Source organism: Anomaloglossus baeobatrachus, chromosome 7 (genome assembly GCF_048569485.1).
Source record: "Anomaloglossus baeobatrachus isolate aAnoBae1 chromosome 7, aAnoBae1.hap1, whole genome shotgun sequence".
Classification (NCBI taxonomy): domain Eukaryota; kingdom Metazoa; phylum Chordata; class Amphibia; order Anura; family Aromobatidae; genus Anomaloglossus; species Anomaloglossus baeobatrachus.
Window position 1 is genome coordinate 227,236,594 of NC_134359.1, and position 121,896 is coordinate 227,358,489.

Below are 121,896 nucleotides of genomic sequence, written 5' to 3' on the forward strand. Positions count from 1 at the left end.
TTGTGGCAAGCTTTAAACAACACTTTTTATGGATAGCTTTGAGAAATGGCTTTCATCTTGCCACTCTTCCATAAAGGCCAGATTTGTGCAGTGTATGACTGATTGTTGTCCTATGGACAGACTCTCCCATCTCAGCTGTAGATCTCTGCAGTTCATCCAGAGTGATCATGGGCCTCTTGGCTGCATCTCTGATCAGTCTTCTCCTTGTTTGAGATGAAAGTTTGGATGGACGGCCGGGTCTTGGTAGATTTGCAGTGGTATGATACTCCTTCCATTTCAATATGATAGCTTGCACAGTGCTTCTTGGGATGTTTAAAGTTGTGGAAATCTTTTTCTAACCAAATCCGGCTTTCAACTTCTCCACAACAGTATCACGGACCTGCCTGTTGTGCTCCTTGGTCTTCATGATGCTCTCTGCCCTTTACACAGAACACTGAGACTATCACAGAGCAGGTGCATTTATATGGAGACTTGATTACACACAGGGGGCTTATATTTATCATTATCAGTCATTTAGGACAACATTGGATCATTCAGAGAGCCTCAATGAACTTCTGGAGTGAGTTTGCTGCACTGAAAGTAAAGGGGACGAATAATATTACACGCCCCAATTTTCAGTTGTTTATTTTTTACAAAAAATTAAAATAACAACTTCACAATTGTGTCCAACTTGTTGATTCTTCACCATAAAATGTAATTTTTTATCTTTATGTTTGAAGCCTGAAATGTGGAAAAAGGTTGAAAAATTCAAGGGGGCCGAATACTTTCGCAAGGCACTGTATATACATCACAGGAGACACTGGGGGCACATACACATCACAGGAGGGGTTGGGGCTCGGACAGTACTGGCGGTGGCACGGACAACACTAGAGGGGCACAAACAGGACTGGAGACATGAACAGGACTGAGGGAGCACAGACAGCACTGGAGGGAGAGTGGCACACAGCAGCGGGAGGCAGAAGGCTCACAGCAGAGGCCGTCTCAAAGCAGAGAGGCAGGAGGTTCACAGCAGAGGGAGGCTCACAGCAGAGAGGGAAGGAGGCTCACAGCAGAGGGAGGCTCAATTCAGAGAGGCCAGGAGGCTCACAGCAGAGGGAGGCTCAAAGCAGAGACGCCAGGAGGCTCACAGCAGAGGGAGGCTCAAAGTAGAGAGGCCAGGAGGCTCACAGCAGAGGGAGGCTCACAGTAGAGGGGCCAGGAGGCTCACAGCAGAGGGAGGCTCACAGTAGAGAGGCCAGGAGGCTCACAGCAGAGGGAGGCTCACAGTAGAGGGGCCAGGAGACTCACAGCAGAGGGAGGCTCACAGTAGAGGGGCCAGCAGGCTCACAGCAGAGGGAGGCTCACAGTAGAGAGTCCAGGAGGCTCACAGCAGAGAGGCCAGGAGACCACAGTCCAGAGGTTCCCCACCCCTGATCTAGCTGAAGAAAGACAGGGGCTGGGGTCGGCGGGCAGCCACGGGCAGAGATGAGCGCCCCCCTCCCCCGGGCAGAGATCAGCGCGCCCTCCTTCCCCGGCAGAGATCAGCGCACACTCCCCCCCGACAGAGATCAGCGCAGGCCCCGGGCAGAGATCAACGCGGGCCCCGGGCAGAGATCAGCGCGTCCCCCCTGCAGAGATTAACGTCGCCGCCAGCAGAGATCAGCGTCCCCGCCGGCAGAGATCAGCGTGGGCTCCGGGCAGAGATCAGCGCAGGCCCCGGGCAGAGATCAGCGCCCCCCCAGCAGAGATCAGCAGGCCCCACCGGCGATCGTCTTCGGCTCACAGCGCTTACCTGTCCCCGCTGACTGCCGTGTCCCCGCCACCTCAGCCGCTGTAGCAGGAGTGTAGTGAGGTCTCAGAATGATGACCTCACCTCCTGCTGCACGGCCCAGCGATGACGCGCTCTGCTCTGCTCCACTGACCCTGCCTCCACTTTAGCACATGGCTAATTTGCATGCTCCACCCCTTCACATGCAACTTAGTCATGTCTGGTAGTGAAGAGACACCGCCAGGCGCCTCTGCTGCTTCTGTGACTGGGGCCTGGTGAAGAGAAGGGGCCCGACCTGCCTGATGCTAAAGATAAGTATTTACCCCGAGCCTGGCCGGGCCGCCTCTCTTCACCGGGCCCCCTACACCAGGCACAGTAGTAATGCCCTGATGGCGGCCCTGGGTGTAGTCATGCTGTATGTTCGCCCAGCTGCTCTGGAATATCATCCATTATATGAACACGACAATCCGTAATGTCATGTTTGGTTACACCATTATTTGATTAAGTCGTTTTGGCGAGCCGGGGATAAAAATGTTGTTTTCTATGACAGCCTCATGTGCCTTTTTTATACTTGAAGCAAAGGGAAAAAAAAGGAACAGCACTCACCGATAATTGCTGTGAAGTATTCAGGTTTATTTCATGGTCGGAGGATACATGCTTCGGCGTTACAGGGAGGGAATGAGGATGGTTTAGCACAGAAAGACTACGGCCGTTTTACCCCTGTTGGTGGGGCTTCGACGGGTCTTTTTTATACTTGAAATTACTGGCAGTGCTTCTTCAAATAAAATGCTAACAAATAACACCTGCTTTATTAAAAAAAAAAAAAAAAAGTAATGAAAGCAATATATTATACATCAATCCAATCTTCCCAATAATCTCATTTCAATAAATTGACTAGGTTTATTTATGTATACATTTTCAGTGGGAATAGGGGGATAACCTCAGTCTCCTCTTCTCTCTCGGCAATAAAAGCATCTTGTAATTCAAAACCCTAAAATCTAACACAATTCTTTTCCCCAATATTTGTGATTAAGGAATAATTGTGATGCTTCAGTACACATTAGTCTTTTGACTTAAAAGATAATCTATTGCTGGACAGAAATTGGGAAAATGCATCTTATTTGTACTATGTAAAAATGTAAAAAATATACTAGAACAATAGAGAAGTGTATTCCTAAAGGTGCCCTCACACAAGCGTATAACTCACATGAGTACTGGAACGCATCACCCGGTGCGGCCGCACACATTCCGTCCGGACAGAAGCATATCAGCCGCATAGAAATACATGCAGCCAACCCACTCCTGTCAGCAGAGAAGCCAGCTGCGCCGGGTGATGCGCTCTGATACACGAGCGTATAACGCATGATTAAGTCCAGCCTTAAAGGAATTGTACAGCCTTAGAAGTTCTGCCTTTTTTCCCAGACACCTTTACACTCTTGTTCTTGTAGTGTTTTTAGTATTGCCACGCATCTGCATTCCCTAAAATGAGCATGACCTACAATACCCAACAAGAGCAATACCATTTCCGTAAGAAAAAGAGCAGAAATTATTTTCTTATCCCTGGGCAACTTATTTAAAGGGGTTGCATCACATTAATAAGGGGATTACTTACTGATCACTGGAGGAAAGTGGAGTGGACACAAAATCCAGAGAATGGGGCTTTGTATACGGTGTTTATTTATAAAAGGGAAAAGGGAAACCTAAAATGAGGTGTAGCAAGCATTGAAATTACTTATTTTACAATGTTTGACATTTTTTTAAACAAACAATAGGCATTAGATATAATTTGAAAGGTAAAATTAAAAAAAAAAAAATACAACTCCAGGATTCCTAGCAACTATTACTATGCCAAAGAAACATACTGCAAATATAAGGCAAATTTTGCAAACAGTAAGAACATTTAACCAACTGAAAAAAAAACAAAAACAAGAGAATAACATCAAAGATCGTAGATCTTAAGGGTTGGGTTAAATTTAAGAGACCGCAGATACCACCTCTCAGCATACCTAGAAAAGTTACCTTTCTTCAGGGCTATGTTGTACTCATAAATGTTGTGTAAGGAAACCCTATCTATAACTTCTTGTATTGAGGGGACATCTGTTGCCTTCCATTTGGACGCTAGTAAAGATTTAATGGCCAAAAGAATATGGCAAGTAATTTGTCTACACCGCTTTTTCAACTCCTCCAAACCAATAGATAGGAGAACTAGCTCAGAGGTCAAATGAATTCTAACCGAGGTCACCGTATATATAAGATGTTCTGTGTCTTTCCATAGGGTACTCAACAAAGGACAATTCCAAAAAATATGGAAAAAAGAGCCAGTACAGCCACAACCCCTCCAACAAAGGCTTGAATTACAGGATGAAATGACATTCAATCTCTGAGGCGTATAATACCATCTACTAAGTAATTTATAGTGTGTTTCCTGCAAATTAGCACAGGTACAATTTGTATATGTGTGTTTCATGGAAATTTGCCATCGTTTAAGCGAGATTGAACAATCCAGATCTCTTTCCCAAGATATCATATATTGTAATTTAGTCAATTGGAGATAATCATTGAATATTCTGTAAATGTTACTAGTTTTCCAGAAGATCTCATTAGTCGGTTTGTGCAAAAGAACATTCAGTAATCTCAGAATCTTGAAGGCAGAAGTTGTTGTATCTGCCAAGAATTCACTTATCCTAACCCAATTAGTCTTTTCTGTATCAGGCAGATGGTATACCTCAGCAAGAGCCTCAAATCCTAAAAGAGAATTATTTCTTAATAAATTACACATGTTTAAAATTCCCTTTTTCCAATCATCTAGTTTAATACGTGGGATTAATAATTCTAATAAATCTAACGAGACCTCTCTAATTTCGCTGAGGGGTTCGCCCTGGCATAATAAAATATCTTGCAGTAATCTCCACGCTCTTATTTCTGCCTTGGTAGTTGGATTATCCACTTAACGTTTGTTTCTTTTTACTAAATATGACAAGATCACATCCCGTTTATGACAATTCTGGCACAGGCCTTTCCCAATGTACATCCAACTATTGTTGAAATGATCCAGTAATGTGTTTTGGGTTTGCTTGTTCAAATTCGTCAAATAATAGGCTTGGATATTAGGCAAGCCATTACCTCCATTTTTCTTATGCTTATGTGACGCCCTGGACTAGCCAGGTAGTCACAGAAAGGTCCCTGCACAACACCAACCCCCCCAATAAGGTAACAGCAGCCACCCTTAAAACCTAGTCCCCTCCCTCAGGGTTTGATGTCCACAGCAGGATGGCGGAGCCAGGCGGTTGGCCACGCCCACCGAGGAGTTCACATGCCCTGAGGCGGGAAAGACAGGGGAGTAGGCAGTTAGACACAGTAGCAAGTGGAGTGAGGAGGAGAGCAGTTAAAAGGAGTAAAGCTGTCTAGTGTCCTGGGTCGGAGCCCGGGCACTTTGGCTAGGGGGCAGATGGTGGTGGCCGCCTGCAGGAGCTGGGATTACAGCCGGTGGAACCGTAAGGGACCGGGGCAGGGTAGTGGCCCGCCTGTACCGACCCGAGGAACCGCTTGGAAACCGAAGCACCAGTTTAAGGGTAGTCAGACCCTGTACGAAGCCCAGAAGCCACTGGACCGAGTCGAATTCACTGATTGGGGTCTGGATTCTAGGTCCTTTCCCCACCCAAGACCCGAAAGAAGACAACAGCCCAACCAGAGGGATAGAAAGCCACCGCCTAGATATCGAGATCCCACGGGCCAGCGTCTGCGGGCAAGCAGGCTCTACTGGCACATACAAAGCTGGGGAGCAGACTACCGTTGCTCAGGCATAGGAGTCAAATTCTTAATTCAAGTGAGGTGCAGGAGAAAGGTGACGACCACCAACCTGAAAAGGGGAAAAGCGCAGCCGGCTGCGGGCACCGTCCACCATCTTGTTTGGTTTACCAGAGACTCCAGTGTGTCTGTAACAGTGAGTACAGCAGTGCCCTCGGTCCGCGCACCGCACCGACACGCCAGCATGCACCCACATCCCCTCGCCTCAGCACCCTCTCCCTCGGGCCCCCAGAGACCATCACCCCCTACCCACGGAGGGGTCAACACCCAGCTGTGAAACACCGTCCCCGGGAGCCTAGTCAACGGCAGCGGTAGTGTCCATCCATTCACCACGACCCGTGGGTGGCGTCACGAACTTTAAATCTAAAAAAACCCCCTTCAAAGCACCAGCCACCTTGCAGAGCGACGTGACCCCCGGTCCGGAGGCGCTCGAGCCACCGACACTTGAGCCCAGATCCGAGCGGCTCGGCTGCAGCCGACCACGGGGCGGTGCACATCGATTCCTCTGGTGTCACGAACAGGATTGAACCCATCAGCTTACCGGTGGAAGTGCGCCTTGATGCTACAGTCAGCGGAGTCCCGTTGAAAAATAGCAGAATCTACCATCTTTGGGCGCGAAGTTTCCCGCCAATGCCGTCTTCTCCATGAAAAGAGCGGGAGAGTGAAGTCCCGCCCCCAGAGAAAGTGCGCTGCGGAAAGCAAGCGGATTGCCCCGAAAAGACCAAGGGGGGCGGGTGAAGACCCTGTTCCATGTGATCGAGTGGATAAAGGGCAGGGACTTCAGGACTCTGCCACCCGTCTTGTTCCTGACGCTGGGCAATAGGCTTTGAATAGCATGTTAGCATGCCAAGTGGGCGGAATCAGCACAGGAACTAACACCCTTGCGACTAATCCTGGTGCTCATTAGCATATCATAAAGAATCTTTAGAAATTCTTTTGCTAGAGATCTCTTTATGTATGCTACTAGATCCAGGAATTAGAAATATGGTCCCAGAACTGTTTGTAGTTCTGGGTGCATATTGTACCTGACAGGTTCACTTTAAGACTACTGGTCTATATGGTGTAACAAAAAGAGAAAAGTCATGCACTAGGCATAACACAATCAATCCGTTTTGTCAAGATGGTATCTTTTAAAGGGTTACTTATGAAGACAGGAATATCGCCTATCCATAGCAGCCAAACCCCAACTAATCCCAATAAGTGCCCAGTCTGAATGGCACGGATGTCTGACATGCACATCAATGCTCCACACATTCTCTTTCAGACTGCTCAAGATAGCAGACTACAGTACTCCATTCAGATGAGGCTCTTCAGAGCCCTATTATTCCTATTATTAGGCTATGTGCCCATGGGAGCTCGCACCTGTGGATTTTGCCACGGAAAACCTGCAGATTTATTTGGACTTTCTAGATGAGTTCACAGGTTTCAGCAAGTACAGACAGTCCCTATGTTATCCTATGGGGAGTGTCTGTGTCCATGCTGCGGTATATGCGGCTGCGGAATATGCTGTGGCTGTCCTGCAGCCGCACATAACTGCATGTCAATTTATTCCTGCGGATTTACCTGCAGAAAACCCGGCCCTCCACTATGGAGATAGAGGCCGGGACTTCCGCAGGTAAATCCGCAGGTTTTCCACAGCTATTTCGCTGGAATCCCGCAGCTGTGGATAGATGCGGATTCCAGTGAGTTGCTGCAGGAAACCTGCGGATGTAGCTGCAGATATATCTGCAGGTGCGAGCTCCTGTGGGCACATAGCCTTAGGATCAATAGGGGTCTCAGCAGTTGGACTCCAACTAATCCGCATATTATCACCAATCCTATGGATATGCAAAAACATCTAAAGATGATAATAACCTTTTAAGAATGGGGTGGTTATGGTCAATGGTCTTGAGTCACAATAGAAACTGCAAGTGTCGCACTTGGAGCCGTAACCGTTACTTGGTTGTAGATATATCATCTTCCGGACACTAGTTCCCTCTTGCTCAGTTTTGGTCTTCTTGCAGGTTGGCTGTCTGGAAGTTTGGTTAAGAGAACTAGCGGATGAACAGTATGCTGTGGCTGTGCTGAATACCGGAACGGATGGACTACCAAAACACTTCACCACAAGTCTTGCCAAGCTGAGCATAAGAAAGTGCACTTTTGGCTACAAACTTTATAATGTGTTCGACAAGGAATACTTGGGCACTTTTAAACCAGAAACTGCATTTCAGTTGCCTGTTAACCCTTCCGGTGTAGTCAGGGCCGCCACTAGGAATTTCAGGGCCCCATACTGGCAAAATCTTCGGGCCCCCTTGGGACTCCGCCCAGGCTCCACCCCAGCTCCGCCTCCACCCCTCAAACCTCCTACAGTCTCACTGCCCCTCTTGGAAAAACAAGCGTAATATTTTTATATATATATATATATATATATATATAAATATATATATATATATATATATATATATATATATATATGTCCCCCTCCTGAAATATAGGTCCCTTTCTTTGTACAGTCATATGAAAAAGTTTGGGCACCCCTATTAATGTTAACCTTTTTTCTTCATAACAATTTGGGTTTTTGCAACAGCTATTTCAGTTTCATACAGTTAGGTCCAGAAATATTTGGACAGTTACACAAGTTTTGTTATTTTAGCTGTTTACAAAAACACGTTCAGAAATACAATTATATATATATAATATGGGCTGAAAGTGCACACTCCCAGCTGCAATATGAGAGTTTTCACATCCAAATCAGAGAAAGGGTTTAGGAATCATAGCTCTGTAATGCATAGCCTCCTCTTTTTCAAGGGACCAAAAGTAATTGGACAAGGGACTCTAAGGGCTGCAATTAACTCTGAAGGCGTCTCCCTCGTTAACCTGTAATCAATGAAGTAGTTAAAAGGTCTGGGGTTGATTACAGGTGTGTGGTTTTGCATTTGGAAGCTGTTGCTGTGACCAGACAACATGCGGTCTAAGGAACTCTCAATTGAGGTGAAGCAGAACATCCTGAGGCTGAAAAAATCCATCAGAGAGATAGCAGACATGCTTGGAGTAGCAAAATCAACAGTCGGGTACATTCTGAGAAAAAAGGAATTGACTGGTGAGCTTGGGAACTCAAAAAGGCCTGGGCGTCCACGGATGACAACAGTGGTGGATGATCGCCGCATGCTTTCTTTGGTGAAGAAGAACCCGTTCACAACATCAACTGAAGTCCAGAACGCTCTCAGTGAAGTAGGTGTATCTGTCTCTAAAGCCTGCTTTACACACTTCAATAGATCTTTCAATCCGTCATCGGGGTCAAGTTGTAAGTGACGCACATCCGGCATCGTTCGTGATGTATTTGCGTGTGAAACCTACATGCGATCGATATTGAACGAAAATACGGTGATCGCATACACGTCGTTTATTCCTCATACATTGGACGTTTGGTAGTACGAAACTAGTGAATTGTAACGTGTGACATCCCTCATACGATTTCGGTGTCTGATGCTATGTGCGCAGGTGTGCGCTCTGCACCGCAGCTTAAAAAAGGTCTGCTTCAGAGCGCAGCTGAAAAGCTGCGTTCTGAAGCGCCTCACAATGTCTGTCATGCACTAATCTCTGTCAGTCCGTCACTATCTCTGTCCCTCTCTCTCTGTCCATGTCAGTCTATCCCCCTCTCTCATATACTCACCGATCCCCGATCCCCGGTGCTGCACGGCATTCACACTGCTCTGGCGGCTTTTACTGTTTTGAAAAAGCCGGCCGCCCATTAAACAATCTCGTATTCGCTGCTTACCCCGCCCACCGGCGCCTATGATTGGTTACAGTGAGACACGCCCCCCACGCTGAGTGACAGGTGTCACACTGCACCCAATCACAGCAGCCGGTGGGCGGGTCTATACTGTGTAGTGAAATAAATAATTAAATAATTTAAAAAAACGGCGTGAGGTCCCCCCCAATTTTAAAACCAGCCAGATAAAGCCATACGGCTGAAGGCTGGTATTCTCAGGATGGGGAGCTCCACGTTATGGGGAGCCCCCCACCCTAACAATATCAGCCAACAGCCGCCCAGAATTGCCGCATACATTATATGCGCCAGTTCTGGGACTGTACCCGGCTCTTCCCGATTTGCCCTGGTGCGTTGGCAAATCGGGGTAATAAGGAGTTATTGGCAGCCCATAGCTGCCAATAAGTCCTAGATTAATCATGTCAGGCGTCTATGAGACACCTTCCATGATTAATCTGTAAGTTACAGTAAATAAACACACACCCGAAAAATCCTTTATTAGAAATAAAAAACACACACACATTCCCTGGTTCACCACTTTAATCAGCCCCAAAAAGCCCTCCTTGTCCGGCGTACTCCTGGATGGTCCAGCGTCGCATCCAGCGCTGCTGCATGGAGGTGACCGGAGCTGCAGAATACACAGCCGCTCCGGTCACCTCCACGCAGCTAATGAAGACAGCCGGCGATCAGCTGAGCTGTCACTGAGGTTACCCGCTGTCACTGGACCCAGCGGTGGATCCAGCGGTGGCCGCGGGTAACCTCAGTGACAGCAGCTGATCGCGCTACTCACCTCAGTTGCTGACTGGAGGTGACCGGAGCGGCGGTGAGTAGCGCGATCAGCTGCTGTCACTGAGGTTACCCGCGGCCACCGCTGCATCCACCGCTGGATCCAGTGACAGTGGGTAACCTCAGTGACAGCTCAACTGATCGCCGGCTGTCTTCATTAGCTGCGTGGAGGTGACCGGAGCGGCTGTGTATTCTGCAGCTCCGGTCACCTCCATGCAGCAGCGCTGGATGCGACGCTGGAGCATCCTGGAGTACGCCGGACAAGGAGGGCTTTTTGGGGCTGATTAAAGTGGTGAACCAGGGAATGTGTGTGTGTTTTTTATTTCTAATAAAGGATTTTTTCGGGTGTGTGTGTGTTTATTTACTGTAACTTACAGATTAATCATGGAGGGTGTCTCATAGACGCCTGACATGATTAATTTAGGACTTATTGGCAGCTATGGGCTACCAATAACTCCTTATTACCCCGATTTGCCAACGCACCAGGGCAAATCGGGAAGAGCCGGGTACTGTCCCAGAACTGTCGCATATAATGTATGCGGCAATTCTGGGCGGCTGTTGGCTGATATTGTTAGGGTGGGGGGCTCCCCATAACGTGGGGCTCCCCATCCTGAGAATACCATCCTTCAGCCGTATGGCTTTATCTGGCTGGTTTTAAAATTGGGGGGGACCGCACGCCGTTTTTTTTAATTATTTAATTATTTATTTCACTACACAGTATAGACACGCCCACCGGCTGCTGTTGTGGAGCCCCTCAGGTGTAGTGTCGGTGCATTACCTTCAGGGACTCCACTCGGCTGGATCTTGTCACAGGTAGGAGATCTTCTTCTTGTCGTGACGCCACTCTCAGTATTGCGGTCAGTGGGGACCGCCACTGCAGGTTGAGGGACGCCTGGGGCTGATGGTGAGTGCAGTTAGTTGGAATAGCCTCCTGAGAGCGAGGCAAGCCCCAGGGCCCTGTGTAGGTGCGTAGTACCACAAGGCGCAGAATAACTCCACACAGGCAGAATGTCTTTCAGGGTTTTTACTCACTTCAGGTGGCAGGGTGAGTAACCCGGGCGTAGCTGGGATGAACCAGGCGGGAACCAGGTGTCCTTCAGGCTGACTTGTGAGGGTGACTACTAACTCGCCTTCCTTAGCCCTTGGTGGTTTGGGGTGACCCCGACTTTTAGTCCCTATGGGGGTCACCCAGGGAAGTTGCTGAAGCCTCACTCCCCTTCGTTTGCCGTGTGCTTGTTGCCTGGGCCAGATCACTCCAGCTTCTTGCCTCCTGTGAGCTATGGGCCCTAACTGTGGCTACGTGGCTGCGGCTTTTGTGGTGTTGTGGCGTGGGCTTTGAGAGCCCCACACCGGCAGGTTTAGCAAAAGAAAGCTGGATCTATCTCCGCTTCGGGATCTGCCGCCCGTTTGGGCCTGGTACTCTCTAGCAGTCTCCTTACTTCCCACTCCGTGCTCTCTCTTTAGCTGGAGATGGGTTTCGGGTAGCCCTCCTAGTTGACCGTTCTCCCCCGTCAGTAGCCACTGCGCGGGCGCTGTTAGACAGCAACAGCCCCACAGGTCTGCTCCTCACTGAGCCCTATGGAGTTCTGCTCTAACTGACTCACTGCCCCTCCTCTCCTGTTCTTGCCTACGCCACCTAGCAACCAGACTCTCTTACCACACCCCTTGAGAGGAGATGGAGGCTTTTGGCCCCCTCCACTATTCCAGTGAAGGTGAAGGCTTTTTTCCCCCTCCTGGGATCCCCAGGGGTCCTCTCATGGGTACATGTGTGAGACCTGATCACTATGCGCCTGTGTACCACACCCCGGTCAGCCTTCTGGATTACCTGTGTTGTACTGTCCCCAGCATGGGTGCAGTACTCAGTGGTGCCTGACCAGGTCAGGGGCGCCACATTCCCCCTTAGTTATCACCAGCACGTCCTCGGGCTGCAAGACAACATTTTAAAATGCATAAAACATTAAAACATGTAAAACATTTTTAAAAGCACCAGGTACCATACATCACCACCCTCCACCCACAAGTCCGTTAACCCACCCAAAACCCTTTCACGTTGGCCGCGACTTCAGCCACTTCTGGCAGGATGTAGAGGCGGCTTACATGGGCTGGTGGTTTCAGGGTATACCTGGCCTGGTGGATCCGCGCCTTCAGCCTCTTCTGGCAGGATGCAGAGGCGGCCTCCACAGTTGGTGCTGACCAGGTACCCTCTTTGTGGTGGAGAGCCAGGCCCCATAAACAGGCATGCTCTCTGGTCGCAGGCGAGCCAAGGCCCTATATACGGACGGGCTCCTCCTGGTTGCAGACGAGCCAAGCCCCTAAACAGGCTGACTCTGGTGGTGGTGGTGCCCTCTGGTGTAACTATTTACACTGCGAGAGTTTGTGGCTATAGCCAGTTCATAGCCTTAAGGTTTATGGTTTTCTCACAATAGTTTTTGTGGGCACATGCTTAAACGTAAACGTTGCAAAACAAACTTTTCAAAACTTTAACTTTCTAACTGCTGAACTTCTTACTTTCCTTTACTCCTCCATACCAGGGCTTGGGCCTGTTGGGCTGCGGCACCTGCTGTTTTCTTGCTCTTTGTCGTCGTCTGAGGTAGTCTCATCTGTAGGTTCCTTGTCTTTTCTTTCTTGATCTTCATCTGTTTCCTTTGCTGCATCTGTTTCTTTATCTCTGTCTTTTCTTTCTTCTTTGGGACATGGTGCTACATCTAAGGCATACCAGCCTCTTTCTCCCTGATGCATAGTGAACTGTACTGAGTCTCCCATTTTTAAGTTTCTGCCAGGGTGTCCTCTGGGCAAGTGGGCTCTCACATCCCTCCTATTAACGAAAATGCCCTCTTTCATACCCGGTGCCACAATAAAGCCGTATCCGCTTTTCAAGTTAAAGTCTTCCACAACTCCTCTACAAAGGGGTCCTCTGACCTGGGCTTTGGCTCTTCTCATGAACCTTTTTTCTTGTAGGTCTCTGGCCGTGACTTCCCTCTGCTCTGGGGATGGCGGTGCAGGGGACAGCGTTGTTCTGTTGCGACGCCTTGTCTTGCGGCCTGAACTCTGCGTGGTACAGCTTGCAAGCTCCCAGGTGAGACTTTTAGGCAGATCTTCGTCAGCGGACGGTGTCAGGTCTTCCTCATCCCAACGGGAATAGGGCAACATCTCCGGCTCTGAGTATAGATCCACTGCTGGTGGCTCCAGAGTCAGCTCCTCAGCTTCCTGGCCTCCTCTCCCCCTTAGTTCTTCTTGGCACTCCTTTGGTGGCAGTGCTGGGGATGGGCTTTCTTCAGCAGGCCCAGGCGGGGGACTCTTTGGTGTGGTTGCTGCAGGGGTTGCTGGAATCCTCTTGGGGGTATGCGGAGGGAGCATGTACCGGTCCACCAACCATTGTGGAAACTTGGCCTCCATGTCAGCCTTCAGCCGCCAGTATTCGGGGTCCTCCCCCAGCGTGGGCTTTCCAGCAGGGACCTCTTTGGACTGGGGAGCGGTGTCTGCTCTGGCCTTGCAGGCCGGGGTAAATGGTGATGCAATCTCTTGGCGGGCCGCGCCCTGTATGGCGGCGGCCTGGTCTTGGCGGGCCGCGCCCTGTTTGGCGGCGGCCTGGTCTTGGCGGGCGGCGCCTGGCATGGCGGCGGCCTGGATGGGCGTTTCTGGCGCAGCTTGGATCGGCGTCGCAGCTGCGATGGGGTCTTTGCAGGCTGGGCTGGGCGTCGCTGCCTCGATCGGAGCTTGGCGGGCCGCACCTGGCGTGGCTGCGGCCTGGTTCAGCACCTCACTTGCGGCGCGGACGAGCGTGGCTGCTACGGTGGGGTCTCGGCGGGCCGGGCCTAGCAAGGCGGCGGCCTGGGTCAGCGTCACACCTGCGGCGTGGATGAGGGTCGCGGTGGCTGCCGGTTCTCTGCGGGCCGGACTGGGCGTCGCTGCAGGGACCGGGTCTTGGTGGGCCGAGCAGGGCATCGCTGCGGCGGCCTGAGCTTGGCGGGCTGCACCTGGCGTGGCTGCGGCCTGCTTCAGCATCGCCGCGCCGGACGCCTCTTCAGGGACCGCGGACGTGGCAGCAGGGGTCGGGGCACTCGCGCTGGCAGGGGCATCACTGGACTCACCCATCGGTGGCAGCATCGGGGTCTGAGTCGTCGCCGTCCGGTCTGGCACTCGTTGTGCGGTTCCCCTCTCATAGGCCTGAACCGCGGCAGCCATCTCCAGAAGTTCCATGCGTTCTTCTCTGATCTGCTCCACGACCCGGGTCTCCAGTCGGTCGCAGAACTGGGCCAGCTCCCGATACCACCAGGCAGCGGAGCCCGGTTCTGGATTTCTGCGGTCAGACGCCATTTCTTCTGCGCCCTCTTCTGCACGACTCTCCAGCTGTGGACTCGCCGTTGCCTCTAATAGCAAGCTGTTCAGTTTCTGCCCTGCCTCTTTCAGCAGCTCCTCTCCCAGCAGCAGGCTTCTGGCTCCCTTTCTGTCCCGACGTCTCTGGACGCCTCCGCTCTCTTCACAAGCGAAGTCAGAACTCTGCAGGGGATCTCTGGGTAGCCACACCTCTTCGTGGGCGGTAACTTCTCCCAGCGCGGGCTGCTGTTGTTTTTCAGCGCGCTTTTCATGGTGGCAATATGGCGGCGCTTCCAATTTTTCAAGCGGACCGCCCAGGCACATGGTCACCTGTCTGAACAGGTCTAGTCCTTATCCTGTTCGTGACGCCAGATGTGGAGCCCCTCAGGTGTAGTGTCGGTGCATTACCTTCAGGGACTCCACTCGGCTGGATCTTGTCACAGGTAGGAGATCTTCTTCTTGTCGTGACGCCACTCTCAGTATTGCGGTCAGTGGGGACCGCCACTGCAGGTTGAGGGACGCCTGGGGCTGATGGTGAGTGCAGTTAGTTGGAATAGCCTCCTGAGAGCGAGGCAAGCCCCAGGGCCCTGTGTAGGTGCGTAGTACCACAAGGCGCAGAATAACTCCACACAGGCAGAATGTCTTTCAGGGTTTTTACTCACTTCAGGTGGCAGGGTGAGTAACCCGGGCGTAGCTGGGATGAACCAGGCGGGAACCAGGTGTCCTTCAGGCTGACTTGTGAGGGTGACTACTAACTCGCCTTCCTTAGCCCTTGGTGGTTTGGGGTGACCCCGACTTTTAGTCCCTATGGGGGTCACCCAGGGAAGTTGCTGAAGCCTCACTCCCCTTCGTTTGCCGTGTGCTTGTTGCCTGGGCCAGATCACTCCAGCTTCTTGCCTCCTGTGAGCTATGGGCCCTAACTGTGGCTACGTGGCTGCGGCTTTTGTGGTGTTGTGGCGTGGGCTTTGAGAGCCCCACACCGGCAGGTTTAGCAAAAGAAAGCTGGATCTATCTCCGCTTCGGGATCTGCCGCCCGTTTGGGCCTGGTACTCTCTAGCAGTCTCCTTACTTCCCACTCCGTGCTCTCTCTTTAGCTGGAGATGGGTTTCGGGTAGCCCTCCTAGTTGACCGTTCTCCCCCGTCAGTAGCCACTGCGCGGGCGCTGTTAGACAGCAACAGCCCCACAGGTCTGCTCCTCACTGAGCCCTATGGAGTTCTGCTCTAACTGACTCACTGCCCCTCCTCTCCTGTTCTTGCCTACGCCACCTAGCAACCAGACTCTCTTACCACACCCCTTGAGAGGAGATGGAGGCTTTTGGCCCCCTCCACTATTCCAGTGAAGGTGAAGGCTTTTTTCCCCCTCCTGGGATCCCCAGGGGTCCTCTCATGGGTACATGTGTGAGACCTGATCACTATGCGCCTGTGTACCACACCCCGGTCAGCCTTCTGGATTACCTGTGTTGTACTGTCCCCAGCATGGGTGCAGTACTCAGTGGTGCCTGACCAGGTCAGGGGCGCCACACTGTGATTGGGTGCAGTGTGACACCTGTCACTCAGCGTGGGGGGCGTGTCTCACTGTAACCAATCATAGGCGCCGGTGGGAGGGGTAAGCAGAGAATACGAGATTGTTTAATGGGCGGCCGGCTTTTTCAAAATAGTAAAAGCCGCCGGAGCAGTGTGAATGCCGTGCAGCATCGGGGATCGGTGAGTATGAGAGAGGGCTGCTAACTTCAGTCACTCAGGGGATTAGCGGTCACCGGTGAGTCTTCACTGGTGACCGCTAATCAGGATGCGACACAGACAGAGCCGCAGCATGACAATGAAGTCGGGTGAAGTTCACCCGAGTTCATTCTGACAGTGCGGCTCTGTCTGTGTCTGCTGTCATCTGCCATTCAGCTCTGCTACATGGCTGTCTGTGTCTGCTGTTAGCGGCCATGTAGCAGAGCTGAATGGCAGATGACATAGTAAAAACGCATCCCTACACATTACACACGCTTGTCAAGACAATAAATAAAAAAAAAAAGGGTGCCCAATGCATACGTCACAGAACACATGATCTAAAGGATCGCACACAAAATTGACCAATTTAACATAGACTACTAACGCTCGTGTGACAGCAAATGAACGACTTACGTGCAATCTCATTAGATCGCATATGCGACCTGGCGTGTCACATCGCATACGAGATCGCATACCTAATTGTAAGGTGTAAAGCTGGCTTTAGACAACAGTAAAGAGAAGACTCCATGAAAGTAAATACAAAGGGTTCACATCTAGATACAAACCATTCATCAATTCCAAAACTATACAGGCCAGAGTTAAATTTGCTGAAAAACACCTCATGAAGCCAGCTCAGTTCTGGAAAAGTATTCTATGGACAGATGAGACCAAGATCAACCTGTACCAGAATGATGGGAAGAAAAAAGTTTGGAGAAGAAAGGGAACGGCACATGATCCAAGGCACACCACATCCTCTGTAAAACATGGTGGAGGCAACGTGATGGCATGTGCATGCATGGCTTTCAATGGCACTGGGTCACTTGTGTTTATTGATGACATAACAGCAGACAAGAGTAGCCGGATGAATTCTGAAGTGTACCGGGATATACTTTCAGACCAGATTCAGCCAAATGCCGCAAAGTTGATCGGACGGCGCTTCATAGTACAGATGGACAATGACCCCAAGCATACAGCCAAAGCTACCCAGGAGTTCATGAGTGCAAAAAAGTGGAACATTCTGCAATGGCCAAGTCAATCACCAGGTCTTAACCCAATTGAGCATGCATTTCACTTGCTCAAATCCAGACTTAAGACGGAAAGAACCACAAACAAGCAAGACCTGAAGGCTGCGGCTGTAAAGGCCTGGCAAAGCATTAAGAAGGAGGAAACCCAGCGTTTGGTGATGTCCATGGGTTCCAGACTTAAGGCAGTGATTGCCTCCAAAGGATTCGCAACAAAATATTGAAAATAAAATTTTTTTTTTGGGTTTGGTTTATTTGTCCAATTACTTTTGACCTCCTAAAATGTGGAGTGTTTGTAAAGAAATGTGTACAATTCCTACAATTTCTATCAGATATTTTTGTTCAAACCTTCAAATTAAACGTTACAATCTGCACTTGTAGAGGTTTCATTTCAAATCCAATGTGGTGGCATGCAGAGCCCAACTCGCGAAAATTGTGTCACTGTCCAAATATTTCTGGACCTAACTGTATATATAATAACTGATGGACTCAGTAATATTTCTGGATTGAAATGAGGTTTATTGTACTAACAGAAAAAGTGCAATCCGCATTTAAACAAAATTTGACTGGTGCAAAAGTATGGGCACCTCAACATAAAAGTGACATTAATATTTTCTAGATCTTCCTTTTGCAAAAATCACAGCCTCTAGTCGTTTCCTGTAGCTTTTAATGAGTTCCTGGATGCTGGATGAAGGTATATTTGACCATTCCTGTTTACAAAACAATTCCAGTTCAGTTAAGTTTGATGATCGCCGAGCATGGACAGCCGCTTCAAATCATCCCATAGATGTTCAATTATATTCAGGTCTGGGGACTGGGATGGCCATTCCAGAACATTGTAATTGTTCCTCTGCATGAATGACTGAGTAGATTTGGAGCGGTGTTTTGGATCATTGTCTTGCTGAAATATCCATCCCCTGCGTAACTTCAACTTCGTCACTGATTCTTGCACATTATTGTCAAGAATCTGCTGATACTGAGTTGAATCCATGCGACCCTCAACTTTAACAAGATTCCCGGTGCCAGCATTGGCCACACAGCCCCAAAGCATGATGGAACCTCAACCAAATTTTACTGTGGGTAGCAAGTGCTTTTCTTGGAATGCCGTGTTTTTTTGCCTCCATGCATAACGCCTTTATGTATGACCAAACAACTCAATCTTTGTTTCATCAGTCCACATGACCTTCTTCCAAAATGTAACTGGCTTGTCCAAATGTGCTTTTGCATACCTCAGGCGACTCTGCTTGTGGCGTGCTTGCAGAAACGGCTTCTTTCGCATCACTCTCCCATACAGCTTCTCCTTGGGCAACGTGCACTGTATTGTTGACCGATGCACAGTGACACTATCTGCAGCAAGATGATGCTGCAGGTCTTTGGAGGTGGTCTGTGGCTTGTCCTTGACTGTTCTCACCATTCGTCTTCTCTGCCTTTCTGATATTTTTCTTGGCCTGCCACTTCTGGGCGTAACAAGAACTGTACCTGTGTTCTTCCATTTCCTTACTATGTTCCTCACAGTGGAAACTGACAGTTTAAATCTCTGAGACAACTTTTTGTATCCTTCCCCTGAACAACTATGTTGAATGTTTTCAGATCATTTGAGAGTTGTTTTGAGGAACCCATGATGTCACTCTTCAGAGGAGATTCAAATTGGGGAATAACTTGCAAGTGGCTACCTTAAATACCTTTTCTCATGATTGGATACACCTGCCTATGAACTTCAAAGCTCAATGACGTTACAAAACCAATTTAGTGCTTTAGTAAGTCAGTAAAAAGTAGTTAGGAGTGTTCAAATCAAGAAATTGATAAGGGTGTCCATACTTTTGCACCGGTCAAATTTTGTTTTATGCGGATTGCACATTTTCTGTTAGTACAATAAACCTCATTTCAATCCAGAAATATTACTGAGTCCATCAGTTATTAGATATATGAAACTGAAATAGCTGTTGCAAAAACCCAACTTGTTATAAAGAAAAAAGGTAAACATTAATAGCGGTGCCCAAACTGTTTCATATGACTGTATATGTCCCCGTTTAGATAAATATGTCCCATCCTGGGCCCCTCCTGCTATATACATCCCCCTCCTGGGAACACTCTGGTATATACAGTGCCTTGCAAAAGTATTCAGCCCCCTTGAATTTTTCAACCTTTTCCCACATTTCAGGCTTCAAATCTATATATATAATTGCCTTATTCTGTCTGTCTGTCTGTCTGTCTGTCATGCTGCAAAATTGTGTCCTTACGGTGACACAAAGCTGATTGGCCGCTGGGCTCGCCATGGCCCCGCCCCCCCCACGGATTGGCCTCTCGCCCTAGCTCTCTGCAGGCCCCGCCCCCCTCACGCAATGCATGCTTGCTCTGGCCCAACTGATACGGAGCTCCGACTCCCAGGTGAGTACACACACACACATCAGATCACACTCACTCTCACACACACCTCACACATCACATCCACACACTCACAACATCCTGGGATATCGCAGACATAACCTTGCGATGCTGGGATCTTGACGGAGCCCGTGAACGCTGGTAACCATTATACACATCGGGTAACTAAGGTCCCTTGGTTACCCGATGTGTATCATAGTTACCAGTGTACACCGGCTCACACTCACTCTCACACACACCTCACACACACATCACATCGCATCCACATACTCACAGCATCCGGAGATATCGCTTGCTTCTCGGCCTCGATACTGTGCTGTTGTGACCTTGCAGGACCTGCCGGAGGATCACATGGCCAGAAGCATGTGGTATCTCCGGATGTTGTGAGTGTGAGCGTGGATGTGCGATATCGTCAGTGTGTGTGTGTGAGTGTATGCGATCGGGTGTGTGTGAGTGTATGCGATTGGGTGTGTGTGAGTGTATGCGATCGAGTGTGTGTGAGTGTATGCGATCGGATCTGTGAGTGTCGGCAGAGGAGCACGGCGTGCTGGAGGAGGCTGGGAGGAAAGAGGCTGATCTTGGGGAAGGCTGGGAGGGGGAGGCTGATGCTGGGGGAGACTGGGAGGGGAAGGCTGATGCTGAGGGAGGCTGGGAGGGGGAGGCTGGGAGGAGAGAGGCTGATCCTGGGGAAGGCTGGGAGGGGGAGGCTGATGCTGGGGGAGGCTGGAAGGAGAGAGGCTGATTCTGGGGGAGGCTGGGAGGAGAGAGGCTGCTGCTGGGGGAGGCTGATGCTGGGGGAGGCTGGGAGGGGGAGGCTGATGCTGGGGGAGGCTGGGAGGAGAGAGGCTGATGCTGGGGGAGGCTGATGCTGGGGGAGGCTGGAAGGAGAGAGGCTGATGCTGGGGGAGGCTGATGCTGGGGGAGGCTGGGAGGAGGGAGGCTGGGAGGAGAGAGGCTGATGCTGGGGGAGGCTGATGCTGGGGGAGGCTGGGAGGAGAGAGGCTGATGCTGGGGGAGGTTGATGCTGGGGGAGGCTGGGAGGGGGAGGCTGATGCTGGGGGAGGCTGGGAGCACGATGGGGGTTGCGCAGCATGGGGGATGGAGCACGTTTGGGAGTGCGCAGCATGGCGGATGGAGCACGTTTGGGAGTGCGCAGCATGGCGGATGGAGCATGTTTGGGAGTGCGCAGCATGGCGGATGGAGCTGCCGCCCCACCACCGTGCGGAGCTGCCGCCCCACCACCGTGCGGAGCTGCCGCCCCACCACCGTGCGGAGCTGCCGCCCCACCACCGTGCGGAGCTGCCGCCCCACCACCGTGCGGAGCTGCCGCCCCACCACCGTGCGGAGCTGCCGCCCCACCACCACCCCACCTACTGTCTCCTCCCCAAAATCCTTTAGGATGTAAGCCCGCAAGGGCAGGGCCCTCTTCCCCCTGTGCTAGTCTGTCTATTGTAACGTGTACATGTATTCTGTATGTAACCCCCTCATGTACAGCACCATGGAATCAATGGTGCTCTATAAATAAACAATAATAATAATAATAATAAATAATGTTTGGGAGTGCGCAGCATGGCGGATGGAGCACGTTTGGGAGTGCGCAGCATGGCGGATGGAGCATGTTTGGGAGTGCGCAGCATGGCGGATGGAGCATGTTTGGGAGTGCGCAGCATGGCGGATGGAGCACGTTTGGGAGTGTGCAGCATGGCGGATGGAGCACGTTTGGGAGTGCGCAGCATGGCGGATGGAACACGTTTGGGACTGCGCAGCATGGCGGATGGACCACGTTTGGGAGTGCGCAGAATGGCGGATGGAGCATGTTTGGGAGTGCGCAGCATGGCGGATGGAGCACGTTTGGGAGTGCGCAGCATAGCGGATGGGGCACGTTTGGGAGTGCGCAGCATGGCGGATGGAGCATGTTTGGGAGTGCGCAGCATGGCGGATGGAGCACATTTGGAAGTGCGCAGCATGGCGGATGGAGCACGTTTGGGAGTGCTCAGCATGGCGGATGGACCATGTTTGGGAGTGCGCAGCATGGCGGATGGAGCACGTTTGGGAGTGCGCAGCATGGCGGATGGAGCACGATGGGGGGTGCGCAGCATGGGGGATGGAGCACGATGGGAGGTGCACAGCTCCCCCCAACACACACACACACAACACACCACACACACACTGGGAACCACATACACTGCCGTACACAGACACCCACACACACAGACAACGCTGCACACACACAACACCCAACACACAAACACCGCGGCATACATAAATATACGCACATACCACGCAACACAAACACATTGCACAAAACATACCTCCCCCCAAAACACACCACACCCACACAAACCGCGCAACACACACACACAACGCTACAGACACACAGCGCTCCACAAACAACGCAACACACGCAACACACATACAACACCGCTCTCACCCCCCGTCACACCCAGACAACACCCAGAACATGTACAGCGCCCTACACAAACACTTGGTAACTACACACAACAACATCTATATATACAGTTAGGTCCAGAAATATTTGGACAGTGACACAATTTTCGCGAGTTGGGCTCTGCATGCCACCACATTGGATTTGAAATTAAACCTCTACAACAGAATTCAAGTGCAGATTGTAACGTTTAATTTGAAGGTTTGAACAAAAATATCTGATAGAAATTGTAGGAATTGTACACATTTCTTTACAAACACTCCACATTTTAGGAGGTCAAAAGTAATTGGACAAATAAACCAAACCCAAACAAAATTTTTTTATTTTCAATATTTTGTTGTGAATCCTTTGGAGGCAATCACTGCCTTAAGTCTGGAACCCATGGACATCACCAAACACTGGGTTTCCTCCTTCTTAATGCTTTGCCAGGCCTTTACAGCCGCAGCCTTAAGGTCTTGCTTGTTTGTGGGTCTTTCCGTCTTAAGTCTGGATTTGAGCAAGTGAAATGCATGCTCAATTGGGTTAAGATCTGGTGATTGACTTGGCCATTGCAGAATGTTCCACTTTTTTGCACTCATGAACTCCTGGGTAGCTTTGGCTGTATGCTTGGGGTCATTGTCCATCTGTACTATGAAGCGCCGTCCGATCAACTTTGCAGCATTTGGCTGAATCTGGACTGAAAGTATATCCCGGTACACTTCAGAATTCATCCGGCTACTCTTGTCTGCTGTTATGTCATCAATAAACACAAGTGACCCAGTGCCATTGAAAGCCATGCATGCACATGCCATCACGTTGCCTCCACCATGTTTTACAGAGGATGTGGTGTGCCTTGGATCATGTGCCGTTCCCTTTCTTCTCCAAACTTTTTTCTTCCCATCATTCTGGTACAGGTTGATCTTGGTCTCATCTGTCCATAGAATACTTTTCCAGAACTGAGCTGGCTTCATGAGGTGTTTTTCAGCAAATTTAACTCTGGCCTGTCTATTTTTGGAATTGATGAATGGTTTGCATCTAGATGTGAGCCCTTTGTATTTACTTTCATGGAGTCTTCTCTTTACTGTTGACTTAGAGACAGATACACCTATTTCACTGAGAGTGTTCTGGACTTCAGTTGATGTTGTGAACGGGTTCTTCTTCACCAAAGAAAGTATGCGGCGATCATCCACCACTGTTGTCATCCGTGGACGCCCAGGCCTTTTTGAGTTCCCAAGCTCACCAGTCAATTCCTTTTTTCTCAGAATGTACCCGACTGTTGATTTTGCTACTCCAAGCATGTCTGCTATCTCTCTGATGGATTTTTTCTTTTTTTTCAGCCTCGGGATGTTCTGCTTCACCTCAATTGAGAGTTCCTTAGACCACATGTTGTCTGGTAACAGCAACAGCTTCCAAATGCAAAACCACACACCTGTAATCAACCCCAGACCTTTTAACTACTTCATTGATTACAGGTTAATGAGGGAGACGCCTTCAGAGTTAATTGCAGCCCTTAGAGTCCCTTGTCCAATTACTTTTGGTCCCTTGAAAAAGAGGAGGCTATGCATTACAAAGCTATGATTCCTAAACCCTTTCTCCAATTTAGATGTGAAAACTCTCATATTGCAGCTGGGAGTGTGCACTTTCAGCCCATATTATATATATAATTGTATTTCTGAACATGTTTTTGTAAACAGCTAAAATAACAAAACTTGTGTCACTGTCCAAATATTTCTGGACCTAACTGTATATATATAACAAAAATCATACATTAACTACACAATACGTAAATTCTAGAATACCCGATGCGTAGAATCGGGCCACCTTCTAGTATAAAGATAAAAGTGTTAATGTTCTGGTGAAGAATTAACAACAAGTGGGGCACAATTGTGAAGTTGAACAAAATTTATTGTTTATTTTAAACTTTTCTAAAAAATAAATAACTGAAAATTGGGGCGTGCAATATTATTCATCCCCTTTAAGTTAATACTTTGTAGCACCACCTTTTGCTGCGATTACACCTGCAGTCTCTTGGGGTATGTCTCTATCAGTTTTGCACATCGAGAGACTGAAATTCTTGCCCATTTCTCCTTTGCAAACAGCTGGAGCTGAGTGAGGTTGGATGGAAACGTTTGTGAACAGCAGTTTTCAGCGCTTTCCACAGATTCTCGATTGGGTTCAGGTCTGGAATGTGACTTGCCCATTCTAACACCTGGATACGTTTATTTGTAAACCATTCCATTGTAGATTTTGCTTTATGTTTGGGTTCATTGTCTTGTTGGAAGACAAATCTCCGTCCCAGTCTCAGGTCTTTTGCAGACTCCAAAAGGTTTTCTTCAAGAATGGTCCTGTATTTGGCTCCATCCATCTTCCCATCAATTTTAACCATCTTATCTGTCCCTGCTGAAGAAAAGCAGGCCCAAACCATGATGCTGCCACCACCATGATTGACAGTGGGGATGGTGTGTTCAGGGTGATGAGCTGTATTGCTTTTACACCAAACATATCGTTTAGCATTGTGCCCAAAGGCCAGATTTGTGCAGTGTATGACTGATTGTTGTCCTATGGACAGACTCTCCCACGTCAGCTGTAGATCTCTGCAGTTCATGCAGAGTGATCATGGGCCTCTTGGCTGCATCTCTGATCAGTCTTCTCCTTGTTTGAGATGAAAGTTTGGATGGGCGGCCCGGTCTTAGTAGATTTGCAGTGGTATGATACTCCTTCCATTTCAATATGATCGCTTGCACAGTGCTTCTTGGGATGTTTAAAGTTGTGGAAATCTTTTTGTAACCAAATCCGGCTTTCAACTTCTCCACAACAGTATCACGGACCTGCCTGTTGTGTTCCTTGGTGTTCATGATGCTCTCTGTGCTTTACACAGAACACTGAGACTATCAATGAGCAGGTGCATTTATACGGAGACTTGATTACACACAGGGGGCTTATATTTATCATCATCAGTCATTTTGGACAACATTGGATCATTCAGAGATCCTCAATGAACTTCTGGAGTGAGTTTGCTGCACGGAAAGTAAAGGGGACGAATAATATTGCACGCCCCAATTTTCAGTTGTTTATTTTTTACAAAAAATTAAAATAAGCAATAAATATCGTTCAACTTCACAATTGTGTCCCAACTGTTGTTGATTCTTCACCATAAAATGTAATTTTTTTATCTTTATGTTTGAAGCCTGAAATGTGGAAAAAGGTTGAAAAATTCAAGGGGGCCGAATACTTTCGCAAGGCACTGTATATACATCACAGGAGAAACTGGGGTCACATACACATCACAGGAGGGGCTGGGGCTCAGACAGTACTGGCGGTGGCACAGACAACACTAAAGGGGCACAAACAGGACTGGAGACATGAACAGGACTGAGGGAGCACAGACAGCACTGGAGGGAGGGTGGCACACAGCAGCGGGAGGCAGGAGGCTCACAGCAGATGGAGGCTGAAAGCAGAGAGTCAGGTGGCTCACAGCAGAGGGAGGCTCACAGCAGAGAGGCCAGGAGGCTCACAGCAGAGAGGCCAGGAGGCTCACAACAGAGGGAGGATCAAAGCAGTGAGGCAGGAGGCTCACAGCAGAGGGAGGCTCACAGTAGAGAGGCCAGGAGGATCACAGCAGAGAGGCCAGGAGACCACAGGCCAGAGGTTCCCCACCCCTGATCTAGCTGAAGAAAGACAGGGGCTGGGGTTGGCGGGCAGCCACGGGCAGAGATGAGTGCCCACCCTCCCCCGGGCAGAGATCAGCGTGCCCTCCCCCCCGGCAGAGATCAGCGCACCCTCCCCCCAGCAGAGATCAGTGCGGGCCCCGGGCAGAGATCAGCGCGGGCCCCGGGCAGAGATCGGCGCCCCCCTAGCAGAGATCAGCGGGCCCCACCGGCGATCATCTTCGGCTCACAGCGCTTACCTGTCCCCGCTGGCTGCCGCGTCCTTGCCACCTCAGCCACTGTAGCAGGAGTATAATGAGGTCTCAGAATGATGACCTCACCTCCTGCTGCACGGCCCAGCGATGACGCGCTCTGCTCTGCTCCACTGACCCTGCCTCCACTTTAGCACATGGCTAATTTGCATGCTCCGCCCCTTCACATGCAACTTAGTCATGTCTGGTAGTGAATCGACACCGCTGGGCCCCTCTGTTGCTGCTGCTATGACTGGGTCCTGGTGAAGAGAAGGGGCCCGTCCTGCCTGATGCTAAAAATAAGTATTTACCCGAGCCTGACCGGGCCGCCTCTCTTCACCAGGCCCCCTACACCAGGCACAGTAGTAATGCCCTGATGGCGGCCCTGGGTGTAGTCATGCTGTTTGTTCGCCCAGCTGCTCTGGAATATCATCCATTATATGAACACGACAATCCGTAATGTCATGTTTGGTTACACCATTATTTGATTAAGTCGTTTTGGCGAGCCGGGGATAAAAATGTTGTTTTATATGACAGCCCCATGTGCCTTTTTTATACTTGAAATAACTGGCAGTGCTTCTTCAAATAAAATGCTAACAAATAACACCTGCTTTATTAAAAAAAAAAAAGTAATGAAAGCAATATATTACACTTCAATCCAATCTTCCCAATAATCTCATTTCAATAAATTGACTAGGTATATTTATGTATACATCTTCAGTGGGAATAGGGGGATAACCTCAGTCTCCTCTTCTCTCTCGCGGCAATAAAAACATCTTGTAATTCAAAACCCTAAAATCTAACAATTCTTTTCCCCAATATTTGTGATTAAGGAATAATTGTGATGCTTCAGTACACATTAGTCTTTTGGTCACCGCTAAATTTGCCAGTTCATCGGACATATTTCTGTATACAATGTGTAAGGACACCCTTAAAAGATAATCTATTGCTGGACAGAAATTGGGAAAATGCATCTTATTTGTACTATGCAAAAATGTAAAAAATATACTAGAACAATAGAGAAGTATATTCCTAAGGGTGCCCTCACACAAGCGTATAACTCACATGAGTACTGGAACGCATCACCCGGTGCGGCCGCACACATTCCGTCCGGACAGAAACATATCAGCCGCATAGAAATACATGTAGCCAACCCACTCCTGTCAGCAGAGAAGCCAGCTGCGCCGGGTGATGCGCTCCGATACACGAGCGTATAACTCGCATGAGTGAGTCCTGCCTTAAAGGGATTGTACAGCCTTAGAAGTTCTGCCTTTTTTTCCCAGACACTGCTACACTCTTGTTCTTGTAGTGTTTTCAGTATTGCCACGCATCTGCATTCCCTAAAATGAGCATGACCTACAATACCCAACAAGAGCAATACCATTTCCGTAAGAAAAAGAGCAGAAATTATTTTCTTATCCCTGGGCAACTTATTTAAAGGGATTGCATCACATTAATAAGGGGATTACTTACTGATCACTGGAGGAAAGTGGTGTGGACACAAAATCCAGAGAATGGGGCTTTGTAAACGGTCTTTATTTATAAAAGGGAAACCTAAAATGAGGTGTAGCAAGCATTGAAATTACTTATTTTACAATTTTTGAGATTTTTTTAACAAACAATAGGCTTTAGATATAATTTGAAAGGTAAAATTAAAAAAAAAAATACAACTCCAGGATTCCTAGCAACTATTAATATGCCAAAGAAACATACTGCAAATATAAGGCAAATTTTGCAAACAGTAAGAAAATTTAAACAACTGATATATGTAGAAAAAGAAGCAAGAAAACCCCAAGAGAATAACATCAAAGGTTGTAGATCTTAAGGGTTGGGTTAAATTTAAGAGACCACAGATACCACCTCTCAGCATACCTAGAAAAGTTACCTTCCTTCAGGGCTATGTTGTACTCATAAATGTTGTGTAAGGAAACCCTATCTATAACTTCTTGTATTGAGGGGACATCTGTTGCCTTCCATTTGGACGCTAGTAAAAATTTAATGGCCAAAAGAATATGGCAAGTAATTTGTCTACACCGCTTTTTCAACTCATCCAAACCAATAGATAGGAGAACTAGCTTAGAGGTCAAATGAATTCTAACCGAGGTCACCGTATATATAAGATGTTCTGTGTCTTTCCATAGGGTACTCAACAAAGGACAATTCCAAAAAATATGGAAAAAGAGCCAGTACAGCCACAACCCCTCCAACAAAGGCTTGAATTAGAGGATGAGATGACATTCAATCTCTGAGGCGTATAATACCATCTACTAAGTAATTTATAGTGTGTTTCCTGCAAATTAGCACAGGCACAATTTGTATATGTGTGTTTCATGGAAATCTGCCATCGTTTAAGCGAGATTGAACAATCCAGATCTCTTTCCCAAGATATCATATATTGTAATTTAGTCAATTGGAGATAATCATTGAATATTCTGTAAATGTTACTAGTTTTCCAGAAGATCTCATTAGTCGGTTTGTGCAAAAGAACATTTAGTAATCTCGGAATCTTGAAGGCAGAAGTTGTTGTATCTGCCAAGAATTCACTTATCCTAACCCAATTAGTCTTTTCTGTATCAGGCAGATGGTATACCTCAGCAAGAGCCTCAAATCCTAAAAGAGAATTATTTCTTAATAAATTACACATGTTTAAAATTCCCTTCTTTTTCCAATCTTCTAGTTTAATTTGTGGGATTAATAATTCTAATAAATCTAACGAGACCTCTCTAATTTCGCTGAGGGGTTCGCCCTGGCATAATAAAATATCTTGCAGTAATCTCCACGCTATTATTTCTGCCTTGGTAGTCGGATTATCCACTTAATGTTTGTTTCTTTTTATTAAATATGACAAGATCACATCCTGTTTATGACGATTCTGGCACAGGCCTTTCTCAATGTACATCCAACTATTGTTGAAATGATCCAGTAATGTGTTTTGGGTTTGCTTGTTCAAATTCGTCAAATAATAGGCTTGGATATTAGGCAAGCCAATACCTCCATTTTTTTATGCTTATGTGACGCCCTGGACTAGCCAGGTAGTCACAGATAGGCCCCTGCACAACACCAACCCCCTCTAATAAGGTAACAGCAGCCACCCTTAAAACCTAGTCACCTCCCTCAGGGTTTGATGTCCACACCAGGGTGGCGGAGCCAGGCGGTTGGCCACGCCCACCGAGGAGTTCACATGCCCTGAGGTGGGAAAGACAGGGGAGTAGGCAGTTAGACACAGTAGAGAGTGGAGTGAGGAGGAGAGCAGTTAAGAGGAGTAAAGCTGTCCAATGTCCTGGGTCGGAGCCCGGGCACTTTGGCTAAGGGGCAGATGGTGGTGGCCGCCTGCAGGAGCTGGGATTACAGCCGGTGGAACCGTAAGGGACCGGGGCAGGGTAGTGGCCCGCCGGTACCGACCCGGGGAATCGCTTGGAAACTGAAGCACCAGTTTAAGGGTAGTCAGACCCTGTACGAAGCCCAGAAGCCACTGGACCGAGTCGAATTCATTGATTGGGGTCTGGATTCTAGGTCTTTCCCCACCCAAGACCCGAAAGAAGACAACAGCCCAACCAGAGAGATAGAAAGCCACCGCCTAGACATCGAGATCCCACGGGCCAGCGTCTGTGGGAAAACGGGCTCTACTGGCACATACAAAGCTGGGGAGCGGACTACCGTTGCTCAGGCATAGGAGTCAAATTCTTAATTCAAGTGAGGTGCAGGAGAAAGGCGACGACCACCAACCTGAAAAGGGGAAAAGCGCAGCCGGCTGCGGGCACCGTCCACCATCTTGTTTGGTTTACCAGAGACTCCAGTGCGTCTGTAATAGTGAGTACAGCAGTGCCCTCGGGCCGCGCACCGCACCGACACGCCAGCATGCACCCGCATCCCCTCGCCTCAGCACCCTCTCCCTCGGGCCCCCCGAGACCATCACCCCCTACCCACGGAGGGGTCAACACCCAGCTGCGCAACACCGTCCCCGGGAGCCTAGTCAATGGCAGCGGTGGTGTCCATCCATTCACCACGACCCGTGGGTGGCGTCACGAACTTTAAATCTAAAAAAAACCCCTTCAAAGCACCAGCCCCCTTGCAGAGCGACGTGACCCCTGGTCCGGAGGCGCTCGAGCCACCGACACGTGAGCCCAGATCCGAGCGGCTCGGCTGCAGCCGAACATGGGGCGGTACACATCGACTCCTCTGGTGTCACGAACAGGATTGAACCCATCCACTTACCGGTGGAAGTGCGCCTTGATGCTACAGTCAGCGGAGTCCCGTTGAAAAATAGCAGAATACGCCATCTTTGGGCGCGAAGTTTCCCGCCAATGCCGTCTTCTCCAAGAAAAGAGCGGGAGAGTGAAGTCCCGCCCCCAGAGGAAGTGCGCTGCGGAAAGCAAGCGGAGTGCCCCGCGGAAAGCAAGCGGAGTGCCCAGAAAAGACCAAGGGGGGTGGGTGAAGACCCTGTTCCATGTGATCGAGTGGATAAAGGGCAGGGACTCCAGGACTCTGCCACCCGTCTTGTTCCTGACGCTGGGCAATAGGCTTTGAATAGCATGTTAGCATGCCAAGTGGGCGGAATCAGCACAGGAACTAACACCCTTGCGACTAATCCTGGTGCTCATTAGCATATCATAAAGAATCTTTAGAAATACTTTTGCTAGAGATCTCTTTATGTATGCTACTAGATCCAGGGATTAGAAATATGGTCCCAGAACTGTTCGTAGTTCTGGGTGCATATTGTAGCTCACAGGTTGACTTTAAAGGCCATGTCACACACAGAGATAAATCTGCGGCAGATCTGTGGTTGCAGTGAAATTGTGGATAATCAGTGCCAGGTTTGTGGCTGTGTACAAATGGAACAATATGTCCATGATTTCACAGCAACCACAGATCTGCCAAAGATTTATCTCTGTGTGTGACGGGGCCTTAAGACTACTGGTCTATGTGGTGTAACAAAAAGAGAAAAGTCATGCACTAGGCATAACACAATCAATCCGTTTTGTCAAGATGGTATCTTTTAAAGGGTTACTTATAAAGACAGGAATATCGCCTATCCATAGCAGCCAAACCCCAACTAATCCCAATAAGTGCCCAGTCTGAATGGCACGGATGTCCGACATGCACATCAATGCTCCACACATTCTCTTTCAGACTGCTCAAGATAGCAGACTACAGTACTCCATTCAGATGAGGCTCTTCAGAGCCCTATTATTCCTATTATTAGGCTATGTGCTCATGGGAGCTCGCACCTGTGGATTTTGCTGCGGAAAACCTGCAGATTTATTTGGACTTTCTAGATGAGTTCACAGGTTTCAGCAAGTACAGACACTCCCTATGTTATCCTGTGGGGAGTGTCTGTGTCCATGCTGCGGTATATGCGGCTGCGGAATATGCTGTGGCTGTCCTGCAGCCGCACATAACTGCATGTCAATTTATTCCTGCGGATTTACCTGCAGAAATCCCGGCCTCCACTATGGAGATAGAGGCCGGGACTTCCGCAGGTAAATCCGCAGGTTTTCCGCAGCTATTTCGCTGGAATCCCGCAGCTGTGGATAGATGCGGAATCCAGGGAGTTGCTGCGGGAAACCTGCGGATGTAGCTGCAGATATATCCGCAGGTGCGAGCTCCCGTGGGCACATAGCCTTAGGATCGATAGGGGTCTCAGCAGTTGGACTCCAACTAATCCGCATATTATCAACAATCCTATGGATACGCAAAAACATCTAAAGATGATAATAACCTTTTAAGAATGGGGTGGTCATGGTCAATGGTCTTGAGTCACAATAGAAAATGCAAGTGCTGCACTTGGAGCCGCAACCGTTACTTGGTTGTAGATATATCATCTTCTGGATACTAGTTCCCTCTTGCTCAGTTTTGGTCTTCTTGCAGGTTGGCTGTCTGGAAGTTTGGTTAAAAGAACTAGCGGATGAACAGTATGCTGTGGCTGTGCTGAATACCGGAACGGATGGACTACCAAAACACTTCACCACAAGTCTTGCCGAGCTGAGCATAACCAAGTGCACTTTTGGCTACAAACTTTATAATGTGTTCGACAAGGAATACTTGGGCACTTTTAAACCAGAAACTGCATTTCAGTTGCCTGTTAACCCTTCCGGTGTAGTCAGGGCCGCCACTAGGAATTTCAGGGCCCCATAATGGCAAAATGTTCGGGCCTCCTTGGGACTCCGCCCAGGATCCACCCCAGCTCCGCCTCCACTCCTCAAACCTCCTACAGTCTCACTGCCCCTCTTGGAAAAACAAGTGTAATATTTATATATATATATATATATATATATATATATATATGTCCCCCTCCTGAAATATATGTCCCTTTCTTTGTACAGTCATATGAAAAAGTTTGGGCCCCCCAATTAATGTTAACCTTTTTTCTTCATAACAATTTGGGTTTTTGCAACAGCTATTTCACTTTCATATATCTAATAACTGATGGACTGAGTAATATTTCTGGATTGAAATGAGGTTTATTGTACTAACAGAAAAAGTGCAATCCGCATTTAAACAAAATTTGAATGGTGCAAAAGTATGGGCACCTCAACATAAAAGTGACATTAATATTTTGTAGATCTTCCTTTTGCAAAAATCACAGCCTCTAGTTGCTTCCTGTAGCTTTTAATGAGTTCCTGGATGAAGGTATTTTTGACAATTCCTGTTTACAAAACAATTCCAGTTCAGTTAAGTTTGATGATCGCCGAGCATGGACAGCCGCTTCAAATCATCCCATAGATGTTCAATTATATTCAGGTCTGGGGACTGGGATGGCCATTCCAGAACATTGTAATTGTTCCTCTGCATGAATGACTGAGTAGATTTGGAGCGGTGTTTTGGATCATTGTCTTGCTGAAATATCCATCCCCTGCGTAACTTCAACTTCGTCACTGATTCTTGCACATTATTGTCAAGAATCTGCTGATACTGAGTTGAATCCATGCGACCCTCAACTTTAACAAGATTCCCGGTGCCAGCATTGGCCACACAGCCCCAAAGCATGATGGAACCTCAACCAAATTTTACTGTGGGTAGCAAGTGCTTTTCTTGGAATGCCGTGTTTTTTTGCCTCCATGCATAACGCCTTTATGTATGACCAAACAACTCAATCTTTGTTTCATCAGTCCACATGACCTTCTTCCAAAATGTAACTGGCTTGTCCAAATGTGCTTTTGCATACCTCAGGCGACTCTGCTTGTGGCGTGCTTGCAGAAACGGCTTCTTTCGCATCACTCTCCCATACAGCTTCTCCTTGGGCAACGTGCACTGTATTGTTGACCGATGCACAGTGACACTATCTGCAGCAAGATGATGCTGCAGGTCTTTGGAGGTGGTCTGTGGCTTGTCCTTGACTGTTCTCACCATTCGTCTTCTCTGCCTTTCTGATATTTTTCTTGGCCTGCCACTTCTGGGCGTAACAAGAACTGTACCTGTGTTCTTCCATTTCCTTACTATGTTCCTCACAGTGGAAACTGACAGTTTAAATCTCTGAGACAACTTTTTGTATCCTTCCCCTGAACAACTATGTTGAATAATCTTTGTTTTAAGATCATTTGAGAGTTGTTTTGAGGAACCCATGATGCCACTCTTCATAGGAGATTCAAATAGGAGAACAACTTGCAAGTGGCCACCTTAAATACCTTTTCTCATGATTGGATACACCTGCCTATGAAGTTCAAAGCTCAATGAGGTTACAAAACCAATTTAGTGCTTTAGTAAGTCAGTAAAAAGTAGTTAGGAGTGTTCAAATCAAGAAATTGATAAGGGTGCCCATACTTTTGCACAGTTCAAATTTTGTTTTTATGCGGATTGCACATTTTCTGTTAGTACAATAAACCTCATTTTAATCCAGAAATATTACTGAGTCCATCAGTTATTAGATATATGAAACAGAAATAGCCGTTGCAAAAACCCAACTTGTTATAAAGAAAAAAGGCTAACATTAATAGCGGTGCCCAAACTGTTTCATATGACTGTATATATGTCCCCGTTTAGATAAATATGTCCCATCCTGGGCCCCTCTGCTATATACATCCCCCTCCTGGGAACACTCTGGTATATACAGTGCCTTGCAAAAGTATTCGGCCCCCTTGAATTTTTCAACCTTTTCCCACATTTCAGGCTTCAAATATAAAGATAAAAGTGTTAATGTTCTGGTGAAGAATCAACAAGTTGGACACAATTGTGAAGTTGAACAAAATTTATTGTTTATTTTAAACTTTTCTAAAAAATAAATAACTGAAAATTGGGGCGTGCAATATTATTCATCCCCTTTAAGTTAATACTTTGTAGCACCACCTTTTGCTGCGATTACACCTGCAGCATTTGGGGTAAGTCTCTATCAGTTTTGCACATTGAGAGACTGAAATTCTTGCCCATTTCTCCTTTGCAAACAGCTGGAGCTGAGTGAGGTTGGATGGAAATGTTTGTGAACAGCAGTTTTCAGCTCTTTCCACAGATTCTCGAATGGGTTCAGGTCTGGACTGTGACTTGGCCATTCTAACACCTGGATACGTTTATTTGTGAACCATTCATTCCATTGTAGATTTAGCTTTATGTTTGGGTTCAATATCTTGTTGGAAGACAAATCTCCGTCCCAGTCTCAGGTCTTTTGCAGACTCCAACAGGTTTTCTTCAAGAATGGTCCTGTATTTGGCTCCATCCATCTTCCCATCAATTTTAACCATCTTCCCTGTCCCTGCAGGCCCAAACCATGATGCTGCCACCATCATGTTTGACAGTGGGGATAGAGTATTCAGGGTGATGAGCTGTGTTGCTTTTACACCAAACATATCGTTTAGCATTGTGCCCAACGGCCAGATTTGTGCAGTGTATGACTTATTGTTGTCCTATGGACAGACTCTCCCACATCAGCTGTAGATCTCTGCAGTTCATCCAGAGTGATCATGGGCCTCTTGGCTGCATCTCTGATCAGTCTTCTCCTTGTTTGAGATGAAAGTTTGGATGGGCGGCCCGGTCTTGGTAGATTTGCAGTGGTATGATACTCCTTCCATTTCAATATGATAGCTTGCACAGTGCTTCTTGGGATGTTTAAAGTTGTGGAAATCTTTTTGTAACCAAATCCGGCTTTCAACTTCTCCACAACAGTATCACGGACCTGCCTGTTGTGCTCCTTGGTCTTCATGATGCTCTCTGCCCTTTACACAGAACACTGAGAATATCACAGAGCAGGTGCATTTATATGGAGACTTGATTACACACAGGTGGCTTATATTTATCATCATCAGTCATTTTGGACAACATTGGATCATTCAGAGATCCTCAATGAACTTCTGGAGTGAGTTTGCTGCATGGAAAGTAAAGGGGACGAATAATATTGCACACCACAATTTTCAGTTGTTTATTTTTTACAAAAAATTAAAATAAGCAATAAATATCGTTCAACTTCACAATTGTGTCCCAATTGTTGTTGATTCTTCACCATAAAATGTAATTTTTTTATCTTTATGTTTGAAGCCTGAAATGTGGAAAAAGGTTGAAAAATTCAAGGGGGCCGAATACTTTCGCAAGGCACTGTATATACATCACAGGAGACACTGGTGTCACATACACATCACAGGAGGGGCTGGGGCTCAGACAGTGGCACGGACAGCACTAAAGGGGCACAAACAGGACTGGAGACATGAACAGGACTGAGGGAGCACAGACAGCACTGGAGGGAGAGTGGCATACAGCAGCGGGAGGCAGGAGGCTCACAGCAGATGGAGGCTCAAAGCAGAGAGTCAGGAGGCTCACAGCAGAGGGAGGCTCACAGCAGAGAGGCCAGGAGGCTCACAGCAGAGAGGCCAGGAGGCTCACAGCAGAGAGGCCAGGAGGCTCACAACAGAGGGAGGATCAAAGCAGTGAGGCAGGAGGCTCACAGCAGAGGGAGGCTCACAGTAGAGAGGCCAGGAGGATCACAGCAGAGAGGCCAGGAGACCACAGGCCAGAGGTTTCCCACCCCTGATCTAGCTGAAGAAAGACAGGACAGGGGCTGGGGTTGGCGGGCAGCCACGGGCAGAGATAAGTGCCCCCCTCCCCCGGGCAGAGATCAGCGTGCCCTCCCCCCCCCGGCAGAGATCAGCGCACCCTCCCAACAGAGATCAGTGCGGGCCCCGGGCAGAGATCAGCGCGGGCCCCGGGCAGAGATCGGCGCCCCCTTAGCAGAGATCAGCGGGCCCCACCGGCGATCATCTTCGGCTCACAGCGCTTACCTGTCCCCGCTGGCTGCCGCGTCCTTGCCACCTCAGCCGCTGTAGCAGGAGTGTATTGAGGTCTCACAGTGATGACCTCACCTCCAGCTGCACGGCCCAGCGATGACGTGCTCTGCTCTGCTGCACTGCCCCTGCCACCACTTTAGCACATGGCTAATTTGCATGCTCCGCCCCTTTACATGCAACTAAGTCATGTCTGGTAGTGAAGCGACACCGCCGGGCCCCTCTGTTGCTGCTGCTATGACTGGGTCCTGGTGAAGAGAAGGGGCCCGTCCTGCCTGATGCTAAAGATAAGTATTTACCCGAGCCTGACCGGGCCGCCTCTCTTCACCAGGCCCCCTACACCAGGCACAGTAGTAATGCCCTGATGGCGGCCCTGAGTGTAGTCATGCTGTTTGTTCGCCCAGCTGCTCTGGAATATCATCCATTATATGAACACGACAATCCGTAATGTCATGTTTGGTTACACCATTATTTGATTAAGTTGTTTTGGCGAGCCGGGGATAAAAATGTTGTTTTATATGACAGCCTCATGTGCCTTTTTTATACTTGAAATAACTGGCAGTGCTTCTTCAAATAACATGCTAACAAATAACACCTGCTTTATTAAAAAAAAAAAAAGTAATGAAAGCAATATATTACACTTCAATCCAATCTTCCCAATAATCTCATTTCCATAAATTGACTAGGTATATTTATGTATACATTTTCAGTGGGAATAGGGGGATAACCTCAGTCTCCTCTTCTCTCTCGCGGCAATAAAAATATTTATAATTCAAAACCCTAAAATCTAACACAATTCTTTTCCCCAATATTTGTGATTAAGGAATACTTGTGATGCTTCAGTACACATTAGTCTTTTGGTCACCGCTAAATTTGCCAGTTCATCGGACATATTTCTGTATACAATGTGTAAGGACACCCTTAAAAGATAATCTATTGCTGGACAGAAATTGGGAAAATGCATCTTATTTGTACTATGTAAAAATGTAAAAAATATACTAGAACAATAGAGAAGTATATTCCTAAGGGTGCCCTCACACAAGCGTATAACTCACATGAGTACTGGAACGCATCACCCGGTGCAGCCGCACACTCTCCGTCCAGACAGAAGCATGTCAGCCGCATAGAAATACATGCAGCCAACCCACTCCTGTCAGCAGAGAAGCCAGCTGCGCCGGGTGATGCGCTTCAATACACGAGCGTATAACTCGCATGAGTGAGTCCAGCCTTAAAGGGATTGTACAGCCTTAGACGTTCTGCCTTTTTTTCCCAGACACTGCTACACTCTTGTTCTTGTAGTGTTTTTAGTATTGCCACGCATCTGCATTCCCTAAAATGAGCATGACCTACAATACCCAACAAGAGCAATACCATTTCCGTAAGAAAAAGAGCAGAAATTATTTTCTTATCCCTGGGCAACTTATTTAAAGGGATTGCATCACATTAATAAGGGGATTACTTACTGATCACTGGAGGAAAGTGGTGTGGACACAAAATCCAGAGAATGGGGCTTTGTATACGGTGTTTATTTATAAAAGGGAAAAGGGAAACTTAAAATGAGGTGTAGCAAGCATTGAAATTACTTATTTTACAATTTATAACATTTTTTTTTAACAAACAATAGGCTTTAGATATAATTTGAAAGGTAAAATTAAAAAAAATTAAAAAATATAAGTCCAGGATTCCTAGCAACTATTACTATGCCAAAGAAACATACTGCAAATATAAGGCAAATTTTGCAAACAGTAAGAAAATTTAAACAACTAATATATGTAGAAAAAGAAGCAAGAAAACCCCAAGAGAATAACATCAATGGTCGTAGATCTTAAGGGTTGGGTTAAATTTAAGAGACTGCAGATACCACCTCTCAGCATACCTAGAAAAGTTACCTTCCTTCAGGGCTATGTTTTACTCATAAATGTTGTGTAAGGAAACCCTATCTATAACTTCTTGTATTGAGGGGACATCTGTTGCCTTCCATTTGGACGCTAGTAAAGATTTAATGGCCAAAAGAATATGGCAAGTAATTTGTCTACACCGCTTTTTCAACTCCTCCAAACCAATAGATAGGAGAACTAGCTCAGAGGTCAAATGAATTCTAACCGAGGTCACCGTATATATAAGATATTCTGTGTCTTTCCATAGGGTACTCAGCAAAGGACAATTCCAAAAAATATGGAAAAAAGAGCCAGTACAGCCACAACCCCTCCAACAAAGGCTTGAATTAGAGGATGAGATGACATTCAATCTTTGAGGCGTATAATACCATCTACTAAGTAATTTATAGTGTGTTTCCTGCAAATTAGCACAGGCACATGTGTGTTTTATGGAAATTTGCCATCGTTTAAGCGAGAATGAGCCCCAAGATATCATATATTGTAATTTAGTCAATTGGAGATAATCATTGAATATTCTGTAAATGTTACTAGTTTTCCAGAAGATCTCATTAGTCGGTTTGTGCAAAAGAACATTCAGTGATCTTGGAATCTTGAAGGCAGAAGTTGTTGCATCTGCCAAGAATTCACTTATCCTAACCCAATTAGTCTTTTCTGTATCAGGCAGATGGTATACCTCAGCAAGAGCCTCAAATCCTAAAAGAGAATTATTTCTTAATAAATTACACATGTTTAAAATTCCCTTCTTTTTCCAATCATCTAGTTTAATACGTGGGATTAATAATTCTAATAAATCTAACAAGACCTCTAATTTTGCTGAGGGGTTCGCCCTGGCATAATAAAATATCTTGCAGTAATCTCCACGCTCTTATTTCTGCCTTGGTAGTCGGATTATCCACTTAACGTTTGTTTCTTTTTATTAAATATGACAAGATCACATCCCGTTTATGACGATTCTGGCACAGGCCTTTCTCAATGTACATCCAACTATTGTTGAAATGATCCAGTAATGTGTTTTGGGTTTGCTTGTTCAAATTCGTCAAATAATAGGCTTGGATATTAGGCAAGCCAATACCTCCATTTTTCTTATGCTTATGTGACGCCCTGGACTAGCCAGGTAGTCACAGACAGGCCCCTGCACAACACCAACCCCCCCTAATAAGGTAACAGCAGCCACCCTTAAAACCTAGTCACCTCCCTCAGGGTTTGATGTCCACACCAGGGTGGCGGAGCCAGGCGGTTGGCCATGACCACCGAGGAGTTCACATGCCCTGAGGCGGGAAAGACAGGGGAGTAGGCAGTTAGACACAGTAGCGAGTGGAGTGAGGAGGAGAGCAGTTAAGAGGAGTAAAGCTGTCTAGTGTCCTGGGTCAGAGCCCAGGCACTTTGGCTAGGAGGCAGACGGTGGTGGCCGCCTGCAGGAGCTGGGATTACAGCCGGTGGAACCGCAAGGGACCGGGGCAGGGTAGTGGCCCGCCGGTACCGAACCGGGGAACCGCTTGGAAATCGAAGCACCAGTTTAAGGGTAGTCCGACCCTATATGAAGCCCAGAAGCCACTGGACCGAGTCGAATTCACTGATTGGGGTCTGGATTCTAGGTCCTTTCCCCACCCAAGACCCGAAAGAAGACAACAGCCCAACCAGAGGGATAGAAAGCCACCGCATAGGCATCGAGATCCCATGGGACAGCATCTGCGGGCAAGCAGGCTCTACTGGCACATACAAAGCTGGGGAGTGGACTACCATTGCTAAGGCATAGGAGTCAAATTTTTAATAGAAGTGAGGTGCAGGAGAAAGGCGATGACCACCAACCTGAAAAGGGAAAAAGCGCAACCGGCTGCGAGCACCGTCCACCATCTTGTTTGGTTTACCATAGACTCCAGTGTGTCTGTAATAGTCAGTACAGCAGTGCTCTCGGGCCGCACACAAACCGACACGACAGCAGGCGCCCGCATCCCCTCGCCTCAGCACCCTCTCCCTCGTGCCCCCCGGGACCATCACCCCCTACCCACGGAGGGGTCAACACCCAGCTGCGCAACACCGTCCCCGGGAGCCTAGTCAACGGCAGCGGTGGTGTCCATCCATTCACCACGACCCGTGGGTGGCATCACGAACTTTAAACCTAAAAAAGCCCCCGTTCAAAGCGCCAGCCCCCTTGCAGAGCGACGTGACCCCCGGTCCGGAGGTGCTCTACCCACCGACAAGCGAGCCTGGATCGGAGCGGCTCGGCTGCAGCCAAGCGCGGGGCGGTACACATCGACTCTTCTGGCGTCACGAACAGGATTGAACCCATCCACTTACCGGTGGAAGTGCGCCTTGATGCTACAGTCAGCGGAGTCCCGTTGAAAAATAGCAGAATCCGCCATCTTTGGGCGCGAAGTTTCCCGCCAACGTCTTCTTCTACCAGAAAAGAGCGGGAGAGTGAAGCCCTGCCCCCAGAGAACAGCGCGCTGCAGAAAGCAAACGGAGTGCCCCGAAAAGACCAAGGGGGGCGGGTGAAGACCCTGTTCCATGTGACTGAGTGGATAAAGGGCAGGGACTCCAGGACTCTGCCACCCGTCTGGTTCCTGGATCCCGAGAGCGCATCATGTCCGCCCCATCCGACAAGCTGGAATTCCTGGATCCCACGCCTGGAACAGTCTCCAGATCTGAGTGGCGTCTAACTCGGTTCAGGCTACTAGTAGTTTCAGAGTCACCCAGCTCTGTATCCTCCACCTAACCTTCCAGTTGCCAACCTCTCCTTTTCCATCTGGGAGCACGGTGGACACCGACTGGCGATGGGGATATATACCTTTCTCTTTCTTTTCTTCTTAATTTTTTTATATAGCGGTAACATAGTATATACCACCTTATCCAAATCTGCCAGTCCCACCATAACAGATGTTGTTTCTTCAGCGAATGTTACTGTTGCTTAACCACCAAACCCACGGACACAAACTTTTTCCCCTTTCCAACACACCTGTTCCCCTTTCCACCAGCATCTGTCCTTTTTCAACTCATTTTGTATATGACCAAAAGTGCAACTCTGCAGGGACACCGTGCTCAACGCCGTCTCAGCACAGCAGCCAGCCCTCGGTCCCTCAGATGTGGACAAGTAAAAGACCATTTCCTCCTATCCATGACAAAGCGTTGAGATTCACTCTGTGCAGCACTGGTGTTTAGTGGAAAAGCAGATCTAAGATTGCGTACCACCTTCTGCTGATACTCCTGTATACGTGCGTCCCTTTCTATGGCAGGAATTATTTCGCAAAATTTTGTGTTGTACCGGGGATCTAACAGTGTGGCAACCCAGTAGTCAGTATTACTTCGAATTCGTACAATCCGAGGGTCATGTTGTAGGTAGTGTAGCAAGAAGGCGCTCATGTGTCTTGTGCATCCAGGAGGACCAAGTCCTTGGTGTGTTGGTGGCGGAGAGATGAGAATCGTGCCTCCTTCCTCTGCCCACCCCCCCCAACCTCGCACAACCGAAATGTGAGCAAGCTCTCACTCATCTGCTGAGTCTTCCATGCCCATCGCCAGTTCGTCCTCCATTTCTTCATGGGCTCCTGCACCTTCCTCAACAGTTTTGCTGATACTATGCGCCCTTGATAATCCCTCTCCCCCACCGTCCCATGACTGCCGCCTAGGTCTCGCTGACCGTCTGGACCTTGTAGATCTTGTTATCCCTTCCGCATATGACTCCTCCTGTACTTCCTCCCCTTCCTCTTGTCCCAACACCTGACTCCGAATAATGCTTACAGTGTGCTCCATCATGCAGATGACCAGAATTGTCACGCTGAGAATGACATTGCCAGTGCTAAACATCTTCGGCGACATTTGTAAACTGTGTAGAAGGGTGTATAGGTCCTTGATCTGACACCACTCCAGCAGCGTGATCTGCACCACCTCTGGATCAAGTTTGCCCAGGTTATACGTCATAACATATTTCAGCAGGGCTCTGTGGTGCTGCCACAGATGCTGCAACATGTGCAGATTCAAATTCCTGCGTGTCGGCACATCGCATTTCAGGCGTTTAACCGCCAGACCTAAAGACTTCTGGAGCGATGAACGTTGTTGAGCTGCTGGGTGCGAACGATGGAAGTGAGCACATAGCGAGCGTGCCCGCTGCACAAGGCCATGTAGGCCGGGATGGTGTTTTAAAAATTGCTGGAGAATCAGATTCAACACGTGAGCCATACAAGGCACGTGTGTCACATTGCGCTGACGAAGGCCCGCAGCCAGGTTTGTATCATTGCCGCAAACGGCTGTTAAGTCACCACCGGAGTCCGCTCCGTCAATTTGTACTCCGGTCGCCAGGTGACAACGTGTTCCTTTCGTGCATAGTGCTGATGATGGGAGAGGAGTCGATGCCAACGGCGCAGGTGGACGCAGGTTATGCTCACCCACTCGGCTGCGTTACATTGACAGATGCAGAAACACTAGCTGAATGTAGCTGGTGGGTGTCTCACAGATGAAGTACCATCATTCAGCTACAACCAATGGGAAGACACCACACCCTTTTTTAGGCCCATCCTGTCTGCTGACCACTGCCAGACATAGCTATGAACCTCTGGTTACTGTTACCCCCAGTTCTGTTTTGTGATTTTGTGTGCTTGTTACCTGACTACTTTTCCTGCTTGCTGTTTATGTACCTCGTTGGCCGATCCGCATTTCACCTCTGCTTGTTTACTGATTAAGTCCTGGCCGTCCCATTCTGTTCCTCTTCCTCAATTAATGTTTTGACCCTGCCTGACTACTATTCTCTGGAACTGCAGCCTTCCACAGGTATTGATCACCTTGGGCCCTGTGTAATTCCAAATCCCTGTATAGGGATTAAAGGGTTTCAGGGTTCTGGGGGTCCTGCTTGGTGAGTGGCTTCCCTCTAGCCTATCCTTTACAGCCCGTCTGAGTGTGTGGATCAAGGAAGGCGTTACACCATGCTCTCTGCAGAAGGCCATGTAGGCCAGGATAGTGCTTTAAAAATTGCTGGACAACCAGGTTCAACACGTGAGCCACACAAGGCACGTGTCTCATATTGTCATGGCGAAGGGCCGCACCCAGGTTTGCATCATTGTCGCACCCGGCCTTCCCTGGCTGCTGGTTGAGTGGAAAAAAACATTGATGAAACTCGGTCTCCAGAGCTAACCGTCCACAACTCCTCAGCAGTGTCTCACATTTCCGATACGTTTAAAAGCAAACATTTGACCGCCTGATGGCATTGATCTGTGCTGCCAGCATAGTAAGGAGGTGTGTGGGATTCCTTGTGCGCAGTTACAAGGAAGGTGTTAGGACCAGGAGGACGGGTAGGCCCAGGAGGTGGATCTACTGGGCTGAACACCTCACCGAGGGCAAGGTGCCCGGTAGCCGGAGCACTACGGGCAGCAGGACAGTCCGTTCAGAGGAGTGGAGTGAAGAAGTCCCTGGGACCACGAAGTCTCTGAAGGTAGTCCGGGTGACGGAGCTCAGGTTCGGAGGCCGAGATGATGTCAGGCAGAATCCGGAACCAACGGAGCGAGGAGGTGGGTCACCACACGGATCCAGGGATCGGAGATGGTAGGGACTGACGAGATGGCGGACAGTCACCGTTCGGGGTTCTGGAATCGTCAGGACCGGTTGGCGAGACAGGAGCGACTCTACAAGAGAGATAGGTAAGTACGGGACAAGGCACAGGGAGACCTGACTCCTAGCTTAGCAAACACGAAGAACAGGCCCCGCCCACTTGGAAAGGAACCCCTATATACCCTGTACCTGATTCTTCAATATCCTGTTGGAGGACGCTGGCCCTTTAAGAGAGGGTCAATGACCGCGCGCGTGCCCTAATGCGCATGCGCGAGGCCCAGGTGCCAGAAGCCAGAGCAGGAAGCGGTACACAGGAGGCAGGAGTGCCGGGCTGGCTCAGCGTTGCCGACGGGCGCCGGGAGCGGGGACCGGGTTGCCTGGAGGATGCAGGTGAGGGAGCATGGAGGCTGTGGAGCGGGGGACCGGGAAGCATGGCACGGGAGTGGCGGAGCGTGACATGGGAGCGGGGAAGCGTGGCAGGGGAGCCGGGGAGCGTGGCAGGGGAGCCGGGGAGCATGGCAGGGGAGCCGGGGAACATGGCACGGGAGCTGGGGAGCGTGACAGTACCCCCTCCCCCACGCCCCCCTCCCCGTAACTGGGACAGGAAGGCACGTATCAGGGGAGTTCCCACATTCTCTCGGGGTTCCCAGGACCTATCCTCAGGACCATACCCAGCCCAGTCCACCAGGAAGAACTGTCGGCCCCTCACGGTCTTCACGGCCACGATATCCATTACCGCATAGATGTCATCGTCAGCAATAGGAGGAGCAGAACTGGCAGCAGTGGAAAAGGGACCAAGGACAACCGGCTTGAGCAGGGAGACGTGAAAGAAGTTGGGTATCCTCATCGTGGCCGGGAGCTGCAGCTTGTAGGAGACCTCATTTATCTTGCCGATGACTTTAAACGGCCCGATGTAGCGAGGACCCAGCTTGTATGATGGTAGCTTCAATCGGACATATTTGGAAGCAAGCCAGACCAGATCTCCTGGAGAGAAACACGGAGGATCCAGACGCCTCTTGACCGCGTGTCTCTTCATCCGCAGGGAAGCACGTCCAAGGGACGTCTTGACAGAGTCCCAAATTGTTGAAAAGTCACGGACTACGGTATCAGCAGCAGGGACATCCGAGGAAGAAGATACAGGTAATGGGACGGAAGGCTGAAGTCCGTAAACGACATGGAAGGGAGAGCTGGAGGAGGACTCACTGATGTGATGGTTATGGGAGAATTCAGCCCAAGGAAGGAGCGTGGACCAGTCGTCATGATGGGTGTTAACGTAGTGACGCAAGAAGGAGGTCAGGATCTGATTGACTCGTTCCACTTGGCCATTCGACTGAGGATGGTAGGCTGAAGAAAAGTCCAGAGCCACTCCCAGATGTTTGCAGAGGGCCCTCCAGAAGCGGGAGGTAAACTGAGTTCCTCTGTCGGACACAATGTGTGAGGGAAAGCCATGCAACCGGAAGATGTGCTGTATGTAGGCGTCAGCGAGTTCCTGGGCAGAGGGGAGTCCAGCCATAGGGACGAAATGAGCCATTTTGGAGAAATGGTCCACCACGACCCATATGACTGTGTGTCCGGCGGACAAGGGCAAGTCTGTAATAAAGTCCATTGCAATGTGTTGCCACGGAACGGAGGGAATTGGCAGCGGCAGAAGGCGACCATATGGCAGGTGTTTGGGCGTCTTGTTCCGGGCACAAGAGGAGCAGGCTGAGACAAAAGACGCGACGTCCGTGCGAAGGGATGGCCACCAGTAGTGACGTACAATTGTACTCCATGTTCTCTTCTGACCAGCATGACCGGCTATTTTCGAGGCATGGCCCCAGTGCAACACTTTTTGTCTGTCAGTTTCAGAGACATAGGTCTTCCCGGGCGGTATCTGGGCCAGAGTGACATGAGCCACCTGAATGATTTTACTTGGGCAGATGATGGGCGGACTTCTGCATGAGCACTGCTCCGGCTCCCGAGGAGGAGGCATCCACCTCCAAGGTGAACTGTCGGTTGAACTCCGGACAGTGGAGCACAGGGGAGGAAGCAAATGCCCGTTTCAGGGAGCCAAACGCAGCGTCGGCCGCAGGTGACCAGTCCTTTGGATTAGCCCCCTTCTTGGTCAAGGCAGAGAGAGGCGCAGTCAGGGCAGAGAAGTGAGGGATGAACTGACGGTAATAGTTCACAAATCCAAGAAACCGTTGAATTGCCTTCAGTCCGGAAGGAGGGGGCCAGTTGAGAATGGAAGAGACCTTCTCTGAGTCCATCTGCAGGCCGGTATCGGAGATTACGTAACCCAGGAAGGGAAGAGAAGACTGCTCGAAGACACACTTCTCGTACTTGGCGTACAGACGATTCTCTCTCAGTCTTTGTAGTACCAGCTGCACGTTCTCTCTGTGGGTCTGGAGGTCCGGAGAGAAGACTAGGATGTCATCCAGATATACCACCACACAGACGTAGAGAAGGTCCCGGAACACGTCGTTCACTAATTCTTGAAAGACTGCCGGTGCGTTACACTGGCCGAAGGGCATCACACAATACTCGTCGTGCCCATCGCGAGTGTTAAATGCGGTCTTCCATTCGTCCCCAGAGCGGATGCGGACCAGGTTGTAGGCACCCCGAAGATCCAACTTGGTAAACAAACGAGCTCCTCTAAGCCGATCAAACAATTCGGGGATGAGCGGCAGGGGGTATTTATTCTTTACGGTGATTTGGTTCAATCCCCGGTAGTCAATGCATGGGCGCAGGTCGCCCTCTTTCTTCTTAACGAAGAAGAAGCCTGCTCCAGCAGGAGAGGAGGATCTCCGGATGAATCCCCTTGCCAGGTTCTCAGTGATGTAGGCAGACATGGCCCTTGTTTCAGCAGGGGACAAAGGATATATCCGTCCTCGAGGTGGTATGGTTCCCGGGAGTAGGTCGATGGCACAGTCGTAAGGACGATGTGGCGGCAGTACCTCTGACTCCTTTTTATCAAAAACGTCCGCGAAGGACCAATAGGACGAAGGCAGTCCTGGTAGGAACTCCGGAACCGGTGGTCGTCGGATGGGCTGTATGGACTTCAGGCAGTTCTCGTGGCAAGAGGAGCCCCATCGGGTAATTTCACCAGTACGCCAGCTGACCGACGGTTCGTGTGTTCGTAACCAGGGGAGTCCCAGCAGGATTTGATGAGACATGTGTGGGAGGACGTAGAGAGTGATGTTCTCGGTGTGCAGGGCACCGATACGTAGTTCTACTGGCTTGGTGATCCACGAGATGGTGTCGGAGAGGGGTCTCCCATCTACAGAGGCAATCACGAGGGGTTTGTCGAGTGGAGTAACTGGTACCTGGTACTTGTCCACCGTGGCCTGCTGGATGAAATTGCCTGCTGCCCCGGAATCGAGGTACGCCTCAGCCGTGAACCGCGTCTCTCCCATTGTCACTTGAACAGTCCACGTAACCGGGTCTGAGAGAGTCCCAGCACCTAGGGTGGCCTCTCCTACCAACCCTAGGCTTTGGAGTTTCCCGGCCTCTCTGGACAGGAACGTAGCAGGTGTGTGCCCTCTCCGCAGTAGAAGCAGAGGCCCTTGGCGAGCCATTCTGCTCGGCGTTGTTCGGACTGCCGCAAACGATCAATCTGCATGGGTTCGTGGACAGAGACGCCAGACGATGCCGACTGAGGTACGACGGGCTTCTGCGGAGGAGAGGAATGCCGTATCGGACGTCTCTTGCGGGACACCTCTTTGGATCGTTCCTGAAAACGGAGGTCAACGCGGGTGGCTAGTGCAATCAGGGCATCCAGGGTGGAAGGAACATCGCGGCCTGCCAGCTCGTCCTTAATACAACTGGAGAGTCCTTCCCAGAAGGCGGCGGTGAGGGCCTCATTGTTCCACCCCAATTCTGAGGCCAAGGTGCGAAAGCGGATGGCATATTGGCCCACCGTCAAGGTCCCCTGACGTAGCCTGAGGAGTGATGAGGTGGACGCGGCGGCACGTCCGGTTTTCGTCAAAGGTGGTTCTAAACGCCTGCAGGAATTCCTGGATGTTAGTAGTTACAGGATCCTCCCTCTCCCACAAGGGGTTCATCCAGGCCAGTGCCTCACCCTCTAGATGGGACATCACAAACGCCACCTTGGCTTGGTCGGAGGCAAACAGGTGCGGAAGCAGCTTAAAGTGGAGGGAGCACTGATTCAAGAATCCTCTGCAGGTCTTAGGATCTCCGGCATATCGGGGTGGAGAGGCCAAGCGGAGTTTAGAGGCTTCCGAGGAAGCCGCCACGGGAACTGCGGCCGTGGACTGTGCTGTTGAAGCCTGAGATGCCAGGGACGTGGCAGTTGCTTGCAGCGTGTTCAGGCGAGTATCCACCGAGGACATGAAGGCCAGCATGCGGGACTGAGTCTCGCGCTGTCGTCCGAGTTCCTGCTGCAAGCCACCCAGCTGGGCCGCTAGTGCTTCGGCGGGATCCATGGCCTGTTCTTACTGTTAGGACCAGCAGGACGGGTAGGCCCAGGAGGTGGATCCACTGGGCTGAACACCTCACCGAGGGCAAGGTGCCCGGTAGCCGGAGCACTACGGGCAGCAGGACAGTCCGTTCAGAGGAGTGGAGTGAAGAAGTCCCTGGGACCACGAAGTCTCTGAAGGTAGTCCGGGTGACGGAGCTCAGGTTCGGAGGCCGAGATGATGTCAGGCAGAATCTGGAACCAACAGAGCGAGGAGGTCCCGCCCACTTGGAAAGGAAACCCCTATATACCCTGTACCTGATTCTTCAATATCCTGTTGGAGGACGCTGGCCCTTTAAGAGAGGGTCAATGACCGCGCGCGCGCCCTAATGCGCATGCGCGAGGCCCGGGTGCCAGAAGCCAGAGCAGGAAGCGGTGCACAGGAGGCAGGAGTGCCGGGCTGGCTCAGCGTTGCCGACGGACGCCGGAAGCGGGGACCGGGTTGCCTGGAGGACGCAGGTGAGGGAGCATGGAGGCTGTGGAGCGGGGGACCGGGAAGCATGGCAAGGGAGCGGCGGAGCGTGACATGGGAGCGGGGAAGCATGGCAGGGGAGCCGGGGAGCGTGGCAGGGGAGCCGGGGAGCGTGGCAAGGGAGCCGGGGAGCATGGCAGGGGAGCCGGGGAGCGTGACAGAAGGGTGGCCTGACCACACAGGGTTTGGGCAGAGGTGGAGGACCCAGACGAGGTTGAGGAGGCAGAAGCAGTGTATTAACTTCTACATACAGAGGAAGGATTGACACACAACTCGTGGGGACGGCAAGACTTGTACAGGAGACCCTTCTCCATCTCTCCCCATAGTAACCCATTGCCCAGTCAGTGACATGTAACGCCCCTATCCATGCTTACTGGGCCAAGTATCTGTGGTGAAATGCACCCTGTAACACAGAGTTTCTCAAAGAAGCGGTGATGTTTGGTGCGACATGCTGATGTAGCGCGGGCACGCCTTTGTTGGAGAAGGAGTGGCGCCTGGGCATCAGCTCTTGGGGCACTGCGATGGGCATAAGGTCTCAAAAATCCTCGGTTAAAAAGGTTGGAAAGGCAGCATTTCGGTAGCCAACAGTTTGCAGATGCTGAAAGTCAACCTCTAAGCCATGTCATGCCCTTCTAAAAGCATGTAAAACACTGCAAGGGGACACCAACCACAGTCTCCCTTGTTTCCAAAAATTGGTCCACACACACCCCACTTGACTGGCATCAGTTGACCCCCATTTTCAAGATGAAAAAGATGCTTTTCATGAAGCACTCTCAAAAATACACGTGCCTTTCGCCTCCCCTAGATGACCCAGGGGAAGAAAAGTCCTCTGTGATCCATGACTTGTTCATCTTGGTTCTTTTTTCAAAAGCGAGGGGACTCCAACCACAGTCTCCCTCTTTTCCTCTATTTGGGCCACACACACCCCACTTGACTGGCATCAGTTGACCCCCATTTTCAAGATGATAAAGATGCTTTGCATGAAGCACTCTCAAAAATACACATGCCTTTCGCCTCTCCTGGATGACCCAGGGGAAGAAAAGTCCTCTGAGATCCATGACTTCCTCATCTTGATGAACGTTAGTCTGTCCACATTGTCAGTGGACAGATGCGTGCACTTATCTGTCAGCACACCCCCAGCAGCACTGAAGAAACGTTCCGAGAGAACACTGGCTGCGGGACACGACAAGATACCCAAGGCGTACGTGGCGAGCTCGGGCAATTTATCCAGGTTGGAAGCCTAAAATGAGCAGGGCTCAAGTTGCACAGTAATGGCATCGATGTTCCCTTGCATATACTCATATATCTGTGTCTCCTCCTCTTTTTCCTCGTACAGCTGTTTAGTTTCCGCATGAGTATTTGTCCTTTTCACTTTCCCATGTGTTTGTGTTGTCTTGGGAGTTGCATGGCACCTTTTGGACAACTTTAAGGGTGTTTTCCAGGTTTTTTTAGGGGTTTGTGATTGCCTCCCATTGTTTTCAATGGGGTTTGAGAGGTTCGTCGAACGGCTTGTCGAACGGCTCATCAAAGGGGGCACCGTTCGACGAACCGAACCGAACTCGAACTCTAGGGGCGTGGCTCATCTCTAGCAGCCAGTACATAATCGGTGCAAATAAAGAAGTAAAGGCCAGTGGGGAACACCAGAAGAGTGGCGCCGGAGAGGGGAAATGTTCGGTTGTTCTGTTATATTATCACAATACCATCTTTTTGGCTCTTTTATTTTAATCTTGGAAACTCCTTTTAAGATTTTTCTATTCAAATTTCTTAGCTTCTTTTCCTTATTTTAAATGCCAAAAATTCTGTTCACAGGCAGATTTCATACTCTGAGTTTGTGTTTTTTAATTTTTTATTTTTTATTTTTATTATATTCAATTTTGTTGTTTTTAAATGTACCATACCGGTTTCAGATAGGTGGGCCGTTCTATTTAGTGCTTCTTTTATGCATTTTTTTATGTTCATGATAAAGAAAGCTGCCCCTATTGGGGCTGTAAGCATGTGATGTAGACAGGATAAGCCTTTCTGTGCAATATACAGGTGTCATGTCATGTACACTGGACCAAGTATGTTATTAGAAAAGTGAAAAGATGAACTTTATTTCCTCCATTTGCCACTGTGCCACAGACTGATACAGTTTTTCTTTTTCTTCTGTGCTCCTCTGTTATGTACCCTTGGCAATAAAGATAACCTTTTTCCAATAAATAAACTTGGCATGTACTACCAACTTCTCTGTGGGTGTTTGGCTAGTATGAGATGAGGAAATAGCAATGAAAACACGAGTGCCACCACAGGTAAGTTCTGTGATGTATGCCCAGTTGACTAAAGAGAAAATGTGCATCTTTATTACCAGAGGGGCATAACTTATTGAACTTAGGGCCACAGAAGAAAAAGAAAAACTGTTCCAGAATCGATTGAGCCACTTGATCTGTACAAAGAATTCCACCATGTTGCACATTGTCCTCTAGATTGGAAAAGGCTCCTTAAGGTAGGATTCCACTTGCGAGAGACTCACGTATATCTCGCATCGCATCACCCGCCACAGCCTGCCTCTCTCCCGACAGGAGCGGGTCAGCTGCATGTATTTCTATGCAGCTGACCCGCTCCCGTCGGGAAAGAGGCAGGCTGTGCCGGGTGATACGATGCGAGATATACGCGAGCCTCTCGCAAGTGGAATACTACCCTACCCAGTTTCTTTTCTTCAATGGATAGAACTTGTCCTGATAGAACAAACCCTTAATGGCTCATCAAGACCACCCATTCTCTGAATTATTATGTAGGATAATGATATTTTGCTGTAAAAAAAAATGTGGAACTAGTCTTGAGAAAAGTTGAATGAATAAAACTTTTTAAAAACTTACTTACAAAAAGCAAGAATAAAATAGTATTATTATTATTACTACAAAAGGCAAGAATAAAATAGTATTATTATTACTACAAAAGGCAAGAATAAAATAGTATTATATTCTGTCTATGACTTGGTGATAAGAACATATTCTTATTAAGCCACAAACTTAAAGCAAATAAATGGCCCAAAAAGGGACACTGGGGGAAGAACCTTCATATGTGGGAAAAGATTGCGTCCTGTGCTGTTCTTCTATGGACTAAATTGTCAGTCAGTATGTGAAGCTGGTGCAGCACTATGAGTGCCAGTTTGGGTCAATGCCTACCTTGCTGGTGTTTATATACAGGAGGTGGAAACGGAAAAGCTGTGGCTTTTCACATTGGGTGGTGCAATAATATCCATGTTTGGGGAAGATCAAGAGGTTTTTGTTTGCTAACTGAAGAAAAAGCTTTTTCACAATTTATGCTACTATTTATGGAGCAGAAACACAGATTAGTTGTTTTGAAAGTAATGAAGTAATGACTTCTCAACTAGGAGTGAAAAAAAAATATTTTTTGGGGGATTCGCTACTGATTTTGCAGTCTCAAAATGAATGCACAATTACATAGGCTTTTTTTTTATCAAGCTGTCCAAAAATTATCCCTTTCTTTTCCTTTAGGGAGCAGGGATATCTTTGCTGTTTTGAAAGTAAAGAAGCAATGGCCTGTCATCAAACTGTACAAAAAAATAGCCCTATTTTGGAAATTGTTTTATGTTTTTGTGTCCTCAGGAGAGTGCACAATGTACATTATCATTAAACAACACAATGATGGACAAGTGCAGGAGATGTGTGTGGGCGTCTAAGCAGCAGAAAATGCACGGTGTAAAGAGATTATGGGTTGGGCTAGGATATGTTTGGAAGGGTAGAGTTAGCAACAACAGCCATAGTACAGTATAGCACTACAAAACACAGTGACCAGCCAAGAGATGATTAGCAGCAGGCACAGAGACAATACAGTAGAAAAATCTGACGGGAAAGGCAAGGAGAGCAGGAAAACTGTTTAAAAAACAGGCAACAGGCAGTCAGATGGTACAGTCAATTTTACCATAGGCATCAGTTGTTGGTGAATGAAAGTCGGCACTGACCCATATCTAATTAATTTTGACAAATGGGAGGGCTTCAACGCTTGGAGTGAGTAATTTGGGCTGTTTTGGTTGTGACAAAGACACCAGCAGTGCTAAATACCCTGTCTGATGGTACATTGGGGGGTTGACATGACAGCATGCCCATAACAAACTTGGCCACTTGTCCAAGCTACTGACCCAGAAATCCTATGGAATCCAGGCATAGTTGCTGCTCTGGATGTCTACTGTGCAGTGTTCTTTTTATCGCAAAGACAAATTGTGAGCGTGGCCTACATTCTCTTGCACATTAGATCACAGGGCAGGCTCCTCTATCTGTAAGAACTAATGGAGAGTATCTTCTAGAGAGACTAAGCATATACCATGGTTACTCGAAAGGCAATAGACTCAACAAAGTGGTACGACACCATCTGCACAAACGGCAACGTATAAGCAGATGACTGGGAGCGTATCCATGTTACTTCATCCAAAAAAAATCAGGGAAAGATATCTGCCCTTACAGCAGAGAAGGAGGAGGCATATTCTTGAGTACAAGAAGCAGTAGTTGTGTGTGATGATGAGGGGGGGAAATGAGGAAGTGGTGTGAGAGTGGGAGACGCTAAAAGTTTGGTCGGTTAAGTATGAGGAGGTCCAGGATAGGACCAACGTTCAGTTCCAGGACCCCTGCTGTTCTCTATCTACACCTTCAGCCTGGGGCAGCTCATAGAGTCCCACAGTTTACAGTATCACCTCTACGCTGATGATACTCAGATGTACCTCTCTGGACCTGTTATTACCTCCCTACTAACCAGAATCCCACATTGTCTGTCTGCTATTTCATCCTTTTTCTCTGCTTGATTCCTAAAACTGAACATGGACAAAACAGAATTCATCATCTTTCCTCCTCCTCACTCAACTCCCCATCTGACATATCCATCAATGTCAATGGCTGCTCACTTTCTCCAGTCCCACGTGCTCACTGCCCAGGAGTAACTTTAGACTATGATCTCTCTTTCAAGCCACACATACAAGCCTTCTTCACCTCCTGCCGCCTCCAACTCAAAAATATTTCCTGGATCTGTACATTCCTTTCCCAAGAAGCTGCAAAAACCCTAGTGCATGCCCTTATTATTTTCCGTCTGGATTATTGCAACCTCCTGCTCTGTGGCCTCCCTTTTAACAGTCTTGCACCCCTACAATCTATTCTAAACTATGCTGCCCGACTAATCCACCTGTCCCCGCACTACTCCCCGACCTCTCTTCTCTGCCAATCCCTTCACTGGCCTCCCATTGCCCAATGACTCCAGTTCAAAACCCTAACCATGACATACAAAGCCATCCACAACCTGTCTCCTCCCTACATCTGTGACCTAGTCGCCCGGTACTTACCTGCATATAACCTTCGATCCTCACAACATCTCCTTCTCTACTCCCCTCTCATCTCCTCTTCCCACCATCGCATCCAAGATTTCTCCCGTGTCTCCCCCATACTCTGGATTGCACTGCCACAACATATCAGACTCTTGCCTACCTTGACAAGCTTCAAAAGAAACCTGAAGACTCACCTCTTCCGACAAGCCTACAACCTGCTGTAACCCTCTGTTTCATACAGCGCCTGACGACCAGCTTTACCCTCACCTACTGTATCCTCCCCAATCCCTTGTAGACTGTGAGCCCTCGTGGGCAGGGACCTCTATCCTCCTGTACCTGTCTGTGCCTTGTATTGTTTTATTATTGTACTTGTTCCTATTATGTATACCCCTTTCACATGTAAAGCGGCATGGAATAAATGGCGCTATAATAATAAATAATATTTACTGTGCTATGTTTGGCTGTTTCAATACAATCAATGTTTTATCAGCAGGAAATTATCGCTACAGGACAACTGGCCTCCTAATTCAACCACATCTCCAGCACTGATTAGGAGCTCTATGTCACTATACAATGTACAGAAAGCTGTGGTGAGGTTGGGTTATACACAGCTCAACAACTGTGCTCTGCTAAATCTGCAACATAGAAAACTGTATTCTATAATACCTGCTTCACCCAGCAAACAAAGTGATACATTGCTGGACTCAGGGTCTCTGTCGCTACCTCTTTCTGCTATTAGATTATTTAGAAAAAATCTGCAGACAGATTTCCTTTAACCCCTAAATGTACAGCAGTACGATTGCATCGGCAACAAATAAACAAAAGAAGTACACATACAGTACTTGGTATTGTTGCATCAGGAATGACCCATGCTATAAAACTGTCACAGAGTGAACACCATAAAAAAAGTTGCAAAAAAAAAGGGGCTATTTCATCATTACTGCTGAAAAAAAAAGGGGACTAACGCACACTCATAAAGTAGGATGTAAGTAAAAATGGAATCTCTGAAAAAGTCATCTTGTCCTGCAAAAAATAACCCCCAAATTAGCTCCATCCGCAGGAAAATAAAAAAGCTACAGCTCTGAGAATATAGGAAGGCAAAAAACAGATTTATTTTGAAAAAGTTGCAAAATATAAAAAAAAATCGACAAACATGTCGTATTGCTGTAATCGTACTGACGCAAAGAATAAAGCTGTCTTATTAATTTTACCACATTGTAAACAGCATAAAAAACCTGAAAGAAAACAAATAACTCCTGAATTGCTGATTTATGTTGTGTCTCCCCAAAAACGGACTAGATAGCGATCAAAATGCATTGTGCCCAAAAATAGTGCCAATAAAACTCCTCACAAAAAACAAGCCCTCACATGACTGTCTTCAGAAATACAGAATATTTATATCTCTCAAAATATGGCAATGCGAAAACATTTTGGGTAACAGAAAAAGCGTTTAAGTGTGTGCTAGTAGCCAAACATTAAAAAATATAAATTTGTAATCATTGTAATCACACCAACTCAAAGAATAATTCTGCCTAATCACATATACCGCATAGTGAACGGTGTAAAAAATAAATAAAAGCAATTCTTGACCTGCTATTGATTTATTAATTCTTGCTCCAAAAAATCACAACAGGTCAGATGTCAGTTTCACACCAGTCACAATGTATAGGGGAATAATGAAAAGCAGAACTGCTATGGGAATGCTAGACTGAAAAATACAATGGACTATCTGAAAAAAGTGAAAAACATGAAAATGGTATGTGCATAATTGCTATGAATAATAGGAATGAGAGATGTTTAGCCATTGTATTGATCAATGCAAAGGAGCCCCAAACCAAACGCCAAGGTAATCTCTATTTTTGGGGTCCCTAACCTATGTGTAACCTTACCTGCAGTTAAAAAACTTGCTCTGTATGGGAAGCAAAGGACCAGGCTATATATGTGAAATAATGTACATTCTTTAATTAGTATGCATTTTCTGTCTGAGAACCCTGCCCCACCCATAGCCATGTGTCTTATTTCACATATAAAGTCCTTTGCTTCCCACACAGAGCAAGTTTTTTAACTGCAGGTGAGGTTACACATAGGTTAGGGACCCCAAAAATAGAGATTACCTTGGCGTTTGGTTTGGGGCTCCTTTGCATTGATCAATACAATGGCTAAACATCTCTCCTTCTTATTATTCATAGCAATTATGAACATACCATTTTCATGTTTTTCACTTTTTTCAGATAGTCCATTGTATTTTTAAGTCTAGTATTCCCATAGCAGTTCTGCTTTTCATTAATCCCCTATACATTGTGACTGGTGTGAAACTCTTTATCCTATTGTTTAGTTGTATATTTTTGAGTCTTGCACCCTGTTCACACCATGGTGTTCCAGACGTACATTCTTTAACGGTACCCACTATGACAACATTTCGACAGTAGCTTGTATTGCGCCGCAATGTATTTCAACTGAATGTGTGTCCCCGAACATACATCCAGGTACAGCAGGCATTGCAGTCAGTGGCACCGCTGGCACCGGACCCCCGTGACTCACAGGCCCTATAGCGGCCATGTGGATTGCCACCATTGACAGTACGCCACTGGGCAGCTTCTCTCTTACTTCTCTGCAGGGCAGGCGCCGAGCCCCTAACCCTGCCAAGCCTGGTCATGGTTGCGACTGTGATCGTTACACCCCTACTCAAAATAACTTCAAATGTGATGTGGTCTATAAAAAAGTTGTTTTTGTAAATTTTGTTGGAAAAAAAATAGAAATTGCTAAAAAACGTTTAACCCTTCTAACTTCCTAAAAATAAAAAAAATATGTTTCAAAAATAGTACTGATGTAGACATGTGGAAAATCTTACTGATTAACTAGTTTATGTGACATAACTCTGATTTAAGGGAACAAAAATTAAAAGTTTGAAAATTGTGAAATTTTCCAAATTTTCAACATATTTCCTATATTTTCACAAATAAACGCACAAAATATAATCGTAAATTTACCACGAACGCAAAATAAAATATATCACGAAATAACAGTCTCAGAATAACTGGGATATTTTTCCTATACAACTCATTCTGCAAAAAAACAAAAACAAAAAAACCCTCATTCAAGTGTTTACAAAATTGAAGCAGTTAAAGGGAACCTGTCGGGTGTATTATGCACCCAGAACCATGAGAAGTTCTGGTGCATAATGATAATCCCTGCCTAACCGTCCCTGTATACACTAGCATAGATAAAGAGATCTTTAGAAAAAGTATTTCTAAAGATCTTTTATCGTATGCTAATAAGCAAGACACTAGTTCCCTGGGCGTTAGTTCCCCTGGCCAGTCGCCCTTCATTAGCATGTTAGTACGCCCTGTGTGCGTGCTATCATGCTAATTAATACACAAACGTCAAAGGAGGATCTCACTCACCTCTCCGCTGCCAACGCTGGATTTTGGCTCAGTGCGCATGCCCCTGGAGTTTGGGTCATGCTCACTACTTCAGTTTGAAGCCAGGACGTGTACACCCAGCTTCATAGTGCGCATGACCCAAACTTCGGGGTCATGTGCACTGAGCCGAAATCCCCCGTAGGATGTGCTGGTGGTGGAGAAGTGAGTGAGATCATCCTGTGATGCTGCGTATTCATTAGCACATGATAGCACACTCACAGGGACGTACTAACATGCTAATGAGAGTCGATTGGCCGGGGAACTAACGCCCAGGGGACTAGTCCCTACGCTCATTAGCATACGATAAAAGATCTTTAGAAATACTTTTTCTAAAGATCTCCTTATCTATGCTAGTGTATACAGAGACAGTTAAGGCCCTGTCACACACAGAGATAAATCTGTGGCAGATCTCCGGTTGCAGTGAAATTGTGGACAATCAGTGCCAGGTTTGTGGCCATGTACAAATGGAACAATATGTCCATGATTTCACTGCAACCACAGATCTGCCAAAGATTTATCTCTGTGTGTGACAGGGCCTTTAGGCAAGGATTAGCAATATGCACACAGAACTGCTCATGGTCCTGAGTGCATATTGGACCTGACAGGTTCCCTTTACATTTTTGGAACGCGAGGAGGAAAAAATCAAAAGCAAAGCAGGGCTCACCGGGATTTACTTGAATCACAAGGCCCCCAATTTCAAACACTTGGTTGTTTTATTATTGAGGGACAACTGTAGAAATGGGCATTAATAAAAATCATTAACTATGGGGAAATAGAATGTTGAGCGATAAAAAAGATCTAAGGCTGTGTTCGCACTTAGCGTCGTCCTTGAAGCATGTAAAAACGCATATTTTTGCCAAAGTTGACCTTTGTTAATTTTGACTTTTACTCAAACCTGCATCTGAAACGCATCCTTTTGCGTTGCGTTTTGATCGCTTCTCAGATGCTTTTTCTGTGCGTTTCAAAATAATATAACTTGCGCTTTAGATGCTTATGATACGATGCGTTTGTTCTTAAGAAACATGCTGTATTAAAGTTTATCGTTGTTTCAAGAATGTAGGCAACCACCCCCCACCCCCCCTACAAATAGACATCTACTGATGTCATTTCTGTCTTGCTGGTTTTTCACCAAAATCTGTGTATCTGTGTCATTTTCATCTACAATGCCAAATATTAGGGGTACATTAAGATTGAGAAGATCGCAGAGGCATTGCTTGCTATTAATATTGATGCTCTTAGGGTGAGAACGCACTATGCGTTTCCACCTGCGTTTCAGCTGCTTTTTAGGTCCGTTTTGAGAAGCACCTTTTTCATGCCAAAAGGCATGCGTTTTGATTTTCCAGCAAAGTCAATGGAAAATGGTGATTTTCAGACCACACTTTGCGTTTATAAACGCAGCGTTTAATTTGCATATTTTGTGGCAAAAACCATGCGTTCAAAGAAGCAGCATGTCAATTGTTTTTGCTATTTTGGGTGCGTTTTGCTAACATTGAAGTCAATGAAAAATGGCAAAAACCAAGATTCCTTCAAATTCCTGCGTTTTGCCTACTTTTTCAGTGCAGAAAAAATGCGTTTTGGACTACCAAAACGCATGCTTTTTGGACATCAAAATAATGATTTCATATGTCCCTTTACACATACACATAATTCAACAATTAAATTTGAGGAAAATATGCATTTATTGCTATTTTGGTGATAAAATGTATATTACCGCTATAATTTTATGAATTATATCTATTTTCATTATTTTTCCCATTAATATAGTTTTTTCCTTTTTTTTCTCTTTTTTCATTCTTTTTGACTGTTTAAACTTTATTAGGCAGTGTCTTGATGTTCAAAACGCAGGTGAAAACGCATGTAAAAAGCGCTGAAAACGCATCAAAAACGCTGTAAATACGCATGCGTTTTCAGCGCTAAAGTTCAGAAAAAGGCACCTTTGGTCAAATCAATTAAGCCAAAAATGTGCGTTTTGAACTGCAAGTAGGTGAACGCAAAGTGCGTTCTCACCCTTAAATCGATGTAGAAGGCAACAGGTATTTATGTTGTCATGTCTTATGTTTTTAAAAAATATTACAACAAATTTTTTTGTTTTTAATATCTGTAAACTTATTATTTTTTTTAATCAAAGCAACAACAGCAAGCAACAGGACTGTGGGTTCATCCTCTTTTACAGGAGCGCAATCAAAAAGGCCACTTTGCCAACTTATATACAGATTTACAGAAGTTTTTAATTTTTTTTGTTTTTTAAAAAAATAGCTTTATTTTAAAGTATTCAATTTTGAGAAAAAAACAAAACATAAAAATATAAAAAAAATTAAATATATTGTTTTAATATTTTTTTTTTCATTTTATATTTATATTATTTTTAATAAACACACAAAATATTATAACTATTTATGTTGCAAAAATTACACAGGTATGAGGATAAATTCATATCCTTTTGCCGTTTCCCCAAAAATGGATTTGATGAATTATTATCCTTAATACGTGGAGAAATAACACATGCCGACACGTACATGCGACAAGCTATATCAGCAGAGGAGAGACTTCTTGTAACTGTATAATCTTTTTATGTGTAAATATTAATTGGGTTAATTTATTAACATTTTTTTACATGCAAAGTAATGGATACATTCATATATGTATTAAATTTACAGATTCCTTGCAACTGGTGAAAGTTATTCATCACTTCATCTCCAATTTCGTCTTGGAAAAACTACCATTTCAGAAATTATACATGAAACATGTGGTGTCATTTGGAATATTCTGCAGTCTATAGTAATGCGAACTCCTAATGAAGATATTTGGCTGAATGTCGCCTGTGATTTTGAACATGTGGCTAATTTTCCAAACTGTATAGGAGCCGTAGACGGAAAACATATAAGAATACTGCACCCGCCTAGATCTGGTTCAAATTTTTTAATTACAAAAAATATTTTTCCGTTGTATTAATGGCAGTTGCTGATGCAAAATATAATTTCATAGAATTCCGAAATAGGCAAACAAATTATAACTAACTCAGAAACATTACCATCCCCTAAACCATTACCAGGATCTGATGTTCCAACCCCATATGTCTTTGTTGCTGATGAAGCCTTTCCTCTTCTGCATAATCTTTTATGCCCATACCCACGGAGAGGATTAGATGATAAATGGCGCATATTCAATTATCGCCTGAGTAGAGCCAAAAGGTATGTAGAATGCACTTTTGGCATAATGAGCAGCCAATGGCGTATTCTACATACAGCTATTCAGTTACAAATTTCGACTGTTGATAGAGTAATAAAATCTTGTTGTGTTCTACATAATTTTTTAAGAAGATTTAGATCTGAAATTAATGATGGGCATCAGCCTACTGCATTCCTACCTGTTCTGTCATTATCTGGCCGACCTAACATTTCTAGAATTTCTGTTAGAGATAGATATACGGAATATTTTAATAGTAATGTTGGTGCAATACCATGGCAGTATGACAGTATTGGTGTTGAAGCCCCTACTTACAATTAATTTTTCTTAGAGTTGAAGAAATCTATGAAATCAAACAAAAAAATAAAAATATTGTTTCAAAACAAATTTAATTTTTCTCAATCCAAAGTAATTTTTTTTTTTGTATTGTTGAAAAATTACAATTTCTTCATTTGGTTTGTACATAAATTCATACATATATTTGTTGAAGATTATTTTTATTCTTAGACATATTATAAATTTAATAAAACATGAAATAATGATTTTTGAGCAAATTACTTTGTTAAATAACATTTTCAAAAAAAACATTTTTCGTAACATAATTAAATGTTTTTTTTGGTGTAACACAAATAGTTGTTTGTCTATCTTTTTAACAAAATAAATCAAGAAGAAAAAAATATATTTTCAAGTTAAATTGATTATTACTCATCATGGCTGAGAATAAAGTTCATTAGTGAAAAATCCTGACATATGTTTATTTTGGCGTAATCTATTAGTTTGTGAGTTTGGATAATTTGCATTGATTGTTTGTCCATAATCTCTTTTTTGATGATGTTATGAATATGTTGGGTTACATATGTTGTATTGAAATCCTGATATTCTGTAATTTTTGGTATATTTGTTGATACATTAATTTGAGACACACTTTGCTGAATAGGATTATTCTTTTTAACAAAAGATTGCTCACAAAGATGAACTAAATCTCCACCTGAGGGAAAGGCTCCTTCATCCTCAAAACACTCTAGTAACCCACAAATGGCAGTCATACATACTGATTGTTTTTTTTTCTCAGATTAATTTCGAATTCTACAGGCAACACTCATAGAAAAATTGTCAAATTGGTCATCCTCTGTTGCTGACTTCAATATTTGAATGGTTTGATTAGTTGATCTGGTTGTAGGTCGTTTGAATTTTTATTGTTTTTTTTTGTTTTTTGTTTTTTGTTTTCTGATAACTTTTTTGGTAATATCCGGATTTAACACTGGCACAGATGTCTCCAAATTGACCAGCTCATGATCAGACTCATGGGTTTGTTCACGTTGTGTGATTTGATCTTGATTGCTGACACTTGGAATAGCAGTTGTTTCTGGATTATTTGCTGGAAGATCAGAACTGGTATTTTCATGTGGTGGCATATTTCCCTCCGTTCTTTGACACAAAATGTTATACAATTTACAAAAATTAATAAATCATTAAGTTTTAAAGTACATGTATGATAACATTTTTTATTTTTTTTAAGAAAATAAATAAAATTAAAAAACTTACTGTCTCAAAACTCGACCCGAACATAGAAATTTTAATTCATTATAATAAATAAAATTAGGTTTAACGGGTGATGAGTAACTTTTCCCTGTTTCAAATCGTATCTTGTTAAATCGGTCTCTTATCAACCGCCATCGTTTTCGTACATCATTTTCTGTTTTGACAAGTGGAAATTAAGATTCAAAATTAATTTTTTATAATTATCCATCTAATTATGAACAATATAATTTTTTTTATTTAGAAATAGAATTATCTATTACAAATTATTATTTTATGTTCCGTTAAATAAATTGGAAAAAAATGATAATGACTAAAAATTAACAACATACCAATCTTATTTTGCAGGGCTTGATCGGCCTCATGCCACTGCGGATATAACTCTTTACAGATTATGATCCAGCAATCTCCACGTTTTATTTTTTGCATATAGTCTGGCGAGGTTGGATCCCATAAACAGGGCATTGATTCCACCTGAGTTTATGTTTAAAGTAGAGAAAGCATTGTTATTTTTTAAATTGAGTGGTAAATTTAACTATTAAATTTATGCCTAACATAGTTTGACATTTTGAATGAATTTAAAAATTCGTATTTAAATATTTAACATTTTATGACAAAAGAATGTGTTTACATAATAAATAAATGTTTTAAAAAAAACAAACAAAAAAAAACTATACACTTTTTGCATGAGGGCTCAATATATTATTTTTTCGATAATAATTGAATTTAAACATTAGATATACTTATTTGTTTATTAATATTTTACCAAAAAATTTGAATTCATATTATGGCAGAATAAATCATTTCCTTTATACAGTTCAACAAAATCACAAATTATTTTATCAAAAAAATAAAGATGATCAATTTATAAAATATTAATAAATTATTAAAACTAAAAAAAAAAATAATTTAGTTTTTTAGTAAAATTATATTTTAACAAAAATAGTGAGAAAATGATTATCAAATTAACTTACCAGACTAATCATTTTAGAAACATCTAATTTCAGCCTTTTATACCAAGCCATGATGTTTGTCCTTGTTTTGTAACGAAAGATCCAAATTACAACTACAAATTGGATGCATTCAGAACGCACAATGGTTCTATTTATATTTTAATGGATGTGACGTTATTTTGGACTTTGGTGAGGTCACTTCCAACCAACAAAAGTTGCGTTTTCATCACCAAACACGCAAGTAAAAAGCAAGTAATAAGCAATGAAAATGCCTGTTTTTTTATTTTGTCCTAGTTTTGACGTTTCTCATTAACTCTACTGTTAGAAAAACGCAACCCAAATGGCAAAAACAATTGACATGCTGCTTCTTTGAACGCATGGTTTTTCCCAAAAATTATGCAAATTAAACGAAGCGTTTCAAAACGCAAAGTGCGGACAAGAAATCTTCATTTTCCATTGACCTTGCTTGAAAATCAAAACGCATGCTTTTTGGCATGAAAACGCTGCAGTTCAAAACGGTCCTAAAAACCTGCTGAAACACAGGTGGAAACGGAAAGTGCGGTCACAGCCTAATATGTCTAGCGATTTGCTCAAAATTTATTATGTTGCATACAGTATTTTGATAAATCTGGTGCCATTTTCCATTCTATGTTAATGTATATATCCTAAATCCCTATTTTACTATTAATTCGGCCCTTATTAGCATATATACAGTATATATACAAAGAGAACTTTCATCAGAACTTTCCATGTTTTAGCTTGAACCCAGCAAATTCCTGGGCCACCTGCCAGTAGTGCCAACAGCCAGGACACACAGAGGAGGAGACTGAGGAAACATGTAATAAGGAGGGAAGTAAGGGGTTATCACAGCACAATATAAAGGAGCCCAGGAATAAAGAGCTCATATACATCGGAGAACTTCAGAGACAAACATCACACTGCCGGCTCATCCATGGAGCGCGAAATCTTCCTTGTGTTTTTCCTGTGTAGCTGTGAGTAATATCAGACTTTTTTATTCTATATCTGGGTTTAGGAATGATTTGAGCTATTTAAACAATGGACAAGATAATTTATCAAACATTATGTAATAGAACATTTCCAAATGGATCTCTTTTCTTTATAGTTTTATATTCTTGCATTGTTTTAAATTTCTCCAGGAAAATGCTTTAAGGACATGTCACAGACAACGACAGCGACCACGACGTCGCGGCTAAGTCACCATTTTCTGTGACGTAACAGTGAACATCGCTGTGTGTGACATCCAGCAACGACCTGGCCCCAGCTGTGAGGTCGCCGCTCGTTGCTGAATGTCCTGGTTCATTTTTTGCTCGTTTCTCTCCCACTGTGAAGCACACATTGCTGTGTGTGACAGCGAGAGAGCGACGAACTGAAGCGAGCAGGGAGCCAGCTTCTGGCAGCCTGCGATAAGCTGTAACGAAGGTAAATATCGGGTAACCAAGGGAAGCCCTTTCCTTGGTTACCCAATATTTAACTTGGTTACTAGCGTCCGTCGCTCTCACGCTGTCAGTGCCGGCTCCCTGCTCCCTGCACACGTAGCCGGAGTACACATCGGGTAAATATTCACTTCACTACGGACGGACGCAGCAGCAGCGGGGAGTCGGCAGGACCGGAGACCGAAGATCAGCACCACAGACAGCGAAGCCAGGGACAGGTGAGTAGAAAGTCCCCGTTCTCCGTGTGTTATCACAGATAACACACGGAGAACAGACGTGTACACGGCTCATGGAGGGCAAAACGCACCTTTGACACGTCCGTGAAAAACGTGCGTGGTTTTTCATGGACGTGTGAAAGAGGCCTTAGGTTGGCCACAATATGTGTATGTTTGCATGCTCCAGTTTTGTCATAACCCCAAGAATGCATCTTGTGGCAAAAAAGCATGCGTGTTTTTGTTTTTTTTTTAATCACCAATGGGTGAAAAACGCAAAAAAATTGACATGCTGCATTTTTGTGGTCCCCACTTAGGCCCGTTTCACACGTCAGTGAAAAACACAGATGTTCTTCACTGACGTGTAAAACACGCACATGTCCCTCCGTGTTCCGTGATTCACGGCACACATGGGTTGTCCATGTGCAATCCGTGATCCGTGATCCCGTGATTGCACATGGACATTACTCACCTGCCTTCACTGCTGCTGTCCATGGTGCTAAACTCCTCGGCTCTCCAGCGTCCGCCCACCGCTCTCAGCACCTACTTCCTGGTCGGCAGTTCCTGCTCTCATGAATATTCATGAGCCAGGCAGGAGCTGCCGAGAGCGGAGCAGGCACAGCGAATCGCAGGAAAGGTAAGTTGAAAATTTTTAATATTTAATATATCTGTGATTTTCTTGTACGTGTTTCACTGATCACACATGGATCACACCATAGTGTGGTCCGTGGGTCATCAGTGATGTCAGACAAAAACTGACATGTCTCCGTGCAGAATCACGGCCACGGGTGTACGCTGCACGGAGACACGTTCAGTGAAAAATCACTGATGTGTGAGGAAACCCATTGACTATAATGGGTCTGCGTATGTTAGTGATTCTGGTACGTATAAAAAAAAAGCACAAACGTACCAGAACCACTGACGTGTGAAAGGGGCCTAAAATGCAGCCAAAAAGCAAAAGCAACATGCGCACAGCAGATCTGAAATCTCCTAGACTTTGCTGGGGAAGAAAAAGCATGTAGTTTGTAGTGACTAAAAGATCACCCAAAACTGATCAAAAACTGCAGCATGCGCACACTGCAGTTTTTTGGTGCAGTTTTGATGTCAGAAAGTTCTGACTTTTGACTTCCCAGCAAAGTCTGAGAATTCAGATTTGCTGAGCGCAAGTTGCAGTTTTTTGTCTGCAGTTTGTCACAAACGAATGACAAAAAATCTGCAGCATGTTCATTCTTCTTGCATTTTTTTAGCTTGCTTCTATTGACAAAAATGTGGCATCATTACAAGCGTTTTTGTGTTTGCTTTTTAACATCTCTTTGTGACAACAAAACTACAGCGTGCACATGTAGCCTAAAAGATCTAGAAAAAGTCTTAGGGGTACTTTGCACGCTGCGACATCGCTAGCCAATGCTAGCGATGCCAAGCGCGATAGTACCCGCCCCCATCGCACATGTGATATCTTGTGATAGCTGCCATAGCGAACATTATCGCTACGGCAGCTTAACACGCACATACCTGCCCTGCGACGTCGCTCTGGCCGGCGACCCGCCTCCTTGCTAAGGGGGCAGGTCGTGCGGCATCACAGCGACGTCTCACGGCAGGCGGCCAATAGAAGAGGAGGGGCGGAGATGAGCAGGACGTAAACATCCCACCCACCTCCTTCCTTCCGCATAAAGGAGGAAAAAGGAGGAAAAAAAATAATTTGGAGGGCCGCATTCTTTGCAAGACAAAGTGACATTTTTATTGGTACCTTATATGTTTTTTTTACATACCTTTGGATCACTGGTTTTGAACATTTTTCACTTTTTTATTATAACAAATGTACACATTCTTTGTTTAAATATATATATATATATATACAGTTAGGTCCAGAAATATTTGGACAGTGACACAATTTTCGCGAGTTGGGCCACCACATTGGATTTGAAATGAATCCTCTACAACAGAATTCAAGTGCAGATTGTAACGTTTAATTTGAAGGTTTGAACAAAAATATCTGATAGAAATTGTAGGAATTGTACACATTTCTTTACAAACACTCCACATTTTAGGAGGTCAAAAGTAATTGGACAAATAAACCAAACCCAAACAAAATATTTTTATTTTCAATATTTTGTTGCAAATCATTTGGAGGCAATCACTGCCTTAAGTCTGGAACCCATGGACATCACCAAACGCTGGGTTTCCTCCTTCTTAATGCTTTGCCAGGCCTTTACAGCCGCAGCCTTCAGGTCTTGCTTGTTTGTGGGTCTTTCCGTCTTAAGTCTGGATTTGAGCAAGTGAAATGCATGCTCAATTGGGTTAAGATCTGGTGATTGACTTGGCCATTGCAGAATGTTCCACTTTTTTGCACTCATGAACTCCTGGGTAGCTTTGGCTGTATGCTTGGGGTCATTGTCCATCTGTACTATGAAGCGCCGTCCGATCAACTTTGCGGCATTTGGCTGAATCTGGGCTGAAAGTATATCCCGGTACACTTCAGAATTTATCCGGCTACTCTTGTCTGCTGTTATGTCATCAGTAAACACAAGTGACCCAGTGCCATTGAAAGTCATGCATGCCCATGCCATCACGTTGCCTCCACCATGTTTTACAGAGGATGTGGTGTGCCTTGGATCATGTGCCATTCCCTTTCTTCTCCAAACTTTTTTCTTCCCATCATTCTGGTACAGGTTGATCTTTGTCTCATCTGTCCATAGAATACTTTTCCAGAACTGAGCTGGCTTCATGAGGTGTTTTTCAGCAAATTTAACTCTGGCCTGTCTATTTTTGGAATTAATGAATGGTTTGCATCTAGATGTGAACCCTATGTATTTACTTTCATGGAGTCTTCTCTTTACTGTTGACTTAGAGACAGATACACCTACTTCACTGAGAGTGTTCTGGACTTCAGTTGATGTTGTGAACAGGTTCTTCTTCACCAAAGAAAGTATGCGGCGATCATCCACCACTGTTGTCATCCGTGGACGCCCAGGCCTTTTTGAGTTCCCAAGCTCACCAGTCAATTCCTTTTTTCTCAGAATGTACCCGACTGTTGATTTTGCTACTCCAAGCATGTCTGCTATCTCTCTGATGGATTTTTTCTTTTTTTTCAGCCTCAGGATGTTCTGCTTCACCTCAATTGAGAGTTCCTTAGACCGCATGTTGTCTGGTCACAGCAACAGCTTCCAAATGCAAAACCACACACCTGTAATCAACCCCAGACCTTTTAACTACTTCATTGATTACAGGTTAACGAGGGAGACGCCTTCAGAGTTAATTGCAGCCCTTAGAGCCCCTTGTCCAATTACTTTTGGTCCCTTGAAAAAGAGGAGGCTATGCATTACAGAGCTATGATTCCTAAACCCTTTCTCCGATTTGGATGTGAAAACTCTCATATTGCAGCTGGGAGTGTGCACTTTCAGCCCATATTATATATATAATTGTATTTCTGAACATGTTTTTGTAAACAGCTAAAATAACAAAACTTGTGTCACTGTCCAAATATTTCTGGACCTAACTGTATATATATATATATATATATATATATATATATATATATATATATATATAAATTGATGGTAAAAAAAAAAAGTCATGCCTTATTTTGAGGGGTTTTTTTTACATTTCATCCCTTTCTTGTAACTAATAGTGTTACAATTAGCACTATATAAAAATTTTGACCAACATCTTTTAGTAATGTTCCCCATCTTGTTGTAAGTTGCCCATCCTTGTCCCCTTTTAGTATTGTGCCCCATCCTAGTCCCCATCCTACAGTAATGTACTGATCCTTGTCGCCATCCTATAGTAATGTTCCCCATCCTTGTTCCCATCTTGTAGTAATGTGTCTCATTCTTGTCCCCATCCTATAGTAATGTCCCCAACCTATAGTAATGTGCCCATTCCGTAGTAATGTGTCCATCCTTGTCCCCATCTTATAGTAATGTTTTCCCATCCTTTTTCCCCTTGTAGCAATCTCCCTATCCTGTAGTACTGTCCCCATCATATAGTTGTCCCATTCTGTAGTAATGTGCCCATCCTACAGTAATGTCCCCATCCTATAGTAATGTGCCAACCTTGTCCCCATCCTATAGTAATGGCCCCATCCTATAGTAATGGCCCCATCCTATAGTAATGTCCCTATCCTATAGTAATGTCCCCAGCCTTATCCCTATTTTATAGTAATGTTTCCCATCCTTGTCCCCTTGTAGTAATGTCCCTATTCTGTAGTACTGTCCCCATCATATAGTAATGTCCTCAGCCTTGTCCCCATTCTATAATAATGTCCCCATCCAATAGTATTGTGCCCATCCTTGTAATGTCCCCATCCTTTAGTAATGTCCCCACAGCCTTGTCCCTATTCTATAGTAATATGCCTATCCTGTAGTAATGGGTGGGAGGAGCAGTGGCGGCTGAAAGGGGGCAGTGGCTATAACTTACCGATCGCTCTCCTCAGCTTCCACAGACGCCGGAGTGAAGCTGAGGGGAGCGGTCTCTGGCCCCAGATCCACAGTGATTGGAGAGATCGGTCACAAGGCCGGTCTCTCCAATCAGAGCTGAGGGCGGGTGAAAAAGAGGTCACCCAGCTCCAGCCAATGATCAGTGCTACAGCTGCACTGATCATGGCTGGATTTCAATGTTTCAACCATTTCCAATGGTTGAAACATTACAGTGGCTGTGATTGGCTGAGCGGCATTCGTCAGCCAATCACAGCCTCCGTAGGTCCGGGGAGGAGACACCACCCCTCCTGAGGTCAGGCAAGGGTCCCCTCCTCCCCGAATCTAAGGTATTTGAAGCGATCGCAGCCACCGGGGCTTCGGGGCTGCGATTTCGCCATGATGTACTGGGTACATCATGGGTCCTTAAGTATCAGGGAGCCATGACGTACCCAGTACTTCATAGCTCGCTAAGGGGTTAATGTGCCGTCCTTCACATACACACAAACCCCCCCCCCCCACACCATTCTTCTCACCTGTCCCGCGTTCCATCGACTGCCTCACCTCTGCTTCTTGCTGTCTGCAGGCCCATACCCCCGGTGACTATCGCGGCAGATGCAGGGGCAGTAACCACTGTCAGCGATTTATGTTATGGACTCTGAGCACTGTGCCGGCAAAACATTAATCTGACATAAAGCGCAGACAGTGGCTGCGGCCCCAGCACTGGCCGCGATAGTGAACAGTGGCACGGGCCTGGGGGCCGCACGAAGCAGCCTTGAGACCTCTGATCTAGACAATAAAAAATATGGGTGAACCACCCCTTTAAAATCTTTGAGTCCAGCTCATGCAAAATGGAAGCAAAGACAAGTATTTCAGTTATATTTTTGTTCAGTATATACTTTACTTTTTCTTAAAAAAAAAATAAAAAATCATGTTACAATTGTGTCCCTGAGTACTGATTTTAGGATGAAGCAAGGATTTCATCTCCATATAGGATTTTATTTGATGGAAGGTTTCTATATGAATGCGATTAATCTGTCAGTTGTTTGCTGCGGAGTTGCAAGCATTCTCCGCAGGGAAAACTGAAGAGAGAGACCGCACCTGCCAGAACCCTAATTGTGGGCACAAGCAGCTGCGGTCTCCTGCGGAGGAGATTCGTGGCCCCGCAGGTCCGGACCTACCATATCCAGGACACAGTGGTTCCTGATCGTGCACACGTAACCTTAGGGTAGAGTCACACTGGTGTTTGACTTGCACGAAAATCTCGCATTGCACTCAGCCCCATTTAAGACAATGCTGAAGCTCAGATCTGTGAGTTTTTGCTTAGGCATTATTAAGCCAGAGTCACATTTGCGAGAGACTAGCACGAGTCTCGTATTGCATCACCCAACACGGCTTAACACTCTCCTGAAAGGAGCAGGTCGGCTGCATGTATTTCCATGCAGCTGAGTTGCTACTGTCCGGAGAGTATCAGGCCAGGCCGGGTGATGTGATGCGAGACTCACGCTAGTCACCTCCCAATAGATAGGCACCTCTATTGGGAGGTGAAGATTGTAGCCCCAGTTAATCAAAACAGACATTTTTATCCTCTGTCTTTATGAGGGGCCATGGTGGAGTCAGATACTCCTTGTAAGGCTGGAGTCACACTTGCAAGAGACTCGCAAGAGTCTTGCATCAGATCACACAGCACGGCCTGATGCTCTCCAGACATGAGCGAGTAACTGCATAGAAATACATACAGCCGATCCACTCCTGTCAGGAGAGCGTGCAGCCATGTCGAGTGATGCGATGCAAGACTCGTGCGACTCCCTCGCAAGTGTGATTCCGGCCTTATTCATGAAGAGGTGACCTCGTCCTCATGAATCTGGAGTGTTTGAGTGGCGTGCACCAAGGCAAAAATCTCACACCAGTCAAGGATTGGGGTGAGTTTTCTGGCTTACGAAATGCCACAGTTCATCATGAGTTAGATGAGCCATGGCATCATATCCCACCCCAGCTCTGCCCATTTTGGTATAGCTGGGAGAAACTGGGATGGAATTGTCAACCGGCACAGATTGTGCCTAAAATTTACGTTTTTCTTTTAGAGTTTTTATACCAGAATTCTGGAAGTAAAGCGTTGAAGAATTGACCCTGTGTATCTATACAAATAAACCTTTTCTTTCCAACCAAATTATAACTTAGGCATTACATGTATTGTATTGAATTGAATTGAATGATTGAGGGGAAAAAAGAGTATATATGTCTTTTTACATCTATTTTGGGGTGGCAGGAACAGAAAATCCTGGTCAACGAACCTTTTTTTGTATATCCAGAAAAATGGAATACAAGACAGTCTGGGATTAGAACATAATATATGCTACCATATGTGTTTCTATCTATGGGTTGTGTCTGGAATTGTAGCTCCATTCTAATCTACCAGAGCCTCATTATTCGGATCATGGTTAACCTGTGCTCCACTTTTGTAAAATACATTTTTGCATTTGGACAGAGGCGTATCTAGGAGGGGGCTAGCGGGGCATCTGCCCCTGGCGCAATTGTCAGGGGGGCGATATAGAAGAGAAGGAGAAAGAGGTATACCATACAGGGATCACCACACAAATTATAAAAGTGAAAAACTTTATTTGCATACACAAAGTGGACAAATCCTGGCTAAGGCCTCCAACACACATCAGTTAAAAACACGCACGTGCCGCGAGACACGTATTTTCCCTGCGTGTTGCGTGAGGTAAGTACGTGTCTCGGGTATGTGCAGTCCACGTGTGTTCTCCGTGTGCTATCCGCGATAGCACACGGAGAACCGGTAATTTGCATACTCACGTGGTCTGCGCTGCTGTCCAGGGTCCTGATCTTTGGCTCCAGCCACGCCCACTCCCCAATGACGCTGCTTCTGGGCGAGCGGCATGGCGGAGATCAGTGCCCGGGACATCACGCCCACCTCCTTTACACACTCAAAATGAGCGGCGGCCGGCAAGAACAGTTTGCAGCGGTAGAATCTGCAGGGCTGGTGGAGGTATTTGGTTTTTTTTTAATTTTTAAATTACAGACACGTGTTCTCCGGCGTGTGTCACACGGAACCACATCCACACTACATCCGTGTGGTACGGGTGCGGGCCGTGTGACACTCGTGCTGCCAGAGAATATGTGGACATGTCAGCGTGAAAAAATCACGGATGCACGTAAGTACGGAACGGACACACGTTCTGTTCCAAAATACTTACGTGTGTCCAAACAATATGAAAACATAGGTCCACGTGTCTCCTTGCCGCCGGTACATGAAAAAACTGCCAAACACGTACCGGCGGCACGGATCTGTGTCTTAGGCCTCAAAGAGCGACAGGAGCACACAGTTGGACAACTTAAAAAGAATTAAAAAGCCAAAAAGGCATCAATCCCCAACAGACCGGCCTCTAGAAAGGATGTCACAATAATAGATATATGTAAGTACAAAAATGAAACACTCCTTTCTAAATATAGTTTTTTATCACGTTCCCTCTCTCTCCCCCTGTTGTGTAATCACATACCCTTCCTCTCCTTCTATTGGACAAGAAAGGTAAATCTCATCAGTAACAAGAATTAATGGATAAAGAAATAGTATATGAGCTCAGACGGACAAGTGTCTCATATGTTCAGCATACAATAATGTGCAATACAGCATACAAGTCCTATTTACATATGATGAATAAATACCTCATATAGGCATCCTGCTTAGCAAAATATAATAATGTTCAATACAGGGGGACGCTGTCAGGCTCCCTGATGCAGCGCTCTGAGAGTCTCCCTGGCGGCTGTGTTTTACCGCCCTCCATAGTGGGAGCCTGCTATTCTCTGAGTCCAGCAGTCAAGCTGACAGCCGGAGTAAGAGTGGCGCGCCTCTCCCTGTGATCATTTGCATGGCTGACAGTAGGTTTATGCAACCTGTGTAGTGACACAGGGCGCCGGTAGGCAGACATCACTGAGGGGGGGACCTCCCCCTGCCTCTGGCTCCTGCACATCTCCTGTCAGATTGCAGCGTGATGGGGAGGGGCCTGCATGGCAGTGCTGCATAGTGCCATGTGCTCAGCCTCTCACCCTGTGCACTCAGGCCAGTGTTCTCAGCTCTAGCACCGCAGAGGAGACAGAAGAAGAGAATGCAACCAACGGTGATTGGCCACACATTAATTCCTTAAGGTACCGTCACACTAAGCGACGCTCCAGCGATCCCACCAGCAACCTGACCTGGCAGGGATCGCTGGAGCGTCGCTACACGGGTTCATGTTGAGCTGTCAAACAGGCAGATCTCACCAGCAACCAGTGATCAGCCCCCAGCCAGCAGCGACGCTTGGAAGCGATGCTGCGCTTGGTAACTAAGGTAAATATCGGGTAACCAACTTGATATTTACCTTGGTTACCAGCGCACACCGCTTAGTGCTGGCTCCCTGCACCCCTAGCCAGAGTACACATTGGGTTAATTACCCGATGTGTAGTCTGGCTATGTGTGCAGGGAGCAGGGAGCTGGCACTGACAGCGTGAGAGCGGCGGACGCTGGTAACGAAGGTATATATCGGGTAACCAAGGAAAAGGCTTCTTGGTTACCCGATATTTACCTTTGTTACCAGCGTCCGCAGAAGCCGGCTCCCTGCTCACTGCACATTCAGTTGTTGCTCTCTCGCTGTCACACACAGCGATGTGTGCTTCACAGCGGGAGAGTGACAATTAAAAAATGGCCCAGGACATTCAGCAACAACCAACGACCTCACAGCAGGGGCCAGGTTGTTGCTGGATGTCACACACAGCAACATCGCTAGCAACATCTCTGTTGCGTCACAAAAGTCGTGCCTCAGCAGCGATGTTGCTAGCGATGTTGCTTAGTGAGACGTGGCCTTTAGTGTCCGGCTGCCTCCATCTTACAGGAGGAGGGCGCGTTAGTCAGGAAACTGGGCTGCACCTGAGCTTACAGGGGCAACTAAGCAGCAGGTATTTATATCTGAGCTAAGTGTATTTATGTCTAATATACAGTATATAACCATATATCTAATGTATCAGTGACTTCAATGTTCAGTGTATGTGTGCTGTATATGTCCAGTGTTTGAGTGCTGTATAGAAGGTGTGAGTGCTGTATAGAAGGTGTGAATGCTGTATAGAAGGTGTGAGTGCTGTATAGAAGGTGTGATTGCTGTATACGGGGTGCGAAACGATTATTCCTGGCTCACCGCGTTATATATCAGGTGCTCAGAAAAAATAGTAAGTCTAATAGAAAATAATTCTGGCACACTTGGAGAATATATGAAGAAAAGAGAATCTTGGAATGCTTAAATGGTTTTATTTTGTGCATAGGTCAAAAAATGATGATAATTCATCCATCCAACGTTTCGACCGTTAGAAAGTCTTTATCAAGGACAAATTTATCTATATGAACAACTGTGTGGTGTATGTTCAATAATATGAAGACATCACAATGCAGTCAAAAAATGGACAAAGGTGTGATCCTTATGCATTGACGTAAAATGATGATCAATAGTAGTGACCTTTTTCCAGAGGGAAATGGGATATAGACAATTCTGAAAAACTGTTTTGCTGTCAAAGGTAGATACCTGGGAGCATGAGGGAAAGTTTCGTGTTTCCTTCACTGATGGTTTCTCAGTTGCCTCAGAAGAAAAGGAATGTTCTGAAAAATGCAGGAATGGTATACTGTTACTCGCACTGAGGAATTCACAATGGCCTCAGGGTAACATAAGTGCTTAATATTATTCCAAAAAGGTAAACATGTATGGGATCATACAATGAAAAGGACTCCTTGTGGGGTTCTCAAAGAGACCCTGAGGTATTAAAGGTATTGGATACAAGGAAGGGCTAGCGAGCCATATATGATATCACGTATCTTGCGTTGGTGATACAGGGTGTGGGCCCCAGGGAGAAGTGCCACTTCTGCGGGCCCCAGGGAGAAGATACTTCAGGTATCTACCTTTGACAGCGAAACAGTTTTTCAGAATTGTCTATATCCCATTTCCCTCTGGAAAAAGGTCACTACTATTGATCATCATTTTACGTCAATGCATAAGGATCACACCTTTGTCCATTTTTTGACTGCATTGTGATGTCTTCATATTATTGAACATACACCACACAGTTGTTCATATAGATAAATTTGTCCTTGATAAAGACTTTCTAACGGTCGAAACGTTGGATGGATGAATTATCATCATTTTTTGACCTATGCACAAAATAAAACCATTTAAGCATTCCAAGATTCTCTTTTCTTCATATATTCTCCAAGTGTGCCAGAATTATTTGCTGTATACGGGGTGTCAGTGCTGTATACAGGATGTCAGTGCTGTATACAGAAAGTGAGTGCTGTATACAGTGTGTGTGAATGCTGTATACTGGTTGTGAGTGCTGCATACAGGGTGAGTGCTGTATACAGCGTGTCGCGTGTGTGAGTGCTGTGTAAGGCGTGTGAGTGCTGTTTTCAGCGTGTCGCCTGTGAGTGCTGTGTACAGGGTGTGAGTGCTGTGTACAGTATGTCACGTGTGTGAGTGCTGTATACGATATGTGAGTGCTGTATACGATATGTGAGTTCTGTCTACAGCGTGTTGCATGTGAGTGCTGTGTACAGAGTGTGAGTGCTGTGTACGGCGTGTGAGTGCTGTATACGGTATGTGAGTGCTGTAAACAGCATGTCATGTGTGTGAGTGCTGTGTACAGGGTGTGAGTGCTGTATGGCATACAGTATGTCCAATGCATGTGTACTGTATATCGCCAGTGTGTGTGGTGTGCAGAATACAATAGGACCAGTGTGTCAAGACTGTGTGAGTACAATGTGCTGTATACTGCCAGTGTGTCAGAGCTGTGTGTGGTATACGGCCAGTGTGTCATGGCTGTGTGCGGTATATGGCCAGTGTATCTGTTAGGGCCAGGTGGACGGGCAGACCCAGGAGGTGGATCCACTGGGCCGAACTCCTTGATGATGGTAAGGGGTCCGGTAGCTGGAGCACTACAGGTAGCAGGACAGTCCGAGCACACGAGTATAATGGTGAAGTCCCTGGGACCACGGAGTCACTGATGGTAGTCCGGGTGACGGAGCTCAGGTTCGGAAGCCGAGATGATGTCAGGCGGAGTCCGGAACCGTTGGAGCGAGATGACGGGTCACCGCAGGGCTCAGAGATGGTACGGACTGTCAGGATGGCAGATAGACAGCGTTCGGGGTTCGGGATTCGGCAGGACCGGATGGCAAGACAGGATCGGCTCTAGAAGAGAGAGAGGTGAGTATCTCACAGGAACACAAGGAGACCTGACTCCTAGTTTGGGAAACACGAAGAACAGGCCCCGCCCACTTGGACACTAAACCCCTTTATACCCTGTACCTGTGTGCTTCATTTCCTGTCAGTGGACACTGGCCCTTTAAGAAAGGGTCAATGACCGCGCGCGCGCCCTAATGCGCATGCGCGCGGCCCGGGTGCCAGAAGCCAGAGCAGGAAGCTGAGAGGAGGAAGCAGCAAAGCCGGGCTGGGGCTGGGAAACCGACGGGCGCCGGGAGCGGGGACCAGGAGGCCTGGGAAGTGCAGGAAATGGAGGCTGGAGAGCCGGGGAGCGTGGCAGGTGAGCCGAGGATCAGAGCAGGGGACCCGGGGAGCGTGACAGTACCCCCCCCCACGCCCCCCTCCCCGCAACCGGGACAGGAAGGCACGGATCAGAGGAGTGCCCACATTCTCCCGGGGCTCCCAGGACCTATCCTCAGGACCATAGCCTGCCCAGTCCACCAGGAAGAACTGTCGACCCCGTACGGTCTTCATGGCCACGATATCCCTTACCACATAGATGTCGTCATCGGCAATAGGAGGAGGAGCCGAACTGGCAGCAGCGGAGAAGGGACCAAGGACAACCGGCTTGAGCAGGGAGACGTGGAAGGAATTGGGTATCCTCATCGTGGCCGGGAGCTGTAGCTTGTAGGAGACCTCATTGATCTTGCTGAGGACTTTAAACGGCCCAATGTAGCGAGGACCCAGCTTGTAGGATGGTAGCTTCAATCGGACGTACTTGGAAGCAAGCCAGACGAGATCTCCAGGAGAGAAACACGGAGGGTCCAGACGTCTCTTGTCTGCGTGTCTCTTCATCCGCAGGGAGGCACGTGCAAGGGACGCCTTAACAGAGTCCCAAATGGTTGTAAAGTCACGGGCTACAGCATCAGCAGCAGGGACATCCGAGGAAGAGGATACAGGCAATGGGACGGTAGGCTGAAGTCCGTAAACGACATGGAAGGGAGAGCTGGAGGAGGACTCACTGACGTGGTGGTTATGGGAGAATTCAGCCCAGGGAAGAAGCGTGGACCAGTCGTCATGATGGGCGTTGACGTAGTGATGTAAGAAGGAGGTCAAGATCTGATTGACCCGTTCCACTTGGCCATTCGACTGAGGATGGTAGGCTGAAGAAAAGTCCAGAGTCACTCCCAGATGTTTGCAGAGAGCCCTCCAGAAGCGGGAGGTGAACTGAGTTCCTCTGTCGGACACAATGTGTGATGGAAAGCCATGCAAGCGGAAGATGTGATGTATATAGGCGTCCGCGAGTTCCTGGGCAGAGGGCAGTCCAGCCATAGGGACGAAATGAGCCATTTTGGAGAACCGATCCACCACGACCCATATGACTGTGTGTCCGGAGGACAATGGCAAGTCCGTAATAAAGTCCATCGCAATGTGTTGCCACGGAACTGAGGGTATAGGCAGAGGCAGAAGACGGCCATATGGCAGGTGTTTGGGCGTCTTGTTCCTGGCACAAGACGAGCAGGCAGAGACAAAAGAGGCGACGTCCGTGCGAAGGGATGGCCACCAGTAATGACGTACAATCGCACTCCAAGTTCTCTTCTGACCAGCATGACCGGCTGTTTTCGAGGCATGGCCCCAGTGTAACACTTTTTGCCTGTCAGTCTCAGAGACATAGGTCTTCCCGGGCGGTATCTGGGCCAGGGTGACAGGGGCCACCGGAATGATTTTACTAGGACAGATGATGGGTTGGGATGTCTCCTCCTCCTGCTCCATGGGCATGAAAGACCTGGACAAGGCATCAGCGCGTACATTCTTGTCCGCGGGTCGGAAATGGAGCTGGAAATCGAATCTGGCAAAAAACAAGGACCACCTGGCTTGTCGTGGGTTCAGTCGCTGAGCAGACCGCAGGTATTCCAGGTTCTTGTGGTCCGTGTAAATAATAACGGGGTACACTGCTCCTTCCAGAAGGTAGCGCCATTCCTCCAGAGCCAGTTTGACTGCCAATAGCTCTCGGTCACCGATGGTGTAGTTGGGTTCAGGCGCTGAGAAGCTCTTGGAGAAAAAACCGCAAGTCACCATCTTCCCGGAGGAGGACTTCTGCATAAGCACTGCTCCAGCTCCCGAGGAGGAGGCATCCACCTCCAAGGTGAACTGGCGGTTTAACTCCGGACGGTGGAGTACAGGAGAGGAGGCAAATGCCTGCTTCAGAGAGCCAAACGCGGCGTCGGCCGCAGGTGACCAGTCCTTTGGATTAGCCCCCTTCTTGGTCAAGGCAGAGAGAGGAGCAGTCAGAGCAGAGAAGTGAGGGATGAACTGGCGGTAATAGTTGGCGAATCCCAGAAAGCGTTGGATTGCCTTCAGTCCAGAAGGAGGAGGCCAGTTGAGAATGGAGGAGACCTTCTTTGGATCCATCTGCAGTCCGGTATCGGAGATGATGTAACCCAGGAAGGGGAGAGAAGACTGCTCAAAGACACACTTCTCGTACTTGGCGTACAGACGATTCTCTCTCAGTCTTTGTAGAACCAGCTGCACGTTCTCTCTGTGGGTCTGGAGGTCCAGAGAGAAGACAAGGATATCATCCAGATACACCATCACACAGACGTAGAGAAGATCCCGGAAAACGTCGTTCATCAATTCTTGAAAGACTGCTGGTGCGTTACACAGGCCGAAGGGCATCACGCAGTATTCATAGTGCCCATCGCGAGTATTGAACGCGGTCTTCCATTCGTCCCCAGAGCGGATGCGGACCAGGTTGTAGGCACCCCGAAGATCCAACTTGGTGAACACACGAGCTCCTCTAAGCCGATCAAACAATTCGGGGATGAGCGGCAGGGGGTACTTGTTTTTCACGGTGATTTGATTCAATCCCCGGTAGTCTATGCATGGGCGTAAGTCGCCTTCTTTCTTCTTGACGAAGAAGAAGCCTGCTCCAGCAGGAGAGGAGGACCTCCGAATGAATCCCCTTGCCAGGCTCTCTGTGATGTAAGTAGACATGGCCCTTGTTTCGGCTGGAGACAGTGGATATATCCGTCCTCGAGGTGGTGTAATTCCCGGGAGCAGGTCGATGGCACAATCGTAAGGACGATGTGGCGGAAGTACCTCTGACTCCTTTTTATCAAAGACGTCCGCGAAGGACCAATAGGCCGAGGGCAGTCCCGGTAGGGACTCTGGAACCGGAGGTCGCCGGATGGGTTGTATGGTCTTCAGACAGTTCTCATGGCAAGAAGAGCCCCATCGGGTGATTTCACCAGTGCCCCAGCTGACGGATGGTTCGTGTGTCCGTAACCAGGGAAGTCCCAGCAGGATTTGATGGGACATGTGTGGGAGGACGTAGAGAGCGATGTTCTCGGTGTGCAGGGCACCGATACGCAGTTCGACCGGCCTGGTGATCCAGGAGATGGTGTCAGAGAGGGGTCTCCCATCCACAGAGGCTATCACGAGGGGTTTGTCGAGTGGAGTAACAGGCACCTGGTACTTGTCCACAGTGGCCTGCTGGATGAAATTGCCTGCTGCCCCAGAATCGAGGTACGCCTCAGCCGTGAACCGCGTCTCTCCCGTTGTCACTTGCACTGTCCACGTAACCGGGTCTGAGAGAGTCCCAGCACCTAGGGTGGCCTCTCCTACCAACCCTAGGCTTTGGAGTTTCCCGGCCTCTCTGGACAGGAGCGTAGCAGGTGTGTGCCCTCTCCGCAGTAGAAGCAGAGGCCCTTGGCGAGCCGCTCTGCTCGACGTTGTTCAGACTGCCGCATGCGGTCGATCTGCATGGGCTCGTGAACGGAGACACCAGATGCCGTTGACTGGAGTACAGCGGGCTTCTGCGGAGGAGAGGAATGCCGTACCGGACGTCTCTCACGGGACACCTCTTTGGATCGCTCCTGAAAGCGAATGTCCACTCGAGTCGCTAGGGTAATCAGGGCATCCAGGGTGGACGGTACGTCACGACCAGCCAGCTCATCTTTAATTCGACCCGAGAGTCCTTCCCAGAAGGCGGCGGTTAGGGCCTCGTTGTTCCACCCGAGTTCCGAAGCCAAGGTGGGAAAACGGATGGCGTATTGACCCACCGTCAGAGTTCCCTGACGTAACCGGAGAAGAGATGAGGCAGACGCGGAGGCGCGTCCGGGCTCGTCAAAGGTGCCACGAAAAGCCTGCAGGAACTCCTGGATGTTCTTGGTCACCGGATCCTCCCTTTCCCACAAGGGGTTCATCCACGCCAGTGCCTCACCCTCTAGATGGGACATGATGAAGGCGACCTTGGCTTGGTCGGAGGCAAACAAATGCGGCAGCTGCGTGAAATGGAGGGAGCATTGGTTTATGAATCCCCTGCAGGTCTTGGGATCTCCGGCGTACCGGGGTGGTGAGGCCAAACGAAGTCTGGAAGCATCCGAAGAGGCTGCCACGGGAGCTGGGGCCGTGGATTGACTAGTGGAAGCCCGAGATGCTGAAGACGTAACTGACGCTTGTAGCGTGTTCAGGCGGGCGTCCACAGAAGACATGAATTGCAGCATGCGGGTCTGAGTCTCACGCTGGCGTGAGAGTTCCTCCTGTAAGGCTGCTAGTGCTGCAGCGGGATCCATGGCCTGTTCTTACTGTTAGGGCCAGGTGGACGGGCAGACCCAGGAGGTGGATCCACTGGGCCGAACTCCTTGATGATGGTAAGGGGTTCGGTAGCTGGAGCACTACAGGTAGCAGGACAGTCCGAGCACACGAGTATAATGGTAAAGTCCCTGGGACCACGGAGTCACTGATGGTAGTCTGGGTGACGGAGCTCAGGTTCGGAAGCCGAGATGATGTCAGGCGGAGTCCGGAACCGTTGGAGCGAGATGACGGGTCACCGCACGGCTCAGAGATGGTACGGACTGTCAGGATGGCAGATAGACAGCGTTCGGGGTTCGGGATTCGGCAGGACCGGATGGCAAGACAGGATCGGCTCTAGAAGAGAGAGAGGTGAGTATCTCACAGGAACACAAGGAGACCTGACTCCTAGCTTGGGAAACACGAAGAACAGGCCCCGCCCACTTGGACACTAAACCCCTTTATACCCTGTACCTGTGTGCTTCATTTCCTGTCAGTGGACACTGGCCCTTTAAGAAAGGGTCAATGACCGCGCGCGCGCCCTAATGCGCATGCGCGCGGCCCGGGTGCCAGAAGCCAGAGCAGGAAGCTGAGAGGAGGAAGCAGCAGAGCCGGGCTGGGGCTGGGAAACCGACGGGCGCCGGGAGCGGGGACCAGGAGGCCTGGGAAGTGCAGGAAATGGAGACTGGAGAGCGGGGAGCGTGGCAGGAGATCCGGGGATCAGAGCAGGGGACCCGGGGAGCGTGACAGTATCATGGCTGTGTGCGTTATATGGTCAGTGTGTCATGGCTGTGTGCAGTATATGGCCAGTGTGTCATGGCTGTGTGCAGTATATGGACAGTGTATCATGTCTGTGTGCGTTATATGGCCACTGTATCATGGCTGTATGCGTTATATGGTCAGTGTGTCATGGCTGTGTGCGGTATACGGTCAGTGTATCATGGCTGTATGCAGTATATGGCCAGTGTGTCATGGCTGTGTGCGTTATATGGTCAGTGTGTCATGGCTGTGTGCGTTATATGGTCAGTGTGTCATGGCTGTGTGTAGTATACGGTCAGTGTGTCATGGCTGTGTGCAGTGCACAGTCAGTGTATCATGGCTGTGTGCAGTATATGGCCAGTGTATCATGGCTGTCTGCGGTATACAGTCAGTGTATCATGGCTGTGTGCGGTATATGGCCATTGTATCATGGCTATGTGCGGTATACAGTCAGTGTATCATGGCTGTGTGTGGTATATGGCCAGTGTGTCTGATTGGCCAGGATCCGGCACCTGGCACTATCACCAATTGGCTGTTTTTAAGGGAACCTGTCAGGTGCAATATGCATCCAGGACCATGAGCAGTTCTGGGTGCATATTGCTAATCCCTGCCCAGTAGTCCCTGTATAAACTAGCATAGATAGAGAGATCTATAGAAAAAGTATTCTAAAGATGTTATATCGTATGCTAATGAGTGAGGGGACTAGTCCCAAGGGCGTTACTTCCCTTGCTAGTCGGCCTCATTTGCATGTTAATACGCCCCTGTGGGCCCTTGTGGGTGTGCTATCATGCTAATGAATACGCAGCATTAGAGGATGATCTCACTCACCTCTCTGCTGCTGTTGTCGCCTGACGCTGGATTTCGGCTCAGTGCATATGACCCCGGAGTTTCAGTCATACACACTACTTCAGTTTGTAGCCAGGACGCGTACACCCGCTTCATAGTGCACATGACTAAAACTCCGGGATCATGCACACTGAGCCGAAATCCACGCCAAATGGCGCCAAGCAGGATTCTTGCCCCGGGTGCCAAAAAGCCTAGATACACCTCTGATTTGGACATTGATAAATGATGGATTAGAATGTTATGGGGTCCTTTCAACATCAAAGAAATATATTTCCTATAGAGAGGGCACCTACAAACTTTTTTTTTTAAAGATCTTCCATTAGGACTTGCTTTGGCTGGAAAAAAAAATAAAAGATCAAAAACTAAAATACAACATCAAACGCTGAACTAGATTTGGACAAAGATATCAGCTTTCCCATTCCGATTGCGTTTTTTTTTCCCACTCATCTAAATGGAGCTGTACTTTTCAAAATTAGTTACTTGTATGCAGAAGTGACTAAGGCTAGTTTCACACATTGGATTTTCGCCGGTTTGCAGGTTTCGGCGCACACCAATAGTGTATACAGTACAGTCATGGCCAAAAGTTTTGAGAATGCTACAAATATTAATTTTTACAAAGGCTACTGCTTACGTTTTTCTAATGGCAATTTGCATATACTCCAGAATGTCATAAAGAGTGATCTGCTTAACAGCAATTACTTGCAAAGTCAATATTGGCTAAGAAAATGAACTTTAACCCCCAAAACACATTTCAACATCATTGCATTCCTGCCTTAAAAGGAGCAGCTAACATTGTTTTAGTGATCGTTCCATTAACACAGGTGTGGGTGTTGATGAGGACAGGGCTGGCGATCAATCAGTCATGATTGATTAATTAAGAATGACAACACTGGACACTTTAAAAGGAGGCTGGTGCTTGGTATCATTGTTTCTCTTCAGTTAACCATGGTTATCTCTAAAGAAACACGTGCAGCCATCATTGCTCTGCACAAAAATGGCCTAACAGGGAAGAGTATCACAGCTACAAAGATTGCACCTCAGTCAACAATCTATCGCATCATCAAGAACTTTAAGGAGAGAGCTTCTGTTGTTGCCAAAAACGCTCCAGGGCGCCCAGGAAGGACCAGCAAACGCCAGGACCGTATCTTAAAACTGTTTGAGTTGCAGGACCGGACTACCAGCAGTGCCGAGCTAGCTCAGCAATGGCAGCAGGCTAGTGTGAGTGCTTCTGCACCCACTGTGAGGCGGAGACTCTTTGAGCAAGGCCTGGTTTCAAGGAGGGCAGCAAAGAAGCCACTTCTCTCCAGAAAAAACATCAGGGACCAACTGATATTCTGCAAAAGGTACAGGGAGTGGACTGCTGAGGACTGGGGTAAAGTCATTTTCTCAGATGAATCCCCTTTTTGCTTGTTTGGGACATCTGGAAAACAGCTTATTAGGAGAAGAAGAGGTGAGCGCTACCACCAGTCTTGTCTCATGCCAACTGTTAAGCATCCTGAAACGATTCATGTGTGGGGTTGCTTCTCAGCCAAGGGAATCGGCTCACTCACAGTCTTGCCTAACAACACAGCCATGAATAAAGAATGGTACCAGAATGTCCTCCAAGAGCAACTTCTCCCAACTGTCCAAGAGCAGTTTGGCGCCCAACAATGCCTTTTCCAGCATGATGGAGCACCTTGCCATAAAGCAAAGGTGATCACTAAATGGCTCATGGAACAAAACATAGAGATTTTGGGTCCATGGCCTGGAAACTCCCCAGATCTTAATCCCATTGAGAACTTGTGAGCAATCATCAAGAGACGGGTGGACAAACAAAAACCAACAAATTCTGGCAAAATGAAAGCATTGCTTATGCAAGAATGGACAGCTATCAGTCAGGATTTGGTCCAGAAGTTGATTGAGAGCATGCCAGGGATAATTGCAGAGGTCCTGAAGAAGAAGGATCAACACTGCAAATATTGACTTGCTGCATTAACTCATTCTAACTGTCAATATAACCTTTTGGTACTCATAATATGATTGCAATTATATTTCTGTATGTGATGTAAACATCAGACAAACACAATTAAAAACCAGAGGGCAATAGATCATGTGAAAATATAATTTTGGTGTCATTCTCAAAACTTTTGGCCATGACTGTACAGTGGTAGCATGACAAGCTCCGGTCACATGCTGTCATGTGACCGGAGCATGTGACCCGGAAGTTACAGCGCAGCCATTGTACTGTATACACTGTACTGGCGTGCGCCGGAACCGGCAAACCGGCAAAAAGCTGGATGTGTGAAACTGGCCTTAAAGTTCTTTTTTTTAAAAAACTATGCTATCTGCTGTGTGTCTTATTATAAGCAAAGATGACAGGTGCAGTTAGAGTTAAACGTCCTGGAAGGTGGGATGTGGGCTTTGCTAATTTAGCACACAGTTCCTGCCAGAGCACACAGCATATTAGGAAACCACACAGGAAAACATGACTGGTATACCCTTCATTACAGAAAGGGATGTTGAGGTTTGTTATGGAAGAAACAAGAATTCTGTCTTTTTTTGGACAATTTATATCTGTCTTTCGCTGGAGGCTACTCATGGATTTAAGTGGAAGCAATTGTTCAAATAACTAAAGAGTACTTTACACACTGCGACATTGCTAGCGATCTCGTTAGCGATGTAAAATTCTAGATCGCAGGTGCAATCTTTCGAGATCGCACATGCGTAAAATGACCTATGTGCGCTCTCAAAAGATCGCACTTGCGATCTAGAAGTTCACATCGCTAACGAGATCGCTAGCAATGTCGCAGTGTGTAAAGTAGCCTTAAGGCCACGTACGCACATGGAGTATTTAATGAGTATATTTTTTTTTCCAGCTCCAGGGTTTGAAAGCCAAAACCAAGAGTGGAACAATCAGAGGAAAAGTATAATAGAAACAGGGCACCACTTTTGCATTTTGTACCGATTCCTGGTTTTGGTTTACAAATACTAAAAAACTCAAAACCTCAAGGTGTGCACGTGGCCTTAAAAGGCTCAAAAGATGCAGTCACTTGTTGCTCTGCTTTCATTTACAGCTTGCAACAAGATGTTTGGCTAAAGGCTACTCTACACACTGCGACATCGCTAGCGATCTCATTAGTGATGTGTAATTCTAGAGCGCAAATGCGATCTTTCGAGATCGAACATAGGTTATTTTACGCATGTGCGATCTCGAAAGTTCGCACTTGCGATCTAGAATTTCACATCGCTAATGAGATCGCTAGCGATGTCATAGCATGTAAAGTACCCTTAAGGCTAGGTTTGCATTTCTGTCAATTTGTATCAGTCACAATCCGCGGTCTGGTAAACAACGGAATATGTTTGGCGGATTCCGCTGTTCCCATAGACTTGTATGAGCGGTGGATTATGACTGATTATGCACCCTCCGCAGCAACGCAGCATGTAACATTTTTTGAGCAGCGCAATCCGTAGGATTTCGCTGCACATGCTCTCTCTGGCTCCCTGCACACGTAACCAGGATACACATCAGGTTACTAAGCAATGCGGTTTGGTTACTTACACGATATTTACCCTGGCTACGTGTGCAAGGAGTCAGCGCTAAGCAGTGTACGCTGGTAACCAAGGTAAATATCAGGTAACCAAGCAAAGTGCTTTGCTTAGTTACCCGATATTTACTCTGGCTACGTGTGCAGGGAGCCCAACACTTCCCCGCTTGGCTCCGCCCCCTCCCGCACTCGGCATGTACGCACACACGCACACACACACACACACACTCTCTCACACTCACTCACTCACCTGTCCCCAGCCATTCAGTCCACTGCACTGACGTCCTCAGTGCCATGGCCCCGCTCGGCTTCACCCACCCCGCACTTCACCCCCCGCACACATTCTCGGTGGCCGAACGATCAGCTGATCACCCGGCGGCCAGCTGCTGTGAGCGATCGGCTGATCACCCAGCGGCCCGGCTGCTGTGAGCGATCGGCTGATCACCCGGCGGTCGGCTGCTGTCAGCGATCAGCTGATCACCCGGCGGCCGGCTGCTGTCAGCGATTGGCTGATCACCCGGCGGCCGGCTGCTGTGAGTGATCGGCTGATCACCCGGCGGCCGGCTGCTGTGAGCGATCGGCTGATCGCTCTCATTAGCCGGCCGCTGGGAGATCATCTGTTCGCTCTCAAAAGCCGGCCGCCGGGTGATCAGCTGATCGCTCTCTCTTTTACAACGGAGTCCGACAATGAATTATATTCTTGTCATCCGTGGTACAACGCATCAGTCACAGGCGTCAAGCAATGCATGTGACTGATGCAAAACAACGGAAATGTGAACCTAGTCTAAAGGGTAGTTTACATGCTGCGACATCGCTAGCGATCTCATTAGCGATGTGAAATTCTAGATCGCAAGTGCGTTCGAGATCCCACATAGGTCATTTTACGCATGTGCGATCTCGAAAGATCTCACTTGCGATCTAGAATTTCACGTCACTAACGAGATTGCTAGCGATGTCGCAGTGTGCAAAGTAGCCTTAAGCCACCTTTTGGGATTCTTGTAGTTGCAGACTCTTTAAAATTGTGTTGTGAATTACCAAGAACCAAGATTAGAATATAGAGTATTGAGTATCCCTGTTTATAAAGGTGTCTATTCCTATAGGAAGATGGCTAAAATTAGGCAATGGGACCTACATTTTAGCACCAATATTTGACCAATATTTGAGAGAATAAGGCTTTTTGTGTGCATAGAAAAAGTCTTAGATATTTGAGTTCAGCTTATGAAAAAATAGGAGCAAAAGCCAGGGTTGCATTTGTATTTTTGCTCAGTGTAGTTCCCCTAGTCCTTGCTTCTGTAGCGTCAGTATATGGCTGTATTGTGACACACTATCAAATGCTTTTGCAAAATCCAGATAAATCACATCAGCTGCATTACCAATGTCCAGATTTGTACTTGCTCCAATTAGAAACCTAACATATTGGTTAGACATAACTTATCTTTCATGAATCCATGCTGATTGTCAGTTGTTATACTATTCTCTGCAATAAATTTCTGCAGGTCATCTGTTATAATGCCTTCAAAAGTTTTGCACACTACTGATGTCAGACTTACCAGATGGGAATTGCCTGCATCAACCTTCTTACTTTTTTTTTTAAAATATATCTACCATGTTAGCCATCCTCCAATCCTGTGGCATCAACTCTGTTAAAAGAGTTTAAGGAGATGAGTAGATGAGATACAGTGGTCTGTCAATTACTGAGCTCCATTCCCTCAATATTCGTGTATGAATGCCATCTGGCCAGGAGATTTGTCAATGTTTAATTTGCTCAAAGGCAGCCATACTTCTTCTTCTTGTGCTAAATTAGTTATATCAGATGGCAGACTTTGATTTTGCCTTGTTGAATGATCTTTTGAACAGTCAGTTAATTGGTGAATATGAATGAAAAGTATCTGTTTAATATTTCAGCCTTTTCTTTGTCATCTATAATTTCTTATTATCATCCTTTAAGAGACTGATACATCCATTGTTTTCTTTTTGGCGTTGATGTATGCATAAAAATTTTTTTTATTAAATCTTTCTTTCTTTCTGGCAAATTGTGTTTCAGTAGCTAACTCTGCTAGCCTGTTTTTTTTTTCTTTTTACATTTCTTATTGAGATCTTTATATTCCTGAAATGCTACTTCTGTAGTTTCGGCCTCAACAGTTTGAATATCCTTTGTTTTTGTGTTATTATACTTTGTACTGTCTTATTTATCCATGGTGGTTTCTTTTTATTCCTGGATATTTTTATTAACAGATGGTCTAACTTTTTTTCTACAGGATTCTAGTAGTATATCCTTAAACTTACCCCATATATGTTCGTTATCACCAGTTACCATGACATGATCCTAATCTACACGATTAAGTGCTTTGCTAATTCGTTGAAATCAGCTTTTTTAAACTTCCAGGTTTTTGCATTTCCCGTTTTGAATTTTGAAGGTTGATTTATTCGTTTGTAACAATTAAAAGTCTCATTGTTCTGTAACCGTATTGTGCAAACATTCCCTTACTGTGACAATACAACTACAAAGGCTTTACTTTGCATCTACGGTAATAAGGAACTTGTATAAGAACATGAGACTGTGATCATGATCAATTCTACGATAAATTGTATATTCTGAAAATCCCCCACTTCCCAACATGTGTATGAAAAGATTGCATTCATATAGCAAACGTGAGGCAGAACAGTAACCAGAGAACTCACCAGAAACGTAACTGTAGAGAGAAAATCACTCTGTCCCCAACATGTTTCTTGGAACTTAAAGAGCGTTGAACTATTCCAAAAAGCGAATCTTGTTTATTGGGACAGCGTGTCATAAAGTAAAATCCCCTTATCTCCCTTAGGCTTCTGCCACACTCACGTGAATTTCACGCACGTGCCGAGAGACACGTATTTTCCCTGCGTGTTGCGTGCAGGTAAGTACGTGTCTCTGGTACGTGCGTGACACGTGTGTTCTACGTGTGCTATCCGCGATAGCACATGTAGAACCGGTAATTATTATACTCACCTGGTCCTTCCTGCTGTCCGCGCTGCTGTCCGTGGTGCTGATCCTCGGTCTCCAGCCCTCCCGTCTCCCCGCTGCTGCTGCTGCCAGGCAGTGAAGTGAATATTCAATGAGAATAATGAGCGGCGGTCGGCAGCAAGAGGCAGCAGCGGCAGAGACAGGAGGGCTGGAGAAGGTGAGTTAATGTTTTTTTTTTTTTTCACTGACATGTGTGTTTTCTCCGGCGCGTGTCACACGGGACCGCATCCACACTACACCCGTGTGGTGCGGGTGCGGGCCGTGTGACACCCGTGCTGCGGGAGAAAACACTGACATGTCAGCGCTTTCAAAAACGCACACACGTACAAACGCACACGGACACACGTTCCGTGTGGTTTTACGTGTGTGTGCCTGCTACAATAGGGTAGCATTGGTTAAAGTGTCTCCGTGCCGCCGGTACGTGTAAAAAATGACAAACACGTGCCGGAGGCACGGATGTGTGGCGCTAGCCTTATGTGGTGTTTTTCAGCATTAGAAAAAAACAGGGCCATGAATGTATTCATTTTTATGATGGAGCAGATGGGCAATCTGTTACCCGTTACCCTTCAACATCAATCTCCAAAAAGTCATGATTTAACAAAAAAACAAAAAAAAAACAAAAACTTGTCATCCTTTATTTACTTTGATTATTCTGGGGACATCTACATCTAGGTACACTGTTATAATACATACAGTAATGGGGGCAACAACTAATGGAACAACTATTATTCATCAACTTTTCATCAGTGTGAGTTTTATCATTAATGAATGAATAAATATATATTTATACTATTCATTACTATGGTAATCGCAGACATCAAATTGGTGACATTCATTTGCTGACCATGGGTTTTATGGACATTTTAGGCTGTGCATGCATGGTGCGTTTTTGGTGCAGATTGTGGCCCAAATCTGCATGTCTGTCTTCATGCCAGCAAAGTCAATGAGATTTCTGAAGTGCTGTGCACACGTTGCTTATTTTTTTTCCATGCAGATTTGTTGCAGAAAATAATCTGCAGCATGACAAATTTTGGTGTGTTTTTTTTTTTGTCTTTTCCTGCATTTTCTATGCCTTCCACCCATAGATTTCATAACAGGAAAAAAAATGATGCCACAAAAACATGAAAAATGCACCTAAATGCAAGCATTTTTTGGTGGTTTTTTTTTTTTTGGTTTGCATTTTTTAGCCCTTCCAGCCATTAACGTCATTAAAAAAAAAAATGCATGGCACTTAGACGCACCACGTGTGTGAGTTTTGGGTTTTTTTTGTTCGTTTTTCTGCCAGAAGGTGCAGATTTCATGCAGAAAATTTCTACGCCAAATCTGCAGCGTGTGAACATACCCTTAAGGCCTCATTCATATTAATCTATAAACATAATCTACGGTGCTATTCACATGTCTGTGTTTGTTTTTCTGGAGACCGTGTGTCCATGCAAAACTCAGACACATGTCTGTTACTTTCCAATATCATGATGTACAGGGCCACCACAAGTCCATGAGTCTATGAAAAAAAAAATATACAGCATAGGGATGACATCTATATGTCAAAAGTGCACTATGTGAAACGTCCATATTTAAGATGGAAAAGTACAGGAGAGGCTTTATCATTTATCTATCTGTGAAAAACTGATGGTAAAAAAAAGGACACCTGAACTGTACATGGATGACACACTGATGGTACTGGTACCATTTTCATGTCAATGTTTAAATGTGGGAATGAAACCCTAGACTTTTTTTTTTTTTTTTTAATATTTGGGGGGGCTCACATGAAAGACAGGTATGTCTGTTTTTTGGGGGTTTTTTTGTGGACCACTCAGTCACAAAGAAAAACGGACCATGGACATATTAAAAGCCCCATACACTATTATGGATACATGTTCTGGCCGTAAAACACATACCTAAAACGTGTGCATGACCCACGGACGTCTCAATGAGGTTTAAGTCAATCAGTTGCTGTTGGATTGGCTTTGGTACAAAAACAATGTATATCTACCCATTGATGTAAGCCATTCATCATAAAATATTCCTGGTTTTAACAAAGATTTACAATAAAACACTATTTTTCCATTTCAGGTTTGGATGCTGACCTGGGCACTTCACGGATACGGCAGAAAAGAGGAATTCTTGAATTAGCCAGAGCTACTGAATGTGCAACTGGCAGGTTTCCTCTGTTTTATGTTGGATATGGATGTTACTGTGGTCTAGGGGGACACGGAACACCGAAAGACGAGACAGACTGGTATTTAATTTCACAGCTATCTGACTTCTTAAGCATGATTTATTGTTTTTGTGAAAGGTGCCCAATCTGATGTAAATTCAGTAGATAAGCACTGCTGCCAGGGTGCTGACTAAACCACTCTGTCTATGGTACTATGGGATGTCAGGGTGGCCGCTTTCAGCCCTTAAATTGTTTCGCTTCTAGCTTTCTAGAGTATATAGCCATCTTAAAGGATCTTAACTATCAAAAGATTTTGCGATAGTTGCCCATCGCAAAAGGAAAGATGACGGCACATTCACCGATCTTGTGAGATGTGAGATGTCGAGGTTTCACAGCAAATGATTATGTAATAAAGTCCGCATCTACCATGTGTGGAGAGATCCCGGCTCCTAGACCACCTCCACACTTCTGGACCTCAGAACTGAAATACAAGGATTATATAAATAAATAGATATGACACTCAAAATAATTTTTGATGGCATTAAATGGCCGTGACATTTATTAAGGGTTAAATTGCATATTAAAATTATCCATAAATAACCAATAAATAAACCAAATCTTTATTAACCATTCCATAACCACAGTCCATAAACTAGTCAGCCAGCAAAGCTGACGACTTTTCGCAAACTCCAAGGACCAACAGGCCTTGGCCCACCCCCACTAATAAACATCACAGCCTTTTTTCAATGCAATTTTGAAGTCCCAAATTTAAGATGTCTAAACCAACATCCGAAAGATGGACTAAATCTTCTCGATAAAAACCACTTAAAAACCCCTCAAGATACACATGTTTATATGTTGAACCATTTAAAGTTGGAAGAAATTTCTCCATAATGCGGTTTACTCTTTTCCGAATTCGTTCCCGAAACCTCAACCTATCACAATTCCACTGTAAGCGCGGAACAAATTCGGAAAAGACCAAATGAGCCTGAGGAAACCAACTCCGAATAACTGATAAATCTCTCTGCATCGCCGCAATTAACTCTAACATTTTAACTTTACCAATATCATTCCCACCCAAATGCAAAATTATCATATTCGGGGCTGGCCATAAAGTTTTCAAGCAAGACATTTCTTTCATCAATCCATCCCATCTCATTCCCCTAACACAGTACCATAAAATGTTAAAATGTTCCAAATTGATAGCTAATTTGTCTCCATAACACCTTCCTGATGCTCTTCTCTTGGCCCAAAAAATGTAAGAATGTCCCACTACCCAAATGACAATGGGACCTGAAATGAAAAGAAATATGATGAACATTTACACTAGCAAATTCGGACGGACATAAATTCTATAACGCTTGGATTCCCAGCTGCCAATACTCATGATTTTGCTTGCTGGTAATCCCCTTCTAGCAGCCTCTGTAGCTGCCCCTATACGAAATGAATGAAAAGATAACTGAGGATGACCCAAATTGAGCTCCCGCAAGCACTTTTTTAACACTGAATTAAATTGAAAAATAGTTACCGGATTTCCGTCTTGATGAAGCATGAACGATCCACTAGACCATGGTCTAATTTGCAGCCAATTCTTGATGTTGTATATAGGACAGAACACCGAATTTTTTATCTTAAATAACCTGACCTGTGTCCCCAATCCCTCTTGGTCAGACTTAGACCTCCTAATAAAAATAACCAACGATCTCTCATCAACACAAACATCTGAAAACTCCAACCCAGACAACCTAGACCTACTTACAGAAACTAGTTCACCAATCCTAAAAGCACCAAAATATGATAACACAAAAGCCACTCTAAATACCATTGACTCAAACATATTAAAACAGATGGCAATGAATACCACAACCCAGTTAATAAATCAACTGAAATAGGCCTATGGCTATCAGGCACCCACATCTTTTTCCTAAGACCTTTCTATGCTTGCTGGACTGGAAAAAAAAACTTTTTAATGATAAAAAAAACATGTAGCTTCAAAAAGAATGATACCCCTGAAAAAAATGTTAGAGACTGACCCAACCGATAGATTTTTCTTGGTCAAAAACTCCAAAAAACGAGCTCCAATTTCACATTGCTCTGGAAACACTCAGTTTTACAAAGAGCACACAATTTTTGTCATTCTAACCATGCAGCCGAATATCTGGCCCATGTTGAATCGGCCACAGACATCCTAATAACTGAAGGAATCAATCCATCACTATATTCCATAAATTTTCCGCACAAACATTTCCAAGATGAGTCGCCCTTGGAATAATACAAAGAAGATCCTCCTGGTCCTGCTGAGAAAGAGCAATACTTAACTCATTACTTCTACCTGACTCAAACCGAGCTTTAACCTAAATGTTATACTTAAGGCAAGCTAACACTAACTGCCTCAAAATCTTAATACCCCAACGGCACCGTGCTGACATGGTATTAACGGAAAACACCAAATTCTTATTATCAGACAAAACTAGAATCCTCCTATTCGCCAGATTAACACCCCAAGCTTCGATTAAAACCAAAACTGGAAATAAAGACATAGCTGTGACACTACCCGACGCACCACAAACAAACCAAGACTCATGCCAAAAATAAAGCAAAAATTCCCCTTGACAGAAAACCCCACAACCAGACCTATTATGACCAAAGAACAGTTGTAATTCATCAGAACTTCTTAAACTCCAGTTGCCAAACCGCTCTACCATTAAAATTCCTGCAAAAAAATAGCCACATCACTAAATCCTCTTTAAGCTGTTGAGACAAGCGAATATGAGAACTGGTGATAGAACACCTTTGGTGGCCTCATATAACCGTCTAGAAAATACCCTACCCATCGGAAAAATCCGCAAACTAAAGTTCAAAAGCCCAAGCAATGACTACAGAGTCTTCAAAGTAGTCTTTTTTTCTGCCAATCATGCTCAAAAGCTCAGCTTCTAACTTGGCAACTTTATCCTGAGGCAACCTACACTCCATCCTATCAGAATCAATAGTGATGCCCAAAAACTCCAAGCACTGATAGTGCAAAGTTGTCTTCTCTTGCGCAATAGGAACACCAAACAAACACATTAACTCACGAAACTTAACTAGCAACTTTAAACAATCCTCACACTCGGCCTCACTAACAAATAAAAAATCATCTAGATAATGCAGAATTTTACCCTTACCACCCTCAACCCCAACAACCCAATGTAAAAATGATGAAAAAAATTCAAAATAAAAACAGGACAGGAAAAAACCCATCGGGAGACATTTATCAAAAAAATAGTGCCCCCTAAGCTGAAAACCCAGGGAACTGAAACCCAAAGGATTCACTGGTAAAAGCCTGAACGCCGACTGAATGTCCGATTTAGCCATTAAAGCCCCTCTACCTGACTCCCTTAACAAATCCACAGCCTGATCAAATGACGAGTACTTAATAGAAACTATATTCGGGTCTATCTCATCATTTAAAGAATCATATCTTGGTAACGACAAATGATGAATTAGACGGAAACTACCCTTCTCCTTCTTAGGGACTAACCCGAGCGGCGAAAGCCTAAAGTTTGTGAGCGGGGGGCTAACAAAAAGGGCCAGCTACCCTACCCAATTGAATTTCTTTTAACACTTTGGAAGCTACCACTGACTCAAACTCATTTACTGATAGTAGATTCTCCACCCAAACGCACCCCGACCCTTTAAATTCAGGAACAAAAAACCCATTCACAAAACCATCTAAAATTAAATTAGCTTTCTGTCTGTCTGGGTAGCGACCTAACCAACCCAGCATGTTTTGTACCATCACTGGTGTCACTGCTTTTAAATATGGACTCCTTGGTGTTGTGCTGCTGTTGTGTACCCTGGTTCTGTTTTTTGAAACATTTGAAGATGGCATGATTGCCCCCACAAAAGGAGCATTCATGCCAAAATCTGCAATTTGATGTGAATTTACATGTCGATTCATTAAATGCGAAACAAAAACCTCTTTTAACAACAGGATTATTCTGGTACAATCTGTTAAAATTACCCCTCTGAGGAAGCATAAGGTTTAGCCAGAGACCGACGTCTTTCTGGCCACATTGCATATTCGTTGGATGGCTAACTTCTGACGAAAACTCTCGTCATAATTCAGCCATGCAATTTCACCGAAACTGCGATATGCCTCCAAAATGTTTTCCAGGTGGTGAAAAAGACCCGAACAAACTGCCGGGTTCTTTTCCCCCCAAGACTGAAGAAAAAATACAAAATGCCTGCAGCCAGTTATGGAATGATTTAAAGGGGGCTTTTCTCTTATCATCTAAATCCGTCTTCTCATCTTTTTTAACGTTCTCTCTACTAGATGGAAGCAAAGAAAACAAATCAATATACTCCCCTTGTAAAACTTATTCCTAACTGGCTGCGGCAATTGAAATCCCAGGGGGAACATGTCACATGTTAAAGCCTCCTTAAATAAATAACCAGGCAATGACATGGACTCCTGACTACCTAAACTACTCTCCCTAGCCACTGCCCCCTGCTAACATTTCACTTAAAACCTTCCTTACTACCGTTTCTATACTAAAAGGAAGAGGGCCGGCACACGAGACAGACAAGGGGACATTGACAATCTCACCCTGTCCTCTGCTCTGCGGTTCTCGGCCCTCTTCTGGACATCCAGATTCTTCAGCAGCTCTGTGCCTCCGGCTCCTCTCTCTGGCTTCGGCTAGCACCTCCTCCTCTTCAGATGGGGACTCAGACCAGGGGGCCCCCGTCGCTCTTCTGGCCTCTGGAACGATCCTCTCCTGTGCTCTCCTGCTGCCGCCCGGATTTTAAAATCCCTGGGCCGGCACCGCGGTTTTACGGTGACGCCGACTAGATGACATGTTCTTCCTCTTCCTGGCTGCTCTGTCCGGCGCTGAACAATGTTCGCACCTCCACAGCCAGGATGGGCGAGGACGCTCCGGCTTCCGCTCCTCCATCACTCAGTCTGGAAGCCACTGGATGGATGCTGCGCCGCAGGGACCGCCTTCTCTCCGGTATCTCCGCTGTCAGCGCTGCCATCTCCTCTGGATCGGTAAGCTGGATAACCGCGGCGTCACGATTCCCCGCTTCTGGAACGGGAACTTCTGCTGGCTGCTTAGACGCCTCCAAGCATTGTCTCAGCCAGGCTTCTCCGCCGTCCTCGCTCGCCCTCTTCATCAGCTCCCATAGCAGGCTCTCCATCAGCTGTTCTTCTTTGATCTTCAAAATTCGAACAGCCAGCTGATGAAGAGCCGCTGCTTTACTGTACAAATTTCCCGCACTTTTCTAACAGCTGACCAATCAGCTGTTAGGAAAAACGGGCGCACAAAACCAGCATAAACCGGTTCAAACCAATCTCCTCATGACTGAAACATCAGGTATTAACTCTTCACACACCACACATACATTAAACCTGGAAAAACCTTTATTCATATAAAATGACCACTCAAATAAAGTTAACCAAGCCTGTGCCATCATGCATTCGCATGGCATACTAGATACCATGCTCTGAACAGTGACATCATTTTGCACAAAGAGGTTTCTTAGTTTTAAAGTTATAAGACACAAGTCCATTGTATTCCACCTATAACCTAACATGCCAACAATATATATAATCCTTAAGGCCCACTTTACACGCTACAATATATCTTACGATGTGTCGGCGGGGTCACATCGTAAGTGATGCACATCCGGCATCGTAAGGTACATTGTAGTGTGTGACAGATACGTCATTGCGATTTAACATTAAAGCGTTCATCGCATGCACGTCGTTCAATTCCTAAAAATTGAACGTCAGATTGTTCATCGTACCTGGGGTAGCACACATCGCAGTGTGTGACACCCCGGGAACGATGAACAGATCTTACCTGCCTCCTGCGGCTCCCGGCCAGCAATGCGGAAGGAAGGAGGTGGGCGGGATGTTTACGTCCCTCCGCTTCTATTGGCCGGCTGCCGCGTGACGTCGATGTGACGCCTAACATCCCTCCCACTCCAGGAAGTGGATGTTCGCCACCCACATCGAGGTCGTATGGACGGGTAAGTATGTGTGACGGGGGTTAATCGTTTGTGCGGCACATTCAACAAATTGATGGTGCCGCACATACGATGGGGGCGATTACAATCGCACACGATATCGTATGCGAAATCGTAACATGTAAAGCAGGCTTAAGGAATGGTGTAGCTTGAAGCTCCTGAGTCCCAGTGCAAAATCGGTAAAATGACCACCTACCTATCATGTGCTACCTCTGCTCCCCCTTCTAGCTATGCTGTCGTCATTTCACAATTAGTTCACAGTCTACAAAAGGAGCTACATCTGATAATCTGCTGTTAAGTAGCATAACCCACCCCTGACCAGTGACCACAGGATAAGGGCACGCTCACACGAGCGTAAAAAACGGACGAGTGCAATGCGAGAAAATCTCTCATTGCACTCTGACCAATGTTAGTCAGTGAAGGAGAGTAGTTGGTCAGCTTTTCTCGCATCAAAATTCTGGATGCAAGAAAAGTCGCAACATGCTGTGATTTTCTGCGAGAGCCGTATCACTTAAATGGGTGCGAGAGAAACATCGGACTGCACTTGGATGTTATCCCAGTGCAGTGCGATATATGCACAGGCTGACAATGGAGGAGATGGAGGGGGATTAACCCCCTCCCTGTCCTCCGCAGCGCCCGCCCTCCGCTTCACAGCTGTGACCCGATTGCAAGATCGGGTCACAGTCGCATGACACTCTGCTCACGCTCGCAACAGAGCCTGAGCCGGGGGTCATTAGCATGTCACATCGGATGCCATATACTAGTGTAACTCCAGCCTAATGCCTGTAAGAGGGTGGCCAGAAGAAGATATTCATAGTCAGTGCTCCCTGGAATTTGTACACCAACATCGCTATCTGCTGGAGGATAAATCGCCAGGAACCAATCTTTAAGGAGTGTGTTTCCTCAAGGAAAAAGTTAGAAGGGGACGCTGAGTCAGATGACAACTGTGGCACAGTTACCAAACATAAAAGGCTGGGCTGGCAACGGAAAGTCAGAGTTGGCGCCAAGATCATCAAGGGAACGGACGTATGTGAAGCAGAGCAGCGCCATTTCGTCTCCAGGTAAATCAACAGCGCACTGAGCCCAGATGACCCAGAAGACTGCATACCATTGCCAGAGGAACCAGAAGCCTGCAAACTGTTGCCAAACCAAATATCGTTGCCAAAGGGACCCAAATACAGGATATCGTCCCAAAGGGAAATGAAGACTGAATACCATGCCAAAGAGACCAGAAGACCGAATATCGTCGTCAGAAGTACCCAAAGACTGAACACCAAATGCAGTCACTGGAAGAAGATAATTCTGAGTGGTCAAGCACCGAATATTGGACATCAAGAACCATAGACTGAGAAAAGGACATTTGTTCCGGAACGGCACCCATGTGAGCAGAGCTGTTACTTCTTGCCTTGATGTACGTTACTGAGAGACAGAATAGCTAATTAATAAAGTCAACTGTTGTTGTACTGTAGTGTATTGCGCCCCAACTAGTGAACTAACAGACATTAAAACTTTTTAAGTTTTCCTGTTTTGTGATCAAAAGTAGGTAAACAACTACTCTCCTCTGACTGATAGACTGGGCTTGGATTATTGTTAAGAAGATTTGTTTGTGAAAACCTTCAGTCATTGCATGTACTTGATCAGTCGTGTATAACTGTGAAACGTGCCAACTGCTATTTGATTTATTTTGATATTTACTCCTGCATTGCTTGTTGCTTACACACTCCTCCTCTATCTACATGTTCCTGTCTAATAGAAACCTGTGTTAGGGTAAGTTCACACACTGCGTTTTTTGACGCTGCATTTGTTGCTGCCAAAAACGCACCCGCAGCAAATAACGCGTCAAAAATGCATGCGTTTTTACTGCGTTTTGGTGCGCTTTTGTTCACTGCATTTTTATGCGGGTTTTTTTCAGGAAACAATGCCAATAAAGATTGGTAAAGAAGACAAAAAAAAAAGGTCGGATGTCATTTCCTTCTTCAATATGTTCTTCATTCGCCACTAGTGTATGCAGGAGAACAGACAGCTGCAGAGCTACAAGGCTGAGCATCCTCCATCCAGGAATATATGCTGGAGGGAGAGACAGGGGGAGCAGAACTGCAAGGCTCAGCATACTCCATCCACTAGTGTATGCAGGAGAGCACACAGCAGCTGCAGAACTACAAGGCTCTGCATCCTCCATCCAGGACTGTATGCTGGAGGGAGAGATAGGGGGAGCAGAACTACAAGGCTCAGCATACTCCATCCACTAATGTATGCAGGATAGCAGACAGCAGTTGCAGAACTAAAAGGCTCTGCATCCTCCATCCAGGACTATATGCTGGAGGGAGAGACAGGGGGAGCAGAACTACAAGGCTCAGCATACTCCATCCACTAGTGTATGCAGGAGAGCAGACAGCAGCTGCAGAACTACAAGGCCCAGCATCCTCCATCCAGGACTGTATGCAGGAGTTTTTTGCCCAAAAAAAAAATGACGTGGGCTTCGCCATATTTTTGTATGCTAGCCAGGTACAGCAGGGAAGTACGGGCTGCCCCGAACCCCCAGCTGCCTATTTGTACCCGGCTGGGAACCAAAAATATAGGGAAGCCCTTTTTTTTATTATTTCACGAATTTCATGAAATAATTAAAAAAAAATGACGTGGGCTTCGCCCAATTTTTGTGTCCAGCCAGGTTTAACTAGGCAGCTGGGGATTGGAATCTTCAGCACAGGGTGCCCAAGCTTTATGGGCACCACCGCTGCGAATTGCAGTCTGCAGCCGCCCCAGAAAATGGCGCTTTCATAGAAGCTTTTCTGGCACTGTATCCAACTCTTCCAGCTGCCCTGATGCCGGGTGGCTCGCTGGGTAATAATGGGGTTAGGGCTAGCTGTATATTATCAGCTGGCCCTAAGCCCAAAATGCATGGTGTCACGCGGGCCCATGTCATTTTTTTGGGCAAAAAACTCCTGCATACAGTCCTGGATGGAGGATGCTGGGCCTTGTAGATCTGCAGCTGCTGTTTGATCTCCTGCATACACTAGTGGATGGAGTATGCTGAGCCTTGTAGTTCTGCTCCCCCTGTCTCTCCCTCCAGCATACAGTCTTTGATGGAGGATGCTGAGCCTTGTAGTTCTGCAGCTGCTGTCTGCTCTCCTGCATACACTAGTGGATGGCGTATGCTGAGCCTTGTAGTTCTGCTCCCCCTGCCTCTCCCTCCAGCATACAGTCCTGGATGGAGGATGATGAGCCTTGTAGTTCTGCAGCTGTCTGTTCTCCTGCATACACTAGTGGAGAATGAAATGAAGAACATATTGAAAAAGGAAATGACATCAGACCTTTTTTTTTTCTTTTTTTCTTCACCAATCTTTATTGGCATTGTTTCCTGGGAAAAAACGCATAACGCAATGAAGAAAAACGCAGCAAAACGCGGTAAAAATGTGGCGCCCCTGAGGCTTCCGTCACCACAGGACATTGCACCCCATCCAGCGGTGTGATGCCCCATTCTGGGTGAGGAAAGGAGTGAACACCGGTCCCCTGGTAAATCTACACAACACCCATTGTTAGGCACACACTGGGACCAGGGATAGTGGCAGCAACCCTCCCATGCTGCATGCTGGGAGGGGCCGTAAGACCCATCCCTGCTCCTATAGGGTACAGCTTAGCAACTGGGGAGGTGGGAGGAGCCATCAGAGAGCAGACAAGGAAAGGAAGGTCAAGGTTGAGTAGTCTGAGAGAGAGTGGGGAAGGAGGAGGAGGTCTGCAGGAGGCAGACGAGAAGGAGAGAAGGAAAGACAGCTCTAGTCAGTCAGGAGCTAAGAAGGAGAAAGAGACGCTTCCTGGTGAAGATCCTGGGACTCAGAGGGTCCAGGTGACACCAAGCAGAGACAAGAAGGGATTCCAGGGCCACGAATAGCTGTAGAGCTGTGGTGGCCTGTTCCACAGGAACATCGGTGGAGGGATCAAGCTGCAACAGGGGACGGTCCCTAGAAACCGGAGGAGTGCAAAATTATCTCCAAACAGTAAAAACCGAGGCCCAGGGAAAGTTGTAAACTCCCCGGGCCACATCCCACAGCAGAACCTTTGGAAAGGGGACAATCAACCGACAGGTGACCCCCCAGCCTGGAGGCTGTAGTGGAGGCCGAGCAGGTTCATCCTAAAAGAGCTAGGCTTAGGAGGACAGCTGAAGACAGAGACACCTTAGAGAGAAGGTTACCGGTTTTCACTCCAGGAATCACCCAGAAACGGCGGAGGTCCCTGACAGTGGGTTCCAGTCGTCTGAGGGCACCAGTGTGCGCATACCAGGATGTGTGAGTAAACAACTTGAAACTGCACCCTTGGAGTTGCCTCTGTTATTCCGTCTGCTTAGACTTCCACTACACCATAGACTCTCACAAGCACCAACTGTGCCCCGGGGCACCGCTCCACCTGTGGGGAGCAGTACCACCATTGCTGCCATATCATCACCCCGGAGGCCTTACACAGCAGCGGCGGCTTAATAGCCGCATACCACAGGTGGTGTCACGAACACAAACTTTATTCACCTAGCCATATTTAATTGACACCCACCAGGGCCACGGAGTCGGGCACCGCCACCACTGACGACCCCCGGACTAGTCCAGCCCGGCACCGGGTGTACCATAGCCCTGGGGTGGGCGAGTCAAAAACGCATGTGTTTTCGGACGCTTTTTTTGCCTCAGGTGTGTTTTTGTGCGTTTTTTGCGGCAAAAAATGCACAAAAACGCAGCGTCAAAAAAACGCAGTGTGTGAATTTACCCTAAGTCATCTCTACTGCATGTTGCATTTCTAGCCTCTGTGTAGCACTCCTCTGCAAAAATTCCCTTTTACTGTTAAGGCTGCTTTCACACATCCGGTTTTTGCAGTGCGGCTCAATCCGGCTCAAAAACCTATGCATCGGATGCGTCGAAAAACCCAGATCCGTTGCATAAGTTTTTACATGCGGCCCGTCCGGTTTTTGATGGTTGCGGCTGGATACTGAGCATGCGCAATGCAAAAAACTGCATGCGGCGGCCGGATGCGGTTTTTGCCGCAGGACGCCGCATCCGGCGTCCATAGGCATGCATTGGAAATCGCGCCGTATCGGCTGGATGCAGCGCGATGCGTTTTTTTTTGCCGCACAAAAAAATGTGCCAGGCAATGTTCCATATGGCCGCCGCATGGGCTAAATATGCCGCATCCAGCAAAAAACGGACGGAATGCAAGGCCATGCGGCACAATACGGCGCTAATGCAAGTCTATGAAGGAAAAAACGCAAGCGGCGGCAAAAAAAACCGGTTGCGTTTTTTCAGCAAAGCGCTGTATTGTGCCGCTCAGCCAAAACCGGATGTGTGAAAGCAGCCTAAGCCAGCTTTGGTAATGTGGAAAAAAAAATAAAAATTACAAGATCAGTTTGGCAGTTATACAAGCATTCATTATCTTCGCATTCATTGGCATTACTATCAGCAAACTTACTTGTTTGAGACAGATACACACAGAGACTGATATAGAGACAGAGACACAGAGAGACTGATATAGAGACAGAGACACACAGAGACAGAAATACAGAGACACAGAGACTGATACAGAGACACACAGTGACACAGTCTGATACAGAGACACACAGAAACACAGTGACAGAAACAGAGACGCAAAGAGACACACACATACAGACTGATGCAGAGAAACACACAGGGACAGAGACACACATAGACTGACAAAGAGACACACAGAGAAAGACACACAGAGACAGAGACACACACAGACATACAATCACAGAGACTGATATAGAGACAGAGACAGAGAGAGACACAGACACACAGAGACTAATACAGAGACACACACACACACAGAAACACAGACACACAGAGACTGATACAGAGACACATACAGAGACAGACTAATACAGAGACTGATATAGAGACACACAGACATAGACACAAAAAGACTGATACAGAGACACAGAGGCACAGAGAAACAGACGGAGACACACAGAGAAAGAGATACAGACATAGATAGACACCCACACAGAGACACACAGAGGTACACATACAGAGACACGAACACATACAGAAACACATTCACACACAGAGACAGACAGACAAAGAGACAGACACACACAGAGACCCACAAAGATAGAGACACACAGAGACATGCAGCGACAGAGACATACAGAGACACACAGAGACATAAAGACAGACACAGAGACACACATAGACAGAGATACACAGAGACAGAGACACACAGACACAGAGATACACACAAACACAAGCACAGACACACAGAGACAGAAACACACAGAGAGAGGGAGACAGACAGAGAAGGACACAGAGAGAGGGAGAGGGAGAGAGACAGTTACACTACAACTATATGCAAATACCTGCAGGAGCCCCCACACAGCCTCCTATGCACAGCAGGAGAACCCAAACAGCCTCATGCACACAGCAGAAGCCCCCACACAGCCTTCTGCATACAGCAGGAGAACCCAAACAGCCTCATGCACACAGCAGGAGCCCCCACACATCCTATTACACAGAGAAGGAGCCCTCACACATCATCCTATACAGTGCAGGAGCCCGCACACAGCCTTCTTCACAGAACAGGAGCCCTTAAACAGCCTTCTATACACAGCACGAGCCTTCACACAGGCTCCCATACACTGCAGGGGCCCCAACATAGCTTCTTATATATAACAGAAGCCCCCACAGATCCCATATAGACATAAAAAAAATTATACTCACCTAATCCTGATTCCCAGCACCACAGCCTCCATCTTCTCTTCTATGGTGGCCTGCGGAGGCAGCGTGATGCAATGATGTCACTGCACTGCCCTTGTGGATATACGGTCTCCTAAGACACAGGCCTGCCACAGTCTGTGGCTTAGGAGACAGGCAGTGATAGAGAACAGAGCTCCATGCTTTATCACAGGATTGAACTGTATCGGGGTGACGCCGACATAGTTCAGTGCGGTAGTTGCAGAAGATTCGGGGCTCCGACCAATAAGTTCTGGGCCGGAGCTCCGGATCTTTGATGCCAGTGGTGTCCTTGCCGGCGGGTCCCTTTTATGTCCAGTTGGAGAGCCCACCGGGGCATTGACTGGTGTCTGTGTGCCAGACCGACCATGGATAGATGATAGATAGACAAAGACATATCAGACAGACCGATCAATAGATAGATAATAGAAAGATAGCTAGATAGATAATAGAAAGATAGAGAGAGAGAGAGATAGAGGGATAGATAGATAATAGAAAGATATCTAGATAGATAATAGAAAGAGAGAGATATAGAGGGATAGATAGAGAGATACTGTAGATAGATAATAAAAAGAAAGATAGATAATAGAAAGATAGAAAGAGAGATAGATAGAGGGATAGATAGAGAGATAGATTCATGGATAGATAGAGAGATAGATAGTGAGATATATGATAGATAGATAGAGAGATAGACAGACAGATAATAAATAGACACAGCTAGATATTGCACAGTATACAGGACACACACATATTATACATAACACATACAGACAGCACATAATACATTACAGATGACACACAGCATGTTATACTTACATACAGTCACTTCCTGGGCTCCAGGATTTCAGTGTGGCTTTGTTAACAGCATCTCCGGCAGTGCTGCCGTCCCTCCCCCTCTCTCTGGTAAAGACGGGAGGAGAGAGGACACAGAGCCGAAAGCAGGCGAGGGCACACCCTGCTGGAGCCTGTGCAGAGCGGGAGGAGACCAGACACAGGGCACAGAGGAGGGGCGCTCCCTGCTGGAGGCTGTACAGGGACCAGACCGTAGCAGAGCGGAGGGGGGCGCTCCCTGCTGTACACTGTGCAGAGTGGGAGGAGACTGGACACAGGGAACAGAGAAGGGGGGCGCTCCCTGCAGGAGCCTGTGCATCGGAGCAGCAAAATGAAAGTAAACAGCTGCTCCCTAGGCGCCCCCCTCTGCTGTCTGCCTGCCGACGCCCTGTGCGACCGCACCACTCGCACATAGGTAAAGCCGGCTATGGTTATGACAACTAGCAACTAATTAACTGTGATATGCATGGTGGTAACCATGGATACCTAAGCTGCAATGCCCTGCACATGAGGTAAGAGACATGGCTATATCAGAACAACTAGACTACATTTCCAATTGGAGTTTTTGCTATTATTATTTCAGTTTCACATCTTCAGGCAATAGTCCCGGTCCCTTAAATACAAGATACAAACTTCGGCACTGTACACGGATCACCTTTGTTTTACGTTCATCAGTGCAACCAGAGTAATACCATCAGCCATTATGTGACTTTTCTAAGTAACTGTGAATAATCTTGCCTCTTTTTTTTTTTTTTCCTAGGTGCTGCTTTAAACACGATTGTTGCTATGGCGATGTCGAACATCTTGGTTGCCATCCTAAGACCCAGAGCTATAAATGGAAATGTGTCAATCGCTCCATAAAATGTGGTAAGAGAAAGGAAGAAATAATCATATTGTAAACTTTCTTTGGAACAAGCAAGAGTCCATCTGCAAGTTACAGTTACTAGATCCGTAGAGGTTCAGGATTAACCAGTTAATAGAACTGCAATGGCTGAACTCCGCTCAGATAACAGATGCATGGTTACACGGCAGCCATCTCCGATCATGGCTAGTAGGGTCAGGTGCCAAGTATATACTATCTATCAGTCCAATACGTGCGCGAATGTGTATGCAAGATGTCTGTCTCTAAGTTCCTGCTCTCTACTGGACAACATACTCACCTATCATATTCCTCCCGCCAGCTCTCAGACCCTTCACCTTTACTTGTATCTCGCCCTCTTTCTCCCTTTGTATACCCCCATGCAGTTAAATAGGGGGAGATTTATGAAATTGTCTGAATGAATGAGTCATTGTTGCCCATAGCACCCGATCATAGCCTAGCTTTGACCGCCGCACCGTGTTTGGTTGTTACATCCTTCAGATATTCTATGATCATACATAGAAAATGAAGTAAAATAATGAAGGGCCACCACACTGCAAAGCCAGAGGCATTGTGGGAAATCCAGCTTCCATTAGGGAAGTCATAAAGGATAAGCGAGTCAAGATGGTAGACAATACAGAAATGGCACAACAACTAGAACATATGTGCGCAAGAGCCTTGAAAGTATTCTTAAATAATGGCCTATGCTGCACCATGTAGGTAAGAACATTTTTTTTTTTAAGAGCTTAATACTTTTAAAGGGGTTATTTGGTGAATGTAAGTTATAAACTATCAATAGGCTAGGTAGACCTCTATTGATCACTAGGGGGTCTGACAAGTTTAACCTGCAATAATCGTTAGAATGGAGCACTTTTATCCCCGTTAGAATGGAGCAGTAGTGACTTGCTTGACTGGTGCTCCATTCATTCCCAATGGGGTTTAGGAGAGCTGTGTTTGGCTTTTATCAGCAGCCCTATAGAGAATGAAGGAAGGAGTGGTGGTTGCTTATTCAATTGGCTGTTTTATTTTTGAATTCTGATGAAGTTCCCCAATTGGGATTAAAATTTTCAATTTGTACATTCTACCAATTGATGCAGGCCCAACCAAATACTAAGTTATCATCACATCATGTGGATAACTTGATTTTGTTGGATAACCCGTTTAATAATGCCACTTTTCAAATCCCATAACTGTATTCTATTACTGGAGCTGTTTGAGAGCTTGTTTGTTGCCTATCAGACAGATTTTATTGGTGATATTTTGTGAGGCATCCAGGAGATCCTATTCATAAAGACTGGCGTTGTTCACGGTCTTGATGACATGTGATGGTGTCATACGCCCCTTCTTGAATCAGTGGCTTGGGCCTCGCTACAAATCCTACTCCAGTCATAGATGGAGTAAAATTTGTGTCATAGCAAACGCTGCCGTTTATCATTAATTTGATGATTAGTATTTGACACGCCCCAATCCCGCTGCTGCTCCGCCTATTTTGTTTGATCTGGGCCAAAATGGCATGAGAACGCCAAAAGTAAAAAAAATTTAGCACAGCCTCGCGTTATGCCTAAATTTTGGGGACTTTTCAAAGCTTTTACGTGTGATAGCTTTGATGAATTGAGGCTTAGGTTTTCATCACTTTTCATTATCCTTTGAGTGGTGTGGTAGCCAAACATTTTTTTATAGTTTAACATTTTTTTGATTGCATGTTTACGGAGGTGGCAGTAGCAAATATGCTTTTTGTATTTTTACATTTCTTACTTTTTAACTAAAGAAAAAAAGGGATACTTAAAATTCTTGTTACTTTTTTAACCTTTTGTCTGTTACTTTTTTTTTTTCTTCCCCCTCCTCCTGGGGGACTTGTACATGCGATGTACTATACGCTGCAATATTTTAATTTTTATTATGGTCTCTTATGAAGTCCAGCCACAGGTTGGTGTTCTTCACAGAAGCACCATCGTGGCAGGCATAGGGGCCTTAGGGTAAGAACGCACTTTGCTTTTTACCTGCTTTTTCGACTGCAGCATTTAATGCCAAAATGGATGTGTTCTGCTTTTCAAGCAAAGTCTATGGGAATTTGGTTTTCTAAACCGCACTATGCAGTTCAAAATGCTGTCTTTTTGTTGCAGAAATTTGTGCAAAAACTCAGCTTTGCAGTTCTAAACGCAAATGGCAAAAAAATTGACATGTCAATTGTTTTTGCCATTTGAGTTTTGAACTGCAAAGCAGAGTTTTTGCCCAAATTTCTGCAACAAAAAGGCTGCAGTTTGAACTGCATAGTGCGGTTTAGAAAACCAAATTCCCATAGACTTTGCTTGAAAAGCAGAACACATCCATTTTGGCATTAAATGCTGCAGTTGAAAAAGCAGGTAAAAAGCAAAGTGCATTCTAAGGCTATGTGCGCACGTTGCGTACAGTCACTGCAGAAATTTCTGCAGCGATCTTAAGAGCACATGTGCGCTTTAAATCGCTGCAGAAATGTCCGTAGTGAAAAAAAAAAAAGCCGATTCCATGCGCTCTGCCTGCAGCTCCTCCCATAGACAGAGCAGGAGCTGCCGGCAAAGCGCACGGAAGACGTGACATGTCACTTCTTAGAACGCAGCGCTTCGGCAGAAGCCGAAGCGCTGCGCTCTAAAACGCCACGTGCGCACGGCCCCTGCACAATCTCCATAGACTTTGCAGGGGACGCAGGACGCATGCAGTTACGCTGCGCTACAAAGCGCAGCGTAACTGCATGTATTTACGCAACGTGCGCACCTGGCCTTACCCTTAAAGGGAACCTGTTGGTTGCAATATGCACCCAGAACCACGAGCAGTTCTGGGTGCATATTGCTAATCCCTGCCTAATTGTCCCTGTATCTAGTAGCACAGATAAAGAGATCTTTAGAAAAAGTATTTCTAAAGATCTTTTATCATATGCTATGAGGCCAACGACTAGTCGCACGAGCGTTAGTTCCCCTGGCTAGTCAGCCCCCTTAGCATCTAAGCACGCCTTTGTAGGTGTGTTAACATGCTAATAAATGAGCAGCGTCATGGTCGATCTCATCGCTCTCTGCTGCCACCGCACCTGACGCATGATTAGAAGTCCCGGACTTCCAGTCATGCGTACTATGAAGCCAGGTATATGCGTCCTGGCTTCAAACTGGTGTAGTGCACATGACCAGAAGTCCGGAAATGTTCTCATCTTGTGGACTGAGCCGAAAACCTGCGGTAGCAGCAGACGTGAGCGCGACCATCCTCTGATGCTGCGCATTCATTAGCATGTTAGGACGCCCAAAGAGGCGTGCTTACATGCTAAGGGGGCCAACTAGCCAAGGGAACTAACGTCCTTGCGACTGCTCCCTGGCCTCACTAGCATATTATAAAAGATCTTTAGAAATACTTTTCTATAGATCTCTTTATGTATGCTACTAGATGCAGGGAACTGCTCGTGGTTCTGGGTGCATGTTGCACCTGACAGGTTCCCTTTAACCAATCTCCAGGCTGTTATGATCATACTGTAGTGGGGTCACAGGCACTTGGAATGTATGCCGCACAGAATCGCATGTTTTAAATGTTGCTGCCAGTGATTGATAGTGGCACTTAACAGACTGATAGCAGCAGTCACAGCTTGTTGTGATTGCTGGCTATTATTGGCAGATGCTAGCTGTGCAACACAGCAGCCATCTATTTGTGGAGCAGGCTTAGCTCCTGAGCATGCTATATACAGCTGCACATGTGGTAAGCTGTAGCACTACATCATTGATAGGAATAGGTTAAACAACCTTCTTTACACTATATAAATGCTATACTGAACCCGTTTAAGGCTGGTTTAAGACATCCGTGTTTCAGGTACGTGTGACATCTGATTTTAACACGAATGCCACACATACCCATGATATTATTTGCTATTACTCACATGGACCATGTAACCTCTCATGAGTCATGACCCCACACTCAGACATGTCCGTTTTTCTCCGGCAGCACGGGTGTCACACGGATCACACACTGATGTGATCCGTGTGACATCAGTGTGACACATACCGGAGAAAACACTGGTCTTTTTAATTAAAATATTTTCTATATTTACCTCTCTCCAGCTCTGCTGACCCCCGCTCATTATACTCACTGAATATTCACTGCAGTGAGGAGCTGGAAGCGGGAGCATTGCAGGGACTTCAGTGCGAGGGACCGCATCGCTGTGTGTGTGTATTAGGTGTGAGACTCCTCACAGTTCCCAATGAACTCTGATGAACCCGTGAAGCTGTAGCGCGGGGATCATCAGGATGTCATCAGAGTTCATTGGGAACTCCGATGACCTCCTGGATGTCACTGTGCTTGCAGAATACTCGCCTGTCCTCGGCGATGCTGTCCCCAGAGCTTCCAGGCCCTGAGTGCAGTGAGTAATCGATGAATATAATGAGCGGCGGTCATGAGCGGGAGGCAGCAAAGCCGGAGACAGCAGGTAAATATGGAACATCTTTTTATTTCACAGACCGTGTTTTGTTTTCTCTGGTACCTTTCACACGGATGTCACACGTATGACACACGTGTGACACACGTATAACCATAACCATGAGTGTGACTGGTACCTGATTAAACATGGACGTCTGAAACCAGCCTAAGGCTATGTGGGCACGCTGCGTTTTTTGACGCTGCATTTTTGTGCATTTTTGCCTCAAAAAACGCACCCGCGGCAAGAAACCGCAAAAAAAAACATGCGTTTTTACCGCGTTTTGGGCTGCCTTTTCGTTCACTGCGTTTTTATGCGTTTTTTCATCAGTGAACAATGCCATTAAAGATTGTTGAAAAAAACAAAAAAGGTCTGATGTCATTTCCTTCTTCAATATGTTCTTCATTCTCCACTAGAGTATGCAGGAGAGCAGATAGCAGCTGCAGAACTACTAGGCTCAGCATGCTCCATCCGGGACTGTATGCTGGAGGGAGAGGCAGAGGGAGCAGAACTACAAGGCTCAGCATACTCCATCCACTAGTGTATGCAGGAGAACAGACAGCAGTTGCAGAACTACAAGGCTCAGCATCCTCCATCCCGGACTGTAGGCAGGAGTTTTTTGCCCCCCAAAAAAATGACGTGAGCGCTGCCATATTTTTGTATGCTAGCCAGGTAGAGCAAGCAGGTACGGGCTGCCCCCAATACCCAGCTACCTATTTGTACCTGGCTGGGAACCAAAAATATAGGGGAGCCTTTTTTTTTTTTAATAATTTCATGAAATAATTTAAAAAAATGACGTGGGCTTCGCCCAATTTTTGAGTCCAGCCAGGTACAACTAGGCAGCTGGGGATTGGAATCCGCAGTACAGGGTGCCCAAGCTTTCTGGGCACCCCCGCTGAAAATTGCAGTCCGCAGCCGCCCCAGAAAATGGCGCTTTCATAGAAGCGCCATCTTCTGGCGTTGTAGCCAACTCTTCCAGCTGCCCTGATGCCAGGTGGCTCGCTGGGTAATAATGGGGTTAGGGCTAGCTGTATGACATGGCCACCATGAATTTCTAGTAAAGATAAAAAGAAACCACAACACACAGAAAAATATTTTTATTAGAAATAAAACACAACACAATTAGTGACTCCAAAAAAAACTACCCACTTCTGTGCAGACTCCTGTCTGATCGCTGCAGGACCCGGCCGTAATCAGCTGATGAAGTCACCTCACCGCATCAGCTGATAGCTTATGCCGGCCGGGCGGTAAAAAGCCGGCCTCACCGCTGGACTTATATGATCAGCTGATGCCATCAGGTGCCGCATTAGCTTATCACCGGCAGGTCCTGCAGCCATCGGACGTGTCCCGGAGTCTGCAGACAGTTGAGTATGAGATTTTTTTTTTTTCTACTGTTCACTTTTGATTTCGTAGCTGCTTCCACTTCCTGTCCGGACATGGCACCGGGCGGGAGGTGGAAGCAGCGGTGGCGGTATCGGGAGGATTCACGCTTCTGTGTTTACCAACACAAGGAATCCTCTTCCTGTACATGTCACTGTACTACCCACCCCTTGCGTTTATAGCTGCATTTTTAGTCATAGAAAGGCACTAAAATGCAGCTATATTTGCAATTTGCGTTTTTCATTGCGTTTTTGAACATCTCATTGAACTCAATGGGTGGAAAGTGCAGTGAAAAACGCAAAAATAATTGACATGCTGCGTTTTTGTGGGCACCACAAAAACGCAGCTAAAAAAAAACCCGCTGTGTGCAGACAGCAAAAATGAAAAATCATAGACTTTGCTGGTGAAGCAAAGTCATGCAGTTTTCTGAACAAAAACGTGGAAAAACGCCGCGAAAAACGCACTGTGATCACATAGTCTTAGGGTCATTTGGTTCAGTGTGACCTTGGTGAAGTGAACACATGGCAGTTTCGGTTTGAGAGCTCACTACACATTAGTAATTACTCCCCTAGTAATTTAGTCTCCAAAGGGGTTTAGGTCTGTCTATAGAAAACACTTCCGTATGGTTCTTTGTGAGTGGCACTTAGTGCACAGCAAGGGAAACCACTTATAGTAATTACAGTTCATTTTGATGGAAAGCATGTCGTTTTCCACAAATGTGGTACTATGGTCCCTATAGTCTACTTTTATCATCCTTGCATATTATTCTTGTTAAGATGTAAATAGGTTTCACAACACATCTACTATGGCTACGTAATTCAACACTTTAAAAGTAGAAATTAAAATACAAATACACTCACGACTAAACTTTTGATTAAGTATGATTTTACATGGTAACTGGATTATGAAGAGATGCAAAGTTACTGTTACTCACCAGTCTAGTGCGGAGTGCACAGATAGAGGTAGTGATGGGTCTCCCCCAATTAATACCAGAATACATTCTCACTTCTGCTATTTAATGTTTATTTGATGTCCCATATAGTGTCATGTGGTATTCTGTTCTGCACTTGCTAGGTGTCATGGCAGCATCAGACACTGTTCATGCTGCAAAGTTTAACAGGCAACCTCTTAATTGTTCAGTCAGAGTTGGGTGTCGGCTATTTCTTGTTCGTTGCTCATCAATCCAGCAGAAGTTAATTCCTGCTGGCTTGTGAACTGCTGCTGGAGCTCAGGTTGCTAATGACCACTCACAGCCACCTCCAGCCTTTCCAAGGTGCTGGATCTGGTTACTCATTGACGATTATAGCTCCAGTGTTGCTCTAGCGATTCCGGTCTTTAGGATGGAGTCACACTTGCGATTGGAAAATCGGACCGATTCTCATGCTAGAAAGTAGCATGAGCTCTGTCCGGGTGTTAATCCGTGTGCAATGCAACTGAAATGTGATAGGCTGGGGCCACACGGGGACTACTGCGATCCCCTTGCATGAGACTCGGCTCGTGCTGGCAGTACAGCAGAGCCGAGTCTCATGCTTGTGTCCTTGCAACTGAGGTCCGTTCGTGCGAGCAGACCTCAGCTGCAGGGGGCGGGCCGGCACTCAGGAGGGGAGGGAGGGATTTCTCTCCCTCTCGCCTGTGTAGCCGGCTATAGACATTCTCGCTCTGCACGCACGGTACACCGATGTACCGCGAGTGCAGTGCGATTTTTCTCTCGCCCCATTCACTTGAATGGGTGCGAGAGAAAGAGTCTCGGATTACAATCGCAGCATGCTGCGATTGTTTTCTCGGTCCGATTAGGGCTGAGAAAATAATCGCTCATGTGTGCTGTCACACAGGCTAGAATTGGTCCGAGTGGAATGCGATGTTTTATCGCACTCCACTCGCACCGATTTTCTCGCCGTGTGGCTTAGGCCATACTGTGATTTTTCTCTAGATTGTAGTCCGTGTGCAATCCGTGTGCGATCCGTATATGATCCGTTTTTATTCTCAGCAGCTATGTCATCTGCCATTCAGCTCTGCTACATGCCCGCTGACAGCAGACACAGCCGCACGATCAGAATGAATTCGGATGAACTTCACCCGACTTCATTGTGATCCTGCGGCTCTGTCTGTGTGTCGCGGCCTGATTTTCTGTCACCGGTGAAGGTCTCACCGGTGACCGCAAATGCCATGAGTGACTGAAGTGATCTGAGCGATCAGCGGTGCCGTCACTGAGGTTACCCGCGGCCACAGCTGAAGTCCTCCACCTGAGATCTGTGGCCACGAGTAATCTGAGTGACGTAATCGCTTATAGCGAGACTCACTTCAGTTGCTGAGGGGAGATCACAGAGAGCGGTCGTGGTCTGTGGCCGCTCGCTGTCAGCTTCCGATGTAGCAGAGCTGAAAGCGTCGTGAGACCTCGTGTGGATTACGTCGGACCTGCACGGGTATTTGGGGACTTTAATAAAGTGGTGAAAGAGGGTGTGGTTTGTTTTTTTGTCATTTACTCCAAATAAAGGATTTTTGAATGTGTGTGTTTATTTTCTTTAACTTACAGGTTAATTAAGGAAGGTATCTCGGGGAGACGCCTGCTATGATTAACCTAGGACTTGGTGGCAGCTATGGGCTGCCATTAACTCCTTATTACCTTGATTGCCACCGCACCAGGGCAATTCGGGATGAGCCGGGTACAGTTCTGGGACTCTCGCATCTAATGGATGCGGCAATTCCGGGCGGCTACTGGCTGATATTTTTAGGGTGGGGGCTCCCCATAATGTGGGGCTCCCCATCCTGACAATACCAGCCTCCAGCCGTATGGCTTTACCCTGGCTGGTATGAAAATTGGGGAGGGGGGGCGCACGCCGTTTTTTTAAATTATTTATTTATTTTACTGCATAATATAGACCCGCCCACCGGCAGCTGTGATTGGTTGCAGTAAGACAGCTGTCACTCAGTGTGGGGGCGTGTCTGACTGCAACCAATCGTGGGCGGGGAAAGCAGTGAATATGTGATGGGATAATGAGCGGACGGCTATTTCAAAATAGGAAAAGCTGACGGAGCTTTGTGACAGCTGTGCAGCGCCGCGCTGGTGATCGGGGATCGGTGAGTATGAGAGAGGGGGTGGGAGAGACCAACAGAGAGAAATAGAGACCAAGAGGGAGAGACCAACTGATAGAGATAAAGAGATTGACCGACATCGACAGACCTCACTCATTTCCAGTGTTCTCTGCAACATGCAATAAATGTATGTAGAAAAACGCATGTCACTAGGATGGTGTGTGTGACATCCGTTTCTTTTCTCGCACCCATAGACTTGCATTGGAATGACTTGCGCGAGAAAATCTACAAATCGCTGCGATTTTTTTTTTCCCAGTCCGATTTGAGCTGAGAAAAAAATGGCAGATCGGAGCTGCCTCATTGATTAACATTGGTCCGAGTACAATGCTAAATTTTCTCGCATTGCACTCGTGCGAGTTAATAGCAAGTGTGACTCTAGCCTTAGCGTGTGATCCAGTTTCTGGTGATCTGTTGTATGATATCGTGTGTGGTGTAAAAATATTCCGGTTGTCAGTTTATTCCTTCCTGTATCTTATTTCTTCTTGTGCATGTATTATCTCCCCCTGTGTCTGCTTGCAGTGTGTATGTGTTTGAGTTATCTCCTGTATGTGTTATTTTTGGTGTTTGTTACTTCAGTCCCAGCCCTCCCCAGGGGTGTTAGATCAAGGTTTGGACAGGTGTAAAGGGTACTTTACACGATGGGACATCGCTAGCGATGTCGCAAGAGAGCATACCCGCCCCTGTCAGTTGTGCGACACGGGCAAATCGCTGCCCGTGGTGCACAACTTCGTTAGGTCCCATCACATGCACTTACCTGCCTAGCGACGTCGCTCTTGCCGGCGAACCGCCTTCTTACTAAGGGGGCGGTTCGTTCGGCGTCACAGCGGCGTCACTAAGCAGACGCCCAATACAAGTGGCGGGGCGGAGATAAGCGGCCGCAACATGCCGCCCACCTCCTTCCTTCCGCATTGCCGGTGGACGCAGGTAAGGAGATGTTCGTCGTTCCTGCAGTGTCACACATAGCGATGTGTGGTGCCACAAGAACGACGAACAACCAGCGGTATGCACCACCAATGACATTATGAAAAGGAGCAACGTGTCAACAATCTTTAACGTTTTTGCGATCGTTGATTGTCGCTCCTAGCTGTCACACGCTGCGATGTCGCTAACGACGCCGGATGTGCGTCACAAACACCGTGACCCTGACGATATATCGTTAGTGATGTCGCAGCGTGTAAAGCACCTATTAGGGTCACGCTGGCAGTCCAGACCTCTCCACCACAGGGCATACCTTTTGGGATAAGGGACAGTGCAGGGTCCTTAGTCTGAGGACCAGACTAGGTGCCCCTGCTTTAGTTACCCATCATTCCCATCACATATAATGCTGGATTAGTTTTTTAATTTAGTGTACAGTTTATACTCTCATATAGGGCTTGACTCACAAATAGTGCTAGAATAACTGCAACATTCAGTGTGAATAGGAAATTGATACTGCCTGTAAATAGTTTATACCTTAAGTGAGTGCTTAATCAGTAGTCCCATACAGTGTCCAACCATTATTACCATAAATTAATATCTCCCTGGTTTCACATTGGTCAACATTTGCTGTATTTAGCTAACCATAGACAGGCCCTGGCAAAGCGCATTGGTCAACTAAGTCCTGGATCCCCAAAAAAATGTCATCCCATTGTCTGGAAGCTAGAATGGATGTTCTTGAATATGCTATGGGAGCAGAGGACCACATCATCAATGCTTGGTACAACTTTTATGTAACATTTTTCCAGCGGCAACTGTATCTCCTATATATTACAGCTCCAAATTTCCCATAATTTCTACTGACCCTTTCTCTTAGTTGTGCTGCCAGCAAAGTACAACAGAGGAAAAAAAGTCAATCTCACTATTGGTGTCAGTTTGGAGAATGTAGACGCTCCAGCCGGGATATGTACAATAATCCAAAACAACTCCAGATTTACACACTTGTGCTCCCCTTTATTCAGTAAAATTCTTCCAGTAACGGTATTGCCCAAATGTCAGTAAATATCCACGCGTTTCAGATGTCACAGCATTCTAAGGGGTACTTTGCACGCTGCGACATCGCTAGCAATCTCGTTAGCGATGTGAAATGCTAAATCGCAAGTGCAAAGTACCCCTTAGTCGTGATCTTGTGACATCCGAAACACGTGGATAATTAACTACTGATATTTGGGCAATACTGGAAGAAATTTAATTAATAAAGGAGAGCACAAGTATGTGAAATTGGGGTTCTTTTGGATTATTCTATCAAAATGCCTAATATTCCTTAGTGGTTGACAGTAAGTGTGTGATCTTGTAATACGCTAAAAACTGGATGAGCAGGGAAGTAGAAATATTGGCAAAAATAAGAAAATATGCTGTCTTGGAAAACCACAGATTCTGCAGATTTATTACTACTGTGCTGAATACCTGTTTTGTTTTTCAGCTTACACAAGAGATAAGTGCCAAAAAAAACAGTGCAAATGTGACAAAGAATTAGCCGAATGCCTGCAGAAAGCACCTTATAACAAAAAGAATGCCTTGTTTCCTAATTTCTACTGCGAGAAGGAAAATCCCCAATGCAAGTCCTACGATGACTGATACAAGAATAAAAGAAGACCTCTACAGAAATCTGTCATATTCCCCAAAAATCATTCATACCTGAAGAAAATGTGGATCAATAACTGTCATGGGTGATTGGACTCTAAATTCTCCACTACAGGACAGTCCCTTTTTAATTACTTAAAAAGGTATTCCCAACTTCAAGATCCTATTCCAATATGTGGTCGGCGTATTCAAAATAATATTAGCAAATACCTCCAATTAGAAATATAGTATAGTTCTCCTGATATAGCCATGTCTGTTACCTTATGTGCAGGTCATTGCAGGAGCTTAGGTATCCATGTAGTCAGTTTGTTGCTCATGGTCCTAACCAGGGCCGGCGCCAGCACCCGGCAAACCCGGTCAAATGCCGGGGCCCTGAGCTGCCGGGGGGGCCCACTCGCGGTGGCAGGAGTGGCGCACCGCTACTCAGGGGGGCCCGGTGGCCGCGCTGTCACAGCCCCCCCCCCCCCGGAGGACCGCGCATTCAAGTGCATCGGCATCGCAGGTGCCGATACAATTGAGAGCAATGATGAGAGAGTGAGCGGCGCGCTCTCTCTCTTATCATTCTCCTCTCTGTGACTATCGGCGTTCTGACAGCTCTGCAGAGGACCGCGGTGACATCATCATTGCGCGCCTGCTGAGAGGTCAGAGCAAGCGACAGCAATGGACGATGCGCCGAGGAGACCGGATCAGCGGGGGAACGAGGAGAAGTGAGCCGCCCCTCTACTGACACTGGGCTCCCCTGACTCACAGGCCGGCCACTACACAGCGGCACTAGTACACATAGGGGCCCGGCAGCCGCTCTGCAGAGCCGGCTGCCGGGCCCCTATGTGTAGTGCCGCTGTGTAGTGGCAGACAATGCGACCGTGAGGGGGCCGGCCTGTGAGTCAGGGGAGCCCAGTGTCAGTAGAGGGGCCCCTGACCTGGAGAGGCCACCAGCCGTTTCTGAGCTGCAGCAGAGCAGGAGTGCTCCTGACCTGCACAGAAGACGGAATAAGCCATCCTGCAGGACCTGCGATGATGTCATGCCCATGTGAGTGTGTGGGAGGAGACACAGGATGCCGGCAGAAAGCAAGAGATACTGAATCCTGACGGAGATTTGGACACATGACTGGTAATAAGAAAAGAGGGGACATGAGGGGAATGGGGGCTGCAGGGTGAGGGGCATATGAGGGCTGCAGACTGTGACAGAAGGATGTGAAGGGGTGCAGAGTGTTTGAGATGGGTAAGTTGGGGTACAGGCAGGGTGAGATGTGGGCAGGGTGTGTGAGATATGGGGGTGTAGTGTGTGTGATCTGAGGGGTGCAAGCTGTGTGAGATGTGGGGGTGTAGTGTGTATGATATGGGGGTGAAGGCTGTATGGGGAGCAGGGTGTGTGACATATGGGGGTGTAGTGTGTGTGATCTGGGGGGTGCAGGCTGTATGGGGAGCAGGGTGTGTGAGATATGGTGGTGTAGTGTGTGATCTGGGGGGTGTAGGCTGTATGGGGAGCAGGGTGTGTGAGATATGGGGGTGTAGTGTGTGATCTGGGGGGTGCAGGCTGTATGGGGAGCAGGGTGTGTGAGATATGGGGGCAGGGGAGTAACTACCGCGGTCGCAGGGGTCGGAAGGAGAAGAGAGGTACTTGTTTTTTTATTTTGCTGGCTGCATGACACATGGAGGCCTGGGGGTGCTGGCTGCATGATACATGGAGGTCTATGGGACTACATAATAAACATGAAGGACACCTTATACATGGACTAGGGGTGCATTATACATGGAGGAGTATGGGGCTGCATAATACAAAATGAAGGACACCTTATACATGGAATATAGGGGTGCATTATACATGGAGGAGTATGGGGCTGCATAATACAATATTATGATTTATGGCGCTACATTATAATACATATAGGACTATGGGGGCTACATTATAATAGATGGAGGAATATGGAGGCTACCTTATACATGGACTATGGGTGTGCGTTATAAAACTGGAGGCCTATATGGTGCAGTATAATATATGGAGGACTATGGGGTGAATTATAATACATGGAGAACTTTGGGGAAATGCATTGTAATACATGGAGAACTATGGGGGTGCATTCTAATATATCAAGGGTTATGTGGGACCCTTTATATTATACGGAAGGCTATGTGGGGGCCATTATAGTATTTGGAGATCTATATACAAGGGGGGACAAAGATACAAGTATGGGATGGAAATGTTTTGTCCTGAGGGAAAAAGGCTCTTTCCCTAAGCACCCAGCTTTCCCATGCTCTGCTGTACATCTCTCAGCACCCAGCTTTCCCATGCTCTGATATGGGAAAGCTAGGTGCTGAGGGAAAGATGTATAGCAGAGCATGGGGAAGCTGGGTGCTGAGGACAAGATGGATATCAGAACATGGGAAAGCTGGGTACTGATAGAGGGATTTCAGATCATGGGAAACCTGGGTGCTGAGGGTAAGAGCCAAGTGTCAGCGTCATTATCCCGTACCCTAAGTGTCGGTGTACGTGGAGGGGGGCCCCGGTCCAAATTTTGCACCAGGGCCCATCAAACTCTAGTTACGCCACTGAGTATTAATCACTGTATTCTACATGAGGGTGCCTACTGCTATCTGGCTCTGCACTGTGCTGTATACAGGCTGTGCTATGTTATATAGCACAGCCTGTATATAGCACAGTGCAGAGCCAGATAGCAATAGGCACCCTCATGTAGCATACAGCTTGTATATAGCCTATATACAAGCTGTATGCTACATGAGGGTGCCTATTGCTATCTGGCTCTGCACTGTGCTGTATACAGGCTGTGCTATATACAAGCTGTATGCTACATGAGGGTGCCTAATGCTATCTGGCTCTGCACTGTGCTGTCTGGGTCTGCACTGTACTATATAGGTCTGTGTACTACATGAGGATACCTAATGCTATCTGGCTCTGCACTGTGCACTATATGAGGGTGCCTAATGCTATCTGGCTCTGCACTGTGGTATATAGGGGCTGTATACTACATGAGGGTGCCTAATGCTATCTGACTCTGCAATGTACTATATAGGAGCTCTGCACTACATGAGGGTGCTTAATGCTATCTGGCTCTGCACTGTGGTATTTAGGGGCTGTATACTACATGAGGGTGCCTAATGCTATATGTGTCTGCATTGTGCTATATGTGGGCTGTATACTACATGAGGGTGCCTATTGCTATCTGGGTCTGCATTGTGCTATAAGTGGGCTATATACTACATGAAGGTGCCTAATGCTATATGTGTCTGCATTGTGCTATATGTGGGCTGTATACTACATGAAGGTGCCTAATGCTATCTAGGTCTGCATTGTGCTATATGGGGGCTGCTTAATGTTATATGGGGGCTGCATAGTGCATATGGGGGCTACATAATACTATATGAAGGACAATGGGGGCTTTATAACACAATATGGGGGCTGCAAACTACTATACCCCCAGAGTTGTATGTCCCCTCCACCCAGGTGCTGTATACCCCCTCAGGGCTGTATGTTTCCTCCACCCAGGTGCTGTATACCCCCTCAGAGCTGTATGTCCCCCCCCACCCCAGAGCTGTATACCCCCAGAGCTGCATGTCACCCCCCACCTCACAGCTGTTTGTCCCCCCCACCTCAGTCACTGCCCTCCTCTAGAGCTGTATGCCCCCCATTGCTGTATACCCCTTTCCTCAGTAATATATATTCCCCTAGTAATGTGTTTGTCCCCAGCCTCTCTTGTGATGTATATACAGCAGTGTTAGTGTGCTCTATGTGCGGCCATGTCTGTTAGACAAGCCGGGAGGTGAGTGAGGCTGTTGCCGGCTTCCCAATATTAGAAATATTTATACAGGATAAATATATAAAAATATTGTGTGTGTGTGTGTGTGTGTGTGTGTGTGCATGTATGATGTGTATCTATGTATGTCAGTGTATATGACTGTGTCTAGATTTATGTCTATTTATGTGTTTTTGTGAATTTCTCTTTAAATAAGTATGTGTACGTATACCTGTATGTGTATGTATCTGTGCATGTCTATGTGTGGATGGAGCCCACTGAGACTCTTTCGCCCAGGGCCCACAAAAACCTGGAGCCGGCCCTGGTCCTAACCATAGACATCTAAGGTCCTGTAATGCCCTGAACATGAGGTAAGCGACATACTGAATCAAGACAACTATTCTACACTTCTAATTGGAAGTATTTGTTAATTATTATTATTAATAATAATATTATTATACCTACCACGTATTGGGATAGGATCTTGGAGATGGGAATACCCCTTTAATTTATTTTACGGAAAATAAAATAAAAAAATGGATACATATCTCCCAATTCAGCACCAATGGCGCTGATTGATTCACTTTATATTGTGATGTGACGGAGACTATTGATTGGCTGCAACTTTCACTTTTTTTTTTTTAAGCATGACTACCAAGAGTTTAGGGGCATTAACATCGCACAATTATCAAGAGTGAGCGTTCCTAGGAATAATTGTAGTTCAATAATCATGCAGTCTACACAGAAACTGCCGATCACCCGAAGAACAAGCTAAATGCTCTTTGTTGGGTGAAATTTTTTTTGGTTTGCCTAAGGCCTGTGCCACACTCACGTGCCTCCGGTACGTGTTTGACAGTTTTTTTCACGTACCGGAGACACGTACACATGTGGAACAATGTTTTCCTAATGTATTGGACACATGTAAGTATTTTTGTGTGTCCAATACATGTCCGTGAGTTTCTCACGCTGACATGTCCACGTATCCTCTGGCATCACGGGTGTTACACGGCCCGCACCCGTACCACACGGATGTAGTGTGGATGCGGTCCCGTGTGACACGCGACGGAGAAAAACGTGTCATTATTTTAAAATAAAAAAAAACATATGCTCACCTCCTTATTACCTGCAGAATCGTCCGCAGCAAACAGTTCCTGCCGTCCGCCGCTCGTTATGAGCGTGTTAAGGAGGTGGGCGAGGTGTCACGGGCGCTGATCTACGCCCCTCCGCTCGGCCGGAAGCAGCATCAGCGGGGAGTGGGTGGGGC

At 46.5% G+C, this 121,896-nt stretch overlaps 1 protein-coding gene across 1 annotated transcript; it reads left to right on the forward strand.

Annotated features, from left to right (window-relative positions):
• The first annotated feature begins 63,721 nt into the window (after positions 1-63,721).
• On the forward strand, positions 63,722-117,588 carry LOC142246091 (phospholipase A2-like). The gene is made up of 4 exons (XM_075319110.1): positions 63,722-63,820; positions 90,917-91,082; positions 105,324-105,430; positions 116,720-117,588. Exons 1-4 carry the CDS (start codon positions 63,781-63,783, stop codon positions 116,872-116,874), a joined length of 468 nt encoding a protein of 155 aa, XP_075175225.1. The 5' UTR covers positions 63,722-63,780; the 3' UTR covers positions 116,875-117,588.
• Positions 117,589-121,896: the final 4,308 nt, after the last annotated feature.

Bases quoted from the DNA above. Each gene is read 5' to 3' on its own strand.
- LOC142246091 (XM_075319110.1), top strand. From the start codon at position 63,781: ATGGAGCGCGAAATCTTCCTTGTGTTTTTCCTGTGTAGCT. The intron at 91,083-105,323 runs GTATTTAATTTC...TTTTTTTCCTAG, and splicing joins CCGAAAGACGAGACAGACTG to GTGCTGCTTTAAACACGATT. The intron at 105,431-116,719 runs GTAAGAGAAAGG...TTTGTTTTTCAG, and splicing joins CAATCGCTCCATAAAATGTG to CTTACACAAGAGATAAGTGC.